General features: G+C 40.8%; 1 protein-coding gene across 1 annotated transcript; it reads right to left on the bottom strand.

Annotated features, from left to right (window-relative positions):
* Positions 1–36,811: 36,811 nt before the first annotated feature.
* FGD3 (FYVE, RhoGEF and PH domain containing 3) lies at positions 36,812–93,469 on the bottom strand. Its single transcript, XM_063291787.1, has 17 exons — positions 93,088–93,469; positions 91,366–91,960; positions 86,006–86,095; positions 84,098–84,234; positions 82,393–82,549; positions 79,419–79,557; positions 77,339–77,397; positions 68,743–68,889; positions 66,899–66,991; positions 66,614–66,693; positions 65,601–65,631; positions 64,386–64,487; positions 63,125–63,190; positions 51,219–51,341; positions 47,901–48,053; positions 39,219–39,359; positions 36,812–38,002 (listed from the first exon to the last, which is right to left on the bottom strand). The coding sequence occupies exons 2-17, from the start codon at positions 91,909–91,911 to the stop codon at positions 37,778–37,780; spliced, it is 2,289 nt and encodes a 762-aa protein (XP_063147857.1). The 5' UTR covers positions 91,912–91,960; positions 93,088–93,469; the 3' UTR covers positions 36,812–37,777.
* Between the last annotated feature and the right edge of the window lie 50,710 nt (positions 93,470–144,179).

Below are 144,179 nucleotides of genomic sequence, written 5' to 3'. Positions count from 1 at the left end.
GTCTTTCATCATAGATCCTTTATTGCTATGTAATATATCATCTGCCAGCCTCTTAGTGCAAGCATAGAGGCTAAAACCAACATTTTGCTTAGTTGTTATATCCTTCAATACATTATTTTCATTAAATAGAATGGTGTTTTTTGATCAGGTGAGTTTCAAATAGATGTTATCCCTCTTCACAATAATGTCTTGGTTTTCTCTTAGCCAAGGTATAATTTTACTGATTTTATTATTTTGGAATTGTTATTGTGGCTTTATATGTTGTATGAGCTAGAATCAGGCAAGCTGGGTATCCACTCAGTTGGTTATGCTGATGGGCATTAAACTGCAAGGAGGTGGAGCTCCAACTTCTTTATACTGCATTATTCTTCAGCATCCCAGTCCTTCGTCCTTCCAGATTTTGTTATCTTATCATCCCAGGCGCCATTCAGGGTCATGTTGCCAGCACTGAGTTTAGATCATTATTTTCAGCCAAATACAGGAGTAACTTGCTTTAGTCAAATTAGGGTCAAGGGAAGCAGTTCATGTCCTATCAGAAGGCAGGGTGGACAGTGAAGTGGCCGGGTGCTAACCAGCTTTAATTTGTGATGAGCTCAAAAGTTTAGAAATCTATGACAAAGGTAGAAAGAAGCTCACTATCTGATTTTTAAAGTGGAAGTGACTGCACATGTATTAAATGTTCAGAACAAAGCTTCCAGTAATTGATTATTGATAGCTTAGCTCCATTATTTCCCTGAAAATGCAAGAAAACAGAATAATTATCTTTTATATGCTTTATTAAATATCAAGGGTAAATATTAAAGATTTATATGGTTTTCTAAAACGATGAATACTAATGTTCTTTCTCTTAATATTTGACGCAGTGGGAGGGGGAATCAAAGTTGCAGTAAAATATAGAGAACAAAGAGATGGAAGAGTTTAATCAGCAACATTTGAAGGAATCAATTTCATGCCCTATTCACTCAGATATGTTCCCTTTGTGTTTAGCTAAAATGTATAATGATAATAATAACAATAACTTCCTAATTAATCCTTCCCATTGACACAATGGCTTCTGTCAGGGAAATAGTGAGGGGCCAATTTCCCCTTCTTGTTATAGTCCCCACATTGTGTGTGTGTGTGTGTGCGCGCGCACGCCTTTGAGTCATTGTTGACTCCTGGCGACTGCCTGAACAAGTCCTTGCAGTTTTCTTGGCAAGGTTTTTCAGAAGTGGTTTGCCATTGCTTCCTCCCAGGGGTTGAGACAGAGTGAGTGGCCCAAGGTCACCCAGCTGGCTTTGGGCCTAAGGTGGAATGAGAACCTGTAGCCTCCTGTTTTCTAGCCTGGTGCCTTCAACCACTACACCAAACTGGCTCTCAGAATCTCCATATCCCAGTGAAATATACTCTAGATAACTGAAGGAGGGCAGAGCAGAGGGTAACTTCTTTCTGCTAAAATAATTACAAGATTGGTCCTCACCCAATAGGAATAAGAAGAGCTTGCAAAGATGCAGGAATTGGCAATGTGCCAAATAATCCCTGCCAGGAAATCCCACTGTGTTTCCCTCCTAACTGTATTTAGGGTTGCAATCTCAGTTTAGTCAAGCTGCTTAGCTGGGTCCATGTAGTCACTCAAAGTCACACTCAATTCACAGGCAACTTTACTTCTTCAAAACAGGGCTTGGCCATTTTCTGGTGGCCAGTGGCCTACTTATAGAATCATAGTGTTGGGAGGGGCCTTGAAGATCTTCTAGTCCAACCCCTGCCCAGGTCAGGAATCCTCGGACTACCCAGACAAATAGCAAAGACCACCCTGTTTTCCCTCAATTGGGAAGGGAGTTTGAGAAGTATTGCTTTGTTTTTTTAAAAAAAACGACATTATGTTATAACTTACACTATAGCTTTTTATTGTTTACTGAAAGTGGCCAGGTAATTTGTGCAAATATTTGATTTAACCAGAGGGTGGGGGCACGGAAATGGGCTCCATTGAACGCATGTAGGCCAAACCCCGTAGCCTCAGATTTCCTGTCCGGATGTACTCCAATGGCCTATATTTAGGAAAGAAAAAAGAAAGCCACAGAGAAAATCAAGGGTTCTTTATAAATACAAAGCAATTAATTTCTTAAAGACATCAGTGGTCTTTAGTAGCAAAACCATATAATAGAAAGTGAATATCTTTATGAAGCAGTATTTTATTTACTGAGTTAGAAGTTAATACAACTACAATATCACTTAACTTCTAGTTTAAATAATATGCTCTTCTACTGGAAGAAACAAATAGCTCTCTTTTGCTGGTGCAACCACTGTTTGGCATTCATAATTTGATGCTCTTCGGTATACCCTGTTTCTGAACCAGTGCTCCACTAACCAAAGTGCAAATGTGATTTGTGCAAGGGGCTGTTAGTAGAAAATCAGGGTGAGAACTCCTACCGCTGAATTGCACGCGGAAAATCTTTTATTATTCCAAATAAAAGAAGTCCTCTGGGTTTCCCATTTTAGGTGAGATACTACAACACAACAAGTTAAGAATTACTCTGCTGGATCAGGCCGTCTGTCAGTTCCAGTATTCTATGTCACATAGTGGCTGGCAAGGTCACAAGCAGAATGACAGCCCTACTTCCCAGCAGCTGACATTTAAGATTTGCAGTATGCGATTCAGGAGACAGCATGCAACCGTCAGTCCTGGAACTATTGATAGTCCTCTCTTTGATGAACTGCTCACATCTGATGGTGGTTGATTCCATCATTTAATAATTTATTGTATAAAGAAGTAATTGTATTCATCAGTTTTGAATATCTCCATGTCTATTTTCCTGTTGTAACTGTGAGAGAGGAAAACTTCACTCTGTTCATATCTTCCATAACATTTGATTTTATATGCCTCTGTTTTAGCTCCCCTTTCCACTTTCATTCTGCTGTAAGCTGAAAAGTCATTTAAGTTTCATCTTTTTACCTTGTTCCATACATTTCCATCTTTGCATCTGGTAAAAATATGCTATTGTGTTTGAAGAAAAGAACCAAACATTTTGTTACTCAGAACAAAATAATTACTCGTGAAAGAAAATGACTTGGAGATGGGCAGCACATGCAACTCATATATTAGGGTTGCATATACTGCCAGCAGAACCGAAAGGTTTTTTCTATGAAACAAGAGACTATTCAACCACACCCCACCCACCCACCCCCAATATTATTCTTTCCTATTATTCTTGATATGGGAACAAATTATACAACCAGAAGATACTTCAAAAAGAATCTCAAAGGATTATAAAATTCTTGGCAAGAAAGTGAATGAGCTACTAGCATGGATTTATTACAAACAGTGCCAAAGTAACATCTCCTTTGTTGATAGAGTTACTACCTTTGTAAACCAGGGGCATGTCAAAGATTCAGTGTACCTGGACCTCAGCAAAGCCTTTGACAGAGTCTCTGATATTTTCCTTCAATCTTGTTGGAGGTCCCAGCAAATCAACATGCCTCATTAGCATGTGGATGAGTTTGTTCTAGGATGCAAATTCTCTATGTGCTTCCAGAGGAAGCTGTTTGTTGTCCCTCCCACATTCCTTACTCTTCCTCCTTCCTCCATTAGAGAAGCAGCATGCAGAATGCTGCTCTTTCATCTTGGGCCATGAGGTGGGCCTAGGGAAGGAGTTTCCCCCTTTCTCCATGCAGCCTTCAGCAGCAATGAGGGCTGAGGGTAAATTAAGTTTAGGGAACAGAAAGAAGAACCAGAATAATCAACTTTTCTTCTGAGATGGATGTAACAGGACCAAATAAATCAGTAAGACTCTTTTTACTTACTTCTGAATCTACTTTGTCTAAGTGTGTAATTCTTTATGCTTGGGTGGGCTAAGTGTGTAATATCAATAACCTATATTTCTCTAACATGCTCATTAATGCTATTTAAGATAATATTCCTTTTTCTGTGTGGATCTTTCACTGTGTTAAGCTCTGCTCCATTCAGTGGTCCTAGCTGTCCACTAATGGCTTCAAATATAGCTATGGTCTAGATGACAGTATTGTTAAATGGACTCACAATTGGCTCACAAGTTTCACACAAGCCAGCAGGTTGATGCAGCTGTTAAAAAATTAAATGCTGTATTAGGGTGCATGTATAGGTGCATAGAGTCCAGATCACAGGAAGTAATTGTTCTCTATTCTGCCCTGGTCAGACCCTATTTGGAATATTGTGTCCAGTTCTGCATGTCACAGTTCATAAAGGATAATGATGAATCATTATCATGGAGCAAGTTCAGAAAAGGTCTATCAAGTTGGTAAGGGATCTCAAAATCAAGTCCTAAGAGAAACAATAAAAGCATCTAGATATGGTTAGCTTACTGAAAAGATGATGGGGGCAGGGGAAGACATGATAACAGACTTCAAATAAAACAGCACTCTGATCCACAGAGACAATACTCATTGACAGAATCTAGTGCTTCTGGACAAGTAATTCTAGTTCTTGCCACTTCTGACTTTTAGAGTTGGGTGACAGTCCTCTGCATTAAAGCATTCAAGAGGAGAGGAGCTATGCAAATTTCTATTTATGAATTCAGCATTTTGACTAAATTCAAAGCAGATGCTTATGTGGTCCAGTGGAGTCTGTTCAATGTGTTCATGTTCAAATCTGCAAGGAAGTGTTGATGTCCAACAGCAGGCAAATACCCTTTTCCATAAATATTGCATTATGCCATACAGTGGAAAATCATTGTATTGATTTCATGTTACCTGCAGGAAACCAAATAGTGAAGAAGTATAGATACAAGGGGATTATTCTTTGATTATTAAAAAACTGCAGCCTTCTGTTATAGGTGCTTAGCCAACTTGTATCTGACACTAGCAGCAGCTGGATTTGCTCCAAATGTAGCAGATATATTATGATGCCCCAGCAGTCAATTTTTTCTTCTCTCCGCAAATTATGGCATCAGGATACCATTGCACTGTATAGAACATGAAATATTAAAGGACTTGTTTCCAAATTACAGCCATAAAATGTAATTGGCAGATAAAATAGGCCTGGGAATAGAAAATATGTTGAAAGGTTGGCCTGAAGTAAATGGAACATTTCCAGAGGAGAAAAAAGGAGCTTTTGCTCTAAGACCTTCCTCAAATTGCTTATCAAGGGCCAAGCTGGAGAGGATGTTAATGGAAAGAATGCAATTATTGTCCACATCTCAATGATTGCCATCTGGCAGATGGTAGCACCTGGTTGACCTTGTCAGGACTCCAAAGCTAAGCAGGGCAAGGCCTGGTTATTATTCAGATGAGAGATCAGCAAGAACCACCAGAGCTGTAGGTTAAACTGGGAAGAGGGAAAAACAACCCAAAAGAAGGCAATGGCAAAACATTTTTCTATAGTTGCCAAGAAAACTACATGGATGTGTCCAGGAAATCATGGATGTGTCCAGGGTGATTCAAAGAGACCTTTTCTTCTATGTAAACAGCAGCATGGGGAAATTTGAGCTATGGGAGGTGGGGAACAGTGTTTAATTCTCTCTCTCTTATTGCTACAATCAAGAGGAGAACAGTCTTCTTGCCTTTCAAGGGAAACAGTCTGGATACCAGTGAATGCTTCCTTTGAAATGCAAAGAGAAGCTTTGGAGAGGTGAATTTTTGGTGGAACTAAGCACCGGGAGAATGTGTTCAACTTACCTTGCCAACCTCTTAGGTTAATTGAAAGAAAGTGTGAAAATCCCCATTTTGGTGTCACTCCGATAAAATAAATTAAAATTAAGCCAAACACAAAATTTCCAGCAAGCACCTCCCATTTTTTCTGTATGTGATACTTCTTCCTGTTACATTTCTCTTTTCCTAATTCAACAGTGGTGGATATGCTCCATTCTATTCTGTCCTTTGCTTTGGTGCTCTAGAATAAAACTTCATCCCGTTCTCTTCTTTGAAAAAAAAAATTCCCTAAAGTACCACCTTTATACTTCTCCCTTGCCCTCTGCAGCACTTGGCTCTTCCAAGCTTCCTTGGATACCCATCCTATCACTTTTACAAGGGAACTCTTATGGCCTAGATTGCTTTCCTTAGGGGGCAACCCCCCACAGCAGCACATCCCCAAAGTTCATAAGGGTGGAGTCAAGGGCAGTGCCCATCCTTCATCTCCCATTCATTGGCTTGTCATCTTTCTCTCTCCCATTCCTCTGTGTCTCTTTATTCTTTTCCCTTCCTTGCAGCTCTCCCTTCCCCTCCTCATCTTTTTTCTCTCCCTCCTTTCTTCTCACTGTCACTGTACCTGAGGGGAAACAAAATGCTCTCCCACAACATGGGGGTACTGCAGAATAAAATGCAGAAATATAATATAATTCAGATTACATTTTTTAAAAAATAGCCTGAAAGTATAGCCACCATACAGAACACAATCTGCATAGTGGTTGGGAATATCATCTAAAATATTTTTAGAAAGCAATTTATATTCCAAAGCAGCTGAGGTTTCAGGGGCTCCAGGTGAAGAAGAAAGAGATTTAGCAAGTTTTATTATTCTATTATACATTAAATTAATAAAACATTCAATATACAAATACTATTTTGTCATTTTGGCGCCTCCCCCAGCACAGTGCCCGGGGCACATGCCCCACTTGCCCCCCGCCCCGCCCAGTTGCAGCCCTGCACGAGACTCCAGCCTTTCCAGTTTCCTCTAAATCCCCAATGAAACTGGAGACTGTTCATATCCTCCCCTTTAAAGATGGCTGAGGCTTCTTGGCAGGGGCCTGATTTATATTGGACATTAGTGCACTGGACTGAGGAGTTTGATAATCTTTCAAAACCTCATTACCTTATCAGTTTTGCCAGCAATTACAGATATTTTGCCTTGTGAAAAGCAACTACTTCTAGCCTGGCCTCAATGTCTTCGCAGTGATTAAAGGACTGAACAAAGTAGCATTTTGGTTGAGGCTGATACTAATAATGCCAACAACACATCTTTCCATTTGCAGCTATTTCAAAACCTGAGTCTACAGAAAGAATACAAATGAACTTTGAAACATTCTATATTGATTTGCCTCAGTAATACATTATTATTCAGTGTTATTGTAGCTGGAACATGCTGTAATAGCTAGGTCCACAGGACACGGTAGGCCACAAGGCACCATCCGTGTGAATGCCAGTGATACAACTCCTGAGCCCTCTATCTGTGGGGTTTGTTAAGCATACTGTCAGAATGCAAGACTCGTACTTGTTATGTCTGGAGCTAACTACAGAAACAAGCAGCTTGGTTTGCTTAGGCTTCCTTTACAATTAGTAACATGCCTCCTAGGATTGGACAACAGATCTCAGTGTAGACATACCACAGGCAGATAATTCAGGAGCTACACCTCCCAAACATAGGAGCTAACCCATGGCCCACACTAACCCACAGTTTATAGCTATTGTGTCATGCAGACACAGCCAGTCGCTTGAAAGAAAGGACCAGGAACCCCTGTCCCAAGGAGTTACTTTCTCTGTTTTGTTGCAGGAGATTATGAGAAGAAGGCCATTCTGCTGAAAGAGTTGCAACTTACCTCCTCCATTCTGGTGTCCTTCAGATGTTTTAGAACTCTTAGGAGTTTCAACAAGGCAAAGTAGATGTGTATAGATGGAGAGCCTTTTCCAGCAGTGGAGTCCCATTGAGAAAACTACCCCCAGAGATACTTACCTTATCCAGCACATAACTTGGTGAAGCTTCAGGAAAAAACCTTACAGTATTGTTTTTACTGGCCTTTTTGTGGAGCGTCCGTAAATTACTTGGAGAAGAGAGCCACTGACATAGCCAGAGTCCTACTAAGCTCACACTGAATGGGGAGTGCAGAGGAAGGACAGATTTCCACATATGTGTTCTATCCCAGGTGCTTCAAACACCAAGATTGGGAAAATCCTAAAACCTGTTTCTAGAGTGTTGGAGGATGCTGCAGAACCTCAACTTCCCTTAAGCTACCCTAGGAAATACTCTTGCTGGTTGGTGGACAGGAACAGAACTTTCAGCTGCCAGAGAGACAGCGTGAATCTGCAGCTTTCAACGTTTTTCTCCAGCCACTTTCCCAAGGAGCTCAGGTTTCTCCCTTAAGCAGCTAAGGATCATGTGTTTTATTACACAAGGTTCTTTGAATCTTATTTATTGCATTTTCTCCTATCTTTAACTGCTATCATTCGATGCTGCTGCATTATATTTTATGTCAACATAAGTCTCACTGAGAATAATCCAGTAATAGATTTAGAAATTAAATCAATAAAAAGTAATAAAATAACTAGGCAGTCATGCATACTAAGATTTCATTTCAGGAGATGATTGGTTTGTGGGATGGGTGTGAAGAAAGGGAATCTGAGTGGAGATGAACTGACAGAGTTTAAGCCCAACATACAAGGAAGTATTCCACAGTGACATTTATTATTGAATTATTTTAGGGAAAGAATGCATCTAAGGCAGGGTTCCTCAACCTTGGCAACTCTAAGTTGTGCGGACTTCAACTCCCAGAATTCTCCAGCCAGCAAAGCAAAGCTGGCTGGGGAATTCTGGGAGTTGAAGTCCGCACAGCTTAGAGTTGCCAAGGTTGAGGAACCCTGATCTAAGGGATGGACTTGGCAGTGGAAATATTTTTACTAAAATGCTTATTTCAGTTAACTGCCTGCCTACCTGATGCCAGGATAAAATGGGGAGGGACCAAGTGTGTTAAGCCATTGATTTTAGAATTTGCATATGATACTCACTGCTGCCTTCTCAGACTGTCCTTCCTCCACCACCATCAGTGACTTCCTTTCTTTTTCAAGATGCATTAGAAGGGCTCAATTTAGGGGTGTCTGGGGGGGGTGGGCAGGGGAACAAAAAGTCGAACCACAATTTTCTTTACATGTGTTGTGGACAGGGAGCTTTGACTGCATGCTCATGGCCTCACTTTTTACTTGTTTTGACTACCAAATACACCCTTGGCTCAATGAGTGTCAATATGATCCCAACAGGCAATTACTGTACAAGTGTTGCAACTTTCAGGTAACTCTATTGCAGGATTCATGTCATATTTGCCCTCTAAGAACCTTCACTAAATGATTCCAAGTATAGTATAATGTAAATATTGGACCTTTAGAGAAGTCAATCACTGTCCTTTTTTTCACCAGTGCCTCTTTCTAGCATGGTTAGCTATTATGAAGTCTTCCCCTTTTTACCATGCCAAATATCTGATCTTCAGCCAGAGACTCCCTTTCTTCACTTTTAAGTTCCATTTTGCTGTCCTATCTCCTACTAACCCTTGATAGGACTTCTTTCCTGTATTGTCTCATCTCTTTTATAATCCATCTCTCCCAGGATTTAAGCAACTTTCTTGTGCCCAGGCTGTGCTTGTCTCTCACTAAAAACACCAGGTCTGTCCACAGACTGAAAGTGGTTTTTGCAATGACTTGGTTTAACCCCATTTAAGATTCTTTTTATCCATTTCTATTGTTTACTAAAATACTTTTAAAATTGATGTTTATGCACAGCTGGAAAGTTGCCTTTGTTAATTTTGACAAGTATTTCTCAACCTCAGCAATTTTAAGAAGTGTGGACTTCAACTCCAAGAATTCCCCAGCCAACTGCAATTTAGGAAATAAAAACTTCCAGACTCAGTTTCAGTTTCTTCCTTCACCTTCACCTTTCACTGAACAGTATTCAAAATTCTACCAAGACCAGTTTGACTCAGAACCTCAGAAGTTGTGAATCATCAGTGTGAATGTCACTGGAGTTTTGTGATGTTGCACCGGTCACTGTTTAGGCTGAGATTGCTTTTGTTTCATTGATTCTTAGTTCCTCTCTCGCCACTTTCTCTGTCTTAAGCCATGCTGTATGCCAAGGACAATGAAACATAAGCAGACTTGTGACCATTGTGACCAGCCTGGAAATACATTCATCTAAAAATGAAGAGGACTTTCCTAAATTGCAGATGAATTCACTTCATGTGAAAAAATACACCTGGTGCTTAGGGGAAATGCCACAAGCTTAGAACAAGAATGCAAAATAAAGCTGGAGAAAGCTTAACAGGCTCTGGAAACTTTGCCCCTTGGGCCAAGTTCAAGAGCTGCATGGAATTCCTTCACAGTGGGAAAAATTGCCTATTATGAATTCTGGCAGATTGGGTAACCAGAAGTGATCCATATTTAAAGTGGGGTGGCCTTTCAGGAGTCTGTGAATTTTATTTCAGTGTAGTATTGCTATGTCACTGTAGAAAAGGGAGAGGAGAAAGATCTGGAGCAGAACTGCGATCTAGCATTACAACAAGTTCAGTGATAGCTTGAAAGCAAACCAGAATTAATTCTGTCTTTAGTATAAATCAGTATACCAAGCTATGCTAGCTTCAAAATCTTAGATAAAAGAGTAGGCTACCAGATCTGGGCTGCAAACATCCAGACACCATCTACAAAAGGGCAAGTACCTGAATTCCTTCCGAACAAGAGCTGTTGTTGTATCATTAACCATCAATCAGTTAATCCATGCTGTAGCTTGAGTAAGGAAAGCAGCTCCTATGAGTAGCTTGGAAACAATCAGATACAAATACAAATGCTGCTTTAATTACTGTGCCTCTTCATGTTTGCAGCTGAGATCAATAATAGCCTTGCAAATTGTCTTGAATAACGAGGAAAAGCCTGAACCCTAAGTAAGAAGGTATCTATATTTTCTATCGTCTTTTCTATTAACACAGGAACTCTTCTAAGCCTAGTTTTAGAGCCAATGCAAAAGTCTGCAACAAACCACATACAGATGTACATGTCCATACCCTGCTCAAGCCTTTCCTGCTGCAATTCAATTGTTTCATTTCCTGAGAATGAAATTATGGAAAGCATTCATCTTGTTGGGTCTGCTGCATCACAAAATGTTCCTTCCCATTATTAAGCATTCAACTTGATGTGTCAAGAAACATCAGGGCTTTCAAAGAATGGGCCACAGAATATCTCTCATTTTCGTATGTTTAATGATGCTGAATGCAAGCTGAATTCCCAGCATCCTAACTCAGAGAGGACAAGGAATCAGTGGTCCAATGCAGCCAAGGGGGGAAAAAGGAGATTTTAACTGTTCTGGCTGGATCCTACATTCTCCCTTTCCACTGGAAGAGCTGACACTGTTGCCAGTGTCAAGGTAAGCCACGCCTATCAAAGGACGCAGAGCAGTCTAGCAAGTTTGATTTCCTGCCAAGCAGAATGTTCTGGCAAAGCTCTGTTGTTACTTCTCAAGGGTCTGCTCGGGGGATAGGGGAGGGGTCAAAATCAGCAAGATGATGGGCAGAGCACCATATTGAAAGCCCTGCCCCTTTTGAGTGAGTGCACATTCAAAAGGGTCAGGGCTTGCATCATGGAGCTCCCATGATGCACAGATCAGTAAGTTCCGCACACCACTTCCAGAATGCCATAGAAGCAGCCACTGTAAATAAGTTGATGCTGTTTTTGCAGCCATTTTCTCTCCATTGCTGTGTCTCTGCAGCAACCCATTGCAAAGGCCACACCACTTAACTGCTTTAATCCAATAGATGAACCCACTATACTTTAACTGATGAATTAATGAGGACTAATTTTAATTAACAGACTGTGAGAGCAACCTTATTTCTGTCACTCTTTGGGTAGCATCATTTTATTATATGATGGATGAAAAATAACCAGAATCCACAAGTTCCTTCAACTTATCAAAGGGAGCCTACACTAACTGTGAGGTATTTTGCTTAATCACTTCCAAGTCCTTGACATCATTTCGCCAGGAGAGTCATCAGTTAACTGCTTCTTTGAATTCTTGTAAACTCATATTGGTGTCAACCTAGACACCTTGCCTCCTGTCAACTTCTTTTTCAATTGCCTCCAATTGTCTTTTCCAATGACTCCTGCCTTTCCATGGCTGTGGAATTTAAGCTTAAGCTTCACTGCTTCCAATGCATAATCTGGTTTTATCTCAAGTACTGGTGAATGATTTGTTCCTTTTGCAGGGCCAGGTATTCTCAACAATTTTCCCCAGCACCACAGTTCAAAGGCATCCATTTTTCTTCAGTCAGCCTTTCTGATTATGCACCTTTCACAACCATGTGGTACAAATGGAAAGAACATGATCTTGGCAATATGTGCTTTGGTTCTCAGTGAGATGCATCTGCATTTTAATATTTTGGCTATATCTGAAATAATTTTTCTCCCGAGTAGCACTGCCCCTCACCTGCCACCTGAAGCAACTGCATCAGTCTGACTTACGGTATGACTAGCCCTGTTCTTCACCTGTAAAACCCTTCAACTACCAAACTGTCCTCTAGTTGTTTAATCTCTCCATTTGCTCTGCTTCTTTAGTTCTTTCTCCCCTCCTCCAATATTTCTCATTAACACTGATGTGCATTCATATTCATAAATGGTAGAAACCAGCTGCCCTACAGTCTACAGCCTCCCAAAGTCTTTCCAAAATACTACTTTCCTGAAGAATGTTGCTAATGAAGGACTCACTCTCAGCGCATGATGAGCTTTTTCTAGTAAGTTTTCTTGACAAGCTGCAGCCTGCCCTGCTCAACACAAGAGCCAGCAAAATGAACCATCACCAGGTAGCTGAGCAATGAAAGGATCATTTCATTCAGATCATTCACTTCCCATCACGGCTTGACATAGCTTTTTGCCAACGCAGAAAGTGTGGTGTGCTTGGCTGAATGAATTATCAACCTTTTTTTTTTTTTCAGGAAGGCAGTGAGATATAATGTTCACTCAAGGTTTCGAATGATGCCAAAAATAAGCAATGTGAGGCAAAGGGGATATAAACATAGAGGTGTGCATGTAGCACCTCCACCTATAAATGACAGGCAGTATGATATCCTAAGAAGACCACTGGACATAGATTAGAGATGCCAAATTCCATAAAGCTGCCATGAAACTATAACTGCTTTATCTGTAGAGTGTTCTTTTGAATACCAGACAATGCAGTTAACCTGCAATGACGCTAACCTGGTGTCAGTGCCTTCCTCCTTCCCCACAAGTATTGTGTACAGGATCAGCAATGATTTGAAAGTGGAATAATAGGGTTTTTGTGGTCCATGGTGGGCAACCCTTTAGTGGCCAAGGTGAAACTACTGGGGGAGCTGAGGGTCAGAGTTGGCAGGATGATGTAAAATGAGTAGAGTCAGGATTTTATTTATATCTGTTTATCATCATCATCATCATCATCTTTGTTATCATCATCTTGTGGAGGTTAGGTTTATTTGCTATATTAAGCCTATATTGTATACTACAAGGCAGGAAATCATGCCAATGATATTTGGCAATTCACTACCAAAGTTTGTTAAAGTAGTTGGAGGGATCTGGGTAGGCTCTAAAAAGGGAGTATGTGGGGAAGGAATTAAATGCAGCCTTTGGGCCACAGGTTGTCTACCTCTGCTGTTGTCATGAGTACTGATGGCGAGCAGGAGGGGGCCCCTATCCAGGGGGGGAAACGCATGCGTAGTACTGAGGAGTTAAGCAGCCGTTCAAAGAGACACAGAACAGACCCGCCTTAACCTTTGGGGTTTATCTGTCTGGGTTTTTCCCACGCTTCTTCAGTTTGTTAGGATTTTCTGTCTAATGTAGCAGTAATAAAACACTAGAGACCTATTCCTTGTCCCAGCGTGGTTCCTGGCTGTTAGGACAGCTGTACTTCATAAAGATTCCGACTCTCTGATCAGATAGTCCCTTTCATAGTTAATGCTGGGAGCTGAAGAATAGAAACATGGTTGGGATCTTTTATGTACCACTTATCTAATAACCTTCCTATCCAAGATGATAGAGGTAGTTCCCAGTGATTCTGAGTAATGCAAGGCTTATAATCTTGAAGGACTTAGATATTCATGCTATAATAAAAGTCTATCTTGTCTGGTGGATCACAAAAGTTTATGACTTCTATAGCAAATCTATAGCATAAGATTATATCTGGTCTTTATATATTTGATAATTCACACTTTGGATCTAGCCTTTTGCACTGAAGTTGAAATAATCCATGGATGATTCTACTGTGATGGAAGACAAAATGTGTCAACCTTTCAAGATAGACCAGGTCAAGAAACAGGCACAACACGGATTCCAGGAATACCCTTTACTGTAATAAGGTACAATAACAGAATATTGAAAGCGTTTATCTCTGCCCCAACTAAACAAATTCAAGGCAGGGTTGTTCTGAATTTCTTTCTCCTACTTTCCTCTATCTCAGAACTGTGTAATCTCTTCTTCAAATCCCCATCTTTCATACCTTCCTCAAGGTCAGCTCTAAATTCCTTCACATTCTGTCCCATGAGATTTCCATGGATTTTCCTGAAGAGCTTTGTCCAGTGGTCCTGCCATGGTCCTATGCAATGTCTGAAATAGATACAATATCTTGCTTGAGTCTGAGACAGGCTTGCAAGCCACATCTCATAGTGATCAAAACAATCCTATGCAAGGATATCTGTCTGACATGCTACATTAGGTTCATGTTTTATAAGACTAATTATCCAGTCTGCTCCAAGATTACCATCCAGGTAAATCTGTCTGTGTTGGGCAGCGATACAGTCATCTGATTGATTTCAGTTGTTCAAGCGATTCAGGTGCTCTACAGAGGGAGAAAGACCAGAGTTGGGGGATGTGCAGATTTCCATAAACCATAAACTCTAAAACAGATCCCCTGCAATATTTAGGAGATGTCTGGCATGTACACAAACTCTTCTGAGACTAACATTATTTTGTGAAAATCAGTAATGCTGGCTAAGACAACACAAGATGGTGCTGATTTAGTGTTTTCTGCACTGATGGATTTAGTTATTTAAAGTATTTACTGTATATGGCTGCCCACAGATAATGCGACTCTTTTTTTTACAAAAAAGGTAAAAACAAAGTCAAAAGCAACAAATACAAAAAGCAAAATGTATCAAGGGAATAGCATAGCATAGCATAGCACAGCATACTGCAGCATAGCATAGCATAGCATGCCTTGTACCCCCACATCTCAAAGACAGACACTGATGAACTACAGATGAAGAGGGCCAGGCAAGAGAGAGAGAAAAAGAAACAGCATTCAGTCTGACTGTTTTACAACAGGTTCGTGTTAATCTAAAATAACATCTACAAGTACAGAGTCTTGGGACACTTTAAAGACCAATAGATTTATTATAATATAAGCTACAATGAACTAGGGCCTACTTCAGTGAATAAAAGACCCTGAATGGAATTTTACTCTGCAAATGAGTATTCTGCAAGCAATAACTTGTTAAATAGCCTTCATGTTATTTATTAAACCATTTTGTTTAACCTTACTGCCTCCTCTGTGCAGTATGTATCATGCAATACTTACCCAATGAATGAATGATTGGAAAACATTACATATCTGTATGGATATTGTGTCTGCTTCTTGGGTGGGCTGGGACACAGGATCATCTGCAGAGTTGTGCTGAGGAATATTCATGCTCAGATTCACCCAGGAGTTGGACTCTGACTGGGCAAGTCCAAGTGAGTTGCCCAGGGCACAATCTTGTGATATTTTCTGGCCTGAGTTTGATTCTATTATGCCTGAGGAAGTGGACAAGGTCCTTCTATTAGTTCGGCCACCTGTTTATTAGACCCTGGCCCCTCCTGGTTATTAAGGCAGCCTGGGAAGTGACCACAGGGGGATCCATGCAGTGGTTTCAGCCTCTTTGAGAGAGGAGGTGGTCCCACCAGCCTTGAAAGAGGCAGTGGTATGCTCCCTCCTCAAGAGGTCATCACTGGATCTTTCCCTATTGGATATTTATTGGCCAGTTTCCAATCTTCTTTTTTGGGGCAAGTTGTGGAAAAGGTGGTTGGACAACATCTACAGAGGATCTTGAAGGAAACAGATTATTTGAACCCATTTTAGTCTGGTTTCAGACCACGGTACAGTATGGAGACAGCACTGGTCCCACTTGTTGATGACCTTTGGTAGGTTGGCAGTAGTGCATCCATCCTAGTGCTCCTTGATCTCTCAGTGGCTTTCAATACTGTCAACCACAGTATCCTTCTGGACCAATATCCTTCTGAAACAGCTGTGGGGATTAGGAGTTGGAGGCACTGTGCTCCAGTGGTTCATATACTTCCTCAGTGGTTGGTTCCAGTCAGTTTAACATCCACATGAAACTACTGGGTAAGGTAATCCACCAGTTCAGCGTTCGGTATCACCAGTATACTGATTTTACCCAGCTCTGCATCTCAACCCCAAACGACACAGGTGAAGCTGTCAATGTACTGACCCAGTGTCTGGAGGCTGTTTGGGTCTGGATGGGGCAGAACAGACTTTGGTTCAATCCTGACAAGACTGAGTGGCTGTGGCTGTTTGGCCCCCCAGGGTCAGGATGTTACCATCATTGATCTTGGATGCAGCTACACTTCCCCATTCAAGACTGGGGCACAACCTGGGGGTCTTTCTGGACTTACAGCTACTGCTCAAAGAACAGGTGCCAGCTGTGGCTAGAAGGGCCTTCACAGAGGTTCAGCTTGTGTGCCAGTTGCACACTTTCCTCAAGGGTTATTCATACCATGGTCACCTCACAATTAGATTATTGCTCTACATGGGGCTGCCCTTGAAGACCACCTGGAAGCTACAACTATTTAAAATGCAGTGGCACAAGCAGTAGCAGGCACCTTCCAATATGCCCATGTGTCACCACTGCTACATGAGCTGCATTGCTTGCCAGTTGACTTCCAAGTATAATTCAAGGTGCTGGTTATTACTGATAAAGCCCTGTATGGCCCAGGGCCTGGTTATCTGAGGGACCGCTTGTCTCCAATTGTTTCTGCCCACCCAGTACGTTCTGGCAGAGTGGGTGAGCTCCAGGTCCCCTCTATTAAACGCTATCATCTTGTGAGACCGAGGAAGTGTGCCTTCTCTGTTGTGGCCCCCACCCTCTGGAACAGCATCCCTCCAGATGCACCGCCTTTCTTAGGTTCCAGAAAGTTCTGAAAACCTGGCTTTGGTCCCAGGCCTGAGGTTAATGTATTAATGCATTATTGTATTGCTGAGGCCTCTGTTTTGTTTGATTTGTGTTGTTTATAAGATTATTTTAGTCTGGGCTGTCTGTTTGGTTTGATGTTTTATCTGTTTTTTTGAATTTTCCAGTTTTGTATACTGCCAGAATCTATTGTTGGCTGGCTAATACATTTGAATAAATAAATAAAATATTCCATAAAAAGAGACAAGTGCTGAAGAATGAGTAATAACAGACACTAGAAACATGAAGATCTAATGATTTATAGAACCAAATTGCTGCTACAGCCCTATTCATGCTTATGTGGCTTTTCTCACATAGGCCTTGCAACCTAGCAGCTTTTCCTGCAAGGCCCAGGTAGCTATGAAAGGGCACCAGGGGATGCGAGCCTGAGAAGACCCTTGCATTGCTGGTTGTATGCATGGGGCATTTTCAGTGTGAACCTTTTGATCACTTGCAGGCTTGGGAAAGTAAGCACAAGGCCCCCTTCTCTCTACCACCCTCAGGGGACACGTCTTTGAAATTCTTCCAATTCCTGCAAAAGAAATAAACTCCATCATGCAATATTAATAGCATCTCCTTCATAGAGAAGAAAGAATGTCATGAAAGTAGACGACCAGGACCAAAAGACGGATGGTGCCTTTGGAATATGAGTTGGCAGGGGTTAACCAGGAAATGGATGGTGGAATTATGATGGAAAATTGTGACCTGCCATACAGCAGTTGTAACAAAAGCTCATACACAACCCTGGCTCTTACTTTTTCTGCAGGAGCTCTGCAACCATATTTGGGAGAAGAAATCCAACATTCCCTCTTTACTCCCTAATTTGAGCATCAAACCAGTGGATGTCCTGTATGGCTTCATTTCTTATTTCCTTTTATTTCCTCTGATATTCTAATTGCCCCTTTATTTCTTGAAATGCCAGAGTCTCCACGACCTTGCATGTGCCAGCTTCACATTTCTCTTCAGTCTGAGTTTTATATTGAGATCCTATATCCACTTACCTGGGTATAAGCTCTTAAGCTCTACTGAATCTCATTCCAAATAAGTGGGCATAGAACTGCACTCTTAGCATCTGTCTTTTATTTCCCCTCTTCTCTGTAGAGGCATTTTTATCTTCCCATGTAATTTGGAGTTTTATTTTTGTGATAGTATAATGGTCATAATGCCAACTCATTCACACAGGGCTGTCTAGTCACCGACATCAAGAAGGTGCAAGAGAAGTTTTTATAGGCATCCCATTTCTCTTGCTGTCTCTTTGCTGTGGCCTCTCTGAAGACCAGATGAAAGCAATTCATGCTACCAGATGCAGCACATGCACCCACCTGCCCTCAGGTCTTCCTCTAGCACTCCCCGCCCCCACCAGCACCCCTGGCTAAGTTAGAGCAGCATGCCTTCCAGGGCCTCTTTCTTCCTTCACCTCTGCAGAGGCAACCAGGCCCCTCTCTCCGCATTGCCTCACCACCCTCTGTGGTCACAAGGTTCCTTTATATCAAATTATTTTTAAAAACAGAAGGTGCTAAGAATCCCCCTGTAGGGTCCCAACATCTGAAGTACCTTTACTTCCCAATGCAGACACTTCAGACAACACGTATTTAATTTCAACAACAGTTTATTTGATCAAACAAATGGCTGGGTGTTCAATACAGGCTTCACTTGGGAAACTGCATGACCCACACACGATGGAGGTATTGGGAGCTTTTATACATGCCTGGGACATGACGCATGTCCTCAGAGGGGTGGCATGGTCCAATCACAAAGCTACCTTCAGGTCTTTGCCCTGGCTCAATAGCAATTTTGCTTATCTCCTCTGTCCCTAGTGCAAGCGTATTACAAAAGCGAGATAGCAATAGTTAGATCGGCTCTTCACACACACACACCCCAAATCCTTGACCCCAGTTATATCAGGACTGACTTCTGGAAGCATCTCTACTCTAAAGATAATATGAAAGAACTAAATGGCTAGTGTGATCTTGGTACAAATGTAAAGTTTTATAACTTCACATAGAAAGATTTCACAGGTCTTCTATATTGTTTAATGCAACCCTTAGAACTACTGCGCTCATTCTCTGGAGATGGGCAATTTAAAGTCCCATTATATAAGACTTCAGGGATAAGCTAGGCAGCATGTTAGGGGAGTAATATAAAAGTGGTGGCAATGATACCATTCCATAAAGCATGTAAATTGGCCCACAGGGTGACATGATTTTTATTTTTTAAAAAGGCAACATCTGCCTTTCTTGCTCTGCATCCAAAGCATCCCAGCACCTTCCAACAGTCTGCCTGTTGCGGCCCTGTCATTGTAGGCCACGCCTCCACTCCCATCGGCTCATATGTGCTGGGGCAGGCCACGCCCCTTCCCCTCTGGCCACCCTCCTCCGTGGCCATTTTGTCCAGGGCTGCTGTAACCTTCTGGATCAGTCCATGGGTAAACCAACAAACCTACTGGCCTTTCATTTTTTAACTAGCCCATTGAGAAGCAGTTGAAGCAGCAGAGCTTGCTTTTTCCTCTTTTTTTTTTCCTTTTTAGATCTGGAAATGTCCAAAAAGCAGGGACATGGTGGAGAGACAAAGAGGTAGGATGGCCAGTGGAGAGGGGAAGAAGGAGAAATGATGCTCTGCACACAGGTCTGTGTGGGAGAGGGAAAAAGTGCTTGCACAGGTGAATACAGCAAGGAAGCAAGCAACTTCCAAATTTATTTCTGACAATAAAAAAGGAGAAAAAACAACCCCCCTCCTCTCCAAGCATGGTAAAAAAAGGGGTAAAAAAGCAGGGGACCCCACCAGTTGGGAGGGTGGGGTAACCGCTGTCCAGACAGAACAGCTAGCCAGCATGATTGCCAGAGCAGAAAGCAATTTCCTCAGATGGCTTTACTTCCAGCCAATAGCAGCACAGGAGACAAGCAGCTTAAGGCTACTGTGCAGAATTGCCCTGACTGTCTTGAAGAATCACAGGAACCAGATCTACACTGTGAATGGACTAATGCAGCCATTTTATTATGAGAGGGGGAGAAAAAGGCCCATTTGGGTCAAAGCCAAATTTAGACATAAATTAGACAATTTTAAAATTTAAAATTAGATCTCACCAATACAAGTCTGTAAGTTGTGGTATTTGCACCACGATGCATATTTTGTCACTTGCCTGCCTTCACACACACACACACACCACCATCACCACCATTTCAGTGAGAACATGGCCTGGCAGCTGCTCTTGCACATTTTTGTGCAACATTCCTGGGCATAGCTCAACTAAGCGTGAACTGATTCCATGTCTCATTATAGGAACAGTAGAAAGTTACAGAGACTTTGGATGCCTTTTCCCAATCCCATCACTTTGCTGAAACATTATTTTTGATTAGTGACATTTCTCTTGATTTAGCAAGTCATTCAATGACAGATTAATAAAGTTGCAGCAAATGAGAGCCAAGCCTCCTGCAGAATTTCCTGCTGTACTTGACATATTTCTACTGATGCTTTTCCAAGAATAGATCATCCAAGCAAAAATTATTGTTAAGAAAAACAGGGTAGATCCATTTGCTAGTACGCCAGCGTAGCTATAGACAATAATGGCATTTTAGGGGGAGGGAGCAAATTAGCTCAAGCAGTTTCTTAAAAAAAAAAGTCTCCCAAAGGCTTGTCCTTAGAGCAGAATTGGTTTATAAATCTTCCTTAGAAATCCTATCATAGGAATCAAAAGTACAATTTTACTGACAGAGGTTAATTTCAGTTACTCCATGCAGGGAAATTAGCAAGTCTTTTCAACTGTATTGGCAAATTCTATTGAATAAATGCATTATTTTTGCATTATGGTACCAATCTTCATTGTAATGGATAAATTGATTTTTGTAGCCATTATGCTCTAATCACACTGGGGACTATAAGCCAGGTGCCCAAGCTTCCAGTTGTAGCGCTCAATTCTTTGCTACTATGAGCTATTAAAGAAAATTCAGAGATTGGTATGATGTCTTTAATGGCAGAATATTGGCAGAATTTGTGATATGTGGAACTCATACATTTTCTAAGATATTCTGTATTATTGCTTTGGGGGCAAAATCACATTTCCCACTTTTCTTAAAAAAAAAAAAGGTGATCACAATGCCTAGAAAACAAACCCATCCATTTTCTTAATGCGATTTATAATACCAAACCAAACACCTAGCTTTATTCTAAATACAATTGCATAAATTCAGGCAAATCATGTGATATTTATTTTCACATGCAAATCCTTTATTGGTTCCTCTTCTGTTTTTTTTAATGTCTTATAAGGAATATGCATTTAATTAGACTGCAATTGAAGTATTCTTTCGAATGGCTTGTGAACATCCATGTTTCATTGCTTGCGAAAGCAAGTCCAGGGTTCTTCTTTGCTTCTGTCTTACTGTTAAAATAAAGCAACAAACAAACAAACAAACAAACAATAAATGAATAAATAGTTGCAGACAGGAACAATTTACAATAGGATGAAGACACAACAGAAAGGATTGAAAGAACCTTCTTGAGTCATGGCCTGAAGCACTGTGCAATGAGGAACTTACACCCCACCCATGGCACCATTTTCCAATCAAAGAGACAGTGCTAGTAACAAGCATGGATATATTGTCATTAGACCCTAAAAGGTGAAATTGCCCTTGAGTCCAGCTCATTTTCTGGTGACCACATGGCCATATCCATGCAGTTTTCCTGGCATTTAATTCAGGAGTGCTTTATCAATGCTTCCTTTCCTTTTTTATAATTTCCTAGTCTAGCCTACAGGAGTTTCCTGGTTTTCTATCCAAGAACTAATCAGGCCTGACCTACTTAGCTTTTGAGCTGAGACTAGGTTGCCCAGCCCAGATACAAGATGGCTCTTTTTAAATAACAAGGCTCTTGTGGTGCCTTAAACAATTATTTTCCTAAACCAAAGCTTGCTTTGTCCATGTGAAATGGTCACCTCAACAAACATGCAGAAATGCAGACCTGAATTAATTTTACTGGCTGCCAGTTATCACTTACCTTCTGATTAGGTCTGCATCTGTTTGTATTTTACATGGTCAAATGCATGCTCATGCTGCACACTTAGCATCCATAGGCCCTCCAATCCCCTTAGCTGAACTTTGAGCTTAGAAATTCACTCACTTTGGTGAGAACTTCTGCAGGGACAAGCAAGCTGTGGCCCTGGAGTCTAATTTCAAAAATTCTCCATGTGCACACAGCTGGCATCAGCTTTCCCTGTTGCCTGCATGGTGGAGGAAAAAAGGAGAGGAGGGAGAGGAAAGGGGGTAGGAGAAAGATATGAAACAGTAACCCAACCCTTGTTTAACTTTGGCCTTGAATAAATGCCTCAGAAGAATCTGTCCTTCAGAGAGAAAAAAGGCTTCCCCACCTCCAGCTTCACACATCTGACAAAGTGACCTTTGTGACCTGAAAGCTTATGCCACTGTACAGTGCAGAATGTGGAATGGTGGACATCAGTGACAGGAAGGCAGCTTCCAGTGGGATGTGAACAAAAAAATCAATAGTGGAACCAGGTACCTAGAGGGGTTGGGAACTCCCTGTCTTTGGATGCCCTTAAGCAGAGGTTGGGTGACCATCTGAGGCAGATGCTTTAATTTGGCTTCCTGTGGCAAGCAGGGGATGGGATTCAGTAGCCCAGAAGTCCCTCTTCCAACAAGAGGATCTTTGGGTTTGGGTGATGTTTTCCACTCTGCCCGCAGAAAGACTCCCATGAAAAGGTCTCTCCCAGCATGGAGGAACAGCCTAAGAAACTCGAATATAGCCGTGGACATAAAGCACCGGCTGCGCCCTTCAGCTGTGCTGGGGCTGTAACTCTCCGGATTTCGACACTTAGCCAACCGTGGCTGATCCCTAGAAGCACAGCAGGGCTGGACCAGGTTAGTAAGTACTACATGCTAGGTAGGGAAGTTGAAAAAAAAACCTAGAAGAAGTGGCAGACCACTTCCGCAGTACCGCCAAGACAACATCACTGTTTCCTTGACGAAGTCTTTGTGCTTCTTCTTGCAACTGATGGCAATGCGAAGGTCTGGGGGAACTTTCCCCCAGAATAGGGGCTTCTTGACAATGGTTTTAATAAAGCAGGTGATAACTTCTAATCACCACCCTCCTTTCATAAGTATTTTATTTCATGTCTGTCTGTCTGTCTGTCTGTCACATTTATATGGCCATCCATCTCACAGAATGTGACTCTGGGTGGTGTACAATAAAACCATTAAGTAACAATATTAAAACATTGATGTTATTATTAAAAGGGATAGGCAGGAGCATTGGATATCACAAACAGTGGAGCCACCTGAGCAGATCTCCATTCCCTTGAGACCCCCAGGCACAGCTAAGTTTTGAGTGATTTCTGGAAGGATGGCAGAGAAGGGGCCAATCTCACCTCAGGACGGGGGGAAAATGTTCCACAGGGCAGGTGCCATGGCAGAAAAGGGCCATCTCCTGGATCCCGCCAGATGTAAACATACCAGAAATGGCATAAAAGTAGCACCTGTCTCTCTATATTAAGCTCTATGATTACTATTACTTTTCAAAGATGGAAAGTCAAAGCATCTTGCAGATTCAGTTTCTGGAAAGTATTGGTCTAAAAAGTTTCCTTCCCATTACTCTCAGTTAATAGAGAAATGGTCACACTTTCAGGCTCTGATTCATTAATATTAATATGTGAAAATGAAGCATGGTGATCTGCACGTAATTACAGTACTAACCTTCTGAAATTGTATAGACCATCCCCAGGAGATTGTGACAATCAGTCCAAAGTGAGCTCAACACACAAAACCCATGACTGTAGCCCACCCACATCGATTTCTGAGTCTTGGGGTCTGTTCACATAACATACTTAGCCTTGCTTTGCTTAACTATAATTTACTGAATGAACCATAATTGGCTAGGATAACAAGATGCTAAACCATGTGTGAACTCAGCTTTGGTTTCAGCATGCTAAGTTAGGAAGTGGTTCTGAATGGTCATATCTACCACTGAAAGCAGTTGCTAAATTCATTCATTATGTTAAGCCAGAATACGATGTCATGCCGATCTGTAAGGGGCAAGTGATGTCACATACTTAAAATGGCATCATTGTGCAGGGGATGCAAATTATGTATTTTTTGTCAGGTGCATCACATGACTGATGCAAATTACAAAATTAGTGTCATTTATGCAGTGACATCATGCCTTACATCAGACACCTATAATTTAATTGTTTTTAGTCTGGTGTGGAGTGAGCATTGAACCATGAACTAAGTTGCTATGGCTTATTAAACAAACCATGGCTTACCACAAAGCATGATCCCAGCTATTGTAAGTGTTCCAGTAAGTGTTTTTTCTTTAAAACTTGATGAGAGTAGTACTCTAGTGATCAAACCACAATAGAGTTTGGCCATTCTCCATCTTTCTACTTAATTGAGGTCTATGACCCATCCACATTTCAGATGCTTATTTTTCCTCCAAAATTACAAAGACACTTCACACAGTTGCACAGGCATCTATACCTACAATAAATCATATTAACCAAATCAAGTCAAAAAAATTATTTTCCAGCACTGCAGCAACATTGATTCTGGTTAAAGTTAGGAGGTAGTACAGTTGTAAAATTTGCTTTGCTACATTATTCTGTCTAATCCAATATTCTGCCTCCATCACCAGCCATTTGGGGCCCATTAGGTGAGTGAGTCAGCTGCCTGAGGCAGAGATGTCAGGCAATGCTGCCAAGTGGATGGGAGATGTAGCTGAGCATGCAACATGCCTTGAAGATACAGAAGCTAAAATAAGATTCCGTTGCCAATCCAGATTGTTCCCAAAGATGGAGTAAGGAGATGGCAGTGCCAACTTGTCTTTTGTTTCAGGCAGTTAAGTGTCTTATGCCTTCCAAGAGAAACCAGGACATTGTGCAAACTGATGGACTCTTGAAAGTTCAAAATGTCCATGCTGGCTGGGGTTATTAGGAGTTGTAGTCTGGAGGACACCAGGTTGGGAAGGCTGCTCTATTGTTAGTTTTATTTATTTATTAAATTTGTACAGTGCCCAGCTCACAGCACCTCTGGGTGTTTCACAAAGTAAAAACAGAAAAATAATAAAACAATACAACAAGTATGAAAGGAACAAAAGATGGCTAAACCAGGAAACAATAAGAGACATACCCACATTGTTGGATGTCCCAGCAAATCAGCATGCCTCGTTAGCATGTGGATGAGTTCGCTCTAGGGTGCAAATTCTCCATGTGCCTGGAGGAAGCTGTTTGTTGCCCCTCCCACATTCCTCACTTCCTCCTTCTTCATCATCCTGGAAGGGAACATGCGGCTTCAGCTCTTTCCATCTCTGGGAGCTATGCTTGGCCTTAAGAGTGAGGAGGTTTCCCCTTTCTCCATGCAGCCTTCAGCAGCAATGAGGGCTGAGGGTAAATTAAGTTTAGGGACAGAAGAAGAACAAGAGTCATCTTTTCCTGAATGGTGTGACTGGACCAAATAAATGAGTAAGAAATTTTTTTTACTTACTTTTGAACCTACTTGGTCTAAGTGTGTAATTATGCATGGGTGGGCTAAGTGTATAAGATCAATAACCTATATTTCTCTAATGTGCTCATTAATGCTATTTAAGATAATATTCTTTTTCTGTGCACATCTTTCGCTGTGTTAATCTCTGCTCCATTCAGTGGTCCTAGCTGTCCCCTAACGGCTTCACAGGGGAAAGGAGATACATGAAAAAGAAACTTGGAGTATCCTCACCTTCATTTCACTAGATATAAGTTGCGTGGAAGAATTATTTTGGTAGGCCTTCAGTATTCTGTTACATTACCCTACTAGCAATAAAGATCTTTTCAGAAATCCGACTGGTTCTTTTTTCCTGAGTTTGCCAGCCTTGCAGGATTGAAAGATATGTGTTAAAAGTTTCCACTAAGCTTGTGACTTTTGTAGATTTATTTTTGCAAATAAAAATGCTTTGCAGGAAGTATATACCTGCACACATTCTTTCCAAGCATCAGGAAGTCAAATCGTCACATGAGTTACCACTGATATACCAAACAGCTATGCTAGATGCGACATTTGATGGCTGTGCAAAGGGGTTGTATTCACACACAGACTTAGACATGGAAATATTGTAGATGTGTACATGCTTTCAGCCCCATTACCTGGCCCATGAAATTGACAGTCCAGCTAATAGGAAGTGTGGGGCTGCAGGAGACTTCATCATTTCATTTCATTTCATTTCATTTCATTATTTCATTTCATTTTCTATATAACCCCACTTACCAAAAAACCCACATCAATAACAGCAGAGCTCATCTGCCCACCTGACCCAAATGCTTGGGGAAACAGTCAGGTCTTCAATGCCTTGCGAAAGGTTGGAGCCATCCAAATCTCAGGTGGGATGATGTTCCACAAGGTAGGCACTGCCACTGAGAAGGCATCACTCTGAGGTCCAAAAAGACCTTGCTTGATAGAAGGGACCTGGAACATGCCCTCTCTACTAGACCTGGTGGGGTGAGCAGAAACAGTGGGAGAAAGGTGGTTCCATAAGTAGCCTGGCCCTGCGCCATGGAGCAGCACTTTGAATTGCACCTGGAAGCCTACTGGAAGCTGGCACAGCTCATGGTGCAGCAGTGTTTCATGGGTGTAATGACGAATGCCAAAAACTGCCCACCCTGCTACATTCTGGACCAGTTGCAGCTTCTGAGTGCTCTTTAAGATCAACCCTATATGAAGCACATTATAGTAATCCAAACTGGGGGAGGGAAGTGACTAAGATATGAGTCACCAAGAGCAAGGCCTCCTGGTCCAGGAATGGGTGCAATTAGTGCACAAGATGAACCTGTGCAAAAGCCCCCTGGCCAGAGCTTCCACCTTAGCTTTGGGCAGGAGCAGAGAGTCTGGGAGGACCCCCAAATTGCACACCAACTCTAACTGGGGAAGTATACCCTCATGCAGAGTTAAAGATGGAAAATCCCCAGAGTTAGGGGGCCTTAAAACCTAGAGCCAGTCAGTCTTGCCAAGGTTGAGCCAAGGCCTGTTTTTCCCCATCCAGATACCCACAGCCTCCAGGCACTGGGAAAGGTCTTTGACAGCATCACTTGGTCAGCCCATGGAGGAGATGTACAACTGGGCAGCATCAGCATACTGATGATATGGCACCCCATGCCAATGGACAATCTCGCCCAGCAGTTTCATGTAGATGCTAAATAGGAGTGAGAAAAGGGTAGAGTTCTGAGGCACCCCACAAAGCAGGGTGCCCCACCCCCCAACATCGACTGAAATTGGCCCTGGAGAAAAGAGGAGAACCATTGCAAAATGGTGCCTCCCACTCCCAACCTCCTGAGCCAGCCCAGAATGATGTCATGATCGATGATGTTGAAAGCCACTGAGAGATCAAGGAGGGTCAGGATGGATGCACTATCCCCACCCTGAGCCCCCTACAGGTCGTTGGCCAGCATGATCAATGCTGTCTCAGTGCTATAACCAGGCCTGAATCCTGACTGAAAAGGGTGTAATTGGTGTAACTCCCATGCCCTGAAGAAGTGTGTGAGGGCATTTGAGGGCATGTTCCAGTGATAGGCATCTTTGGGAACAGTGAAGAGATTCCAGACTTTCAAATTCCTTCACAACAGAGGTGCATAGATTTTAATTTTTTTTTAAAACACATAGATAAAATATACTTCCTTCTTCCTCTAGTTAGTAAGAATGTTTATCGAAGATGGGGAAAAGAATGGAGGATGTTTAAGATGTGCAATTGCTGGTAGAAAGTAGTGGGTGGTCTGTGGTCTGTTGTGAAGGGTGACTGTTTGTCAAAAGGCCTGAATATGGCTGTGGGTAAGAGTGTGTTTCTGCCCCCTTTGTAATATGAAAGTGAACTATATAAAATATATAAAAGACATAGCCTGTAGCTATAGCATTTTTAACATGAAACCATTTGGAACTAGAAGATTGTGATTTCAGTTGCATTTAATCAGATCTTTTTTCTCTTCTAGGTTTTTGCAATTCAGTGAACCAACCACAGAGGAGGAAAAAGACCAACGCGTAAGTATGAGAACTATCTATGGGATGCACTAAAACTCCAAAGATTCCTAAAACTGCTGCAATTAGAGCCTGAATGGCTTTGCATTGTGGAGTATGAACAATCAGTCCGACTCAACATGTGCAAATGAAAATAGGCACACCAGGTGGGTGCCCTACTTGGAGCTCTAATAGCAACAGACAAGCCAAAACCAAACTCAGGGTTTGAATTAACCCTCCCATTGTGGCTTTCGTTTCCTTTTTGTTTTGAACTCACGTGTAACAGCTCCTGCAGGGTTTGATGAGCAGATAACAAAATCTAAACACAGTACACAGTTGTTAGGAACTTCGTTTTGATTATTTGAGATTTCCTGCTTCTTTGTGTTATTTTGAACAGTATATTCAAAAGGCAGTGAACTATAACTCCATGGTCATATTGAAGTACTCCCTTTGCTACCTGTTCATTCCTCATTGTTTGACATACAGATTTTATAGACTGGGTTTAGTGAAACTTACTTCCAAGGCAGTTCATAAGAATTTTAGTTGTATATCTTACCCACCTAGCAAACAAGGCATGCATAACCTGTCAGACAGAGGAACACATGAAATAACTATTAAAAGCATTATATCCATAGTTGATAGGAAGAAAATCAAGTGACAGAGTGTATTCAATTTCCTACAGCTCAACAATCTCTCTAAGAAACCAAATTCTGCCAAATATTAAGTGCTTTTCAACTTCAAAAGGAGGAAAAAACATCTATCACACTCAAATAGGTTGTTGATACTTACACATTGGATGAACACTGTGCTGTAGTCTTACACATAGCTCTTCAGGGATAAGCCCCAAGGAATTCAATGGGATTTTCTTCCAGTTAAGTGTTTATAACATGGTGCCTGTGTGCAGTCCTAAGTGTCCCATGGCCTCAAAAGGAGCATTCCCACAGAAAACTAACCCCTTTTTCCCTTAGCCTGAAGAGAAGTAATTGTTAGTTTTCCTCATCCCTAGCAGTGGGACATCAGAAACGTGATCCCCTTCAGCAACTAAGGAGCATGAGATAAACCAGCAATCTGCAGTGGAAGGAGACAGCATTATGGCTTGCACTTACTGTACTTCCCAGCTGAAGATTTCTGACTTCTGCTGCTATTAGCAGTAGGCAACCGATTAACTTCTTGAGCAAAATTAATTGTGATCATGGTGGATCTTTCCCAACGGACCAGCTTAAAATTGCTGGAAACCACATCATTGAGAGGAGGTGAACTTTGCTGTTTCCACCTGCTTCTTGGTGACTATGCAGCTTGGGGGAAGCCCAGCCCTTGTTAGTCTTTTGCAAGGCATTGAAGACCTGGCTGTTTCCCCAGGCATTTGGGTCAGGTAGGTTGATGAGCTCTACATGTATGCTCCTACATGTATGTGTCTTTTGATGCATTCATTTTTTATATATATGCATTTAATTTTGAAGATATGTATGTGTGCATGTCTCTCTGTGTATATACAGTATATAAATATATACATACAGACATATTATATGCATGTATGTGTACATATAGATATGGGTGTACATATACAGACACACACATAAGATATGTATGCAGGGGTGTGACTGGGGGTGCACGCACACACACACACACACACACACACACACACACCAAGTTAGACCCACCCACAGGAAGGAAAGCAATTGGTAATTTCCTTCCTGGAAAGGAAAAGTGGGAGGACTCAGCAGCAGAGGATTGCCCAATGGGAGGCTGGATTAGCCTTCTGTCCAGGCTGAATTCCTTGCAAGGTGTTGCTGAAGTCTCTCAGTCCGGAGAAGATTTTCTTAAATCTGGCTTGAAGTTAAGCCTGCATGAACAAAGGACAGGAGCAGCGGGTTAAACCGCTGAGCTGTCGATCGGAAGGTCGGCGGTTCGAAACCGCGCGGCGGGGTGAGCTCCCGTTGTTAATCCCAGCTCCTGCTCACCTAGCAGTTCGAAAACATGCAAATGTGAGTAGATCAATAGGTACCGCTTCGGCGGGAAGGTAACGGCGTTCCGAGTCGTCATGCTGGCCACATGACCCGGAAGTGTCTATGACAACGCCGGCTCCAAGGCTTAGAAACGGAGATGAGCACCGCCCCCTAGAGTCGGATTCGACTGGACTTTACGTCAAGGGAAACCTTTACCTTTACCTAGAGATATGCCTGTGGGGAGGTGGCATGTGAAAATAGGTGAGTGTGAATAATTGTATACACATGGGTATTCTGCCCTTAAACGTACAAATAATGGAGCCCCCAGGGCCAAGAAGAAAGCAACCATAGAGCCCAGCAAGGTGTCCCACACCCATGACTGCATTTGGCCTCTCAGGCCTGCATCTCAGCCTCTGGAATGCTTGTTTCTACTGTATAAAACAAGTAAATGAGATGCATTAGACCTCTAAATGGCTTAGTATATCTGTTTTACTATTTTCCCCAAACACTTTTTAAAGGGCTGAACATTTGGTCTTCTACAGCTTCTGATAATGTCACCACATCATAGACGTGTGCCTATAGACTTTAGCAGTCAACAGGCACACACACACTGAGAGGTGGGGAGAGAGAGAGAGAGAGAGAAAACAGTTCTTAGTCACATGACAGTTGCTTAGCCTTGATGTGCAGAACTGCATCTTAGGTGAAAGCTCCAAGAATAATCAACAGACATTTTTTACAGCTATACTACTGTACAGCTATTGCTGGGATAGCTATCTGAGAGGAATCCCAAACAACGTTCAGCATGGCCTATGTTTGGGTTAATTTTAACAGAGATTAAAATAAATGTTTCACATACATATGACATTCATCCTATTCTTTATTTCTCTGTATAACTTAAAGGGCAGCTGATGAGTAGGAAGAAGGAAAGTTAAGAATAGAAAAATAATTTAATTTCCGTTTTGAGCAAGACTGGTAATCCAAAGTACTACTGATGCCACTAATTATGATAATAAAGCAATTTCAGACGCTGTGTTATTTCATTATATGTTAACATCTAGACCGTGGAAGACAAAGCTGGATTCCACAATCAGATTACATTTTGAGTGAGGACACATATATTTAGAGTTATCAAATACTTCAGTCTACCACTTTCAATTTCAACTATAATGTATATGTGTATGTATGCAGGCATGTGGATTTATTAATAAATATATACGTTAACAGTTATCTTCCAGTTATGGGCCTGTCTGATGAGTCAATTTCTGAATTGGAGGAGCAGGATTGGACAGGTACAGGTAGTCCTCATTTAGTGACCATTCAGTTATGATGGTGATGAAAAAGTAACTTTGTGACCAGTCTCACATTTACGACCTTCACGGGTCTGTAAAGTAAAGGAAAGCTGAAATAAGAACATAACATCATGATGCTTCACTTAGCAACCGCTTCACTTAACCACCAAGTTGCCAGTCCCAATTGTGGTTGTTAAATGAGGACTACCTGTACCAATCTTGCAACTGAGTTGCTAGTGGGCTCTTGAATATCTGCAGATGAAGTTCAGAAAGAGCAGAATCTTTGGAGCAGTCAAATCATCAGCCATCTCTTGCAGGAACATAGCAGCAGACTGAATCATCTGATGTAATGGGCAGAAGGAATAACCTTGAGGAACAGGAGTGTAGTGGAGAAAATAAATCTAACAAAAAAAAAAATGGAGACTACACCCTTCTCTCCCCCACCCCCCAATCTTTTAGATATGACCAGGGTCAAAACCCAGTTCATCTTTTTGCCTAATCCCACCAGACCCAAACTGACCTTCCCTGCCTCAGACAAAGCCCCCTCCCCACCCCCCCACCCCCAGCAATCCCATCAAAGCCAAAGGGGAGAAGCCTCCTTACCAGCTCACAGTAAAGCCCAAGGGAAGCCCTAACAAGAGAATTTCAGCCTAGAGAAACCCCGACCTTCCATCCTCTATTGATTGATGGCCTCAATATTCCTTCTCCTTTAACAACAGACTTCCCCTGCTTTGCTGCCCTCCTGAAAAGCCCTTTTTGCCTAACAATAGAAGTAACCCCAGGTACACTGAGAAGGACCTGCCTAGCGAATCAGTTTCCATTCACATGTTGTCTCACTTAATAACCGCGGGTGATTTGCTTAATGGTGGCAACCAGGACTGCCAGAACTGCTGTTGCTAAGCGGGGCAGTCATACATTTTGCTTAATGACCGCTTCGCTTGGTGACAGAGCTGCCAGTCCCAATTAGGGTTGTTAAGCAAGGACTACCTGTACTTAAATGCTGAGTATTAAATTTTGTAGCTTTCCTTAAATAAGACCATTCAATGAATGCTTGTACATGTATCTCTATTGGGTATATAACTTCCAGTGGGAAAAATAGATAAGTAATATAAAGTAGTGGCAACACGGAAGACCATTGTATTTCAAGGAGTTTAAGTGACATATTTTGATTTTTCTCCTTCACACAAAGCAGCTTACAGTTTACTTTGAATTATACTAATGTTTAGCTGGCTTGTTTTTTATTTCTGTTTGAAATGGTGGGGGGGAGAAGAGAAAACCCCAAGATTGTTTTTGTTAAGCACCAGTTTATCTGCATAGCTTCCCAGGCTCTTGGATTATGTCATAAACAGGTGCTCCAGACCCTGGGAAGTGTCCCGTCAAAGTCAGATCCTGCAGACTCTGTACCATGGAAACAGGGTCACCAGGTTTTAGGGCCAGACTTCGATGAAAACCTGAGGATTGCCTTTTGAGTCTGGGAGCTTCTGCACAGACCTGAGCGCTGGGTGCTGTGGAAATGGAGCCACCCTGGGGTATCTCCGCTGTCCTTATTATGGGGCTCCTGACAGCCTATAGGTAAAGGTAAAGGTTTCCCTTGACGTAAAGTCCAGTCGTGTCCGACTCTAGGGGGCGGTGCTCATCTCCGTTTCTAAGCCTTGGAGCCGGCGTTGTCATAGACACTTCCGGGTCATGTGGCCAGCATGACGACTCGGAACGCCGTTACCTTCCCGCCGAAGCGGTACCTATTGATCTACTCACATTTGCATGTTTTCGAACTGCTAGGTGAGCAGGAGCTGGGACGAGCAACGGGAGCTCACCCCGCCGCGCGGTTTCGAACTGCTGACCTTCCGATCGGCAGCTCAGCGGTTTAACCCGCAGTGCCACCGCGTCCCTCACCCTGACAGCCTATGGGAGATAGGATTTCAACTTGCTTGGTATGTGATGATTTCCCTTTATGTTCTGTTTAATCTGCCTAAACTATGTTTGTTTAAATTTGTTTGCTTAAGTTTATAATAAAGCTTAAAATCTCTTTTTTCACTAGTGTGCTTATTGTCTCTGGATCTAAAAGAACCAATTGTCTGAGCACCTGATCACTGCTGGGACACTTGGCTGAACACATAATGCATACTTTTCACTTGGAATAGATTTTTCTAACTGATTTAAAATCTATCTAAATTGAATTTCTAACATATTTAACTATATTTAGGCATCAGTTGTGTCATGTGTATTGCCATTAAAATATATTTTTCATACCAGCCTTTGACTTTTCCACCCGATTTTCAATTCCCAGTCATAACCATCAGTGCATGCATCAGCATTTACTCATATTTTTTCTCCTTTTTTCTTTTTGCCTCTTTTTGATTGTGGAAGATATTATTCTAAAATAATGATGATTCACTGCCACTCTATCTGTAAGCTATTTTCCTGGAGAGTTTAAGAGTATGTAATTCACATACACACTGCAGTCCTATTGTTGATGTTCATTTCTTACTTATATATATTAGGCTCTCCTGCACAGGAACTTTTCTCCCCTTTAAGGCATTTGGAACAGTGTTTTTGCCTTACAGCCACTTTGAAGCAGCTGCCAATTGCCCAGGGCTAATCAGTAAGCTTCAGAGCTGAGAAAAGATATAGTTCTAGGCATCAGATGTCTAGCATATACCAGACTGTGTTGTGAAAAGGAATGATAATTTAAGGACAGCTCGAAATTCCTTTCTTCAGTTATTCTGTCCCAACCCCTTAGCAAAGAGAGGCACAATGTCTTTTCAGACTGTAAATTAAATCAGATTGATCTGATCTAAATTATCTGTTTCAGTAGCAATTTGCAATTCCAAGTGAATTGTAATAATTGTAACAAAGGCTGTTAACTGAAAGACCTGAAAAGAAAAACCCCAAAAGAAAATTGTATAGCTCTTGCAGCTTACCTTCCTATAGACTTCTACAAGCAGGAGTCCTCTTGTTTGCTGGACACTCTGAAATTCTCCCATTTATTTTAAAGAATAAGATGTGCTGCAGTCTATCATTGGAGGTAGTGTCTTGTAATAATCTTTATTGGATGTACTCATTGTATATAACCATGTGAACCAAAAATTGTAAAGGATGGCAGTCACTCAGAGATGCATACAAAATGTTCTTAAATCTGAATTTTCAGATTATACTAAATCCCTGGAGAACCCTTGCCAGGTAAATAATACTGAAATAGACAGAACAGTGGGCTGATATGGTGTAAGGCAGCTTCCTATGTTCCATCAGTTGAAGTGAATTGAATTGTTGGTCAAACCTCATTAAATTGCACTTCAATTCATATTATGACTGAGTTTATATAGATTGAGATACAGAACAGTGATTTCTTTGGTTTCAGGCTTTGAGTACTCATAAGCTTAGTTTGTGATTCCGTTGCTGCCATAAGCCACTAATTCTATCACACAAAGTGTGAGAGTGATATCTACTCTTTTGTACAGATACAGACAAAAATCCTCTTCCATTTACAAGCAATCAGCAATATCTTCTTCACCTTTTAATTATGAGAACATTCCCCCTCCCCTAAATATAGAATCTGGTTTCACTTAGATTCCACCATTTTATTCTAAAACATAGCTGTACAGAGCTGTTAAACATCTTGTCAAAGATTTCTTACTACCAGTTAAAGATATCCAATAAGTTTTTTTTCATGAATTTCTCTGGCATGAAGAACCAATCCTATTATGAATGCAAAAATCCCACATAGGAATAGAAGAGAGCAGAAAGAATTGCTGTGACTTAATGGATACTAGATGCTAACAACTGAAAGCATTCTTCAATCTTGGAGAAATAAGAATGTAACTTCACAGAAAGTTGGTCTAATAATCTCTAAATTGATTTCTCCCATTACCCTTTTCTTCCTTTCTCCCATTACCATGTTACAGTTTTTGGATACTGCAAGAAGAATCAATTAATCAATCTAGCAAAAGTATTTCTGTGCCACTATCAAGGAGCATAGACACTCTTGTAAATGCATGGAAACAGGATTTCAGTAAAGCTGCTTAACTTGTCTATAGTTAACAATGGTTATTACCAACTACCTGTCTCAGTAATTAGGATTAACAAAATTGCCATCTCATTTACTGGCATCTTTCTAGTTTTCTGAGAAGCCTCAGGAGATACAGCAAGTGTTAAGATGCCTTGAGCAATGAGGGCATAAAACCAACAGTGAATATAGCTAACCACTGGCAAATCCTCATAATTTAATTACTTATTGACAATAAAGATGGTAAAATATCTGGTGATCTCTGCCCTTATAGCATCTGCAGATTTCCAAAGGTGATGCAGACCCTTCTGGGGAAGGGTGGGGTGGGATAGAAAACCTGCAAATGGAGTGTCACAACCATTTTGAAGTTGATGCAATGATTACCAGTTGGTTTTGAGACCCAATTCAAAGTCCTGGTTATTACTTATAAGCCCCTACATAGTGTGGTCCAGAATGCCTTAAGGACTTTCAGTCCAGACACTGAAAGATCTGCAGCAAGTCCCACCACGTGAGTAGAAAGAGCATCAGCCAGAGAGCAGGACTTTTCTGCTGTAGCCCCCATAGTGAGGAACACAATGCCCCAGAGTATGCTTGCCCCCTATTCTTCCGTCATTTTGGAAGGTACTCAAATCTATTATTTTTCCAAAGGGCCTTTAGCTCAGAATGAGAATTTGTAGGTGCCTATGAACTTGTGGGTGACTAGTTTGTTGCTTAATGTTTTTAAAGTGAGTTATGGGGAGGGTTAGTTAGGTTTTTGGTTGTGCATAGATAATCCTGCAAATATTAACAATTATGCAAATTTGTAACAGGAGAGGTAATCCCTTACATAGTTAGGCCGTAAGTGGATTAGGACTTTAAAGGTCAATATTGTGCCCAGGGATCAACTGGCAATCAGTGCAGGTATCATACCTTTTTATCTTGCACTACTTAGCAGCCTAGCTGCATATTTTGTCTGCAACGTCCAGATACCTTTCAAGATTAGCCTCACATACAGTATATATCAGGCCCACTGATAACTACGCCAACCCCAGAATCCCCAGTGAACTTGGCAGGGTCTGACAATATACCAGCTTGGGGAAGACTGAGGCAGAAAATATCTGAATACCAATATTAACACTGAATTAAATATATATTATTACTGAAAATATCAATTCCAGCAGCAATCTGCAATACATCAGTTCCTCTGTTATGTTACTCTGTGGTTTCCTGTAATCCTACATTCTTCTTTTTCTTTCATTTTGCTGGTTTTGTAGAAAGAAATTCATGGTTACTCTTTAGCTGTTGTTTCAGGTAGTCATACCCATGTCCACAGTCAATCAGACTGTATCTTCCATTGTACAGCCTGTTGCAACATAAGGCTACCTGCACATTCTGTAGCCTTGGCTTTTAACAGTGAGAGGTGGTTGTAACCATTGGAGCTGAGTGGCCTATAAGCTCTTATTCTACCCATATCCCACTGGAGCCCCTTTAAATACTTTTATATGCAATAGTCTTTTATCATTTTGAGATAAAAAACACATGAAAACTGTAGTGCAAGCACTATAAAATGGATAATACTGCAAAAAGTCCCAAATTCAGACATTTCAAATTCATCCTGTGTGAGACTTCTCTTCCATTTTGGTCATCATCATCTAATACATTAATAAACCTTAAGGCACAGAAAAGGCACTCGAGTTTTGCTTAAGTCTTCCTGTATTTTGAGTAGTTGGGACAAGAATCAGTGACATGGGGCTTTATTTGCATACATAAATACTTTTGCCGACAAAAAGAAACAAGAAGCAAATTCAATTTATACAAGTGTAATGTGAACATATTTTTAAAAAGATGCTTAATATATGATATTTACAAATTATATAAATAAATCCTTAGTTATTCAAAAAAGTTAATTGTTTGCCTTATTGGGTATACTAAAAATGTTCATTGATGAGTAATATCCCAGATTGCAGTATAAAACATTTGCTTGTATACATTAAAAAAGAAGGTAATATAAAGAAATAAGTATGTGTAAAAGTTTAAAAAAAGAGGAAAAAATGGAAAAATATTTATATAAATATATAGGAATGCTTGATATTTTAGCTTTCAAGATGCCTTCTGCAATGGCTTTAAAAACAGTATTTGTCTTGTGAAAAAAAAATCCTTTCAAGAAAAGTCAGTGTTAACAAAAGAAGTAACCCTTTTACATTTGATCATACAGCAGAGAAGAGACCATTAAAAAAGATCCAAGAGAAAAGAGAATAATAGCACATTAGTGGCCAGCCACAAGCCCTTGTACAACATTTTACTTAGAGGCAGCACATCTGTAACAGACTATACACATCCTTCACTGAAACAGCAATTGAAAGGAATAAAAATGAAGAGTAAAGGGGAACAGGAAACCATTGCCTTCCTAATTATCTTAAACAGAATTAATGCTTTTTCCCCTTTTCCCTCCTTCACCATTAATATCAATATAAACACTCATAACAACTACATCGATTTATACAAGCTGACAACGTAGATGTTGGACAATCGGTACTGAATGTGACGAATGTATAATAAAAAGAGAAAGGGGGAAAAGAAATGATTGCAGTTTCTATATAGACATACCAAAATATAAAGCCATGTAGGTTTTCAAAGTGCCATGAATACTGAGTTCAGGTGGCTTTTCCCCTATCCATTATGATTAAGACCACATGAAACGACATTAGGGATTGCTGGTTTCCTCGCTCAGATCACGAATGTCCCCTTTAGCAGCTTTGGTGAGAATAGCCATCCATTTCATTTGCAGGTCTTCATCCTCAGCACTGAAATATATAGTCTGCTGGGACTGGCAAAGTTTGAATACGTATTTTGATTCAGATTTCTCACCAGAATGTGGGAAGTCAACCTCATATCCCAGCAGAGGTATACTGCGTGGAATGCGTCCATCCTACACGCAAAGCAGAAATAAAGGAAGATGTGAATATTAGAAACAGGCTGAGCACAGGCACGTAACAGCTGAACAGGGTCAATGATTTGGAAAAGAAGCCATCTGAGGACATGAAAAGATTTTGCAAGAATGGTTGCATCAGTTGGATTCAATCAAAACTGGGACATAGAAGAGCAGGGTACTGCTATTCCCGCAAGGTACTGTGGTTGGAGTTGGCCTTCCACCCATTACTTTCTGGTTTGCTGCAAAAAGAAAGCATTTTTTTTCATATTCTGTGAATCAACATATTGCTCTTCTTTATTATTCTAGGATAGAATAATCTAAAAATAGCTTCTACTGCTATATAAATCCCATGTATTTCTGATAAATGTGATTTAGCTTTTAAGTATGCCTGAGCTGAGGAAATCGACTTCTTTCACGCATGATCAAAACACATTCTCAGCACTTCTACAATTGCATGGATCTAATACTGAACTTTACAAATCCAATGAAGATTTAAAGTCGCGCTGTCTTACGTCATTTTTTTTCTTAAGCTTTGAAGGATAAATGTTTTTCAAGATCAAAAAAAACCCTCTGAAGTATTCATTTGAAAAAAAAATACTTTTCTTGAGACTAAGGCAAACAAATAATTATCATATCCCTTTGTAGAGAAACTAAGAAGATACTAAAGAAGAAAAAGCCTTTGGGGGCATTTGATTTTGTGGCTGAAAGCAACCAAACCAAATGCTTCTACCCAGGATTCCCTAGCCTTTGGCACTTTTTGTCTGAATTAAAGCTGGAGACACAATGGACTCCTGAAAACTACAGGACAGATCTAATATACCCTCAGGAGGATCTAGCCTACGCCAAGTTTCTGCGTGAGTCTCTGCTCAAGGCATCCCTTACCTTCCTGAAAGGAAGACAGCCAAAGACACAGAATGTAGAAGGCACAACTGGCCACCTTCTCTGAGGGCAGATAACACACAGCAGAAGGCACTGATCATACTGGGTACAAATACAGGCAGGACTAGCAAAGAAGGGTGACTGGAAGAGGGGAAATTCAGTATAGTAGTTCATGCAGAGACAAACAGGCAGCCTTCCAATGTGTAAATATATTTGGTGCATACCTCAGCATGCCAGCAGTTTCCTAACAGCAGACTAGTACGTTCCAGCTGAGAGCTTGAAAATGACCAGTCTAACCTATTTTTCAGTAGTTTTAATATTCTGAGGTATTTACCTGGTGTTCTCCTTGGAGATATAGGACAAGAGGTTCTGTCTTAGGAATGGTGACCCACACTTTACACCAAGTCTTTCCTTTCTCAAGAAATAGGAGGTGGCTACTGAAGAGACTGTTTTCTGCCCCCAACATGCTTTGCTTCTGTTAAAAATAATAAAAATATATTAATATTCTCAGGCTGGAGTCATTTACAATTCATTACATAACTTAACACTTCCATATTCAAGTATTGGTTCATACATAGCAAATGTGCACAGAAGAATGATTTACCAATAAATCAGTCTTTAAATATGCAGAAGTTTAGATAACTTTACACACAATCTGAATTAGATTATTTCTGCAACTCAAAATTTCACTTCCACGATAGAAATTGAGAACAACAATTAGCATGTGAGAAGTATTTTCAGGCTTAAAATAGTTTGGGGAAGATTGAAAATTAATGAGGAAGCTGTGAATGGAGTGTAGCACTGCTGGAGGGATAAATGAAAATTCCCAATTGTCATGGGAAAAGGGGTTTATTTTTCCACGCTGACTTAGAAATACACATTCCTGTACATACTTTTTTTGAAAGCAAAGCTAACTGTAGTCAGTGGAACTTTCTGCTAAGCAAGTCTGCTGCTGGATAGAACCAAGCCACAAAACAAAATGGCAACATACTTATCAAACTTTTATCTGTGTCATACATTATAATAGTCTCATTAATCTGTGAAAATATGGCTGTGAGAGCTGGATCATAAGGAAGGCTGAGAGAAGGAAGATAGATGCTTTTGAACTGTGGTGCTGGAGGAAAATTCTGAGAGTGCCTTGGACTGCAAGAAGATCAAACCAGTCCATCCTCCAGGAAATTAAGCCAGACTGCTCACTTGAGGGAATGATACTAAAGGCAAAACTGAAATACTTTGGCCACATAATGAGAAGACAGGACACCCTGGAGAAGATGCTGATGCTAGGGAGAGTGGGAGGCAAAAGGAAGAGGGGCCGACCAAGGGCAAGGTGGATGGATGATATTCTAGAGGTGACGGACTCGTCCCTGGGGGAGCTGGGGGTGTTGACGACTGACAGGAAGCTCTGGCGTGGGCTGGTCCATGAAGTCACAAAGAGTCAGAAGCGACTGAACGAATAAACAACAAAAAATCTGTGAACAATCACAGCTATGGCAAAGAGATAACACGTGTCTAATTCCCAGTTGCATTTAACCAAACAAGCACCACCATGACTGGCACAAAAAACTGCCCTGGCACAAATCCCATTTGCTGCAATGAGGCTTGAGCAAAAAAAACCAAGTTCCTGTCTCTTCCAATACAAATCAAAGCCTTAAGAAGCTGATTGTGCTCCAGACCTTCAGTGCAATCTGAGGAGAAGGAAGCAGTAAAACCCAAGTGCTGCCCCCTTCCCCCCACCCCCCTGAAAGATACAATGTGGAATCCTTCATGGTCCCATCTTGTCATTTCCAATATAAACCTTAGACTCCAGACACAGATACTGCTTCCGACATGTGCATAGATTTAAAATTGGCTGAAAGAGCACCTTTTTGGAAAACTCTTACAGCAAAAGAATTTTATGAGCTGACACTGAAATGGCAGAGCCATCAAGCCCTCTATCACCGATCTCGCTGGAGGAAGGGCTTCCAAAAGTGGAAGTCATCCTTCATAATATCCAGCTGAAAAGGAAGAAGTGGCTACATAGTCCCCAGACAGCTATGAAACAGCTGGGTTTTAGGGAGCAACTGAGATTGCTGCTGTGGTATCATCCACCCTGCCAAACCTGCTGCTGGGCTGGCTCTGAAGACCATGAGGCTGTTAGTCCTTGAGAATTTTAATTTGCCACCAGGTGACGTTAAGGCCGGGGCATCTCAGGAGTTCATGGCCGCCATGGACCTGTCCCGTGTCACTGAAGACTAGACATACACCAGTGGTTGCACTTAGGCCCTGGTTTTGTCTTGTGGCAGTGGTGATGTGAACTGGTGGTACAGGATAACGCCATTAGTCCACTGCAATGGTCAGATCACTCTCTGGTTGCCTTGGCTTGCTGATGTAACTTCACCTAGTAGGGAGAAAGGGCCTCTTAGAGTGGCCCACCACAGGTGACTTAAGCACTCTATCAGGTTCCAGAGGAAGCCTGAGGTTTTCCCCGAGGATCTGGTGGGCAGTTCGGCCAAAGCCTTAGTCACAGCTAGGAAGGGATGGGTTACTGAGCTTGGACTTCATTGACCCAAGGTGTAGAGAGTAAGGAAAATAATCTTGATGGAAATATACAGGAATGATTACCTAGGCAAAAGGGCCTGAAAAGTTCAGAAGAATGTGATGACATCTGGAAGTGGCTTAGGCAGTTGTTGTTTATTCGTTTAGTCACTTCCGACTCTTTGTGACCTCATGGACCAGCCCAGGCCAGAGCTTCCTGTCGGTTGTCAACACCCCCAGCTCCCCCAGGGACGAGTCCGTCACCTCTAGAATACCATCCATCCACCTTGCCCTTGGTCAGCCCTTCTTCCTTTTGCCCTCCACTCTCCCTAGCATCGGCATCTTCTCCAGGGTGTCCTGTCTTCTTATTATGTGGCCAAAGTATTTCAGTTTTGCCTTTAATATCATTCCCTCAAGTGAGCAGTCTGGCTTTATTTCCTGGAGGATGGACTGGTTTGATCTTCTTGCAGTCCAAGGCACTCTCAGAATTTTCCTCCAACACCACAGTTCAAAAGCATCGATCTTCCTTCACTCAGCCTTCCTTATGGTCCAGCTCTCGCAGCCATATGTTACTACGGGGAACACCATTGCTTTAACTATGTGGACCTTTGTTGTCAGTGTGATGTCTCTGCTCTTAACTATTTTATCGAGATTTGTCATTGCTCTTCTCCCAAGGATTAAGCGTCTTCTGATTTCCTGACTGGAGTCAGCATCTGCAGTAATCTTCGCACCTAGAAATACAAAGTCTTTCACTGCCTCTACATTTTCTCCCTCTATTTGCCAGTTATCAATCAAGCTGGTTGCCATAATCTTGGTTTTTTTGAGGTTTAGCTGCAAGCCAGCTCTTGCACTTTCTTCTTTCACCTTCATCATAAGGCTCCTCAGTTCCTCTTCACTTTCAGCCATCAAAGTGGTATCATCTGCATATCTGAGATTGTTAATGTTTCTTCCAGCAATTTTAACTCCAGCCTTGGATTCCTCAAGCCCAGCATGTCGCATGATGTGTTCTGCGTACAAGTTGAATAGGTAGGGTGAGAGTATACAGCCCTGCCGTACTCCTTTCCCAATCTTAAACCAGTCCGTTGTTACGTGGTCTGTTCTTACTGTTGCTACTTGGTTGTTATACAGATTCTTCAGGAGGCAGACAAGATGACTTGGTATCCCCATACCACTAAGAACTTGCCACAATTTGTTATGGTCCACACAGTCAAAGGCTTTAGAATAGTCAATAAAACAGAAATAGATGTTTTTCTGAAACTTCCTGGCTTTTTCCATTATCCAGTGGATATTGGCAATTTGGTCCCTAGTTCCTCTGCCTTTTCTAAACCCAGCTTGTACATCTGGCAATTCTCGCTCCATGAATTGCTGAAGTCTACCTTGCAGGATCTTGAGCATTACCTTACTGGCATGTGAAATGAGTGCCACTGTTCGATAGTTTGAACATTCTTTAGTGTTTCCCTTTTTTGGTATGGGGATATAAGTTGATTTTTTCCAATCTGATGGCCATTCTTGCATTTTCCAAATTTGCTGGCATATAGCATGCATTACCTTGACAGCATCATCTTGCAAGATTTTGAACAGTTCAGCTGGGATGCCGTCGTCTCCTGCTGCCTTGTTATTAGCAATGCTTCTTAAGGCCCATTCAACCTCACTCTTCAGGATGTCTGGCTCTACCTCACTGACCACACCATCAAAGCTATCCCCGATATTGTTATCCTTCCTATACAGGTCTTCCGTATATTCTTGCCACCTTTTCTTGATCTCTTCTTCTTCTGTTAGGTCCTTGCCATCTTTGTTTTTGATCATACCCATTTTGGCCTGGAATTTACCTCCAATGTTTCTAATTTTCTGGAAGAGGTCTCTTGTCCTTCCTATTCTATTCTCTTCTTCCACTTCCGCGCATTGATTGTTTAAAAATAATTCCTTATCTCTTCTGGCTAACCTCTGGAATTTTGCATTTAATTGGGCATATCTCCCCCTATCGCTGTTGCCTTTTGCTTTCCTTCTTTCTTGGGCTACTTCTAGTGTCTCAGCAGACAGCCACTTTGCCTTCTTGGTTTTCTCTTTCTTTGGGATGTATTTTGTTGCCGCCTCCTGAACAATGTTGCAAACTTCTGTCCATAGTTCTTCCGGGACCCTATCTACTAAGTCCAGTCCCTTAAATCTATTCTTCACCTCCACTGCATATTCCTTAGGAATATTAGTGAGCTCATATCTAGCTGATCTGTGGGTCTTCCCTAATCTCTTTAGTCTGATCCTAAATTGTGCAAGAAGAAGTTCGTGATCAGAACCACAGTCAGCTCCAGGTCTTGTTTTTACCGACTGTATAGATGTCCGCCACCTTTGGCTGCAAAGGATGTAGTCAATCTCGTTTTGGTGTTGTCCATCTGGGGAAGTCCATGTATAAAGCCGTCTCTTAGGTTGTCAGAAGAGAGTGTTTGTTATGCAGAGTGAGTTGTCTTGGCAAAATTCTATCAGCCTATGTCCTGCTTTGTTTTGTTTTCCCAGGCCATGCTTACCTGTAATTCCAGGTGTCATTTGACTGCCCACCTTAGCATTCCAGTCTCCCGTGATGAAAATAACATCTCTTTTAGGCGTGTTGTCCAGTAGGTGCTGCAGATCCTCACAGAACTGCTCTACTTCAGCTTCTTCAGCATCTGTGGTTGGGGCGTATATTTGGATCACTGTGATGTTAGATGGCTTGCCCTGAATTCGAATTGAGATCATTCTATCGTTTTTTGGATTGTATCCAAGCACTGCTTTAGCCACTTTACTATTAATTATGAAGGCTACTCTATTTCTTCTGTGGTCCTCTTGTCCACAGTAGTAGATCTGGTGGTCATTTGATGTGAAGTGGCCCATTCCAGTCCATTTCAGTTCACTGACGCCCAGAATGTCTATCTTTAATCTTGACATCTCACCAATAACCACATCCAATTTGCCCTGGCTCATAGATCTTACATTCCAGGTTCCAATGGTGTGTTGATCCTTAGAACATCGGATTCGCCGTTCACCACCAGCACCGTCGGCCGCTAGCCATCCTTTCGGCTTTGAGCTAGCTGCGTCATCATGTCTGGGGCTAGTTGAACTCATCCTCTGTTCCTCCCCAGTAGCATTTTGACCATCTTCCGACCTGGGGGTCTCATCTTCCAATGGTATACCAACATATCTCTAGTTGTACTGATCCATTTAGTTTTCACGGCAAGAATACTGGGGTGGGTTGCCATTACCTTCCCCAGGGATCGCATTTAGTCTGACCTCTCTGTCATGACCTTCCCGTCTTGGGTGGCCCTTCACGGTTTAGCTCATGGCATCATTGAGGTGCTCAAGCTCCAGCACCACGACAAGGTAACGATCCTTTGCTGAAGGGCTTAGGCAGACACCTCCATAATTCACTAAAGTATAAGGAGGAGGAGGAGGTACAGCACAATCAGACTTGCAAGATTTCCTTAATATAAGTAGTTGTTGCCTTCCTGTGGAGTTGATTTTCTGGTCTGGACTACCTAGTGAGGCTGACACTATGTGCCCTCTCCCTGGGTGCACCTTGGTCCTCTGAGGAGCTCTGGGAGTTGAATCACTAGAAGAGGGGTGTGAAGCACCATTGGAGGAAGATAAAGACTGAGTCTGCTTGAACATTAGTAAGAGTCCATATATGGGATTAAATCAATGGCAATAAGGTGGTGAAGTACTATTATTTCTCTGATGATAGGTGCCTGGTTGCCCTGTTTAAGTGACTTGTTCCTTGCTGGGAGGAATGCACTACCGAAACATCTAATAGGCTGCTGTGAAGAATATTCAAAATCTCTGCCTGATAAAGTCACTCAGATTTCCTCAGATTTAGACTCCAACTGGCTGTAAGGGTGTGAGATTAAGTTAAGACAATTGGGCAAGTCTGGTTGAATGCCTGGGGACAGTCTTTTGGGATGATCTGGAATGAGTTTGAATCTCTAAGTCCTGATGAAATGGAGAGGGTCCTTCAGAGTGTGAACTCAGCCACCTGTTTATTACATTCAGATCCTTCCTGTGTTCTTAAAGGTGCCTGGGAGATAACCTGTGGTTCTATCAATGTGATGGTGTTGGCTTCTTTGAGAAACGGAATGATTCCTTCAGCATTGAAGGAGGCAGTGGTGTGCCCCCTCAGGAAGCCATCACTGGACCCAACGATGATGACGGGACAATTTCAACCTTCCCTTTTTAGGAAAGGTGATCAGGTAACAGATTTAGAGGATCCTGAAGGAAACAGATTTATTTCATTCAATAATTATCTGGACTCATTTCAGTTGGGTTTCAGGCCAGGGTTCAGTACCAAGTCAGCATTAATCACGCTTGTTGATGGCCTTTGGTGGTGTAGGGATGGACTGATGCACCCATCCTAGTGCTCCTTGATCTCTCAGTGGCTTTTAATACTGTTGTTCACAATATACTTCTGGACTGGCTGAAAGGATTGGGAGTGGGGGACACAGTACTAGGACATGTACTACAGTGGTTCTCCTTTCTCTGAGGTCAGTTCCAGTCAGTGCTGATAGCGGGGAGAGACTGAGCCTCCTCCCTCTCATTTGTGCTAAAGGGCTTGATGATTTTGCCTGTTCTGTTCATATCTACCTACATGAAATTGCTAGGTGAGGTCATCCATTGGTTCAGGATCCAGTACCATCAGTATACATATTAGTGCTCTCTGGTTCTGGAACGCATTGGACAGGGTAGCTCATCCCCATTCAAGACTGTTGCACAACCTGGAGGATATCTTGGACTTATAGCTCCTGCTCACATGTCTATCTAATGCATCAGATGCACCTGTTCCTGGGTCAACAGGCCTTTCAGATGGTCACTCATGCTCTACTCACCTCACCAATGGACTACTGCAATGCAGTATACATGGAACTGCCCTGGAAGCTTCAGCTGGTCCAGAATGGGCAACACAAACAGTAATGGACATGCCACATTATTCCCATGTGACACCACTGTTCTGTGAACTGCACTAGTTGCCAGTTAGCTTTTGACTGCAATTCAAAGCACTGATGACGACCTACAAAGTCCTTCATGGCACAGGGATTACCTATCTTTAACAGTTTCTGCCTATACAGGAAGATCTGGCAGAGTGAGTTTGGTCTAGGTCTCCTTGATTAAACAATCGTGCCCTCAACCCTGAGTTCTTACTTGGGGCAGAAATGACCAGGCTCAAATTATCGTACCTCAGACACATTATGCAAAGACCTGGGTCTCTGGAAAAGGCTGTAATGCTGGGAAAGGTGGAAGGAAAGAAAAGAGGATGACCAGCAGCAAGGTGGGCAGACTCAATTACAGTGGTGATAGACTGTCATGGAGAAAATCTATCTATGTGGTCACTAGGAGTTGAAAATGACTTGATGGCACATAATGAATCAATCAATCAGATATAGTCATATATGGATACTAACACAAAGAAAGACTGAAAATAAGCCCCAGCATTTAAAACATTTGCTGAACTTCTAATATAGCATATGCCATTCATTCTCTATCAGCAATGCCCCACTAACACTTTATATCAGATTAATTGGCCAGTCCCTGGGCAAGCCAATAAATGGACAGAAATCTGACATCAGAAATGATGGTATTCAAATACAATGGGAAAATATTCAGCTTCTGAGAACACTCTGATACCAAGATCACAATCCCCGAGTAAAGGAATTACAATTTCATTGCAAAACAGCTGAACTAGAATTCATTAGGAGATTTAACATATTTCTTACAGATTACAGAGAGACTCAGACTTCTTATATCTAATGTGCTAGTGTTGAAATAATCCTCATGCTAAATACAATATGAAATAGCTCCTCCCTATACTCCCAGTGTTGCCGAGTGGGTTGGGTTTTGTTCCATAATATGCAAAACTTCATTTCAATGTAAAAAACCAATAATGATTAAGAACTATGGATATAAGAAGAGAGAGGAACAATTAAATTGTCTAAAAGAAAAAATATCTATGATTTCTGAAACAGTGAGCTACTAGCAAAATAATTCAATCAGGTTGGGAGAAGGAAAATTCAAGTCAAACAACAAAACCTTACCACCTTTGAATTGTTCCAACAAATCAAAGATAGGGCATTGGTATTTTCTTTGATTCTGTGACTAAATTCTTCCCCCCCCTTTCCCTTCTATTGTTTACATGCCAAGGGAACAGACCAACAAATCTGGTTTCCCTCATATACCTCTGGAGTGTCCATTTTTTGTTATAGCCACCAAAGTATGAAGAATAGAAGAGTGGCCTTGCCAGGATGGACTTCTTTCCCAAACTACAAACTTTTTCATCCATGTTTGTTTTGCCTTTTAAAAAACTTTTTAAATAATAATTTCATTTCAACCCTTGCTGTAATATAAACTTTATTTTATGCATGTAAACATATTCTTTTCCCTTTTCTTTAGTTTGCTTTTTTGTTGTTTGTTCTACCTAATAAAATATAAAACCAGGAAAAAAAATAACAAAAGCAACGAGTTTATAGTCGATTAAACATGATAAATATACCTCCATGGTGACTTTTTTCCTTTGTTCTCCTGCACCTTCATTTCCTGAGATGCACGAGTTTGCTGACAGCAGTTGAAAACAATCTTTGCATACCCGATTTTGGCGGCTATTATCAGCAAGTGTTTTAAATTCAGAACATTTGGCACAAATAACCTGGATCAACAACAACAACAACGTTAGAAAAAAGTGCCCTTATGATAGAATAGCACTTATTTCTGTTCCTAAAAACAATTATACTGAATTGCAACACTGTAAGATTTTCAGTACCAATATCCAAGATATAGTTACCTCCCATTTGCTTCACATACTTGAAGAACAGTAAGGAATAAAAATGCCCTTTGTTATTTTCTCAAACCATCTACAAAAGCAAGGCACATATATAGATTTTCCTTTTTATTCAATGTTTTACAGAGCTTTTTGGCTATTTTTGATATTTTTAAAAGGTTTTCTGGAAGCTCATTGAAATATAAATATTGAAGAGACCATTTATGAAAGGGTATTGATTGGTGCTTTGTAAAATATGACATACACTTTGCAATATCTTCATTTCAGTATCTCAGACTGTCATGGTGTCTGATGCTGAGGAACCTACTCCAAATGAATTTTAGCCTTAGGAATCATCAAACAACCAAGCACCTGAGGCTGACTCCAGCAGCCACCATCAGGAACAGTGTGGGACAAGTCACATGCTGGAATTCCCAACTCTGAGTAGCTGCCCAGCCTGAGAACTACTGCAAACTTCAGAGAGCTGAGCAGAGGTCAGCTCCTTGAAAAACAAAGGCAACAATGGTCTTAATTAGGCCATACCTGGCAGTTGGCCTTTATCAGAGTTGCTTTTTGCTCTCTATTGGGAACAACTGCTCCAACCTTGGATCCATGCACTTGAATCTCTAAATCCCATGTGCTACTTGAACTTCAGCAATTTCACTCTGGACCCTTCAGTGACACCTGAACTATTTCTATTTCTGGACTATGCTTCCACATGCTGATTCTGCTTTGGGCCCTCTCAGAATGGTGCAGAACCAGTCACCTTTCTCACATTGCTGAACTTTCAGCAATCCCAGGGAGCGTGGCCAAACTGGGAGTTACAGTTCAGCAAACTGCTTAGAGTCACTTTTCTGTGAGATGGATGGCTATACAACTTGATCACTCACTCACTCACTCACTCACTCAATCAATCAATCAATAAAACATCTGGAGGCTGGTGATTCTGAACCTTTGGTGTAGAGCAGCAGCATGACAACCACAATATCACTAAATGTGACTAACAGAACTGCAAAATTAAATAAAATTGTAAAACATTAAAAAGTCAGTGTTCTCATGTATTTATTGATTAGTTAGGTCTATATTCTGCCTTTTCTCTGATAGCTGAAGAGAAGTTATGCAAAGATGCGACCTGGGAGGTAGATCTTGGTATTAGAGAAAATGACTGTCCCAACTCATCTAGTGAATTTCTAGAGCTAAGAATGGAGGAGAACCTGAGTCTCTGCTGTCCTAGTCCTACACCTTGACCACTTCACTCTACTTTTAACGTTTCTCCTGATACACTCTCATTTTCAAATAACAAAAGTGGGCAGAAGCACAACTCTTGTATACAGCTATTTTCACTTCTTTGGACAAACATTCATTTCTCACATCAGACCACATACCCACTATCTTTCTGCCAGCATTCGGACATGCATCTTAAAACATTTCTCTATCAATTTTGCCATTTTAGTTAATATTCTATCAAGATATACAATTTCATCTTTTAGCTTTAGTTTTTTGCCATTTATGTATAATTTACAAATGTTGAGACCAAAATCCATGTGAAATACACCACCTTCATCTTTTATAATTCATTTTCCAAACCATACTCCTTGTTCCTCATACAATCTAACATTTGCTGTAAATCACTCCAGTTCTCAAGGAGCAATATAACACCATCTGCATAGAAAAGTACATGTACATTCACAGAGTCTCCCTCTTTGGGGGGAATGGGCGGTAATAGAAATTTGAATAATAAATAAATAAATATCCAACCACCATATCTTTAGTGTCACTGTTAAGTATTCTCTATCCATACATTAAACAAACAAGGGGACATCACATATATATTGCTCCCTGCAAAATATTGATCCATTTGCTAAGTATTCCATTTATTCTTATGTATATTTTAGTTCTATCATACTGTTTTTACTGTATTCAGCAAACAACTTACTACTCCATATTTGGGCAAAATATTCCACAATCTAAGCTTATTTATTTTATCATATGGTTTCTCTAAATCAACAAACATTCAATACAATAAACTTTCTTTCTCACTTTCACACATTTTGCAATGACCTGCTGGAGAACAAAAATCTGGTTTGCACACCCCTTCCATGGCATAGGTCATACTGCACTTCCCAATCTTTAGTACAACCTTTTCTCACAGTCACTTCCCCTCTCAGTCAGAATTCTGCCAAACACCATCCCAAGTGCACTTAACCAATTAATTCTCCTGTAGCTTTTGCATTAATGCTTGTTCTGTCTCCCTTTGCACAGGAGAACAAAACGACATCCCTTCAGTCATCAGGCACAGATGCAATCTTCACACACATTAAACAAGTTGCACAGCCAATCCCAAAACCATGGTATTCTACTGATTTAAGATGTACTAAAAATTATACCAAACAAAGAGTAAAAATGTTAATGGAAACTAACAAGTGTAAGTACATTTTAAAAAATTATTGTTTCAGGGAACTAACCTTAATTAGAAGAAAAAATGAAGTGCGTAATCCAAAATAAGGATTAATTCATTACCAATTATAGGTACACTGATGATTTAATGTATATCTTTAAGTGGCAAAACCTAATGGTTGGATTCATATTAAAAAAATGTAAATTGTGAACAAATGAGTATAGCTATAGGGGAAATTAAAACTGTGTTCAATTCAAGGAATGAATGAAAGTGCCACTGATTTCAGTTTGCTGCTAGATAGGTACATTTAAGATGTGTGAATTCCAAAAGAAGAATTATGTAGATAGGAGATGTAAGCGCAGCTCTTTACTGGCACATTTTCTTTTGGTGGGTGAGAGCACATGCCTATGACTTGAGCCCCTCATCAATCTATCTATGTAGCTATGCCCTGAGAAAAAAATTATTGAAAATTAAGATAAAATATTTGTAATAAATGATAATACTTAAGATAAAATACTTTCTTAGCAGAATTTCGAAGAGAAAATACCACCTATTCCAAAAAATGTCATGAAACATATTGTTTTATTTTTATAGCGCACATTCTATACATTATCAAAATAAACCAAAGTAATGGGGTTTTTTACTCTAATACTCACCGCCCCACACTGTTTGCAGTGGTGCCGTCTTTTTGTAATGGAGTTAAAGCTTTCACTGCAGCTTTTGCAAGCTTGTTTCTCTTTATCTCTCTTTGATTTTGAAGATTTTCTGCAGCACTCAGGCTGGAATGAAAAATGAAATTTAGAAAGATCACTACAAATAGTAAAATGCAGCTCAAAGCCTATCGTATTATTTTAAAAAGCAGCACTAATATCAACAAGGTACATATTTGAAACATACAAAGAGTAAAGATGCATTAAGATTACCCTGGCCCAAGCTCTGTTAGTCTGATCAAGCTTTTAAAAGGAAAGGTGTCCTAACAGTGAGACACACACTGAGACGAGGAGTAGTTCTCTAGTGTTTATTACTGCTACATAAACAGAATCCTAACAAACTGAATAAGCGTGGGAAAACCCAGACAGATAAACCCCAAAAGTTAAGGTGGGTCTGATCTGTGTCTCTTTGAATGGCTGCTTAATTCCTCAGTACTACACATGCGTTTTCCCCCCTGGATAGAGGCCCCCTGCTGCTCGCCATCAGTACTCATGACATCGGTGTCTATATTAAACATCCTCTGATGAAGGCTGAAGTTTCTAAAGTCTGTTTAAATGTTGACGGTCTCTCTATCCTTCCTATTGTCATGCGCTGCCTACCTCTGAATAACGTTCAGACGCTGGTTTGCAAAGCAGGTTCTGGTTTATTTCAGGGTAGGTACAACGTTGGTAGAAAAAAGCTGAGAGTGACAGGAGCGCGCCGGTGCGGGGTTTAAATACCCCGCGCCGGTCAGCGCCCCCTCGCTCACGGTCACGTCACCCCCCTTTGTCCCATGCGTTGCCCTGCCATTGGTTGAGGGTTTCCAGGGTCGCCCATCCTCAGGTTTCCATTCTTCTGCTGATTGCTTTCAGCTGGGCGATCCCCGTTGTATTGCCGCTGATGGCTTGGGTGGTTCCGTGATTCGTTTAGCTATTGTTTGTTAGCCGTTAGTCGTTGTGGGTTGATGGCTACTTAACTTGTGCCCCTTCACTTATTTCCTTGTCATTGTCATGTGTGCCATTGCGCTGATGACTTTAGCTCAACGGCACTCATGACATACTGCCCCCTTTTCGAATAGTGTTCTCCCCCGGTTTTCTTGGTTTTCCCCGTGGAGCTGTCAAAACGCCACATTTTTTTTTTTTTTTTTCAAAGTTCCCGCCGGAGTAGTTGTCGCCCCTCCCTTTGCTCCTCCCTCTACCACGTGCCTTCACAGGGTGTGTCCATGGTGCGCATGCTCGGGTTCTGACCTGGCTTGCGCATGCTCCAACCACACCCTGTTTGTTTGGCTCAGTTCAGCGAGGCGAGAGGCGTGGCTGGTCGGGTGCTGCTCAGCTCCAGGTAGGGCCCTTCTTTTCTTATTTAGAGTGCGTCGCCTTTGTTGTGTCTCCTGGGCGTTGCCCCCAGGTTGCCCTGTTGACTTGCTTGCCACTCCCCCGCGGCCGGGGGGCGGGGGGAGGGTGCTGGCGATCGTTTGTCACCACCCCGTGGGCCCGGGGCGGGGGGAGTGAGTCCCGGGGGGGGGAAGGTCCACCCAAGTCGCGGGCTTGGGGGGGGCCCTTTCCCTTGGGGCACGGGAGGCGGGGGGGGCCTGCGCGGGGGGGGTTGGTTTTGCTGACCTTGATTGCGGTTTGTCGGGGTATGCCCGGTGAAATGCTCTGGTCAGGTCAGGCGCGTTAACGTTGTGCGCCGCCACCCATTCCGGGTGGGGGAAGTGTTTCCACCTGACCAGATAGTGTAGAGTTCCTCGTTGCTTGCGGGAGTCGAGGATGTCCCTGATCTCGAAGTGGTGTTGCCCGTCGATCATTAGCGGTGCGGGCTGTGGCGTGCTTGGGTGCCATCGGGAGGTGGTTGCCGGTTTTAGGAGGCTGGTATGGAACACCGGGTGGAGTCTCCGGAGGTTGTGTGGCAGGTCCAGGCGTATTGCTACCGGGTTCACTATTTGCGTGACTCGGAACGGCCCGATGTACTTAGGCCCCAGTTTTTTCGAGGGTTGGGTTGACTTTAGGAACTTGGTGGAGAGATAGGCCATATCCCCCGCCTGGAACGTCGGTTGTTGGTGCCGGTGCTTGTCGGCCTGCTCTTTGTAAGCAGCCTGTGCCTCCTTCAGCGCCGCCGTGATTACTGGCCATGCTTCCGCGATCTTCCGTCCCCAGTCGCTGGCGTCCACCTGTGGTTCCGGGGGTTGAGGTAGCTCCGGTATGGGGACGAAGTCGCGCCCCGAGACTACTTCGAACGGGGTTTTCCCCGTGCTCGTGTGGACGGCGTTGTTGTATGCGACTTCGGCGAACGGGAGCAGTTCAGCCCAGTCGTCTTGGTGGTAGTTCGTATATGATCGTATAAATTGCTCTAAGGTGGCATTAAGAACCTCAGTGGCTCCGTCCGTCTGCGGATGCCAAGCCGTAGATAGGGCCTGTTGGGTCCCCGTCAGCTTCAGGAAGGCCCGCCAGAATTTGGAGGTGAACTGTGTGCCCCTGTCGGTCACCACACGTGCGGGACATCCGTGTAGCCTGTACACGTGGATGAGGAAGAGTTTGGCTAGTTGTTGTGAGGATGGGACCGACGTGCAGGGGATGAAGTGGGCCTGCTTTGAGAAGTAGTCCTTCACCACCCAAATGGCCGTTTTCTTCTGGCTGGGTGGGAGGTCCACTATAAAATCCATAGAGATTTCCTCCCATGGGCGGGAGGGTTCTGCCACCTGTTGCAATAGCCCCGCGGGTTTGCCTGGTGCCCGTTTGGCCCTAGCGCACGTTGGGCAGGACGCCACGTAGGTTTTTACGTCTCGCCTGAGCGCGGGCCACCAGAATTGGCGCCGTGTTAGGTGTAGGGTCTTGAGGAACCCAAAGTGTCCCGCTTGCTTGGCGTCGTGTGACCTATGCAAGATCGCCTGGCGTTGCGAGTCCGGGACGTAGATTCTGCCTTCCCCCCATGCCAGGTCTTGCGCCATCGTTACCTTGTCGGGGTTTGCCAGGAACCAGGGGTCGGTTTTGAGGGCGGCGGCGAGGTCCGTGCGCATTCCCCCTGGTAGTTGCGGTTGGCTTCTTTCCGTCGCCGGTTGTCCCGCCGTCGGCTGCGCCGTAGCGTCGAGCTGCCTCCGTGCGCCGCTTCGGGTGGTCACGGCCATTCCCAGTTGCGAGGCGGATAGGACCGTCCCAATGGTGTCTGGGGCGGGCTCTTCGTCTTGGGGCAGCCGGGAGAGGGCGTCGGCCAGGAAGTTCTTCTTGCCCGGCATGAACTTCAGCTGGAAATCAAAGCGGCTGAAGAATTGGGCCCATCGGACCTGTTTTGGGCTAAGGCGTCTAGGCGTTCGTAGGGCCTCGAGGTTCCGGTGGTCCGTCCAGACCTCGAATGGTTGGGTGGCTCCCTCGAGTAGGTGACGCCATGTCTCTAGTGCCGATTTCACCGCGAAGGCTTCTTTCTCCCAGACGTGCCATCGCCTCTCTGTCTCGGAGAACTTCCTTGACAGGTAGGCGCATGGTTTCAGGAGCCCCGTGGAGTCTTTTTGTAGCAGGATGGCTCCCAGGGAGAAGTCTGAGGCGTCGGCTTGGACCACGAACGGCCGTTCTGGGTCCGGGTGTGCGAGGATTGGCTCCGTCGTGAACAGCGCTTTCAGCTTGTCGAATGCGGTCTGGCACGCGGGAGTCCAATTCAGCACTGTGCCTGGGTTCTTGGCGCGTCGGGTGTCCCCCACCCCTTTGGTTTTGAGGAGGTCCGTTAAGGGGAGGGCTATCTCAGCGAACCCCCGGGCGAAGGACCTGTAGAAATTCGCGAATCCCAGGAAGCTCTGTAGTTGCCGTCTGTTGCGGGGCCGCTCCCAGTTTAGCACCGCTTCGACTTTTGCGGGGTCCATTTCGATGCCGTCCCCGGAGATTCGATACCCCAAATAGTCTAGGCGCTCTTTGTGAAACTCGCACTTTGTAGGCTTTGCATAGAGCTGCGCCCTTCTGAGCTTGTCGAGGACTTGCCTGACTAAGGTTACGTGTTCCTCGTGTGTTTTTGTGTAAATGAGGACGTCGTCGATGTAGACCAGGACCCCTTTAAACAGATGTTCATGCAGTACCTCATTGATGAGCTGCATGAACACCCCAGGGGCCCCCGCGAGTCCGAAGGGCAGTACCTTGTACTGGAAGGCGCCTAGGGGGCAGTTAAACGCCGTCTTCCATTCGTCCCCCTCCCTGATTCGGATGCGATAGTACGCCTCGCGAAGGTCCAATTTGGAAAAGACTTTGCCCGTGGAGAGGTGGGCGAGCATGTCCTTTACCAGGGGTAAGGGGTATTTGTTGGACAGGGAAGCCGCGTTTAGGCCCCGGTAGTCGGTGCAGAGCCGTAGGGTCCCGTCTTTCTTCTCCCGGAATAAGACGGGGGCTCCGACCGGTGAGCATGCTGGCTCTATGAATCCCCTGTCTAGGTTTTTATCGATGAACTCCCGGAGGGTTGCCATCTCCTTCGGGGTCATCGAATAGATCTTTGGTCTAGGTAGGGGGACGTCGGGCAGTAGGTCGATCCGGCAATCCGTCTTGCGGTGGGGGGGTAGTTGGTCTGCCTCTGCCTCTCCGAAGACCTCGGAGAAGTCGGCGTATTGTTCTGGTAGGTCTGCTGTGGTAGCGGCGTTGTCTTGTGTGGTCGCCTCCGCTCGTCCTACCGTGGGGTTGCTTTTGCCAGCTGGTGCTGGTGCTCGATACTCGCCGTCGCCGAATGTGAAGGTGCGGGTCGCCCAGTTGATCCGCGGGTTGTTTTTCGCGAGCCATGGCATCCCCAGGACTGCAATGGGCCGTCCGATGGGCGTGACTACGAACGATGTGCGCTCGGTGTGAGTGCCCATTTGCAGGGTGACCTGCTCGGTTTGTAGCGTGGCTGGTTTCCCTCCCGCTGTAGAGCCGTCCAGCTGGTGGAATGCCAGCGGCGTGGGGAGGGGGAAGCAGCGGAGGTCGAGTTTGGCGACTAGGTCGGGGTGGATGAGGTTTTTTGAGCACCCCGAGTCCACTAGTGCCGCGGCCGTGGTGGCTCCGTTGCCGGCAGAGAGTTGGATTGCTGCCAATATTACGGAGCTTTTGTCGTTTCGTTGAGGTGGTCCGCGTTGCTGTCCCACCGCCTGCCTCGCCACGCGTCTCAGAGCAGGCGGGGAGCATTTCCCGCCGGCTGGTCGGGGTCGGTATTGTCCCCTTCCCCCCAGTACGCGTCCCAGCCCTCTTCCGGTGTCGCTGTGGCCACGGTCATTCGGCGGTGAGGGGGCGGCCCCGGGTTGGGTGGTTTGGGGCTAATTTTCGGGGCGGGCTTGGGCGCGCTGGTCGGCGGTCGGTTGGCGAAGCAATCCGCCGTCTTGTGCCCTAATTTGCCACACCTCCCGCAGGGCTCCCGGTTGAACCTCTTTTTTGGGTATATGGGGCCGGCCATCCCCCCGTGTGGTGCGGGTACCTTTTTCCCGACATAGTTTGTGTCTTCCGTGGTTGTCATAAGGAAGGTGCGGTGCGCGTGTTCGGCTCTCCCCGCGAGGTGGATCCACCCGTGTAACGTTTCTGGGTCGTCGCGGTAGAGGGCCCATTGGAGAACGTCGCGGTTGAGCCCCCTTTTGAAGATTTCCAGCAGGGTGGTCTCAGACCAGTCGCAGACCTTTCCCGCGAGGGCTTTGAACTCCAGGGCGTAGTCAGGGACCGTGCGTGTGCCCTGTTTAAGTCTCTGGAGTGCGCTTTTCGCCCGTACTTTAGCTAGGGGGTCTTCGAAGTAGTTTTTCATCTCTTTGATGAAAGCAGGGAAGGTGGCGAGGGCGGGGGAGCTGGACTCGTACAGTTGGACGTACCAGTCCGCCGCCCTGTCTTGGAGTTTGATCGCCACGGCGGCGATCTTGTCGGCCTCGGAGTCATAGGAGTGTCCGTGCCTCCCCATGAACTCCCTAGCGTTGGTAATGAAAAACGAGAGTTTTGAGGGGGTCCCATCGAAGAAGATGGGGAAGTCCTTTGGGGCCCGGGCGTTTTGTGCGGCCCCGCCTCTCGCTTCCCGGGGTGTGGTGTCGGCCGCCTGTGCCGTCTGCTGGCTCTCCGCTGGCCCGTGTGGGTTCGGTGCTTCGCTCGGGGTGTGGGCTTGTGCGGGGACGTCGTTGGGTGGCGTGGGGGGCATAAGCGCCTGGAGCATGGTCCGGAGTTCCGTCAGCTGAGCCCGCATGGCCGCGAGTTCAGCTCGTGCCTCCTCGTCCACAGCCCGCGCCGCCGCTGGGGCCGGTTCCGTTGGCGCGTCCTCGGGGGTGGGTTGCCGGTGGGGTTCATCGTCCCTCCGCCGCGGGTCCGCTTCCTCCTCCGTCTGATGGGTGTCTCCGTCGTCCTCCTCCGTGTTGAGCACCGTGGGGCTGTCGCTCCACGCCCGTTGCTGGGGTGCGATGTGGGGCGCGGGGTCCTCCGCTGGTTTCGGAAGTCGTGCTGCTCCCTCCCGCGGTCGGGTTACCTCCGTCGCCATCTCCCCTTGGGGTTGGAGCTGAGGCTCGGGTCGGGTGGGGTGGGCGTCCATGGCTCCGGGAGTCCGCGGTGCCTCTGGCCTCGGTCGGTCCTCCTCTGTCTCTTGCCGCGCGGCTCGCCCTCCTTGCCCGCGCCGTTCCGGCCTCATCTTGCTGGTCTTCTCGCCGTCTACTCCTCCCGCGGCTCGTTGTCGTCCGGTGGGGCTCGGCGAGGCTGAGTTTATGACTCTCAGCTTTATGTCATGCGCTGCCTACCTCTGAATAACGTTCAGACGCTGGTTTGCAAAGCAGGTTCTGGTTTATTTCAGGGTAGGTACAACGTTGGTAGAAAAAAGCTGAGAGTGACAGGAGCGCGCCGGTGCGGGGTTTAAATACCCCGCGCCGGTCAGCGCCCCCTCGCTCACGGTCACGTCACCCCCCTTTGTCCCATGCGTTGCCCTGCCATTGGTTGAGGGTTTCCAGGGTCGCCCATCCTCAGGTTTCCATTCTTCTGCTGATTGCTTTCAGCTGGGCGATCCCCGTTGTATTGCCGCTGATGGCTTGGGTGGTTCCGTGATTCGTTTAGCTATTGTTTGTTAGCCGTTAGTCGTTGTGGGTTGATGGCTACTTAACTTGTGCCCCTTCACTTATTTCCTTGTCATTGTCATGTGTGCCATTGCGCTGATGACTTTAGCTCAACGGCACTCATGACACCTATCTACCTCCTCTTTAAGAAACTATGCTCTGCTGGACTAGCCAAAGGAAAAAATGATGGCAGAAAATATGGGGAGCCTCCTGGAAGTCTTTAGCACCTTCAATTGATGTGTCACTTTTTTATACAACAATACTCAAATTACTACAGGACTGCCTAGGGTAGCACAGACACTTAATAGGAGAAGCACAAAGGTTCTTGAGAACCTTTAATATCCCACGGCATCCATCAGCATAAATATTTTTTCCTGAGTTAAAGTTTGTTGTATTAATACAGATTTTGAAAATTTACATCAACCTCAACTCCAGGGCAGAGGAAGAAGTGGTAGCAGTATTCTGTTAGAACCTGATCATGACCAAATGTGTTGTTCCACAAACATCCTGATGTGAAGTCCAGGGATGAACCTGGACACTTGCTAGTGTACTGTCCCCACTACTGCTCAGCTAGCTCCCTCCCTGAGCTCCTTAACTTAATTGGTGGGCTGGTGGTTGATTGCCCAGGCTGTGTATACTGGGGGGTTTCAATACTATGACTTAGAGCAGGGCTCAGGGGAGTTCAGAAGTTCATGACTGTCATGATAACCATGGCACTGACCCATGTAGAGGGCCACATACTGCATATAGCATTCATCTCATAGCAGCTAGAATAACTCGTGAGGATGGAGCATGTTAACATCAGCCTGCTGATACAGTCAGATCTCTGTGTAGTCATTTTGCAATTCATGGTCACCACTGACCTGCACTGGGGAGATAAGCCCATTAACCTGATCTGTCCCAGGCACCATTATGGTTCTGAACTTGGGGAATTCACCAGTGATTGAATGGGCAACTCAGGGGGAGTTTGGTTGAAGTCTGGAATATAGAAATACTTAGGCTGCTCATTAGGATTGCTCCCAAGGGGCCTTTCTGAGGACACTCATTCAGGAAGGCTATTTGGTTTACTGAGGTGCTCTGGGAGATGAAGCATTTAAAAAGATGCCTAGAGCTACACTGGTGAAAACATGAAGAGTGAAGATAACCAGATATACTGTATATTGAGCCCAAGTTCCAGCCTTCACCTTGCAGTAAGTGCAGCAAAAACATCAATAGTTTTCTGTGTTTATTGCATCCTCAGAGTGCTGGCTGGCAGCATTACAGAAGATGACACAAGTCCTTTGGTGCTCTGGGACTCTGGAGAATCTTCCTGCTGGTCTTTATGAACAGTTTGTTAAGCATTTGGAGGACAAAATTGTTCATATTCATTCTGATCTGGATGCTGGATGAACAGGATCGCAAGAGATGATAGAGGTAACATCTCGCAACACCATCTCTGGCTCTTTCAAGCCTGCAACGCCTGAGAAAGTTGACAGGGTCCTCTGTGAGAATGAGCTCAGCCATCTGTAAATTAGATGCTTGCTCTTTTTGGGTAATAAAGGGGGACAGCAGAGGACATGATGGCATGGGACCAGGAGGTAATAAATGCATACTTGGGGGAGGGGGGAATACCACTGGCCTTGAAGAAGACAGTAGTGCACCCTCTCCTCAAAAAGCCAAATCTGGACCTAGCTATTTTGGGTAACTACTGACTATTTTTCAACTTACCATTCCTTGGTAAGGCTAAGAAAGTGATTGGGCTCCAACAACAAAGGATTCTAGATGAATGGGTTATATGGATCCCTTTCAGTCAGGATTCAGGCCTAGACATGGAACCAAGACCATACTGGTCACTTATGTGGGTGACCTGCTGTGAATTTGGAGGGAGGAGGTGCACTTCTCTCTCAGCAATGTTTGATATCATTGACTGTAGTGTCCTTTCCTATTGTTGTGAGGTTTGGGGATTGGAGGCACTTTTTTGCAGTAGTTTCTACTCCTTCCTGGTTTCAACTGGTATTCCTGTGGGAGGAGAGGATGAGCCCTTTGGCAGTCCAATATGGGATGCCCTGGGTATAGAGGACTATGGAGATACATTTGGAGAAAGTATGTGGCCAACATTAGAAAAGCGTGCAAGTCTAGAAAGACAGGAGGGGGTTAGGAAGAAACTCAAGATTACCCCCACTTGATTCTCTTTGGTGTAAGAGGGAGGGCAAACAAACTCAGTCAGGCTTTCAGGATTGATGTCAACCCTTCAAGATAGGCCAGGTCAGGAAACAGAGACTGCATGAACTACTAGAACTCTATTGCCACAGGGTATAATACCACAATGTTGCCAGAAATGAGAGGGACCTTCTCAGCAGGGAGGGTGTGTGTGTGTCAGGTTTGCCAATCTGTTATGCTAACCCTCCAAAATGAACGTTATACCTCACACCACTATGGCAACCAGTGTCATGCCAAACCTGGCACCTCAAAAAAGTTGAAAATGGCTTACTTTTTGGACAGTTTTCAAAGTTGAAGTTTGAATAGGGCACTTTCTGCATTGGTTCAGCACAGTTTTGACTCTTTGCTTGTTTGAAAGCTGCTGCTATATTGCTTTCCTCATCCCTACTACCTCTACCTTTAAAAAGGTACAGGGAAAATATTTTCAAACTGCATTTCAGTGAAACTGAAGAAGTTTCAGTGCTTCCCATTGATAGTCTATGGACACATCTTTTTTTTTTTCAAATTGAATCTTGAGGTGCCAAGTATACCAAATTGGTTTGCCCTTAAATGTTGAATTTCCGTTTCAAATTGTGCTGTCTTTGAATCTCCAGTTGGAATCAAAACAGGTGTACAATTGGCTATAGAGAGCCAAAATCAGTGCTCTTAACCTAGGAAATGTGCCTGTCTGGAGGGGGGAACAAGAGAAAAATGCACATGTCCCATCAGGGACAATTTTGGACATTGGTGTAAGTAGAGAGGCCATCACCATGTTTTCTCTGTTCACTTGCAGGAGTAGCAGATTTTAATGCTGGGTACAAACTCAAACCATTCCTTGGGTATGGCCTGCTAGAGCTTTTGTAAAGGTTGCCACTAAAATCTAACTTCTAATGGGAAAGAATTTAAAAATTATTAACTACATGAAGAAGAAGAATTTAATTGCATTTAATTAAATGTTAATTACATGTATGCTTAAATGAAATTAAACTTGTTTCTTGTCCTGGCTGATGTCATGCCATTACCCACTTTGAATCCCCTTGTAAGTCTTCAAGAAAACTTACAAAGTCAAAAAATACAAGTAATTCCAAATGGCTTTTGCAATTACAGGAAAATGTATTTAAGTCTCATGTATATATGACTCTATAAACTGTTTTAGGCTTTTGGACTTATTGGGAGTTTTCATTCTAGATATGAGTCAACAAATCCAGCACAGTAACTTCAGGGAATACAGGGCGATTTCCCACTAAGGCAGGGCCAGCCTGCAAATTTAAAAGCAGCAGCAGCAATAACAACAACCTCTATTGCTCTGAAATAATACCCCCCCCCCAAAAAAAACCTATTGAGGATCATTTACTAACATATGTAGTCCCATCTATTTTTTCCTTGAACTTTAGCACTTTAGTTTTCCAAACTAACTGTGGTCATATCTCAATGTGCAAAGTATTCCTTTAGCACACTGAACAGTATGAAGAAGGCAGCTTCTAGTCTGCTAACTATCATCACCACCAAGTGGCAGAATTCACTACTACTGGCTGATTATCTCTTCTCAGGCACAAGATAAAGTAAAGGAGAATTATTATATTCACATCAACATGCAGATATATGATCTGTTTCAATTTAACATCATACCCTTACTGAGCATTTTAAAGAGCACTAATTTCAACAGAAGGATTATTTTATTTTCTATTAAAAACAAATGACATAAACAGTCTACTCAAATATTGTAACTGTTATTAAATAGGTCACACAAGTGCCATTATGAATATTGATAATATTGCAGTAGATCCAGAAGGCTGATGACTAGCTGAAGATGCTTAAGAATTCTGTAACTACAGCCACTGTCCTCTTTCAGTGAGTGGCAGGATTCAGGGGGAGAGAAAGCTAGACATTTCTTTGTCCCCAGGGAGCCCAGTGCACCAGTACATCCTAAAAGACTGTAAAAGTACATTTTCCCGATTGGGGCGGGGTTGAACCCAACACTCAGAAAGTCCTTAGAGAACTGAAACCAGTAAGAGAAAGTTGGCTGCAAAAATGCAGGTAGAGCCGGAGGGATCAATAGACAATGCTTCTGGAGAGGAAAAAGGCACATGTCTATTCATATGCAGATTTACACAGACTTAATAAAGTGATCAGTTACCAGGCAGAAACGCAACTGATTAACTAGCAACAGTTTCTATTATCAGATGGCAGCCCTAATTATAAAGAGGTCTGGTACAGCTGAATTAGGCAGAGCAGTTTAGCCTAGAGCTACATGGGGATTTTCATGTGAGAAGCAGAGTCTGGTATCTGAGCAAGTGAGTATTTGAAGCAGTCCTTAAGGCCTCTGCAGTAGAGCGTGCAGATTGCTATGGTTCACATGGTTTACAGCGTCTGCTTGCACGTGCAGCAAATGGCATTTAAAGAAAGTACAGCAAATTAGGGCTAACAGTATAGGTTTCATAAATCAGATATATGTTAAAGCTTTGTATTAGAAAAGGCAAGGCATAACCTTTACTAATGGCAAAAAATGCTTTAGTAAGTAAATTGGGAGGAGGAAATATTGACTAGTACATGACTTGTCTAAAGCAGTTTCTCCCTCTCCCACATGGACACTCGCACGTACACACACACACACACACACACACAGCCCCATCGAACAAAGCACTCTGACATCTGCTTTAATGAGGCATCAGTTTCACAACTGCTTACCCCTGCAGATGTGCTGCTGCTGCTGTCTGTTCCTGGCATAGATTCCATGGAGCTGGTGCTCACTATCTGATTAAGAGAAAGCCAAAAACACATCAAAACAAAATCAGTCCTGAAATTAGATTCAAAGGTTTCAAGAAAGTAATAGAAAGATAACTCTAAATAAAAATATTCTAAATACTCTAAATAAAAATAACCTTTCACAACTCAGTCCCATAACCACCTGTGTTAGCCCAAGTACGTTGAGAAAGATTATAATTACTGTGTCAGCACAACATCCTACTTCCTGGTATTCTCCTGACATTTGCAATTGATCTAGAATGGCCAACTGGCATTATTAGGACTATGTAACAGTGTGGTAGAAAGGTATTTGAGGATACCTAGAATTTGTATGAATTATTGATATAAAAATATGTGAAAGGCATTTTAACTATTATAGATTTTTGTGACTTTTCATGTATATTTATTGAGGAAAATGATCCAAAGCTACATATTTGGGTGTGACAAAAGTATGTTAACCTTTGCTTTCAGTTGACTGGTATGCCTCCCTTGGGAAGCAATAACTGCAACTAAATAAAGGAATGAATATGTTTTTGACTCCTTTGTTTAACTGGGTTCTCTTTATCTAGTTTTAGGATTTGTGTGGAGAATAGATCACATTTTAGGTCATATTTATGCAGAAATATGGAAAATTCAAAAGGGTTCAAAAACTTTTAAGCACCACCGTATGTATGTATTAACAATAACTTAGAATAACTTTGGCATAGCATCTCGCCAGAGATCTGTGTTGCTCTCCCTTGATGATATTTCAAAAGCCTTTGAAAACTTAGCTGTTTTTCCAGGCCTTGGCATGGAGTGTTTGTTGAGCCTGTAGCAGTTTTTGTTTGGTGTCTTATCATGGATGTACATTTTTTCTCTATTTTATTGTGCTTTACTTTTTAAAGTGTAGGCTGCCTAGAGTCACTTGGAATCAGGCAGCTGCTAACATTAATTAACTAATTAATTAATTAAACAAACTTTATTTAGTATACCCATTTCTTATATTTTACCCTTTTATTTCAGTATCTACCCTGCAGGTGGAATCCTGACCTGCCAAGAGACCCCAGTGAACATCTGAATAGGTATTGTAACCAAACTCTTCAGTCAGTACTGTTAGCTGTGTGACATTGCATATCTGCCATATCATATCATATCATATCATATCATATCATATCATATCATATCATATATCATATCATATATTTTAAATGCTTGGATTACTTACGGATGAATCTGGGAAATGGTCATCTTCTTGAGAAAAGGAGTTATTAAAAGCCCTAAATGTTTCACTATTCTGTTTATGTTTTTCAATTGTTGCTTGAATGACCTGTGGTAGTTTCAAAGAAGAGTAATAAGTAAAAACAATTTTCAGTAAAGTCTTATACCAAAAACAAAACACACAATATTTTCCTTAAATTATCACTGTTGATAAGATGTCAACTGCTTAACAATTTTACCTTTCAAACTAAGAATTATAGATAAAAAAAATATTCAGAAAACAGAGTGACTTTTAGATAGTGAGGGGCTAAGAATTTTTTTGCTAATTGAATACAGGAACCCTGTCTCTATCTGAATTGTTTAGTGGGAAGAATAAGACAGATAATGGATCTTGAAGGAGGACACAGATGAGATTGTAACTCAGAAAGTATTTCCATTCTAACATGTTATGTTGTATTACTGAAATAGAGTATATACCAGGCTACCAATAGAGATGGTTAGAAAAATGCAGTTAGTGCAAAATACGATTTCATGAGTTTTAACTGAAACCAGGTATTGTGAATGCATCTTGCCTGTTCTGAAAAACAAAAAAACTCAACAGTTTTTGACATATTCCAAATTTCAAGAGTGTGGACTTCACCTGTGATGGAATGCCCAACAGACTCTGGTAAAGTGAAGGAAGAAAAAGTCCCATGACAAAAGGGACACTTCAGCTCAGAGGAGGGGGAAGCGTGAGAAAGGGAGAAACTCTGCCTTAATTACACTAGGTAAAGTTGACTGGGATAATTGCTTTGTCAGGCTTTCAAGGTTCTGTTACATTATTCTACTAGCAATAAAGATATTGCCAGAAATCCACATAGTTCTCATTTCAGGAGTTTGCCAGACTCTCAGGCCTTGACATCAACTCCCCAGAACTCCAGCCAGTATACCATGGTTGAGAATTCTGGGAAATGAAATCTCCACGGGGGCAGGGGGATCCCATGCTGGCAAAGTTTACATATTTAAATATAATATTATCTATCTACCTCACATCATGCACACAGAGTAGAGAGCCAGTTTGGCCTAGTGGTTAAAGCACTGGACTAGGAATGGGAAAACCCAAGTTCTAGTCCTGCCTTAAGCATGTAAGGAAGGAATAGTCTATATAAAACTTAACTTGCTCAGAAAGATTTACTCTGAAATGAAACAAAGGGAAAACCTTGATAAAATAAATAGATATTACCTGAATCCAATCTTTCTTTTCCTCTTCTGTCCTATAAAATGAGAACAAAGGGTGTTTGCCTTCCTTTTCATAATTTCAATACTCTGATAACCAGAGAGAAAGATTTTAATATATGGAATTGTTTTAATACTTGGAATGGGATAAGCTAGGGAACAAAACTTCTGGGTCTGCTGTCCAGCCTTTCACACCATGTTATTCCATTCCAGCCAGCTAGTCTGAAATCTCACTTTCTTCCCCCTCTTGTACCTCTTTACTTCAAGGTTCTGGAAGACCATGAAACAAAGAATTCCAGAGACTTTCTGTCCCACTGTGTTTTCACTCAGAAATAATGCTAGCTGTTCAGGTAACCTCCACCTTAGAGTGCTCTGTGCATACTATACTGTCACCTCCTCAGCTTCCTTCTACTCTTCATCTTTTCCAACGAGCCAGACAAAACTGGCTCCATGGGAGGCATGCCTTCAAGGCAGAAGCATTTGGAAGCACCTAGTTGCTTCATTGGTTCTTTGTCTGTCTTGTTGAAATTGCACACGAGGAACAAAAAAGCCTCAAGAGGGACCCACTATTTCAAAGGGCTCCATTGAAGCATCTTCTTGGGGCTTTCCAGAAGGAAAAGTGAGGAGTGGGCAAAGCAAGTTCCCCAGTGCTTTCTTTCCCTTCCTCTCTCATGAACGGAGATGAAAGATGGAAGGCAAAGCCATTTCCCTGACAGTTGATGCTTCAAACATTTCTTATTCCTTGTAGTGGGGTCACCCCAGGAGCTACACATTCTCAGTGAGAAGGATTTAATCCTGGCTCAATCCTATTCTCCACTTTTGCTTAAGTGAACAGCAATCATTCTTTGCTGTTATTGAACGTAAGATTATGATAGTTAATTGTCTAAACAAACATAATATAAATGAAACTCATCAACTATTTTCCTTTTAATATTTTTAAACATTATACCAGAATTTTATGATGGGAAAGGTCCTGTTCAAAATAAATAATTATATTTAGGAGGGGGGAAAAATCTGTACCTGGCTTGTAGTTCCAAGGATCTTTTCTTTCCGGTTATTGAAAAAGTATGAGCCACATTTTGCTTGACAATTTCCTGGACCTAGAAAACGGAATTAGTATTTCGGCATTTTTTTAGTATTTAATCCTAATCACTATTAGACAAATCTATGTATCCTCTCAACAGGAGAAATTCGTTCGGAAATGAATTCATTGCTAAAAATAAAACAGTAACTAAATTATTTTATGTTAAACAAGTCTTGAAATACATATATCAGAAAATAAAACCAAAAGAATCAGATACAAACCTGCAGTCCTGCAATATCAATCTTTTCACGAACACTGAATTTCTGGCCTATCAATCTCAGTTTTGGAACACAGTATAACACCATGCTGTTAAACTGCAAATAACAAAAAAAAAAGTCTTTGTTATGTAGTTATGCTGAAGATAATGTAGCTTTCCCTGCATCATAAAACATGGTTATGCTAAATAGATACAGTATACTTCTTCACAGATGTACTTCATTGTATACTTTTGGGGGACATACATTCCATTCCTTGGATCTTGTCTTTCCTTACCACTTTCCTTTAGGGCATGTCCGTGCATGTACTTAGTTATTATTTTATTGTTTATTTATTGCATTTATGTCCCACTTTTCTCTAGGACTTCAAGGCCACTCACATGGGTCTCCCCAATTTATTTTGATAATAACAACAGCCCTACCAGAGAGAATGATCAGCCCAGAGTCCCCCAGTGAGGTCCATGGTTGAATGGAAACACAAATGTGGTCCAAACTGCAACACTACACTAAACTGCTCCCTTAAAGGTATTCCCAGGCGGATTCTTAAAACAGAAGAATTTGTTTGAAAGCATCATTGATGTAGAAGCAGATAACTGTACCAACATTGTCTTGTCCCATCTTATCCATACTGGAAGCTTGATATATTTAGATAGTGCAGGATAGCAAACTCCAGAATTGCTCAGTTATGCTTCCTTATCTCTCACTGACAACATCTCCTATTTAAATAGCCTCTTTATTGTACTTAATAAATCCAAATTTAAGTTTTATATTCTTGTGAACAGATATATAATCTCACAGTAGAGGATTCAGGGACAATAAGGTATATTGCTGTATTGTATACAACAATACAAAAATTGCATGAGAGAGTTTTTAGATATAAAAACAGGGAAAGCCTTAGAGATTATTTGTAGGTTCCTAACACAGAGAAATTATAGCCTGTCTGGTGCTAAAGTTGCACAAGGATTGATTTTGCCTGTGAGTTGTCTGAACACATCAGACCACAAACCACAGTTTATATTACAGCAAAAAACTCGAAATTTAACAGCATGGATTGAAATTGTTTTACAAATTACACCTTGTTTTACCCCTGGTTTGACATTATGTCTGAAGGTGGAATTCTGGCTTATTCTTAGTGTGTTTTTGTCCCCTTACCAAGATTCTCACCAACTGAACAAAGGTAAGGTAAGCACAGCTAAAAAGGCACAGCTTCTCAGGCTAAACAACATTTGCTAAACAGCATTGCTTGTTCTCTCAGGATTCTCTCTAGTAGCAGTATTCACATTCAAACACATAAGGAATCACATGAACCTTCACATATACATTGGTAAAAAACCCAACAATTAACACACACACATATACACACTCACAAAGACTAAAGAAAAAAAAGCCCAACATATACTGTTCCTAGAAAGTTTGGGACACGATCTGAATACTGATAACACCAAGTGGACTGTTCATGAAAGAATGAAAGCCATCTAAGAGGGGCAGAAATACTGTTTAAAGGTTACTGATATATGGAGTCCTTGGTGCTCTCTGAGCCTTGTTGTTTTCTTGCAGACGTTTCATTGCCAGACTAGGCAACATCTTCAGTGCAAAGAGGGAGTGGGCCTTGCTCTCAGTTTATATACTGTGGCTTGCCCTGTTGTGTTGGTAGGAGTGTTGTTCTCTCCTTGGGAGTTCTTTGATTGGGCTGTTGTTTGCTGCTTGGTTGATTGCCTGAGTTTGCTTCAATTAGTTACTGATATAGTTTGCTGAATATGGGCAGGTTTGCCAAGGATTGATTAACCTTATCAAAGGAGCTTGTGTGGACAGAGTAAAAGATTTTATTCCAAAGAAACCAAGTGACTCACCAGAAATAAATACCTATCCTGTGCTGTGCCATTCTTTGCTGACAGTTTTTGAATATGACCCTCTTTAATCAATTCATTGGCAGGATTAACAATATCTTCTTCTCCACCAAGACGTTCATACACTTCTAACAACTTGTGCATCTTTTCCTAGAGGAACAAAAGAAATACAAATTTGCCAACTAGTCTTTGTTAATTTATTATAAACACTCTATAAGAGAAGATAATTCCATCACTTAATAAAAAAATATAATTAGGTATTAAATAATTATTATCATCCTTAATTTTATATTCTTGTGTTAAATAAGTAATCAGAGCAGCTTTTCTAATGATAGGAAAACTTCAGACACAATCATAGCAGCGGGGGCTTCTTTACACACCTGTCATGAGTACTGATGGCGAGCAGGAGGGGGCCTCTATCCAGGGGGGAAAACGCATGCGTAGTACTGAGGAATTAAGCAGCCATTCAAAGAGACACAGATCAGACCCGCCTTAACTTTTGGGGTTTATCTGTCTGGGTTTTTCCCACGCTGCTTCAGTTTGTTAGGATTCTGTTTATGTAGCAGTAATAAACACTAGAGACCTACTCCTCGTCTCAGCGTGATTCCTGACTGTTAGGACATCAATCCTAACAAACTCCTACTCCCATTGAAAGAGGGAGGAACAAAGATAAATAAAGGAGAGACATTTGGAAAATGTCTTTGGAAAACCAGGAAATTCGGCAAGCCATCCAACAACTCGCAGCAGCCCTGCAACAACACCAACAAGTAGATCTCCAGATCAACACATTACAAGCAGCCATGCTACAGCAGTTACAACAACCAGCTCCGATTAACCCACAACTGGTGCCAGCAGCAGCAGCAGCAGCTCCGCCAGTAGTCTTGAGATCCCAGGGCAGTCTACCAGAGAAGTTTGGAGGAGAGGCAGGACAGTTGAGAACCTTTCTCACACAGTGCACAATGTTTTTCAACAGCAGACTGGCAGAGTTTCCAACAGACAGAACCAGAGTCACCTTCATTTTAAGTCTGCTAAAGGGCCCAGCAGCCAAATGGGCTATTCCCATGGTGGAGAACAACGATCCAATTCTCAACGACTACCAGAACTTTTTGGCAGGGTTCCGAGCACACTTTGACGACCCGCTCAGAGAGGTCACTGCCAACCTGGAAATTCGGAAGCTCGAGCAAGGCAACAAGGGAGTGGGAATCTACATTGCTGATTTCAAGCTGTTAGCAGGAGATCTGGACTGGAATGAGAGTGCCTTGAAAGACCAATTCAAACAGGGGCTGGATGAAGAAATTAAAAATGAATTAGTGCGCCAGGGAACACCAGCTACCCTAGAAGCTTTATATCAGTTGTCTGTGGTCATAGATGCCAGACTAGAAGAGCTCAGACAGATGCAGCCGGGGAGAGGCAGGGGCCTCAGGGTGCTTCCAGGATTTCCAGCTTTCTCCACAGCATCTCCTTACTCAGGACCAGAGGAGCCGATGCAGATCGGGGTGAGCAGGAGGCTTACTTCCAAGGCTGAGAGACAGAGAAGGAGAGAGAGAGCCCTCTGTTTCTACTGTGGAGTCCAGGGGCACATGGTGAGAGCTTGCCCAGCGAGAAGCCAAGCAAATTCCGTAAGAGCCCCAGGGCAAGCAGCAGAACCAAGAGCCACCTCCACCTCGACTTCCAACCAGGGAAACTCCGTCGGTCTCCCTCCACAGAGGTCAGCAGGGAGACCATCAATCAATTAAGAAGGGCTCATTCTGAGGATTCCAGGCAATCCTTTTACTACTTACCAGTCATAAGGCACGTAAACCCAGAGCACCAGGTCAAGCTAGAGGCCCTTGTGGATTCCGGAGCTTCCACCAATTTTATTGATGTACAGACCGTACAAGACTTCAACATCCCGACCATAGAATTGCCACGTCCCATAGAAGTGGAGACCATTGACGGCCAGCCCCTCAAGGCAGGGCCGATTAGAAGGTTCACAGAACCTGTGCAACTAACAACGGGAGACCACACTGAGTGGATCCAACTTTATGTTACGGCATCACTTAATGTGCCTATAGTCCTGGGCACACCTTGGCTGAAGATCCACAACCCATTGTTGAACTGGACTACGGGAGCAGTCTCCTTCCCAGCTAAGGAATGCCAGCACCACAAGATTCAAGCCGCTCTCCTCTCTCCAGCAACCAATGCAGTCACGGAAGCAGGGGGGGTCCAGTTGCCAGCCAAGTATGCAGATTTCGCAGACGTTTTCAGCGAACAAGAGGCCACAGCACTATCCCCCGACAGGGACTGTGTTTGCACCATTGAGTTGATACCAGGAGCCAAGATTCCAGCAAGGAAACAATATCCCATGTCTCCAAAGGAACTAGCCACCTTAAAGGATTACTTGGATTCTAATCTCCAAAAGGGTTTCATCTGACCATCTACTTCCCCAGCATCTGCTCTTACCTTCTTTGTACCAAAGAAGCCTGACCCATTGGCACTGGCAAACCAGGAGGCACCCATGAGAGTGGTCCACGATTTCAGTTCCCTCAATAAACTCACAATAAAAGAAAATTATCCCATGCCGCTAATATCTGATCTGCTGGATCCCTTACAGAAAGCACACATTTTTACTAGGTTGGACCTCAGGAATGCGTACAATCTGATCCGGATGAAAGAGGGGCATGAATATCTGACTGTCTTCGACACCAGGTTTGGTAAATTTGAGTACCTTGTTTTGCCCTTTGGCTTGTCTAATGCAGGAGCCATATTTTCCCGATTTATGAATCAAATTTTCTCTGATTTACTAGATAAGTATCTGGTCATTTATCTAGATGACATATTAATATTCTCTGAGGATGCTACAACTCATGTAACCCATGTACATAATGTCTTACAAAGACTGAGAGAGAACAAGCTGTTCGCCAAGCTAGAGAAATGTGCCTTTGATTTAACTGAATTACATTTCCTGGGCTATAAAATATCAACAGAAGGCATATCCATGGATCCTTCTAAGGTCCAGGCAATTCTCTCTTGGCAACCCCCCCAAAATGTGAAAGATGTACAAAGGTTCCTAGGGTTCTGCAATTTTTACAGGAGGTTCATAAAATAATTTAGTGACAGGGCTAAACCCCTCACACAGCTTTTGAAGAAGGGATCAAAATTCATTTGGGGAGAGAGGGAGCAAGCAGCATTCCAAGAATTCAAGCAACTCTTTGCATCCCAGCCGCTGTTAAAACACCCTGATCCCACGAAGCAATTCATAATGCATTCAGATGCTTCCGATATTGCCATTGGGGCGGTGTTATTGCAATATACAAACAAAACCGAGAATACATTGCTTCCTTGTGCCTTTTTTTCACGCATGCTCTCACCAGCAGAGAGAAACTATGATGTTTTTAACAAGGAGTTGCTAGCAATTAAAGCAGCATCCCAAGAGTGGAGGCACTGGCTAGAAGGTGCAGCCTTTCCTGTGAAAGTCTGCACCGATCACAAGAATTTACAGCTTCTACAAAACGCCAGATCCCTCACCCCACACCAAATCAGATGGAGCCAGTTTTTCTCTGGTTTCAATTTTGTTATTTCTTATGTTCCCGGGGCACAGAACTGTTTGGCAGATGCCCTGTCTCAATCCATTCAGGCAACCCCCGCTACTCACCAGGAGGTGAGTCTATGAGGGGGAACCAGACAGAGATTTTAGCAGCAGGCAGACAAGCAGAGGACCTATTTACAAGAGTCAGAGCTCAGCAGCAACAGGACCCATATGCCAGGGCCAGGATGGATGACCTCCAGAGGGCCCCGCAAGACACTGCCTCGCCATTCAATGTGGAGGCAGGAATCCTCTGGCATAGCGGGCGATTATACATTCCCCCCTCATTGAGGGAAGAAGTACTGAGACTTTGCCATGACCACCAAATGGCAGGCCACGGAGGTGTTTTCAAAACTCTCCATAGAGCTCTGAGAGACTACTGGTGGCCTAAGATGACTGCAGACATAAAGGGCTACGTGGCTTCTTGTCATACCTGTAGATGAGCCAAGCCTCTCCCAGGGAAGCCCACAGGACTCTTGCAACCCCTACCCACCCCTAGTCAGCCTTGGGATACAATCTCCATGGATTTCATCACTGATTTACCCCCGGTCCAGGGGCTGACTTCCATACTAGTGGTGGTGGACCTTTTCACTAAAATGGTGCATTTTATTCCTTGCGAGGGCCTCCCATCTGCGCAAGCCACAGCGCAGTTGTTCATGGACCATGTTTTTAGGTATAGAGGCATGGTAAATCACTTGGTGAGTGACAGAGGCCCTCAGTTCACTTCCAAGTTCTGGAGGGCACTTTTCCAGTCATTAGGGATCCAGATCCACCTATCATCATCGCATCATCTGGCTAGTAATGGGCAAGCTGAGAAAATTAACCAATGGTTACAGCAGTATCTCAGGTGTTACACCACTTATCAGCAAGACAATTGGCCAGCCCTGCTCCCCATGGCAGAATTTACTTATAACAACTCTGTGCAATCCTCTACCAAGATGTCTCCTTTCCAAGCACTCTACGGGGTTAACCCTCGGGTGTTGCCCACCTCCTCCCAGCAGGGAACTGTTCCAGCCGTGGCTGATTTTCTTAAAGAGCAACAAGCCACACAGGAGTTGTTAAAGGAGCAGCTGAACAGGGCAAAGAGTGCTTACAAGAGAGCTGCAGATGCTCACAGACAAGAGGGGCCAGCGATTGCGGTAGGAGACAAAGTGTGGCTCTCTACCAAGTTTTTGACCTCTACCAGACCCTCCAAGAAGTTGGACTCTAAGTTTGTGGGCCCTTTCACTGTGGTACAGCAGATAAATCCAGTGGCTTATCGTTTACAGCTACCAGCATCCATAAAAATCCATCCAGTCTTTCACAGAGCCTTGCTAGCCAAAGACCCTCCCCCAAGTACCTTGCAATCACAAATGCCCCCCCTCCAGTAATTGTGGAGGGGGAGGAAGAATACAAAGTTGAGGAAATTCTGGACTCTAGGAGGAGGAGAAGGGGCATCCAATATTTCATACACTAGAAAGGGTACCCTGAGGAAGAGCGCACGTGGGAGAATGCCAGAGATGTGCATGCACCAACACTGGTTCATCGATTCCATCAGCTTTTCCCTCACAAACCCAAGCCTCGCACTCTACCAGAGATTCCTCACTTGGCTGAGCAAGCAGAGGAATCCCAAGCAGAGGAGTTCGTAAGTTTGCAGTTTCTACCCCCGCCTGAAGCCTTGACACCAGTAACAGAGGAGGGGGGGGGAACCACAGCCCTCCACCTCGGGCTTGCATTTCCCAGGGGTGGGGGGGACGACTCTTCTAATTATCTAGCTATTTTCCAGCAGCAGCCACCTGGGCCAGAACTGTTATCAGACCTGGAGAGCAGCACTGATTCGTCCTTGGAGGAGTTTTCCTTTGAAGACTTTCCATCCTTGCCCAGTTCCCGTGGGACCTTAGAAGGAGACATAGACTCTTATCAAACCTCTGGAAGGGAGGGGGCTGAAATGGAATGTGAATCTGGAGGGGAGGGTGATGTCATGAGTACTGATGGCGAGCAGGAGGGGGCCCCTATCCAGGGGGGAAAACGCATGCGTAGTACTGAGGAATTAAGCAGCCATTCAAAGAGACACAGATCAGACCTGCCTTAACTTTTGGGGTTTATCTGTCTGGGTTTTCCCACGCTTCTTCAGTTTGTTAGGATTCTGTCTAATGTAGCAGTAATAAACACTAGAGACCTACTCCTCGTCTCAGCATGATTCCTGACTGTTAGGACAACACTACTTTCTTTTAATGTCACACAGTCACCTAGGAAGTCTGGAATGAAACCCGCATGCCCTGCAAAGAATTAAAGCTATATGCCCTGCTGCAGTAGTAAAATGCCTGCAGTAATAAAGGCACCCAGGACATTTTCTACATTCAATATAGTGAGATAAAAGATGTCTCAGCCACTTTATACAGTGAATAAGAATAATCTCTGCTGTCTGCCTTTGTGATTTTTTTTAATGGATTCTTTGGTTCTCAATACCTTTCTCTTTATCTCTCTTCTTTCATTTTTATCTTCATTTTGCAGCTACAGGTGACATTTTGGCACAGTATTAATAATTATCAACTTGAATCTGACCTCTCAACCAGTTTCTATTTACCTTTTAGCAACATAAAATCGATCTATGAACACCAGCTTAACACAATTCTGCTTTAGTGGCTTTCTGTACAACTAACATTTAGAATTCCAAAATCTGCCTGTGCACCAAGCAATAGAAACAAGCCTCAAATAAATTAAATAAATAAGATAACATATGGCACTGAAATAATAATCTAGGAATCCTTCAACTGAGAAAATGGTTTTAATACACTATTTTTATTTCTTAAATAGCGAAGCATTTTGAGGGAGAGTTGAGGACTAATGCAAGTCTGCAAGCTAAATTTAATAAGAAGCAATATGAAATTAAAGAAGTGAATTTATACTATCATTATACTTTATATCTTCTATATACTGTCAACAGAAAGTGGAATGTCTTGCATAAAACACAGATAGATAGAAAGACAGACAGAATCTGTATCTAATAATTATAAATATAAAGGTACAATAGTGGAGTCCTTGGTGCTCTCTGAGCCTTGTTGTTTTCTTGCAGACGTTTCATTGCCAGACTAGGCAACATCTTCAGTGCGAAGAGGGAGTGGGCCTTGCTCTCAGTTTATATACCATGGCTTGCCCTGCTTGTGTTGGTGGGGGTGTTGTTCTCTCCTTGGGAGTTCTTTGATTGGGCTGTTGTTTGCTGCTTGGTTGATTGCCTGAGTTAATAGTTCCTCGATTAGGGTGTCTTGTGCTGTTTGATGGTTCATCTGGTGTTAACATAGCTAAAGAGCTTACAAAGAAACTCAGACACCCACAGAGGAGAGTGAACATTCAATCAACTCCCCACTACAGTGCCTCCAGAAAATCAAAAACCTAAGAATAGAAGATGAGATCATGGTATCATTCAACATTACAGCTCTCTTCACATCCATAGACCTGACACTAGCAAAAGAATCCATGGCTGCAGTTCTGTGCAACACACCTGACCTAGCCAAATACACCAAAATAGAAATACCCAGGATAATGGACCTCATCAACCTCTGCCTTACAACCTACTTTCAGTTTGATGGAGAAATATAACAACAGATCAAAGGAACACCCATGGGATCACCAATTTCAGGACTTATAGCAGAGATCGTAATGCAGCGTCTGGAAAGGATAGCACTCCCACACATACAACCCAAAGTATGGATCCGGTATGTAGATGACACTTTCATCATAATACAAAAGAAACAACTGGAAGAAACCCACAAAACAATCAATAACATCTTTAAGGAACTAAAATTCACCGGGGAGGAAGAAAACAACAACAACTCACTACCATTCCTGGACATCCTCATCAGTAGAGGAAATGATGGTAAGTTAGAAACACAAGTCCACAGGAAAACTACCCACACCAACCAAGTGCTCCACTACCAAAGTAACAATCCAACCTCCCAAGGCCCTGGACCATGTGTGAGGGTATTCTCACCAAACTTGTATATGGCTGGACAGCAGAACTTATTCGGGGATATACTGTACTCACTGAAAAATTGTCTGCTCATATACAATATGTACCATTTGGAATCTATCCATCTGTTATATCAATAGTAGTTTCCAATTGACTGCTGTTATATTTTTCATAGCTTGTAAGACCTTCAATCATGAACACACATTTGAAAAAGCATCAGTACAGTTAAAGGGAGTAAATCACAGGAGTATCTTTACTTGTCACTATGAAAATGAGCCCCCAGATGAATGACTCATGCATCCAAACATTTAATATCTGGTGTAATTTTTGTTCTTCAGTGGGATCTTAAGACCTCATAAAATCAGGCATAAGCCATAGTATGGGGGCTTAGAACATCATGGCAATGCTAATGACTCTCCTACGATTGGGCAAGAGTAAATGCAAAGTAGAGTTGCCACCAATATGCCTCCTCCTGCTGCCTCTCTCCTTCAGTCTCCCAAATGTCAGCACCACAGCTCACTCAGTGCTACCTTCCTCCTCCTCTTTCTCCTTCCTCTCCCCTTTGGAATGTTGCCCAGCCTGTCAAGGATGCTCTCACACAGCAAAGCAAAGCTCAATGGCCTAGCCAGTATTTTGGAGATGGTGGAGAGGACAGGGAAGAAGAGGAGGAGAGGCCATGGGGAACAGTAAGAAGGAAAAGACAGGGCTCTGCATAGAGGAAGTAGCAGAGCTGGCTGGCCAGCCACTGCCAAGATGGTTGGGATATGAGCCAGGCGAAGGTGAGCCTGGAAAACCATTGCCTGCTTATTAGAATATATGGAAAAAAGACCTGATAGCAAAAGAAATTTCTGAGAGTAACCATATAAGTAATTTATAATGAGTAGTGAGAAAAAACGTCCCACAAAGCACACACAGAGATGTTAAATATAAAAGCACATTAGTTATATTTTAGTCTGATAAATATTACAAAGTTTCAGTGAGCGTGAAAAGCATTATTAAGCATTAATGGAAAAAAAAACAATGCTTCAAGAAAGCATCTCAGTTAATGGTTCAGATGATGTTTGTGTTACATGGTTTCTACTCACCATCTTTCGGATGGCTGCATTTGAATGGTTTGCTGCAGTAGAAATGAGCTCCAGTGATTCTGCAATATAGACAGTAGCAATTACACATTCTGAAGGTTGTTATTGGTTAACAGTACAGTTTTTATTTCCCTGGGATATCCAATCTGACTCCAAAACTGCAATCTTGCGAACTCACTTCTCCCTGTACCACATCTATGCCTTTTAGGGTCAATGTGAATATAAGTCTTCCAGTGTCAGCCTCACTGATAAAAAGGAGATCAGTAACACAATGTGCAGTATTATCCAGCAAAAGAAAATTATATATACTCAAATCTCAAAACACAGTAAACTGTTTACTGTGCATGATATACATTTGTCTCTTAATTGGCAACTGGGATTAATATGGGTTGTTCAATATGCAAATCCAACTCATGCTCCTCTAGGCCACTAAAAAAAAAAGCATACTTCATTGACGCATACTTACTGAACATTTAGAATTGCACATAATCCTACATCCTTAAACAGAAAATGGTCAGTTCCTTAAAACGTCAGTTTTGACCCATGGATTATTTAACTGAGTTTATTTCTATTTAATAAAAGGTAAATTTTATGTTTGAGTGCACAACCTGACACTAGTTGAGATTATTGAGGTGACCCTGAATCGTGATTTAGCATTCTGTGCACATATATGAATCTTTTCTTTGATAAGCTGAAGGCACTGGAGGCCTCCTTTTCAGTGAGGTGAAAACCGTAAGGGAGATATTGTTTCAGTTATTTTAGTAACCTAAAGGAAATTGCCCAGATTTAATAGGCAGTATTGTACCATGGAAACCTGGTCCATTATATATAGGGTCAGTGTGGTATAGCAGATAGGGTGTTGGAGTAGGACCAGGGGACTCCAGGTATAGTTCCCCCCTCAGATATATTTCCTCACTAGGTGACTTCGGACCAGTCACCCTCAATCAGCCCACCATACCACACAGGCATGCTGTGGTGAAAATTTAGAGAGTGCTATAGACCACCTTGAGCTATGGAAATATAAGTTGTAAAATCAAACATCAAACATAGTAGAAGGGCTAAAGGTAGTCTCCATTACATAAAGCTGAACTCCTAGTGATTATACAGATATACCCACTAGTTTTCTTAGCAACAGTATAGAAATGACTTGTAATTACCTTCTTCCAGAAGTTTTTTTTTTTACTTCTTAGTCTAGCCTATAGCCCTGATGTTTCCAGGTAACCTCCCAGGTCTGACCCTGCTTAATTTTTTGAGATAAGGCAAAGTTGGCTAGGCTTGTGGAGCCACCTCTGCAAATAACTTACAAATAACCTAACATGGGCCTGCAGCCAAGGATGTGGGCATTCAATGCATCTGAACAGATAAATTCATCCCCACTTCCTCACAGCACCTGGCAAAGTGTTCTGTATGATTTTTTTTTAATATACAGCAATCCTGTTCAAGTCTCAACCTAGAAACCTAGGACTCATGTAAGATTATATTCCAATTCTAGTTGATCTCTCATATAGTTTTACCTATTCTGAACTCACTCTCCAGTCATTTTACCTTTTGGTTCATCAAACCTTACATTAACTATCTCTGAAAGCATCATCTCAGATCTCAGTGTACTCCAGAAATCTATTTCTCTGTGTCCATGAAAATATATAATTCCACCCCAGCAGGAACATTTCCTTCTTTCACCTAAGTTGGATACTGGACCATTTGGCTTCTTCAGCTATTAGAAATATCAGGAAATATTATTTGCCAATAACCCAACTCAACTAATTGATACTAGAAGCTTCACTCCTAAAAGCACAATGGAATATAGTGACAGAAACAGACTTCTGTGCTGTACTAGATATATGCTACAAGCTGTATGTAACAAATTAAAGGCTCTGAATTCTTGGTTTTATGGGTTTTATACTCCAAAGTAATTAGGACTGTGTGTTTGTGTGTGGTCAAATTGTAAAAACAGTGAGAAGTTTTAATTGTTAGAGTTTCAGTACATACAAGGTACTTTATGGATAGTCACCATTCACACTTGAAATGTATCTTTACTTAGCAGCGACTTGCTTCCAATGACATGGATAAAAACTGCACTTACTTTCAGCATCTTTCCTATCTGGTGATTCCCCAGGAAGTTTTTTAAGATAATCCTTCAGGAGAAGCTCATAGCGTGGAATTCTCTGAACAGGTTCTAACATATGATGTTGCAATGTCAGATTTCCACATATTTCTTGTTTCTGAAATGCAAAAAAGATATATTGCTCTAGCTCACTGAAAGGAAAAAAAGCCATGGTCATGTACTTAAACTACTGAATGATCTAGTTATTTTTTTGTATTTTGTTGTTTTTATGTTATTCTATTGTTGTGACCTGCCCAGAGTCAGGCAACCTCCAAACTGAATGAATGAATGAATGAATGAATGAATGAATGAAAGAAAGGATAGATAGATAGATAGATAGATAGATAGATAGATAGATAGATAGATAGATAGATAGATAGATAGATAGATAGGATACAGGTGCTACTTTGAATAAGCAGAACTTTTTTTGTGATTATTTATTTATTAAATATGTGGGCTCTTCAATTCCACCATGACTCTGCGTAGAGTTTGGTCTAGTGGTTAAGGCTCCAGGCTAGAAACCAGGAGACAGAGTTCTAGTCCCGCCTTAGGCGTGAAAGCCGGCTAAGTGACCGTGGGCCAGTCCCTCAGCCCAACTCACTTCACAGGGTTGTTGTTGTGGGGAAAATAGGAGGAGGAAGGAGTGTTAGGTATGTTCACCACCTTGAGTTATTTATAAAAATAATAAAGGCGGGATAGACAATAATATAAAAATAATATCAAATAATGTAGTACAAATAATCCAAAAAGAAACATCCCAAAAAAAATAAAAAATCAACAAACCAATCATCACCTGCTCTAGCTCAAGGCCTGGGGAAACAGGCAGGTTTCAAGGGCTTGTTTAAACAGGACAGGATGAAGGCCAAACAGTTCTCTAGGAGAATTTTGTTCCAGAGAACAGGCGCCATGACAGAAAAGGCCTGCTTCCTGGTCCCATCAGGTGATTCTGCTTCATCGATGGGACCCAGTTCATGCTGACTGCTGGATCATACAGAATGGGGAGAAACTAGAGAAGACAGATAGTCCCTCAGATAACCAATCCCTATGCTATGAAGGGCTTTATAGATAATCAGAAATTTGAATTGCATCTACAAACCTACTGGTAACCAGTGCAGCAGCTCACTAAGCAGAGGTGTTTTATGTGCATACTATGGCATACCCATAACTGCCTGTCCTGCTGCATTCTCAATCAACTACAGTGTCTGCATAGTCTTGAATTAATTTAGAGCACATTGCAGTAGGCCAAACGTGAGGTGGCCAAAGCATGAAAGGGCTCTCTCTGGCTCAATCTTTTCCCCCCACCCAGCCCCGGCCAACACCAACAGGATCCAACTAGAGAGAGAGGAGGAGAACCATTCAGACACCAGACTTTCAACCTCAAATCCCCTTACTTGCTCCAGAAAGATAGTATGATTGATGGTACTGAAAAACACTAAGAGATCAAGGAGAACCAAGACAATTGCACTACCCCCATCCTGGCTCTGCCAGAAGTCATCAGCAAGCAGCACCAGTGCTGCCTCAGTACTATGTTCTGGTCAGATAGCAGACTGAAAAGGATACAGATAATCTTATTGAGAGATATTCAAGGTAGATCAACATATTCCAATAAAATCAATCAATCTCTATGTCTCTGTACGTACATATGTAAATATGTATGTGTGTGTGTGTACACTCACTCACTCACTCATATTCTCCAGGACTGGCAACTGCAACACCACTTGATAGTATCCATTGACTACTCATTAAAAAAAAAAATAAGAACACAAATTTCTTTGTGTAAGAAAGCAAATTTTACAAGATCCATGTGTTTCTGCATCAGCAGCTCTCATGAGATTTTGACATTTTTTTTCTGTGTCATTTCATAAAAATCATACCAAGGGTCACTGAACTCAGTATTATTCATATGAAGATGGTGGCAAATTATTACAGGTAAAACAATTATACAGAACTGCTTTCATATGGCAAATCACCAGAAATAAAGGGGAAAAGTAGGAAAATATGTCAGATAGAAAACCCTCTGATTAGTACTCTAATTTCAGTTTAAACATCATAAATGACAGAAGCCCTTCCCTCCCCTTTCTGCCCTGTTCATATTTCCTTACTGAAATAATTTCTTAGTATTATATTTATCTCTCTCTCACACACACACACTCTAAAAATCTATAAAAGAATTAAAGTGAAAGACATTAAGGTAATGGGTGTGCTTATCCAGAAATGTATGTTTATCTTGATAAATTTGTGGTATACGACATAACAATACACACAAAATGGTATAAGCAAATGCTATGTTGCATAGTGAGAACAAAAGCAATAATAAATGTATCACCTCTTGGTTTTAATTGAAAGTAGTATTTGCATAACCACTTTGGGATGCATCTAAGGTTAAGTTATGAAAAAAATAGGGGCATCAGGAGCTTTCTGAACAAAATCTCTTTGGCTATGTATACCAACTGCATATATCCAAGATCAAATCTGCCTCCTAGGAGATTTTGCATATGAGGAACTCTTCACAAATATCTAATGCCATTACTTCAAATGGACTGGAAACTATTTTATTCCCTGGTTGCACTCCATCTGATAGAGACTTTCAAGACATAAGCCAGTAAGCTGCATTGTCTTCTGATGTCCAGCTGGTGTAAGCATAGCATAAGGCCAGGTCACTTGAGACACCACAGTTGCAGAATTCCCTCCCAAAATCAGATTAATCTCATCCCAATTAGTTTAGACAAGCTAAATAAATGTTTTTGTTCCAATAGTCTTTTAATGTTTCTTTGAGAATGAATGTTTTAAATCTGCTTTCTTTACTTTAGCTCAGTTTTAATCCTATAGTTTTGTGCTATTATTTTGTTTTATACTCTGTAGTTAGGACTAAAGGCAGTATAAAAATAAGTTGGTATATAATAAATGAATGAATAAATCTATCTTTACATTCCAAATGACAACTTTGAAATACCTGTATGTTTTGAATGACATCTTTAAAAGGAGATGATCTCTGCATCCATGTGTTTACCATATCCATTGCTCTGTCAAAATTCTTTACATACTCTCCATACATTTTCAGAAATGGAGCAAGTTTTTGAAGGATATCTCCTAATCTTGGATTTGTATCCCTAAAAAACAAATGCACACATTTAAAGAGGTAGATACAGTATCTTGATGCCTATAATCTTGATATATTAGTCAAGATTATAGGCATATAGTATATCCTGGGTTTGATTCAAATTCACTGTCTGCAAATGAAAGGACTTCTTCCATTTATGGAAAGGTTTTCATCCAGCAGTGGGAGCTTACTGGCAGAAATGAATACAACTTTTGATCTTCTCCCTCCACTCCCCAGCACTGTTCTCAGGAGTCCTGGACAAAGTTTTGGAGAATGCAAAAGATGAAAAAAGGAGAACCACTAAATGTCTATATTTCTGTCAAGGACAGATAGTTTATATCTATTCACCTGTATTTGCATGAAGCTAATTCGACTTGTTTCTGTAGTATATTATAGGACATTAAGCTCAATATTGAGAACAATTTGTATCATGAAAGTGCATGTCCACTTCTGGAACACTTGGAAATACTCAAAGTTTGGTAAAAGTGTATTTTGAATGACCCTTTATCATAAATGAACATCAATGTTGTTGATGTAATAGTCCATTATTATTAAATAGTGGAGGGACTGCAGAACTCAAGGGCTTCGGCATCTTTATGGTTTGTCTAGATTTCATCATTCTGAAAATCCTGATGTCACTAGCAAAATTTATTTATTTATGCACCATTTGAAAACCACCCCAATAAATTAAAATTCTGGGCATTTAACATCATTTTAATTATAGCCATCAGTTAAATCCTTTATGAACCACTTAAATAGCAATTAAAAATACTGAGGGATATCCCTCATTTCTACCTCTTCATTATGAAACTAATTTAAATCCATTTCTTCCTCCTGTCTTCTAACAAGATACAGCTCCTTTAGAAGACACATCCTCTTATCCCATGACATCTATGCTGTATTAAGAGCCTTTGGAGATAAACCTTGTGATAACTGAATTATACATTTTTCAGTTATCCATGTACATAAAATCAAACTGACCAATCCAATTTATAGTTTAAAGGAAAAGTAAATGTGGTTTTATACTGCATAAGCCATTTTAATTTTTGCAATCTGATATCACACATCACTGAACTGATTATTTGCATGAATAAATTCTTCCTACTGATTACTACTTTAGAATCCACACAATTGTCTCTTTATGGACCCAGTTCTACATCCTGGCCAGTGGTCTGCTTATGCTAGAATGTGTGAAGGTAGGTTTCATTAATACAAGTCTAATTAGCACAGCGAGAATACAAGCATGTAAGAGTTACTAACCCTGAACACAGTGGGAAAGGTCATTGCTTCTGCACTAGTTCTGACCCATAACTCTTTAGAGTTAGGGGAATGGTACAAGACTATTGAAAATGAGAATATTTTTGTCTTCCTTTATTTTAATAGTACAAATAAAGAAATGTGAAATTTGTTGAGCCTTTAAATATACGGTATATCTTATATGTAAATATATTCTACTAATCTATTAAAATACCAATAGTGTATTACAGGAGAAAACATTTTTACTTATGAGGAAGCTCTTAATATGGAAATATTTGCTTGTAACTTTTCATTTACCCACCATTCATCTGTAATCCTTGTTTTGAGTTCAGGAAGGAGAAACTGTTCATGGAAGCGATAGATGGAAGAAATATTTGAAAATATTCCTGTTACCACATCAGGTGGAATTCCCGATTCATACAATTTAGTGCAAAAAACCTGCACCAAAAAAAAGAACACAACGATCCCACAAAATCAGTTCCAAAAGTATATGACTTATACTAATGTAGTGTAGCTGGATTTTGAAAGATGACTTTTTTTTAAGGAATGCATGTGTTCAAGAGATGTTCAGTTTTTTAAGAGGGCTCCTTTTAAGCAGGTATATCCCACCTGTTTTACTTCAAGGCCACTCAGCATGTAAGGTGGTAATTATTTGTTTCTTCTTAGCTTTGCTTAACAAAAATGAAACCTCGAACTATAAAGCTGATTTAAATACAATTTGCAGATATGTTCAGATATCTTTTCTAAATAAATTTTTGCCATGTTAAAAATAGATGCAGATAACTGAAAAATTATCTTCTATATGCAGCTGATATATATATATATATATATATATATATCCCATTTCTACTGTATATTGAATATTACATAATGAATTAAAGAACAACAAACACCTTAGTCAACTATTATACAGAAATTTAACTGAAAAGGTTGTTTCCAAAAACCTACTTAAACCCAAAACCTACTTAAATAAACAAACATTTAACTATATACTCTATTTTGCAGACAGATTTGCAAATGGGGGCTCATCTAAAGAAACCCATCAGATGGAGGATGGATTCAGATACCCATGAGCATATGACTGGCAACTGACATGTAACTAAGCTTTCACTGAATATATGCTTGGGGCAGATTCAAATTTTCCAAATCATTCAAATCAATTCATTCAAATTTTCCAAATCTAACACCTTAAGCACTATACATTATCACAACACTGCAGTGACTGAATTAGAAGCACCCATGTGTGAAACTATTCTGATGGACAGAACACTTGTTTCCTGCATTGTATTCCAAATGATCCATTCCAATGCTGCAATGGAACACCCAATATAGGAGATAGCATTGGGATATTTCACAACAGATTATCTATAATACACCATTAAAACTAGAAGGAACTCTGGAACAGTTGACTTTCTACAATTATTAAGTAATACATGTAGAAATAATGTATGATGCCTACTTTATCTGGTAAGTCCCCCCTATTCCTACCATCACCATATTCTCTGAACTGAATGGAATTGAACTGAATAATATCTTTCACTATGGTAAAAGGGCAGTACAGTGAGATAATAGGGAAAATTAGATGGAGAGTATTATGGCTGATAAGGCATCTTTTCAATGGAATTAGAGAGAACAAACATTTGATCAGAACAGGACAAGTGACTGTGGTTCTAGTAGCAGTTCTACTGAAGCTGAAACCTTGAATCGTATAGAGGCAGAAAAGAAACAAACATTCAGTTGGTTCAGTTTGTATAACCTCATTCATTCCATTCCTATGGGTTGCAGCAGTCTACCCAGTGACAAGAAAGCATTTGGAAATTAAGGTGCACATATCTAAGGTGGGGTATTGCACACAGCAACAGGCTGCCAGAAGGCAGGGTATCTTTAGGGTGTGATCCATGCACACAGTGGTAGGTGGAGACATGTGTGTTTAGTCTTAACTAGAGTAAGAGAAACCAACACTACTGGATCTAGGCTGCAAAAATCCAGGTGAGCACTAGATAGCAAGCACAGATATAACAACCCTTAATTCTTTGCTGCCACCTAGTGGTCATCTTGGTTTCTGCAGCTCAGATTTGGTTGCACTAGTGGAAAATGGCCAGGCAAATTGTTCACAAAAATAGTCGTGTGTGTCTGACATTTGGAATAAGTGGAATTACAGAGGAATAATACATCTCAAAAAAACAAAATATGGTTGAAATAAATTTACCTGATCAAGAAGATGAAGCCTTTTAACATAAGCTTCTTCTGTATGAAGAAGTTCATTTGCAATATTAAACAGCTTTTGTGGCTCTGAATACTGTAACAATATGAAAAATGCAAAATCCATTTTAAATAAATATTCCAAATACAAGGGAAATCAAAAATCTTTTTGTACTGTTTTCTTCCAATAGTTGAAGTCTTCCCCTGTGAAAAAAATTTTTTTTTCTGTTGCACTGATCAAGTATGCAGTTAGCTGGTATACAATTATATACAATAATTATGCATATGATTGTTAAAGGAGCACACTTCACTGTTATTCCAAAATCAAATTAGCACAGCAGAAATCCTTATAACTGATATAGAACCACGTAATGTATATATTATGTTCACTGTTAGCAAATTCCAAGTACATCAATTCCTCCAATTCATTACTAATTTAAGTGTGGAATTTCTCTCCCTGAACCACATGCAGTCCCATTGGCCTATTACTGACTGATTAACCAAAAGCAAGCAATCAATGTTTCATCACAAGAGATTTAAGCAGTGCTCCTGATCTAGGGAGGGTTTTCCCAGTTTTCAATGAAGAAAAACAAAGAAGATCTCTCTATTCTGGCATACACTCACACTCTAGTAAATGCACAGTGGCAATGATGTGGTCAGTGTGAGTTCCCAGAGTAGTAATATGATGGCAAATATTACTACATTCCTCAAAACCTCTTGTAAAGACTAGCTTATCTCCACCTTTATAAAATGCACTGAGAAAATATCTGAAGCTTGAGTTATATCAGCCTTACTTCACTAATAGTGTTGAAACAGTTGTAAGAACTGTACAACTATATTTTCATAAAAAATCAATGAGAAATCAGCAAGATATAACTTTAATTTAAATCAGCAAGGTGTAACTTAATACACATTTGTACAATATGTGCACACACAGGTATGTGGTGGGTTGGCTACTCTGGCTCCCTCAAGCAGGGGTCCTTAACCTTCTCCCACAATCCCTGGAGAGTCTTTTCAGTTGCCAGCACCTTCCACTCTTTACAAAGAAAATTCCTCTCTGCACCTATTTGAGGAGGAGGAAAGTGGAAAACTCTTGACTCTTGACTTTCTCTGAGCGGCAGAGGGACCTGGAATTAGAGTAGGCTAATTTCCATGTCAGAATGAGCCTGCTGATACCAGATGAAGATTCAGTTGTTTATTATGTAGAGTAGATAATTAAGGTTAAGGGCTAATTGAAAATAATGTGAGAAAAGGAAAAGGAAGGTCTCACGAACCCTGCAGGTTTTTATTCACAGCTATAATTCCTGGCAAGAATACACATCAAGAAACAAACACAAAAAAGGTAGAATGAAATAGAACTAAGGATACAAAGAAACAGATTAAATCAGTCCATAATCTAAATCAGTGTTTCTCAATCTTGGCAACTTTAAGCTGTGTGGATTTCAACTCCCAGAATTCCCTAGCCAGCATTCTGGGAGTTGAAGTCCACACAGCTTAAAGTTGCCAAGGTTGCGAAACACTGATCTAAATTCTTAAAAATCCTAACTTGCATCTAACTCTGCATTTCTTTTGATGGCTATTTACTTCTGAATTTTCCAACCTTTCTCCAGGTTGGGATGTGCTTTTTATCTGGAGAGAGGCAGGCTGGGGAGAGGTGCCATTTTAAACATCCTTTTAAAGTTCACCTGAGAAAGGGAAAACCTTCTAATTCCTGACTAGTTGCTTACAGTTTGAGTTCTAGCTCACTATCTACTGGAGATCATTTTGATTAACTCTTTTCTGACTGAACCTCTTAGAATATTTTCTCTCCCTTTACTACACCAGGATATAACCAAATATAGTGACCATATTTTTCAGGAATATTTTCTAATAAACTAAAGCAAAAATTGATGCTTTTTCTTTGCTCTCCCCTCCCTAGAAATATTCTCTGAGGTCTGGAGCTTCCATTTAAACACACACACATACACACATGCACATTCTCACAGTAACAGGATGAAATAAAGTTACAGCTGTACAACTGCATGTTGGAGAGCACTCCTGAGAATATCGTGGACATCCAAGAAAACAAACAAATGGACCAACGAACAAACCCACCCAGAGTTCTCACTTGAGGCTCAAATTATCCTAATTCAGACACATTGTGTGAAGACCCAGCTCTCTGGAGAAGGCTCTAATGCTGGGCAAGGTGGAAGGAAAGAGAAGTGGACAACCAGCAGCAAGGAAGATAGTTACAGGGGTGATGGGTGCACTGTTGGAAGACCTGAAAGACCAGGGTAGGGACAGATGGTCATGGAGAAAATCTATCTATATGGAAACTAAGAGTTAACAATGACTTTATGGGACATAATCAATCAGTATATGACTGCAAAAGTGACATGAATTGGAAACAGATTAATTCATCCATTCCTATTTCAGCATCAAACCAGCTTCTACCTGAAGCTAAGAAGAACAGAGAGCATGGTGAATGATCCTCTGGAGGTGTTGTCAAATAGTATCGAGAGCATGCTTTTTTTACTTCTGGGCCAGTGCCAAAAATTAGTTCTAAAACAATCCCTAATCATCTAGACATTACAACTATTCCATATAAAACTAGTAGTTATAAAATCAAATATATTTCTATAGGTTCTGTCTCAGTAGCTTTAGGCTCAGGTGGATTTTGAGCAGAGGATAACCTAGGTGAAGCAAACAAATGAACATTTTTTAACAAAAAAATGTAAAGGGTTAATTTTTCCAAAATAAAGGTATTAGAGGGAAGTGTTTGATTTTTTCCTATTCCTTCCACCGCAACCCTAAAATCCTGTCCAAAGAAGAGAAGATTCTAAACAATATGAGCTGGTATACAGCTGTGAGAAGAGGCAGTCAAATGCTTCATGCATGGGGCTAGGTTGTTTGAAGGCCTGATGTCTACCCATCCCATTAGGTCCAGCTGAAAGGGCATGCTCTGGGACCCATCTATTAGAGAATGTGATTTGGCAGGGCCCAGGAAGAGAGCCTTTCCTGTTGTGGTGCCTGCCCTTTGGAAAATAATTCCCTAGAGCAGTATTTCTCAAATGTCAGCAACATTAAGATGTGTAGACTTCAACTCCCAGAACCCTTCCAGCCAACATGCCAGCTGGAGGAATTCTGGGAGTTGAAGTCCCCACATCTTAACGTTGCTGAGGTTGAGAAACATTGCCCTAAAGCAAGGTTTCTCAACCAGGGTTCCATGGAGCCCTGGGGTTTCACAAAGGGTCACTGGGGGTTCCCTGGGAGATCCCGATTTATTAAAAAAATTATTTCAAATGTGGGCAACTTCACACGAAAGAGGTAAGTTTCATTCTTTATTTTTAGTTTAAGAAACACTGTTAGTGCCTACACATGAAACAAATATAATAATTTTGTAACTTCTGGCTTATGTTTGAGCCCGAATCTGCAGGGGTTCCCTGAGGCCAGAAAAATATTTCAAGGGTTCCTCCAGGGTCCAAAGGTTGAGAAAGGCTGCCCTAGAGATGAGATTAGATTGGCCCTGGCCCTGACAGCCTTCCACAAGGCCTTAAAGACATGGCTTTTCATCAGACTTGAGGATCCAGGTATGTGTCTTACCCCATGAAATGGCTGTGCTGATCTGTGTTGGTGGCTTTTACCTCAGCTGCAGATTATGTGCATTCTGTTTTTTGTTTGTTTGTTTAATGTTTTTATGGTCTTGTTAACTGCCCAGAATCATGCATTTGAAATGGGGAGCCATAGGTAAAGGTAAAGGTTTCCCTTGACGTAAAGTCCAGTCGTGTCCGACTCTAGGGGGCGGTGCTCATCTCCGTTTCAAAGCCTTGGAGCCGGCGTTGTCATAGACACTTCCGGGTCATGTGGCCAGCATGACGACTCGGAACGCCGTTACCTTCCCGCCGAAGCGGTACCAATTAATCTACTCACATTTGCATGTTTTCGAACTGCTTGGTGTGCAGAAGCTGGGACGAGCAACGGGAGCTCACCCCGCCACGCGGTTTCGAACCGCCGACCTTCCGATCGACAGCTCAGCGGTTTAACCCGCAGCGCCACCGCGTCCCTATGGGGAGCCATATAAACTGAAATAGTCAGTATAATTTGATGTGCATTGCCACATATATCCAGGTAAGCATAGTTAAATAACAATAAGCAAATCTGATCCAAAGGATAGTGATGCATTCTTAAGAATAATTCACTTAATGCTTAAATACAATCTCAGCTTTCTGTAAAAAGACATGACTGATGTTGTAACTGCAAATTAAGGATTTGCTACCATAACTTTCTTTGTATTATAAACTATTCTATCCTTGCAGTAGAACTGCAAAACAAGAACATGTATTCTGAGCCTGAAGCGTTTAGAATACGTTTCCAAGTTTTGTCTAAATTACCACTATTATACTACCTTGGTTGCAGTGACATCAGTATCAATGTTTCTAGACCTTCTGACTTGGGTCATATTAATAAGCTGATTGGTGTAAAAGATGGTGTTTATGAATACAGAAACACCCAGTTCCTAAACTAATGCCCATGAATTGGTTGTAATACTATCTCTTCAATGGAAAAAAAGTTTGTGTCTTTAAGGCCAAATTAATCCCCATGTTAAAATGATAGTAAAAACAGCCAGTTAACTGGACTATTTTGTAAATATTAAAGCCAGGTACAATTTTCCTCCATCTGACCTTGCCCTTACAGTTATATGTCTGGTTATTCTAACAGTTACCAAACCTTCCTTGCAGCCAATTTCTGAACAACTTAGTTTTTACGCTATTGGGCAGCCTTAGAAAACAAAACCTAAAACACCAGTCAGAAAACAACAACCTGAACACCTGAGAGGAAGTTGGAACTATTTAGAAAAAATAAAGAAGGAAGTCAAGTCACCATCACTTAGGTTTGAAAGAAAGATTAGACTGCAGAGAAAACAGAAGAAAGCACCCAATAATAATTTGCTGAGCATGTCTTTTTTTCTTAATTTTTAAAATGTATCATTGTTACCTAAAGGATACATTTAGACATAAAGAAGAATGCATTATATAATATGCATTGTAATTATATGAGTCTACTTATATGTATGCTTGCTTGCTTACATGGGTGCTGGTCAACGATACTTACACATCATTTCTAAAAGCCACTTATACACAAAACCTGCAAAGAATACTGGTTGGAATTAGTAAAGAAAAAGCTAATAGCATGGTACCAGAACTACGCTTTGCATAAAAAAGACAAACTCTACAACTAACCAAGTAGTAAGAAGCTACTGGGCTAAGTCCATACACTGTGTGCATCAGCATAATGCATCTTTTTGTGTGCATTGTGAAGAATGTGCTGAAAGTAAAAGTTCCATACAACATAATATTCTAACAGCAATGTAGAAATTTAAAAAATTACCTTGTTAATATCTATACATTCCAGCTTCGAGACCTCTGCCATTTCTGGGTCTTCACTACTTCCCTCATCTATATCACTGTCTTCATCTTGAGCAGAGTCTCTCTTCTGTTCGCCAGCAGAAAACATGACCTGTTTTTTGTCCCTATCCATTTCAGCTAGATTCCCAGTTACTGTTGTTTTTTTCTGTTCTGTAGCTTCCTCATTTGGAAAATTCTCTCCCACTACATTACAAGAAGGGCTGTCTATTCCGCTGTCCCTGTTAGGAATTTTGCCATTACTATTCATCTCAACAGATGTGTCCTTATGGCTGTGCGTTGCCACAGATTCTTTGCTGATGGGCACATTAGTACAATCTTCAGTGTTTGTGGTGTCATCTATGTCTAGTTCTTTGATTTTCATTAGGTCTGCATTAGACATTTCAGGGCTACACAAGACATTAGGCCCACTCTCATCCAGCTCTTTATTTTCATTTGTTGAAGTGCTGGAAGCTACCAAATCATAGGTGATTGGGCGATGCTCTTCAGAAGAGTCTGGTTCTTGTTCCATCTTAAAAGCTAAATTAAACTGATTTCTTTGACCAACATGTGTGGGTTGCCTGCAAATGAAAACAAAGTTACAGGGTCACTGATATCATATGACAGATTTTAGGACCTCAGTATGAACTCACTAACTGTGAGGAAGTAATAATTGATTTAATCTTTAATCTATCGCAGATTATGGTCCCAGAGATTTAAGCTTCCAGGACCACCTCTAATTTTGGACTGGGTGAAGTGGTCTATTACTAAAGCATTACTAAAGCAAATTTTCAGTGAGTTGGTTAAATTAACATAGCAACAGGATCTGAATTTTCTACTTCAGCATCAAAATATATTTGGTTGTCTCTTTGAATTAATGTAGCAAAGAAGCACTATAATTTCTTCAGAATATCTGAATGGATAATCATATAAACTGCCATGAATATTCATAGTGAACCAGTGCAAACAAATATATTTAAACTCACAAATTTCCGTTTTTATAAGAAATGGAACAAATAAAAGCCACAAATTTGGCTTTTTAGAATTTTAAGAGAACTATATTGAGGAAGTCAAAGCATTCAGTGAATTAGTTTCAAAGAATGAATATGGGCTGTTAGACTATGTAAGTATTTTTAGCCTCAAAAAAACTCATCATCCACAGATTATATTACCATAAAAAATACAGTTCCTAGACATTTATAATATAAACATACTTATGACTTTTCAGCTTTCTGATGAGTCTGCCAATTTTAAAATGGGTGCTCTTTACAGGGAAAAAACAAACTGTCTAGCCATGTAGTCAAAGCAAACCTAATCCATGATCAAACAGGAACAATTTTTTAGGATATAGCAATATATTTATTATCATGGATTCTTGGCTGGCCATGCATCAATATGTCAACCCATTATATATTAAATTAAAAACCTGATAAGCCAGACACTTTTACTTATAGAAAACAGGTGTTCCACATCATTTTTAAAAAGCCTCCATCGATTATGAGGTAGGTTTCAATCTCCCCACCAGGCTTAAAATGGCCCCAGCTTAGTAACTGTATTATAATAACTGTCACTGTTATAATAAAATCAATAACACCATTTTCTGCATTTCATACTGTGTGTCTCAGCTACTGTACTTTCATTGTAGTTTTTCTTAAAAAACTCTTTAAATGAAGAGACTCTGACAGTAAAATTAATCAAACACTCTTACCTTATCCCTTCAAATTTTTCAATGAGCCTGCTAATATCTGCTGAGGCATGTGTGGTTTCTTCTTCAGGCACTTGAATTCTTGAAGACTTTGGATCAGCTGGCAAAGGCCTAGATGGTGCTGGAGGAATCTTCTCCTGTCCAGCAGGCTGAAGATGAACAGGTTTTGGAGGTACTAAAAATCCAGAATCAAAAGTCAAGTCTTTTCCATCTTTAAAACTAATAAAGAATGAAGTCAAGTGCTCCTAGAAAAACTGTTCCTTTTCAACAGCTGAAGCCATTTAACATTAGGTTATTTTCATGTATAAGCACATTGGTTTTAAGCTAAGTAGTATCAGTTCATGTTGTTAGTATCTTTCAAAGTCTGACAGAACGAGTGTGACCACTTCCTGGTTGCTAAACAGGATATACAGTGTGCACAGACATTGCAATTAGCAAAACTTCTAGCATACTTGTTACCCTGGGCTGAACATTTGAAGAAGTGGTGACCCAACACTTTGAATAAGATTACATTAAAGCCATGGAATCTTTCAAAGATTTTTTTTATCCTCTCATGTTCATTCTTCTGGAACCCCAAAAAGCAAAATAAAACCAGCCCATCATTTCTCCTTTTCCCTTCCGCCATCTCTTTATAGTACAATATGCTAAATGTCCTTCCTCTTTTGCTGAACTCATTACTCTGACACAAGCACTTGCCATGTACCATACTGCTGCTTGCTCTTGGAGGTAGAAGAGAACAATGAAGTACACAGGCACTTCAGTCCCACTGTGTTGGTGTTTTTCAAAACGCAGCAAACAATGTGAAATTCTCACCCTGCTTGCAAGTAGTATTTTTTCAAGCCTCCAAGCAATAACCCCTAGCAACAAGGTCATGTGTTTTCATTGTTCCTTACAGCTGAAAGCAACTTTAACTGATCCTTCAACTAGGTACAGAAAAAGTGACTTAGGAGAATTAATGCCAAGTATTCATCTCTGTGATACCTGCTGCTGTGTTTCATTCAGGTTCGACCTGCTTAGTGGGAAAAAGTGCTAAGCATTCAAAATTTTAGAATGCTGTTATGTAGAAATTAGAGATTATACAAAATCATGTCCTGCTTTTATGTAATGTTGTCAAAGTATATTTCACTTCACAAGAATAACATAAGTAAACTAAAAAGGAATTTACACTTTAAATTTAGAAAACAGCAGGCTTGTTCTGAACTTAAAGTTATTAAGATGTTTACCCAGAAGGGAGGCAAGAGCAAAAGGTATTAGAATTTTAAAAATTTCAAAGTAGTAAAAATAAAACAAAACAAAAACTAGTAAGAAAGCAAAGAAAGAATGTAAGAATGGATACCTAGGAGAAAAAAGGTACTTCTCAGTTAATCTTTCACCCATGGTACCAGGGTCTTTACAAATACATATGGTTGAAAATGGCAATCTCTGTCTTGACAAGCAAGTTTATAAAAAATCAGTCAACAGAAATTAGTCAGTCTCTCTCTGAGGTCAGAGTTCTAAATCCAAGAGAGGTTTATTTATTTTTCAAATTTTATCACTGCCCATCTCCCCTGAAAAGAAGGACCCTTAAGGTTACTTATGAATTTAGTAGAGCTAAAAACAAGAAGCATGTACCGGGTAATGGAGTTCAAGCCTAAACATGAGAACCAAACTGTAGAAGGATCAACAGTTGAATTCCCACCAGTGTGTAGAAAGTGAGCAAGTCCTCAGCCCATCAAAATCCCTTACTAATGGGACAAGTTGCTTGGACTGAAAACCAAACTTTTCAGGCTGAGGGGTCACAAGGCCTAGCTGAGCTGGACTGATCCTTTAGGTCAGATACAGAGGTTTCACTGGAACCCAAATGATATCATTAAGATATACTGTTCACACACTGTTATGTATTTTTGTGTCTTATCTTTCTGCTGCAAGTACAGAGATATTTCTTAGGGGCTCATAGTTCTACAAGGAAAAAGTAAGTAAGAATGAAAGTACAGTAAGTGTTTCAGAAACAGTGACAGGATATAATCTGTGTAAAGTCTTGCTCTGTCTCCTTGCATAAATGCATATTGCTAAAGCATTAGCAAATGTCTTTCTTGCTAAATTTGTTTGATTTAGACATTTACTGAAACAATTCTGGAAAATGTTTTGATTTAAATGTGGTTTTGCAGAATATGTTTGCATCCAAATAGAGATGCACAGATTTAAAGACACTTCTCACCCAGTGGCTAACTTCCCCATCCCAAGAAATAATTCAAAATCTCATGAGATTTTGCTAATTTTAATTTAATTTAGGAAGCCATGTTGTTTGAATAGTTTCTACTTTTCTGGAAGACTATTCTTATACTACACAATGATGCCTATTAAATGAGGAATTATGGGAGGAAATGAAATATGGGCCTCAATTTAGTGGACTAAAGGTGGGAAGGGGTATCCATTAAAACAGAACATCCATTAAATATGATGGGATTTCATACATATGCATTTGATGCATGTGTAAAATGGGAATAGAATTTTACACATGCTCAGAAGCTTGTAATATAAAGGTAGTCCTCCAGTTACAATGGCAATTGGGACTGGAATTTCTGTTGCTAAGCAATGCGGTCGTAAAGCACTGTGTCACGTGACTTCATTGCTTAGTGACAGCAATCCCGGCACCCCCCACTGAGGTCATTAAGCAACGATCGCGGGTCAAGTGATGGCCTCCTTGCAACTTCCTGCTGGCTTCCAACAAGCAAAATCAATGGGGAAGCCAGCAGGAAGTTGCAAGTCCCAGGAGGCTCACAAGCAAGCCAATGGATAGGTAAGTGGCTGCTGCTGGGTGGGGGAGGGTGTACAAGTGGCCAGCATAAGCACAGCAGGCCAGGGATGGCTGCTGCTGGTTAGGAGAGGGTGCATGAGGGTGTGCAGGTGGCTGTTATGCTGTGGCGGGGATGACTGCTGCCATGGATGCACGGGTGGCTATCAAAGCGCAATGTGAGCATGGCAGGGCCAGGGGTGGTTGCAGCCAGGTCAGGGAGGGTGTGCAGATGGCCACCGCAAGCAGGGTGGCTGCAGGCCCCATAGCTGGGCTCCTGGGGGGAAAACCGCAGGAGTGCAAGCTGCTTACCAGAGCGACTTACAACCTTCCCTGCCAGCTTCCCCACTGACTTTGCTTGAGGGAAGCTGGCAGGGAAGGTTGCAAATGGTGATCACATGATGCAGGATGCTGCAACTATTGTAAGTGCAAGCCGGTTGCTAAGTGCCCAGGTCACGATCATGTGACCAGGAGGTGCTGGGATGGCCAGAACTTCAAGGACCAGTTGTAAATACCACTCATTCAGCGCCATTGTAACTTTGAACAGTTGCTGAATAAGTGGTCGTTAACCAAGGACCACCTGTATAAGCATACTTTGTCCATTACATCTGAAGTCAAGGTCCATTAAATAGAGGTTTTACTGTAAGTTGAGTTACTTCCTTAGGTTAATTAGCCCTTCAATCACTTCCTCAAATAATCAGGATTAATAATCTTTTCCAGTATTATTGTTGTTGTTTATTCATTTAGTCGCTTCCGACTCTTCGTGACTTCATGGACCAGCCCATGCCAGAGCTTCCTGTCAGTCATCAACACCCCCAGCTCCCCCAGGGACGAGTCTGTCACCTCTAGAATATCATCCATCCATCTTGCCCTTGGTCGGCCCCTCTTCCTTTTGCCCTCCACTCTCCCTAGCATCAGCATCTTCTCCAGGGTGTCCTGTCTTCTCATTATGTGGCCAAAGTATTTCAGTTTTGCCTTTAATATCATTCCCTCAAGTGAGCAGTCTGGCTTTATTTCCTGGAGGATGGACTGGTTTGATCTTCTTGCAGTCCAAGGCACTCTCAGAATTTTCCTCCAACACCACAGTTCAAAAGCATCGATCTTCCTTCGCTCAGCCTTCCTTATGGTCCAGCTCTCACAGCCATATGTTACTACAGGGAACACCATTGCTTTAACTATGCGGGCCTTTGTTGTCAGTGTGATGTCTCTGCTCTTAACTATTTTATCGAGATTTGTCATTGCTCTTCTCCCAAGGATTAAGCGTCTTCTGATTTCCTGACTGCAGTCAGCATCTGCAGTAATCTTTTCACCTAGGAATACAAAGTCTTTCACTGCTTCTACATTTTCTCCCTCTATTTGCCAGTTATCAATCAAGCTGGTTGCCATAATCTTGGTTTTTTTGAGGTTTAGCTGCAAGCCAGCTTTTGCACTTTCTTCTTTCACCTTCATCATAAGGCTCCTCAGTTCCTCTTCACTTTCAGCCATCAAAGTGGTATCATCTGTATATCTGAGATTGTTAATGTTTCTTCCAGCTATTTTAACTCCAGCCTTGGATTCCTTAAGCCCAGCTTGTCGCATGATGTGTTCTGCATACAAGTTGAATAGGTAGGGTGAGAGTATATAGCCCTGCCGTACTCCTTTCCCAATCTTAAACCAGTCCGTTGTTCCGTGGTCTGTTCTTACTGTTGCTACTTGGTCGTTATACAGATTCTTCAGGAGGCATACAAGATGACTTGGTATCCCCATACCACTAAGAACTTGCCACAATTTGTTATGGTCCACACAGTCAAAGGCTTTAGAATAGTCAATAAAACAGAAATAGATGTTTTTCTGAAACGCCCTGGCTTTTTCCATTATCCAGCGGATATTGGCAATTTGGTCCCTAGTTCCTCTGCCTTTTCTAAACCCAGCTTGTACATCTGGCAATTCTCGCTCCATGAACTGCTGAAGTCTACCTTGCAGGATCTTGAGCATTACCTTACTGGCATGTGAAATGAGTGCCACTGTTCGATAGTTTGAATATTCTTTGGTGTTCCCCTTTTTTGGTATGGGGATATAAGTTGATTTTTTCCAATCTGATGGCCATTCTTGTATTATTACAAGTACAATAAATTTCTATTAGGTTCTCAGCAAGCACCTATTCACCAGTTTGCATTCCCTAGAGTTCAAGGGTGTTATTTATTTACAATAGGTTACTCCTATTTTTCATTGTTAGCACCATGTCCAAAAGGCAAAAATTAAACCTCCAATACAACAGATTCCAGAAAGGATAAATATATTCACCTCCTGTCTGGATTATTGTAATGTACTCTGTACAGGTCTGTCCTTGAAGATCACTCAGAAGTTGCCACTGGTCCAGAATGCAGTAGCATGGGAAGTTATTGGCATGTCTTAGCACTCCCAGGGTACATCACTACTTTACAAGCTGCATTCACTGTTGGTAGGCTTCCACGTGAAATTCAGGGTGCTGGTTGTCACCTATAAAGCCCTTCATGGCATAGGGATAGGGCTGGGTTATTTGCAGACTCCTGTCTCCTATAAATTCTGCTTGATAGAAGTTCTGGGTTCCTTCTATCAAGCAATGCCATCCAGTGGGACCCAGAAAGCATGCCTTCTCTGTTGTAATGCCTATCCTGTGGCTCAGCTTACCCTTCAAAATCAGACAGCCCTGATTCTTTTGGCCTTCTGAAATGTACTGTTCCTGCTAGGATTGGGCCAGGAGTTAAGTGATTCTCACTCTAAGATTTTTTTTTTAGATGTTTTATGGAAAGAAATGCTAGTCCTTGGTTACTATTTGTTTTGAGTTAGATGTTTTTATTCATTTTATAAATTTGTTTTAGGCCACACAGAGTCGTTTTTATCTGGACACTAATATAAATTAATTAAATAATTAAATTTACATAAGGACAAGATTTCAATGTCTAACATATCACTTATTCTACTTTATTTACAGATTACCTGAGATTCAGAGATTGTATTGCTGACATGCATTTGCAAATGCCTACAATTTACAGATTTCAATGGATTAGGATTAATTTCTCATATTAGTTAAAACTAATAGTAGGAATAGGGCACTAATCAACTTCCTAAAAGGACAAAAAAAAACCCTCAGCAAAATCTAAAGCCCCTATATAATTATAATATTATAAGGGACTGTAGTTGCATTCATTTGGTTAATCTATACTATCTTACTCATGCAACTACATAAAATCCCTGATGGGTGACTGTAACTGTGCATCTTTCAGTGTATGTGTTTTTAAAAGTCACATAAAAATCACATTAATAAAGAACGACACAGATACAAACCTTGGGGTTTTGACAGATATTTCTTAGCCAACTGGGATTTGCTTCCACTGTGTTGCAATTCATCACATGTTGCCAGCACTGTTCTTGAGTTAATTTGACAGTTGATATGAAAAGCAGGACAACCTAGAATAAAATAATGAACTACTGTTTATTTTTTTTATTTTGATAGAAAGCACGAAAAAACCTCGCAACAGGTGAGCTGATATTAATTATTATACTAAAAATAATTGATAGGGCTATAAATTAAAGTGGTCCAGCATTTCCGTTTTGAATGGAAAAAGGTGTTTCAGCACATGCATGGTCATGTATGTATGACCTGCTAGTAACTCCTTAAACCAAATGTGTCTTTTCCCAGGACTGCATGGCAGAAGCTGCATGATACTAGGAAAATACACTATTTCTTTAAGGAGTTGTTGACTTGTGCTACATGAGGGTTCACAGCCCTACTGTTTTGCTTTATTGCAAAGGAAAAATGGGTTAGGTTACAGAATCTTTGAAACTGGGCATGTGAACCTTGGCCCTCATTTATCCCTGACTACTGTATGGTGGGGTCTTATTATTGCCAATATTCCTCTTTTTGAGCCTTGGTTTAATGGGGAAGACGCTAATCATTTATTTGATAACACAAAAATGTCCATCTGTTCTTATTCTGCAATATTTTAGAAATATTCATTTCATTCCCAGGCTGAGAAAATTCCTTTACATTTGCTATTCTACACATTCTATACACAATTCATTTCTATCATACTCCATTTTTTTGGTAGCAATCATTTTCTTAGATACATTTTTCCCCTCAGCCACAGACATTGTCACTTCATCATTCCATCATCTTTTTTCATGTTTCCGATCACTGTTAATTCCACATACTTCCGAGGCATTCTTTAACACAATTCTTTTCATTCTATTGTAGGGAGCTCAACCTTTCACCGTTCACTGAAAGGTAACATGTAACTTTCACCAACTTATGAATGCCTACCATCACACAATAGATGACACCAATTCATATGACACCAATTCATACTTCAGGCAAAACTGACTCATCTGGTGTTTTCATTGTGAATGGGGATGTTAAGAATAGGATACCCTACTATAATCAATATAAATATATAAACAATATAAATATATGCACCGTGTATGGTCCAGACCCTCCCAAGTCCAGGTGGGAGATTCCACAGAAGGTCGTGGAGAATGACAGGACTAAGATCCTGTGGGACTTCCAGATCCAGACGGACAGGCAGATACTGGCCAATCAACGAGACATCGTGGTAGTAGACAAGGACCAGAAAACAGCAGTGGTGATAGATATAGTGGTGCCAAGTGACAGCAACATCAGGAAGAAGGAGTATGAGAAGCTAGAGAAGTACCAGGGTCTGAAGGAGGAGCTAGAGAGGATGTGGAAAGTGAAGGCCAAAGTGGTCCCAGTGGTGGTAGGAGCACTTGGGGCTGTGACTCCGAAGCTGGGAGAGTGGCTCCAACAGATCCCAGGAGCAACCTCAGAGCTCTCTGTCCAGAAGAGTGCAATGCTAGGAACAGCTAAGATACTGAGCAGAACCCTCAAACTCTGGAAGAGGATCTGAGGTTGAGGAATATACATACCACCCATAGGGGTGAGAAGGGGATATTTATTTGTTTGTTTGTTTATATAAAAAAATAAAAGAACAGGGTACCCCACATGAAATTTGAGATGGGAAGAAGGGCACATTGCTTTCCAATTTAAGCTCCATCCTGGTGAAAGAGTTTACCCTCAGAGATCCATATACCATCCTTAATGGTATTTTAGAAGGCAATCAAAACAGAGCTTTTCCACATAGCTGCTTAGTTAATGATATTTTAAGAACTGAGTTATGTACTTAATATGGATGCCAGGTCAGGTCAGGGTTATGTTTTATTAATTTCAAGATCAGTTTTGTGTAAACTCCACTATATAAAATCGATCTACCTTCATTCATATATATTATACTTTCCCTTTCTCTTGGCTTCACACACAACATAGCTATTTTTCTTCATTTCATTTCATATGTCAATTAATGTACACTATCATTTATGCCTCTTACATTCCAAATCACAATTTTCCATTTGCCATGGTTGCCACCAGATGGATGCACAGATCTTGACCTCCACCACCAATCATGGGTCACCTTGAGGTTTTCATATGATGCTTTTTAATAACATAGGGAAGAGATAGTACCAGCCTCAGCCATACCTATGCTACGTAGAGCAATTCATCCTGATGGTAAGAATAGTACTGATCTGTTTTGACATATTTTCATCAGTATGCTACAAGCACAACCAAATGCCAGTTTTATTCCAAGAGTGTTCTACCTCGAGTTATTATTGTTATCCTACAGACCACCTGGCAAGTCAACATACTATTGCCCACATGCTACCATCTAAGATTTACATGCAGTATACTGACACATTCAGGAGAGTGGAATATTTAAATTATTATATAATTCATTAATAGCCATTGCATGTTTGTTCTTGCTATTTTGATGCAGGGCTTACTAATTAGAAGCTGCAGAAGTGAATGCCTATGCAAAGAGTACTTATTTTCCCAGTATGATCTCTCAAAATATGAGAAGCCTAAGATGACCAAGACCATTAAAAATGTATGTGTATCCATGTTGGTGGTGGAATTTCAGAATAAAATACTATACTATACTATATATTTTATTTATTTATTTATTTTTCAAATTTCTGTCACCGCCCATCTCCCATATATACTCTATACCCAGCCTTTCTCAACCTTGAACCCTTGAAATATTTTTCCGGCCTCGGGGAACCCCTGCACATTCAGGCTCAAAGATAGGCCAGAAGCTACAAAATTATTATATTTGTTTCATATAATATATGCATTAACAGTGTTCTTAAACTAAAAATAAAGAATGAAACTTACCTCTTTAATGTGAAGTTGCCCGAATTTGAAATAATTTTTTAAATAAGTTGTGGTCTCCCAGGGAACCCCTAGTGACCTCTCACAGAACCCTGGGGTGCCACAGAATCCTGGTTGAGAATCCCTGCTGTATACTATGAAATGATGTAAATCAGCCTTCCTTGACCATACTGAGTATAACTCAACATGTCAGGAAGGCACTAAGTTGAATATGCCTTGTATATAAGAAGTTTTGTTACATTAAACTGAACTTGTCTATTCATGAGTAGCTGAAAGTGTTGCTTTAAAAAGTATAAGGCAGAATTTACTGAAGTTCCAGTTAATTATCTTAAACCACTTCCTTTTCAAAAGCCACCACCTACATCTTAAGTGAAAACTAAAAGCATGCAACATTATATTTAAAAAAATCAACCTCCTCTTATACATACTTTTGTACATTCTCTCTGCATACACATTGCTGTTTGTTACTTATTTACAAAGATACAGCATTTAAAACATACAGGGTGTGGTACAGAAATAAGGAAAGTCCCTGCCATGGGTTTGTAATCTTAACTTACTGAAGACAGAATGGACAACAACTAATAGGCACACAACATAAAATAGCAGTTGAAAGGTCAGTTAAAACAGCAATATACTTCAAGCATAAACTGTATAACAGTTAGTTACCGAGCTATGGTAATTTAAATCAGAACTATACTACTCATGTAGCACAGGTTAACAACTCCTTAAAGGAATAGCACATTTTCCTAGTATCATGCAGCTGCTGCCATGTAGTCCTGGGAACAGAATCACAGATTTGGAAAAAAAAACATTAAGGCCACTAAATCTCAACTCTACCAAGAAACCAAAGTAAGGTATTCTTGAGCGTTGGCTGTCTAGGCTATGCTTGAAGTGCTGGGTAACAGTTTCTACTTTCAGGTTGATCTTACTATTAAGAACCCCCCCTCCCTGCAAACGTTCAGTCACAATCTACCTTCCAGCATCTTAAAAAATTAACATAATGGACATTTTTATATGTTGGCTGGTTTTATCACCAGTCAAATTTTTAGCAGCATTTACTATCTCCAGTTTTAAAGCTGTGTCATGTAACTGTATGTGTGATATTAATATAATGTTTCATTTGGTCCTGGTATTTCTGATGCTATTCTCTAATAGGCGCATCATCCACCTTCATTTCAGAACAGAGACTAGGCAGCTTAGTTCAAATGGCCAAAGACCCAAGCAACCTGGCAGGTATTTCCTTTGAAATTCTGTGTGGAGCAGGACAATATAATTTTAAGTAAAACCTTTTTCTAGTTCCTCCCTTCACAGTGTGCATCCTCAAGACTTTTTTTTTTTTTTGAAATAATGATGGAAACACTCTATATTCCTGTAATTCTTGGGAAAGTAAGGAGAACTATGGATATAGTTCATTCATTAAATTTGTTAAAGCTGCCCACTCCATTAGACACTGGGCAGCTTTCAAAATCCACAAAAAAATTAAAATGATTAAACACACACAAACAGGCAGTCCAGACAAAAACAACCAGAATAAACTGTGCAATTTAATGTCACAAGAACCAGAAAAAAATTGGAAGTGACCTGTACCTTTAGTGTAGGGTAAGATTAGTAACCACTAAGAATATCCAAAATGAGCAAAAATCCTACAGTGGACTCTCTCTCTCTCTCTCCCTCTCTCTCTAATGTATAAGGCCACCCAACTCAGACGCTAACTCTGAACTCAATCCCCAGTTACAATGAGTGGGAGAGGGCACTGTGGCTGATCATCATAGAAACGTTGAGTTTGCACATAAGAAGCACAGTTCTTGATAAAGTATTCCACATCTGAATCCATATTAGGCAAGTAAAACTTCGCAAGCAGAATCTCTTTGGTTCACACAATTCCTTGAAACATCATATGAGCTAATTCTAACAAATGGCATACTTTGTATTCAGGTAAAACAATTCATTCATCCTGATCATCATGGACAGAAAATTTGGCAGCTGCGTGATTAAACAGTCACAGGGAACAATTATTTCTGGCCATTTCTTGGATTGGACAGCATGTCAAAGTCTTATGAGGAAAGAATCTTGCTAGGATGCAAGCCGGAAGTCTGCTCCAGAGAAGAAAGTGAATGGTTGACATAGAGTATTCAATAGGCTTCTCTGATCTGTCTTCTGGAGCCTACAAAGAGATGGCACCAAGTCCCCCAAGACAAGCGTGAAGCATCACTCACTAGGAAAGTTGGTACATTCAGATTATAATAAGAAAGAGTAGGTTCCTTAGTTAATGCATCTTTATGTTGTAAAAATGCACAGTCAGCTGCTGCAGACCAGTGCCAAGGGACTCCTTTTTAGTCAGCAGCTGCAGATATTCTGAAATATCTGCATAGTTAGGAACACATTTCATAAGAGAGCCTTAGGTAACAAGAAAAGAATGCAGCAAATCTAGATTTTCAGGACTTTGTGCTTCTAAAACATCTTGTCCCTTCTTTGGATCACATTTAATTCCTTAAGCTGAGACAATGTGCCTTAATATAAAAAGTCAAAATCAAAATGGCATTTGCTTTTGTTTAGTTTAAGTCCTCTTTTATGAAATCTCTCAACTGCATCAGTCTATCACAGAGCCTTTCAACACTTTCTGCATCGAGGATGACACCATCCACATTCCAGACAACACCAGAAGACCATGCAAGAAAAAGTCCACAGCCTTTTGATAAGCCTTAGAAAAATTGAAGTCCAAATGGAACTTTGCAGAACCCATAACAACCATGGTATGTTATAAAGGTTAATAAATTGTGAGATTCTGGTGCCAATTCTATTTGCCAAAGACATTTGGTGGCATCTGATTTAGCAACAATTCTTGCACCTTGTATAGCATGGTACTGCACAGGATGATGATCCCACACCATGGCCTGGTTTATTGCCTTCAGATTCATACAAAACCTGATTTCATCGATTTATTGGGGGAGATGGGGGAGAGGGGCGGTAATATAAAATAAATAAATAAATAAATAAATATTCTTTTGGTATAATTTTGGATACCCAATTTGTACCTTCTTGTAATTCTTCTGTAACACCATTTTCCAACATTTTGTCTAATTTGTTGATCCTGTTGATTCTGAAAATAATCAGCAGCGTTTATAAAGTGGTTCCCTTTCTAGAGAATATGATATGCAAAGAAAGTTTTCCGACCAAGTAATGGCTCTAGATCTCCTTTGATAATCCAAAGTCATCAACCATATCACAAGCTAATTTGTACTGTAGAGTAACCCAAACACATTTGTGGATAGGGCTGACTATAGGCAAAAAGTGGGGAGGGGGTTGGCAACAACTTAATTCCTTGCTTTCAAATACTGTGTAATGAAGTTTGTCATTTTATACCAACTTAGCTATTATTTTGCCAAGCTAGGTGCCCTTGGGCAAGTCTCTTTCTCTCAGCCCTAGGAAGGAGGCTATGAAAAACCACTTCTGAAAAACCTTGCCAAGAAAACCGCAGGAACTTGTCCAGGAAGTCTCTGAGAATTGGACACAATTGAAGAGATTTAAAAAAAGCTTTTATTATTGAATACAGGCAGTCCTCACTTAACAACTACAATTGGACCAGAATTTCAGTTGCTAAGTGAAGCAGTCATTAAGTGAATCTGACCCAATTTTACGATCTTTTTTGCAGCAATCATTAAGTGAACCATGTGGTTGTTAAGTGAATCACATGGTTCCCCATTGATTTTGCTTGCCAGAAGCCAGCCAGGAAGGTCAAAAATGATGATCGTGGGACCATGGGATGGTGCAACGGTCATAAACATGAACCAGTTGCCAAGCACCCAATCATGATCACATGACCATGGGGACGCTGCGACAGTTGTAAGTGTGAGGACCAGTCATCAGTCAGTTTTTCCAGCACCGTCTTAAGACCAAGCTGTCACTAAACGAATGGGTATTAAGTGAGGACTACCTGTAATGTTTTATAACACTTCAATTTAAAAATTAGTTCATTAAAACTGTGAACATACATATGTATATAAATTCATGACCAATATCACTGGTGGATTAGAATAAAATAGGATGAAACAGCCTCTCCTGACAGAGACCGCTGAAAATTGCCTTTGCTGTTTCAGAAATAATCCCCCTTCCACTCTGGTGCCAGGCTGCAAATTCTGCCATTTAAGAAGATGTGCTTAACCTTTGTGCATCATTTTTGAAAACTTCTAGAGCTGCAAGGAGTAGGAGGGAGTAGGGTTAGCTTATATGGACTTTCTTCTGCCCATGTTACATTGAACATCACACATTACTTGAATGCTAGAACTGACAGTTTCCTTCCATATATTTCAAAACCTAATTCAGAATTACAAGCTAGGATTTAGACAGCAAAGTAAAAATGTGAGGGCTCCACTGAGTTGAGCTTAAGGGTAAAGGTAAAGGTTTCCCTTGACGTAAAGTCCAGTCGTGTCCGACTCTAGGGGGCGGTGCTCATCTCCGTTTCAAAGCCTTGGAGCCGGCGTTGTCCATAGGACACTTCCGGGTCATGTGGCCAGCATGACTCACGGAACGCCGTTACCTTCCCGCCGAAGCGGTACCAATTAATCTACTCACATTTGCATGTTTTCGAACTGCTTGGTGTGCAGGAGCTGGGACGAGCAACGGGAGCTCACCCCGCCGCGCGGTTTCGAACCGCCGACCTTCCGATCGACAGCTCAGCGGTTTAACCCGCAGCGCCACCGCGTCCCCTACGAGTTGAGCTTAACCCCTATGAATTTTATGAATATGTCTGTGTGGTTTTCTTAGCAACAGTTAAGAAGTCCTTGCCATGGCCTTTTTCCAGAATGTTTTCTCAACTTCCCAACCCACCCTACAGACCTTGTATTTTCTGGTACTCTCCTATCCAAGTACTAGCCAGGTCCAACCCTGAGTGGCATACAAAGTCAGCTAAGTGCTACCACCTAGCTGTGCCAGGAAAGTAAGCCTATATTTTCAACTGAAATTTATTCAGTTAGCAGTTATATATTTTAGCTGTTATAAAGGGTAGTCATCTGTTAAATTAGATAGCTTATTATTCTTGTATTTTAATTGCAAAACTACAGCTCTCAGCATCTTTTTCACTGGTCATGCTGGCTGGGAATACTAGAAATTGTAGTTCAGCAACATCTAGGGGTTACATGTTCCCCATCCCTGTTGAACCACCTGCAGTTAACAATTGAAATGAAAAAAAGCAATGTTTACCTAGAACAGAGATTTTTTAAAGAAAGAAAGAGAAATGAAATTGTAGCAGCAAACTCTGGAGTACTTTCCTCAGTAAAGAAAATGATGTTAATTCAGATTTAAATCAAAGAAGCTATTAAAAAACTAATAATAAGATATGCTCAAGCAGTTTTCTTTATAAAAATCAACATAGCTTTCAAAATTTGTTGGATAAGGAAATGGGCCAAGCATTATTGTTGCTATGTACCATTAGGGAAGTCTAGACTAAACCAGAAATCTTTTCATACACATCAGTCAAGGTATATTTAATAGTGGCATCATTTCTTTAATCTCACTATCTTTGGAGAAAATTTATATTATCTTATTTTAAAAGAATGTTGCTACCAGCTGAACATGTTATAAAATGATGGAGGAGAATATAAATAAGCATGCCATCATTAAAATTTAAACAATAGAAACCAAAGGCATTGGAAGATATCAGCACAAAGGCAATTCTAGTCTTGGTACTGAAGATTACAAGATGACCTTATTGGAACTTTCCATAGTAACCAAGTTCTGACATGTCATCAGTCCAACATATACAACTGTTCACACTCTAGATGTGTTTTTATTCACGGGACATAAAGACAATGGTCTTTAAGGAGGGGGTGGTGTATAATCTTTACTTTGTTATAGTTAGGTGAATTGCCTGCATTAACTGGTAGATTCTAATTAATTAAATCCAAAAGGCTCTGCAAGATTTTTTGGCTTCTTGTTAAAGTTCTGCTGAATCTGTAGAATGCAGAGGGGACCAAAGAGTTTGACGTGTTCAGTTCAGAGTGACCTCTCTCACTTACCACAGCACACAGCTCCTTAGAATGTAGGTATATGTGTTTGAGCATATAGATGCTGCATGCTACCCAAAGTATTCAAATAAGGTGCTTCACTAAGCTTGTCAGCATTAGCAAAGCAACTCTCCTCAAGCAGCCATGCCCTTTAGAAAGCTCCCGAGACTATCCCCAGCTGTTTGCATGTGGGCATACATCTGCTTTGCTTTACTGGAAGTCCCAGCAAAAGTATCATCTGTACATGTCCATCCCATCTGAGAAATTACTTCCAATTCCAGTTTTTGTCTATTGTAATAATCTCTTTGTGTGAAGATTATACAGATGAAGCCTTTCTATGTCAGTTGACCAAGCTCCCAAAGAAGCATGTGACAGTGATAATGGGAGATTTCAACTACTCTGACAGCTGATAGAAATCTAACTCTGCCAAGATCCAACAAATTTCAGGGTCTGCAATCCTGAAACTAATCCTCACCAATGTGGAAGAATTGAAGAAAAGAAAGTAATTGGAACCTTGGGAGAAAGTGACCATGTTATTGTTCTGTTCATAATATACAGATGATATTATTAATATTATAGAGCTATATACTGAATTTCAGAAAAGAGGATTGGATGGTCAGATTGAAAGTAGGTCACATCCAATGGCTTGAAATCCTGAAGGTGAAAGGTGTCCAGGAAGGATGAGGAATCCTGAAAAAAGATATACTGAAGGTGTCATTGCAAACAATTCTTACTAGAAGAAAAAAACTGTAGACATCTAAAGAGATACACAGTTTTTTAAAATGATGAATAGAAAAAGAGACATGTGTAGTATAGGAAATAGAAGGATGGGACAGAAGAATCAAAGAAGGCTACAAGACCATTGCCAGAAACTATAGTGATTGTGTAAGAAAGGTTAAAGGACAGAGCAAGCTGAGCTAACAAATGCCCCAAAGAACAAAAAGTCTTTTTCAGAAACAAAAGAAAAGGCCAGGTGGCTGTAGATTGGTTGCAAGGAGAAGACATGAACTAATAATGGGTGATGACAAAAGGTAGAATGTCCTAACTGAAATTCATTATCTGTCTTCTCTCAGAAGTGAAATAAAGCTTTAGCTGGCCACTGTTATTACCATTAATGGAAGGAGGATGCTGCAACTCAGGATAGTCAAGGAGCAGTAAAAGAACATTTAAATAAATTTCAATCTCAGGGCCAGATGAAGTACATCCTAGGGTACGGAAGGAACTAAGAGAGATGATCGCAAAATGCCTAATTAGTGTAATCTTAGTGAACTGCAGAGGACTGGAGAGCCAATTGTCCCTATCTTCAAAAAAGGCAAGGAACTCTCCATTTAATCGCTACCACCTGCTACAAACTTCTGCCAATGATGGACAAGCTTCTTAAAGCCATCACGAAAGAACTCAACATTTTGTCTCTTCAACCAGGTTTTGACAGTCCTTTCCACCTTTCCAGTCCTTTCTTCATTTGAGTCAAATGATACCCACAAAGGTACTCCTTCAATTTTGGGAAAGGTGGAAGTTGTGCAGCACCAAGCCTGGACTGTATGGTAGATGGCTAAACCAATGAGCCCACTTTACAATTGCCTCTTGGACTGACTGTGTGATGTGAGGTCTAGCACTGTCACATTGCAAATGAATTTTCCTTCTTGGCTATTGCTATGTAACCCTCTGAGCTGACAGAGGTGTCAGGTTCAAGGAAATCCGTGTCAGTAACACCATCTGTTGTCAAAAGTATGGAAGATTACCTCATTGGAAATAAGCAAGAACAGTTACCTAGGCAAAGTGGGCTGGAACGTTTGTAAGCCCTGAGAAATGAGATAATATTCAGAAGTTACTTAAGCAATCACCTCTTGATTCACTGAAGAATAATGGGGAGAGGAAGAGATTTGGCACAATCAGACTTGTAAGGTTCTGTTATTATAGACATTCTCAACAAATGTAGTTCTAGTCTTCCCGTGAAATTGATTTCCTAGTTTGGTCTATGTAGTGGGGTTTACATCTGTGTCCCAAAAACTGTAACCCTGACTTTTCCTGCCAAAGCTGGGTTTTGAATTTTTTTCCCCTACAGATAAAGCTCTGTGATGATATTCCATGGACTGATGGTTCATTTCTGCATCGTAATGATGAACTCATGTTTTTTTCACTGCTGTGAAAAAATTCCTTACCTTCATTCTTGTTAGCATGACAACAATTGCTGGCAAATTTCAACTACTGCAGCTTTCATCTTTGCTGTCAGCATGTGAGAAACCCATCTTTTATAAATTTTCCAATACTGAAGAACATCAGTGTGACTCACATGTTCCTGTTAAATGCCATGCTTTGCAGCAATTTCCCTTTGAGTAACCCCTCAATTGTCCTTAGTCAATTCATCAACCTTTCTCATGTGAAATTTGTTGGTTGTTGTCACAGTTCATCCATTTCATTCTTGATCACACAAATCAGCTCTTCCCAGTTCACCATCTTTACATTTCTTGGCCCAACGATGCATAGTATTCACATCAACAAATTCATCACCATAAACAACCTGCATTCAGTGGTGAATTCTAACTAGACTCCTTCAGCAGGCAAAAATTCAGTCACATTGTGTTGCTCAAGGTGCACTGATAAGTATTCACTGCAGGCTTCCATTTCATAAATAGTAGCAACATCAGCAATAATCTTTTCTTACATCAACTTCCTTCTAACTGATGTGAAAAAACAAACACTACAGAACACACCAGAACTTCTAGAGCATCATTATTGCCCTTTGCTGGAGACTTGTAACATTGGAGGCATTACTTTTCTTTCAACCCTCATATATTTATAACCACAGAACAATCACTGATAGTGTTTACAAGATTGGAAAATGAGAGTCAGTGCTATTAATACACTCATACATGGAGAATCTACAAAGGTGGATATTTAAGAACTGTGCGTCTAAATGGATAAATGGGAGCAAGAAAAATATTTAGATCCTGAAGATTGTTATAAAAAATGCATATTGATAGACAATCTTCTCTTAGTTGTCATGAAATATGGAGAAAGAGTATGCCCACACCATGATTCCCCTTCAAGAGCAAGTTCATCTCTTCATATTTTAATATTCTAAACATCTGTCTAATTCAGCAGTTTCATATACAAAAAATATGTCTACATACTACTGTACTCTTCCAAGTACAGAATTCCACCATGACACTAAGTATGTAGCCTATAACATAAACAGCATCAAAAAGTACTTTGAAATCAGTTCCAGAGCTAATTCAGCATAGCTTTTGTATAGAGGCTCAAAACCTCCAGAATGATATGATTATCAAACCAAAGTAAAATTCATCAAAATCGCAGTTAATCCAATGTCAGTACTGTAAAGTACAGTAAATTCATCATTATATTTAGAAGGCAACTGAAATTAAAAATACTAAATCCCCCCATAGGTTTGAACAGCCCTGAAGGCTTGCTTTTCCCCCAGGCTCTCCGTTAGGCAGGGGTGTAACTGCATTGGCATGAGATGTTTAGAATACTTGTGGTATCTTTGTTCTCCCTTTATTATAGCAAATTTTTGTTTACTTATTTTCTTTACTAATGTAATGTGTTTGAGTTTTGTTTTTAATTTGTGTGCCTCCCAGAGTTGCCATGTGTTGGGCAGTCTTCTAAATTTAAATAATACATAAATAAATCAGTTTAGATACTGTACAGAGCAATCCTTTGCATTTAAACCTATTGCATGCAATGGATATTATGCCAATGTAAGTTTGCAAAGAATTATAGCTTTGTAGCCTTCAGTAACACAAGGAAATGATTAGCTAAACATATATCTCTTGACAAAAATTATCGATGTTGATTATGCTTCTTTAAATACAGGTAGTCCTCACTTAATGATCACAGTTGGGACCAGCAACTCCATCGCTAAGCAACGTAGTTATTAAGTGAGATATCACGTGACTGCAACCCTGCGATTTTACTGCTGCCTTCTTGGCTCTGCTTGTCAGAAGCTGGCTGTGAAGCACACAAATGGCAATCACACGACCACAGGATGCTGCGACAGTTGTAAATGCCCACCGGTTGCAAAGTGCCCAAATCTTGATCACGTGACTGCACAGATGCTGTGACAATCATAAGTGTGAGGACTGGATGTAAAGTTACTTTTTTTTAGTGCCATCGTAACTTCAAATGGTTGCTAAACAGGGCAGGTATTAAGCAAGGTCTACATGTAATATGGCCTTTATCAGGAGAAAAAAGACTATACAAAGACACACAATTTCTATTCTGAATGAATTTAGAAAGAATAACAAGAAACTTGCAGCTAAAGTAGCTTGTTGAAGAAAATACAGTACAGTATCAGCCAGATGGAATAGCATGTGTGATGTAAGTAACTTAGAAGCATAACTATCTGCCCTATTCTTGGTGTGCATAAACTGGAAGCAGACCATATCCCCATACAGGATACCCAAAGTACAAAACAAATACCATAAAATAAATTAAGAGGCTTCCTAAAGTCACCATAGTAATAGATATTCACATATTCATAAATCAGCAGCACTACAAAGCAACTGGTTCATTCTAGTATTTTTGTTACGATTTGAAAAAAAAACTTACATGGGATTAAAAATCAGTTAAAAATCACAGTATTAAATATGTTATTCATAAATTAGAGTTCCCACAGTCTGATGGATGAACAACATCTTAACAAACACCTGCCTGTATCCAGAGGGTTCTGTGCAGAGGGAGATTATATCGGGGAGGCACCAGGCCATGGAATGGAAGAGGAGGAGCATAAGACCAGACAGCATGAGACCTGGCTACGAATTCAATAAATCGGAACATTCACAACAACAGAAAGACTAGCTTTATACAAATGGCCATGTTCAGGCAATAAACAGAAGAAAACGTGCAGATTTTACCCAGTGGTAAACTAATTAAACTAGGATTCACATTGTTCTGTTCTGTTACAATCAAATGACATGTTTCAGATAAGTAGTAGCCTTAAGAATCTCACAACAGATAACAGATTTATTTCTTTTCAGTTAAAATAAACCATTTTACACAAAGGACTGGCTACAGCTATATACACTTGTTTCTACCAAATTAATCTGGGTCAGCCTTTCCTATCTGATATCTGTGAGATGTGTTGTATTTTACACCCCATAATTCCTACTCATTGTGGTTGAAGCCAGGCATAATTTCAATACTCTTTCCTTGAGACTTAGCTTTTGTGTCCTCCTCTGCAGATGAACCAACCAGCAGTACAATCAACTGTAGAGGTATTGCTTTGACTATGAGGTTGCTCTTATCTTTACAGCCCCCAAGTTAAAGCAACATGGCTTTGATGAAATTGGTTATGGCAAGTATTTAAGGACAAGTGAAGTGAAGATGTAAGAATGTTGCCTTAATCCTTACATGTAAGACTCCTAGCCACAATTACTAATATGGGGAACAAGATTAGGGAACCAGAAAGCAGACAGGCATATCCACCCAGAAGACAGCTTTAAATTCATTCCTTCATATAAAAGAAATTCCTTGATGGCTTTCAGGATATATGTAAATATAAAATTTGTATATTTTTGTATATTTGGGACTATAAATAATGTCCCAAGTAATTAGTCATGTATTACATTTAATAAGCCTAATTTAATTATTAGGGCAATGCATGCTTTGAAAATGATTCAGAAGTACTTCAGAGATCACATGAGCAAAGCACCTCTGTGCTATTCATTAAGCAGCCTGTTGTGGTTCAGAATTCCATGCAAGACTGAAAATGAGATGATCTGCTTCAAGAGCTACATGAATTCTGTTGTTGTTGTTGTTAGTTGCCGTCGAGTCGTTTATGACTCATGGCGACCCTCTGTATAACAGAACGAAATGCTGTTTGGTCTTGTACCATATGCCTGACTATTCCAATGTTTCCATCCATTGTTGTGGTAACTGTATCAATCCATCGCATTGAAGCTCTTCCTCTTTTCCACTGGCCCTCGACTTTACCAAACATGATGTCCCTTTCAAGTGATCTGTCTTTCCTGACGATGTGCCCAAAGTATGAGAGTCTAAGCCTAGTTATCTTTGCCTCTAGGGAACATTCTGGTTGTATTTCTTCTAAAACTGATTTGTCTGTTCTTCTGGCAGTCCATGGTATCTTCAATAATCTTTGTCAACACAATTCAAATGCATCAATTCTTTTTCTATCTTCCTTTTTTAATGTCCAACTTTCACAGGCATATGTGGCAACTGATATGTGGCAATTGAACAAGAATTCTGTTAAAGTACACAAATTACTCAGCAAGCTGAAATTGAGTAGCAAAGTGACATCCTTTACATAACAATGGCTCTCTGGAAACAACTAATTAATGTCACAAAGAATGAGAAGATGTAAGCAAGAGGTAGGTAGGTAGATAGGTAGGCAGGTGTATAGTTAGACACACACACACACTACCATAAATAAAAAACAGCTACAAAAATTCAGATAGCAAGTAAGAGGTAAACCTTCTTTCCCGCCAAAAAGAAAAACAAAGAGGTTACAACTATATCAAAAATTTCAATCCATCGCTCTAGAAAATATTTTTGTGCAGATGTTATTTAAGCATTCTAAACGTGTTATGAAATTAGTAGTGCAAGGCTCTACTATTGTTGCTAATCGCTTTGACAAAAACATTGTGACCAATACACCAGACAGGTTAGTAGGAACATTACAGACCAGCAAGCAATTCTGCTTGCTGTCCTAATGCCATCCCTATTGAACATGCATTGTAGGTGCCAGAACCATTGAAAAAGGCTCTTGGGTCATCCTCAGACCTATTCCAAGGAAGTAAATGTGCAACACAGAGACTGGTTGAAGACGTAGTAATTGCCTATAAATTCGTCGCTTGTTTTCCTGATACCTTCCAAAGAAACAGGTAAGGCTGATCTATTGATTATGATTATGATTATTTTTCCAGGAGCATAAGGGCCAATACACAGCACTCCCTCCTCCAATTTTTCCCCCACCAAGACCCTATGGGGCAGGTTGAGCTGAGAGGCCGCCATGGGCCAAAGGAGCCCAGCATGATTTCTTGGCTATAGTTGGATTTGAACAGTCCTAGTCCAACACCTTAATCACAAGACTAAACAGGTATCTCCAGTGTTACAGATACAAAGTGAAAACTTTTCCAAGATATTAATTATACTAAAACCACTTTATGATTGAAACAAAAAGCTGGCATTGGCTGGCTGCATATAAAAATGTGATGTTTGAAACTTTTAACTTTCCAAAGTTTTTTCAAGAGGGTGGAATGTCTGCTTCAGATTCAGAATCTTCCATTTAGCGTCTCCAGTTCCCAAGTATTATTTATTATTTCAACCTATATAGCTGCCCATCCCAAATATATGACTCTAGGTGGCTCACAATAATTAAAACAATATAAAAACACCAAAACAATACAAAACAATTTAAGAACAATATAAAAAACATACAAGAGAATCCGTAGCTGAAGTACTCTAACACCCATCAATAACAATCAATACAGGTAGTCCTCAACCTACAACCATTCATTCACTGACCATTCAAAGTTACGACGGTGCTGAACGAATGGTGGTTACAACCAGTCCTCGGAGTTCCAGTGTCCCAGCATCCCTGCAGTCATGTGATCATGATCTGAGCACTTGGCAATCAGTTTGCACTTATGACTGGTTGTAGCACCCTGTGATCACGTGATCTCCATCTGCAACCTTCCCTGCCAGCTTCCCCAGAAAGTCAATGGGAAAGCCAGCAGGGAAGGTCACAAGTCACTGGGGTAAGTCTCCCCCATCCGTGCACCCTCCCCTAGCCCCTCTGCACTTATGCCACAGCAGCCACTCACGCACCCTCTCCAACCCTCACCACACCTCCCTCATCCCCTCATGCACCGTCCCCAACCCATGCCTCTTGCGCATCCCTGCACACCCTCCCTGACCCACACCATGCCTCTTGTGCATCCCCTCCCCCCCTCCCCAAACCTCACTGTTCCTCTCACAGACACCCTTGCACCCTCATGCACCACCGACCCTTGCTGCACCTCTTGCACACACACTTGCACCTTCACAACCCTGTCTGACCTCTCTCACACCCTCACATACCCTCCTTGACCCATGCTGCACCTCTCACACACCCCTGCACACCGCCTCACCCCCTCCCCCACCCAGCAGCAGCCATTTACCTGCCTGCCAGCCTAGGACTTACAACTTCCTGCTGGCTTCCCCACTGACTTTGATTGTGAGAAGCCGGAAGGAAGTTGCCTCACCTGATGACCATGGATTTAGTTAATGATTACAACCAGGACTGCAGGGATTGCTGTCACTAAGTGATGCAGTCATGCTTTACAACTGCATCACTTAGCGATAGAAATTCCGGTCCCAATTGCCATTGTTAAGTCAAGGACTACGTGTATAGCCACTGTGCATGTCTACCATACTCCTGGGTCCCATGCCCAATGGCAAAATGACGTTTTCAGGGCCTTATGAAAAGCCAGCAGGGGCAGGGCCAATCTGATCTTCAGGGAGATGATGTTCCATAGGGCAGGTGCCCCAACAGAAAAGCCTCTCTTCCTGGACTCCACCAGGCGACACTCCCTAGCCAATGGGACCCAGAGCATGTGTCTCCTGCCAGAACTGATGGTATGGGTAGATGTGATTGGAAAGAGGTGGTCCCTCAAATAACCCAGTGCCATGCCAAATTCATGCTATGAAATGTCAATTACTAAACATTTATGCTGCCTTTCAGCAATTGTTTTAAAATTAATGGTAAAATGAATAAGAACTACTAAATAGTTTGACTTGATCCAGTGAAACAAAAACAGAATGAAGTGAGCAAACACACATACACTCTCTCAGCATAAAGTGAATAACCCAGAATAATCTGCGCCAAAGAAGCACTGGAATATCATGGGCAGGTTTCCAAGGCAAACAAGTAATTTTTACATTGGAAGACCCACAGTTTCAATGCTATATAATGCAGTTAAGCATACAATTTTAAAAGCATCTCAAAAGCCACCAAGAGCTATTCTTTACTGAAATTCTTCTTGGGCATTCCTTAAAAATTTTTAACTTTGCAACTACTGGGTACCTAATGATTTTAGGGAAATTAATATGCCAGAGGCAAAATAGCTGCCTCTTTTTGCAAAGCCTTTCCAAAAAGTGCCTGTCAAAGACTGATATGCATATCCTGGAAACATAAAAAGGAAAAGGAATGGTGCTGGAGAAACTAGATAAAGGCAAGTGACTCTAGACAATTTTTTTAAGAAAGAAAAGGAAAGAAAAAGAAAGAAAGAAAGAAAGAAAGAAAGAAAGAAAGAAAGAAAGAAAGAAAGAAAGAAAGAAAGAAAGGAAGAAAAAGAAAGACCGGCCTGTTATGGGGTGGAGAAAGTGAGAATTCTATAGTCCTTCTAAATAAACTCAACCCCCAAAAGTCATGAATGAATAGGCACAGATAAGTCCTTCTTGAAACACACACTCATTTCAAGAAAATAGTTGTTTGGCTGTAACATTTCCAAGCTGTTATTTTTTTCACAAGAGTTTAAACAACTGAACCATTAAGCAATAGTTTCAAAAGTAAATCCACTTCAAATGTGAGTTTTACACTTTAGAATCATATCATTACAACCAGTTCATAAAACAAATTCTACAACATTTTTTTCTTGGCTCTTTTTTGACTCCTCTCAGAATGAAGCTCTATATCTGCTTGTGTGTTCCTGCATTATTTTGGATCCACATTTCCACTCCAATTAACTTTCTATCTAAAATGCAAGCTAGCTGGCACAGAACTGTATCTGCTACCTGTGGCTTTATGCTGCATGAATACAAGAAAATGTAACCACAAATCAAACACTTGGTAAGGAAATTATGCTTTGCTCCCCTTTACAATAAACTTGAGAGCCAGTTTGGTGTAGTGGTTAAGACACCAGGCCAGAAACCGGGAGACTGTGAGTTCTAGTCCTGCCTTAGGCACGAAGCCAGCTGGGTGACCCTGGGCCAGTCACTCTCTCTGAGCCCTAGGAAGGAGGCAAGGGCAAACTACTTCCAAAAAACCTTGCCAAGAAAACTGCAGGGACTTGTCCAGATAGTCTCTGAGAATCGGACACAATCGAACAGATTAAAAAAAACAATAGACATAGTAAATGTCACTTGGATTTTATAAACCAGATGAAATAGGTCTTTGGTCTTCTCCATTGTGGAGCCTCTCCTCTACAAACAGTATCCCTCCTGGAAATTAACATGGGTCCCGTCCTGCATGGCTTCTTCAAGTCTTTGAAAATATAGCTTTGCTCCCTGGCCTGGGGTTAGGCCATTAGGGAGCCCATGACAGTTTTTATACAGAATTTTAGATATTGGGTGATTCTTTTATCTAGGCATATATGTTTTTCTCTTTTTTTTATTGTTTTTCTCTTCCCTTTTAATTGTGTAAGCCTCCCAGAGACATTTTGGAGATGGGTGGCCTTCTAAATCCAATGAATGAATGAATTAATGAATGAATGAATGATAGTATAATACACTCCTAAATACTAAAAAACTCATGGGGATCTTTAATCTTTACTTAATCATGCATATGTCAGCTTCTCCCACACTAGCAATACCTTACCCATAGTCAAACCTCTGAACAAGTGTGTACCACAATAAACCCTAAAGAACAGCTTGAACATACACTAAAGAACATAAATATAAACCCTAAAGAACATCTTGAACTTATTTAGCCCCTGGGGCTTGAAATTGTTTTTTCTTCTCATTTACTGAGCAATGATTACATAAAAGGAATAAAGAAATAAGATGCAGTCAGGCCATAAATGGCTTTCCTGCCCCTCTTAAGAAGTGCCATAAAGAACATCTACCTAAGCCAACAACGGCACCTATAGTCCAAGTTAGCCATCCATGTCCTAGCTTGACCAGAGTACCTTTTTTCAGTTAAAAAATAGCAATTTTTTACTTATTCAAGCAGTCAGTTTATAGCCACTATTATTAAAACACCACCAAATAAACATGAAAGGACAGAAAAGAATAACTCAGAGTGCTGCAGAAACACTCCATAAATCATGTAAGATCAGGTACTCAAATATAGTCATTAATCCAGCAAAGCTGCTCTCAAAAATGTCCAGGCAATCTACAAAGCAATCAGTGGATTAATCTAATAGAATCAACAGAGCAAATTGGTTCTCCAATCCCAAAGTGTAGAGCCACATTCTTTGGAATTAAACCAATGTGAAAAGTCATTCCCAGAGTAGCAGAAGGAGATTCAGTCAACAATTTAATGTAGATCTGATCTCAATCACAGATTGTTGTGAGTGCTGCATGATGACTAATTTGTTAGCCTGAAAGTTACAACATGAAACCTTTTGCAAAAAATCTCTAGTCATTCAAAAATGAAGAGAATGCCATTAAACATAAACTTGCTAAGTGAAAAAATGTATGAAATACATTTGTACTTGCAAAACAGGGCCATTTCACCATAGCCACTTAGCCAGCAGTTCTTTCAATTAGAACTCCAAGTTTAGATTTTATTACTGGTATGATATATAATATTTTTTTCAATATCATATTTAGGATAATGCAATCTAGGAAGCTCATCCCACTAAGAGCTGCTCAGATCTTACTTTTCTTTTTGTTCTCTCTCCTTGCTGAGTAGAAACAGCTTCCTTTCTTTAGTCATTTTCTTACTTGTTTCCTTTTATCTCTCGTCTTTCCCTCTTCACCGAGCACCAAGATTTTGCTTGCTCACTTGCTGTTTTCCCATTCCTTACCTGGCAGGGAAACTCTCATGGCAGGGCAGTCAGATCCAGCCCTTTTCATGCAGTTCCAACCTCCCAGTCTGTCACCTCCCTGCTGATTTGCCTCCAAATCAGCACCCATCCAGAAGAGCAAGTGATGTTGGGTCCTCGAGTTTGGCACTGTTCAGCACAAGAGGCTTTGGGATGGAGGGGGCAATTGCTGAGACTGGTTAGAAATCCCACTGCGGAAAAACCCAGTGGGTCAGGCCAAGGGAAATTTCAAGTTCACTGCCGGACTACTGTTCTTCCTGGAACACTTCTTGTGGTCCAGCCTAGATATAGATGGTTCTCCTTGCTGGAATGATGCACAGGTCATGTTGTTGAGGGGTGCTGTCAATTGTTGAGGGGTGCTGTCTGCGTAGACTGACCTGGACAGGATCCAAGCTTCTGAGATTTTGTCAAGATGGAATTTTGTGTGGAAGGCAGTGTCTGGATTAGATTTGATGTCTCTAGCTAATATACAATGCCTAGGACTCTGTCTGAATGGCTCCAAATAGTGCAAGAATATTACCTGTAATTCATAACCTTCATAATGGCACTGGGCTTTTTTTTTTAGGCTGGAGAACTGCAACAGCCTCTATGGATCATGTTGGGTTCTTTTAAAAGAGGGTGAAGCTAGTGGGAGAGTCATGACATAATGCATCTGTTTACACATAGTACATAAATATACAGGATTGCTGGGGAGGGGGAGACCAAGGTAAACATTCAGCAATCCTGTACAGGGAGCATGTGTATCCTCTCTTCTCCAGAAATCCTGATCAAGATTTTAGTTTCATCAAGGGAACAGAGAAGCAATGATCCAAATGCAGGGACAATCTGTAGAGGATAGGTTAAAATGTCTTTCCCCAGCAATCCTGATTACAGCTGATCCTTGAGTTTACCTTTGTCTTCCCTAGCAATCCTAACCTTGTGCACTTTTTCCCCAGCTTATCCATGTTTCATGGGCTCAAGAGTGTGGCAATGCTGTGAAAAAGAATATGCAGGGATTTATTTATCCATTTATTTATTTATTGTATTTGCATCCTGCCTTCATTTTGATAAATTAAGGCAGTATACCCATGGAGGTCCCACCAAATTGTATATCTGCACCAATCCTGTGAAATACGTTCAATGGAGAGAGTCCTACCTAAATCACCAGTGAATTCTGTGGCTACGTGGAGACTCAAAACCTGGGTCTCCCTGCTTAAGCGATACTACTACTCTACCTACTAACCATGACCTAGAGAGGAAAAACAAGCACTTATGAAATATCATATTAGAAATCTCTTCAGAGTTGCATGATATGCAAGGGCCATGGTTGGTCACCTCTGCTTTGTAATAACAGAAATCACATTAGCTCCTATCCGAGAACTCCTACAAAAATTAGATGTTCAGCTCTTACAAAAGCCTTCCCCAAACCTGGGGCCCTGGAACTATAACTCTCAGAATTCTTTTCCAGCTGATACGATTTCTGGATCCTAATTTATACTGTGATTCTAATATAAATGAAGAATGTTAGGTATGGAAATCTATCATATATAATCTGAATCAGATCTGAACATGATCTTGCAGAAACAGAAAACATTTCTAGCTATACAGTGGAAGGACTCGGGTTCTATATTGTTTCCCTTTCCTGCTGCATCTCATTCATCCAATCCTTAGAACTATATTTTTGAGAAGAATACCAGCCTACAAAAGGAATGGAGATACAGGAAAGTCCAGTTTCATCAAAAGAGTTCCAATTTGTTCATGGAATGGAAATTAGGATTCAAAGTTAAACTTCCTCATTTAAGACCATAGAACAGTGTTTCTCAACCTCAGCTGGTTTAAGATGGGTGGATATCAACCCCCAGAATTCCCCAGCCAGCATTCTGGAAGTTGAAGTCCACTCATCTTAAACCAGCCAAGGTTGAGAAACACTTCCTTAGAAGCATCACTTCCCTTTAAAACTAGAGATAAAAAGTTGTTAGGTTTTGCTAAAAACCAGCAGAGAAGTCCAGCAGATTGGTGGCTACCAAAGGTCTAAAAACTGCCATTCTTCAAAGAAATAAAAGAATGGTGGCAACATCTAGACAAAACCCATTAACCTCTACATACATTACATTACATGTGCTATTTCATAGCAATTGAATAATTTATAGCTGTGTAATTTGTCCCCAATGGCTTTACATTAAGCTGTAGGACTACCCCTGTAAAATGGTACAATGGCAGGACTTTCAATCTTTCTAATAAAAATGAACCATACAGCACAAATGCATACAATATTCACTGACAAAATGCACTTCACATCTGAAAATAATTCTGCCAACCCTAATTTAAATAGTATTTGAAGCCATCATCTCTGGTATGATATCAGCAGGCCTGATGCTTTCTAATACCTTGTCATTAGTGCAGCTGTTGCGACATCTTTATCCCTGGCACGTTTGTGTTATTTTCACAAGCCCTGTCTTTTTTTAGCATACACATAATACGTGAATGTAATGTTTAATGTACAGCATAAGATTTCTATAGGAGCAACTGCATGTTATTGATATATGCAATACTATACACATAAGCACAAAAGCACCTTTTCAAATATTGTCTAATTCCTTTCCCCAGATCCATGTGAAATGGAAGATGGTGAGGCAGAGGAGAGATAATGCCCCAAGGATAGAGAGAAGCAGCAGCATTTTATTTCTTTTTAATTACTATGATTTTTATCAATTCCAGAGAGATGTGAGATACCCTCAGGGCATTGGGATGCAGAAGACAGGAAATCTAACCACCACAGCATTTCATCAGCACTACTTAAGTTGGCAGGAACCCTTCTTCATAAAGTTATTGCACATGATGTATATTTATTTATATATCTAATAAAAACACCTTGATTCTTAAAAACACAAAAACTAAGAACTGTTCTCTATATAAATCACACACATATATGCTATTTTTGCTTTTGCCAACAAATGTGCTATTAACTTATCAAAAGGAATCGAGAAGATAGATTATATGGAAAACAACATCATTTAAGATTGAATGATTTTGAGACTATAATCAAATGATGCATTTCCATTATTTTTCAGTATAAAATGAATGTGAGAACATCAAGGGTTGCACAGAAATGTAAAAAAAGGTGAAATGGAAAATATGTTGTCATGGTGATTCCCCAGTTATGATGTGCTTCTGAATTTTAGAAAAGCACTAGATTTTTATTGCCATAGTTCAAATTAACCACACATTCTTCCAGTTTTATAAACCAAAAAAAAAAAAAGGATATAAAACACCATTTACAGAATCAATGTCAGCTTCTACATTCAAACAAAGGTACATGATTTTTTTTCAAACTTACTAACACATCAGCTTGGGTTTTGGTAAGACTGTATTAAGTGAATCTCAATAAGCAGTAATGAATGTGTATGTGTGTCTGTATTAGTAATACACAATTTATAAAAATAAATGTCATGGTCTACCATTTTTGCATCTAATAAAAATATAAGCTTAAACTGATTACATGTTTGAAGAAAAGTCTCAAAATCTATGTGGCATTTTTAAAAAGAGAGCAATAAAGTTAATCCATGCCATTAAAGAAATGCAGCAAAAGGCATACAGCACTCAAATGTTATTTCATGCACCCAAGGTCTGAGAGAGCAAATACAGCAGACTATACCTTTGTTAACATTAAAAGGAAATTTCTAAACACAAAATAATCTGACATTAATTAAGACACCACTTTCCAAATGATTCTTAGATAGACATTAACAAATGTACAGCAAAAAAACAAGATCTGCAATAGATCACAGCATGAGCACTTACCAGAAATTTATCAACTTAAATCCAACCAGCCATCTGCCCAGATTTTCCTTCAAGTTAATTCAGGAAATTGCCCTGTTGACTCCATAGAACGTCCATTCTGATCAAACCTACCCCAAAGTTAATCGATTAATTAATCAATTTAGATTGTGGCTCCTTTAGTAAACAATGTGCTGACAGTAGGTTGTGTGAAGGTTGCCCCGTAGTTCTTTTATAAGCAACTCTTCTTAAAACCAAATTGTCCATGCATAACGCTGCATATTCTTTTATATTAATTCAGAGGCTGTAGATATACAGTGAACTCTTCACAATGGCAGCCTGCATGATGAAAAAGCAAAAGTAGTTTTCAGACTGCAGAATGCCTTAAAAGGGTTACCATGGAAATAAATGTGGAAAGGGGAGGGGGCTCCTCTGATGACAAATGCTGCTTCTAAATAGGGACAAGCCTTGAAGGGACACTGAATGGAAGCTGTGAAAGGGGAAGAAAATATATTTACTATTACTATCAGGCTCAGACTTCCACTGGTTTTAGATTTCAGTTGTTTCATTCTGAAATTATACTGAAGTCATACTTAAACATGTACATAGATTTACCACAGAAGCATAGGAGGAAAATGCTTAAAGCAGGTTCACGAACTTCTCCTCGAAGACCGGGACACCTGGAAAGTGCTTTATTTGCATTTGTACAGGGATAGCTTTATGCTGATTTTCACAATTTGAAATAACAGCACTGGAGAGAGCAAACTTTGCAAGATTCAGTAAAAATAATTACAAGGAATTTAACTGAGTCACAAGGAAGAATGTGTTCTAGTATTTAATGCTGTGGATGGTTGTTTTATATGCAGACTTGAAATCTTTTTTCTAAACGAAGAGTCAGTAAATATTGTTCAGTTAGCAGTACACAGAGGGTATAAAAAACAAAAGACATCACTTGAGGAATACACAACAACTCACCCATAGCTCGTTTCTAATACTGCCTAGGATTTTTGCTCAGTACAGACAACATCTTGAGCCCAAGCTGGACCTCCTCCTGCCTTCATTAAAAGCCAATTGAAACCATTCATGTCCCACTAAAAACTTTGCATTCAAGACCTCCCCTCTTTCTCTCCCATCCACATTATTATTGGGGAGGGGAGTTGCTGATTAAATTCAGGAGGGCAAGAGAGGGAAATACAGACATAATTTAAGCCTTTTGATGTTTTGGATTAAATTTTTATCATTCCAAACCTACTTACTCACAAGAGTGACAGAAACTGCACTCCAACACTGGAGAGGGAGGCACCAGATAGGAGAAAGTTAGAATAAAACATTTGTGTTATAGCAATATTAAAAAATCCATTGCTAAGAATAATGTATGTGTGTCCTTTCATTAAAATACCTGCCAATAAACAGTACAGTATTTGATATTACCTAGAAAGCTTATTCAGCACCTGTAGGCTTCATAGAAACCATAACGTCCAACATTTTTAATTCTCATAATCTCCACAGAAAGTAATGTTTGTCTGTAATTAAACATTGCTCCATTTAGGACTTCTATTAAATACTAGACAAAGCAGAAGTTGTATACCAGACAGAGCTAAAAGCCAACTGGGTGGTGGAGACATATCTCAGACTTAGTGCCCTAAACATACTCCTAAGGGAAACTTCTTCTCATATCCTTTGACATCCCATTGGCAAGCTGGTTATATCAATATCATCCGAAGGGACTGAACTGATTATTGATTATTTCAGCAAAAGGATAACAGAGGCAGTACCATTATTCCTTAAAGCTGTCATTACAAGGCTCAGAATCAACTACAGCTTTTCAGAGGCTTGCAGGTGGCACCGTTCAACAATGAACTGTTGTCGCTCACAGAACATGCTTGGGGTTTTAATGTGCTGCAACAATCTTGTAGGATTTTGCAACCTTTTAACCAGTGCCTGGGGAGAGCTGAAAGCAGCTTCCAGAGGCAGCATAGTAGAACTGCCTCATGATGAGTAACACTTTCCTCTTCTTTCCCCAACCCAAAAATGCCCAGATCATTTTGAAAGTGGTTTGAAATTCTGCTTATTTGTTTTATATTAAGAATGTGAAAGGACAAATAATCATTCATATATTCCAAACATTGGAAGAGGAAGAAAAAGGAATGCAATACTACATTATTTGTATTTATTTATTTATCAAAACTTTTATCACCGCCCATCTCCCTCCCATTACCCTTTCTGGTTGTTTTTAGAGGTTTATCTTAGAAAAGGGGAAAGAAAAGAATAAGTAGAAAATGTGGATTCAAACACAATCAAGGAAGGAGAGGACTGGAGTTCAGGAATTATAAAGGTACAGTAAGTACCCACTATACCTTTATAAGGAGCTATTCTGAAACCCCACCAAAATTGACATGTTAAACTACACATTAAGCATATTTGACCCATCTCTTACTATTCAACAGATTTTCATCTTACATTTACAAAACTCTTTCTACCCTTCTCTTGCATATTTTCATAGTCATGGTATTAACATTGCTTTGGCAATATTAAAAGCTGTGAAGAACAATCATAACTTTTGTTTCTTTCAAATTATCTCTTTGTCACTTCAGCATCCCAGCAGAGAATCTTGCTTGGGTAGGCTGTGTATCAGTATGTCAGGGGTTCATACCATTTTTGTTCCATGGATCCCTTTGAGAAAGTTAAAGGGATCCATGGAAACCTACAGATCTCTTCTCAGAAACATGTATTTAAATGTATAAAATAAAACACATAGATATAGACTGCATTACAAAGGAATCCAATTATGCTCAAATACAATTATAAAAATATTTTTAAAAATGTAATACAGTAATATATTTATTTATTAAACAAACCTATATGGCCACCCATCTACCAGAAGGAATTCTGGGCTGCACACAGAAATAAAAACACAATACAATTAAAATAAAAACCATTTAAGGCAAAACACAATACATTTGCTTATTTATTAATCCATTCAATCAATAACAAGACAATACCCTTTTTAGGTAATAATAGTTTTAGATAGTGAGTTTTATTGAACTTAACAAACATTTTTGGAGTCTAAAGGCCATAAATTACTTTGTTGCCTGCATACCTTATTAAATGAAAAGCTGAATTTCAATTAGATGTTAGTGAAAATAAAATTATATATTTTTTTCTCATCCAAGTTCATGGACCCCCTGAAAATTATCCATGGACCTCAAAGTGGCTGTGGACCACGTGTTAAGAACTCCTACAATATATACTCAGTAGAGAGGATGGTTTCCCTCTTTGGCTGTTTGCAGGAATCCGTGGTTGATTAGCCCAATTGTGAAAAATACAGGTATACACCATTAAGAAGCTACTTGTATTGCATGTAGAAAAGGTGTTTTCTGGGTTTTTTTAAAGTTCAATTCTTCTGTATCTGGAGGTGAGGTTTCTGTTAGTTAGCTTTGTCTTGACTAGCAATATTGGAAAAGTGACATCACTTAGTGCTGAGGTACCAAGAAGCTCACCTTCTTCAATTATCTCCCAGTAAGAATTGATCTCCCAATAAGAACGTTGTGGGAAACTTTACTTGTAGTGTCTCACTACTATGAAATTATGGGGGCTGAAGCCAGGAGGAGGCATTTTGTCATAATGTCCTCAATATTATGGAATAGGCTTGTGACAGAATGGAAGAAACACTGTCTGCCCTCCTGCTACATGATCTCCCGGACATATAGACCATACTTGCAGCTAATAAGCTGAGGATAGGAAAGAGCTGGGAGAAAACAAAAAAGTATTTTTTTTTCCCTCAGAATTTCAGAATTTCTTAGAAGAGGGAGAAAAAGTTAAAATGGGCTAAGAAGCTGGCAAGAAGAGAGTAGTAGTAGTTGTTGGACTCAGAGAAAGAGGAGGAAAAAATGGCTAATAAGGAAAAAAATATTAGGCTGTTTCAGACTGCTGAAGAAATGAAGGTTCCTGGATGATTCCAGATCACTGAAGACTGGTCAGCATATGCAGGGAAAAAGACAATGCAACATGCAATCAGCCTACCCAGCACAGATCCCCAGAGAAGGAGAAGAAGGATCTGAAGACCCATGAATAAGTTTCAAGTTCTGCTTGCAGGCCAGTTTTAATGAAGCCCTTGATTATGAGAAATTTGTAATAACTACACACTGAGCAATTGCTTAAGACTGGCACACTGACATAGTGTCAGAAGAGTTACTATTGCAGGCAGGGAGACAGGTAATCTCTGAATGGGACAGCCATTAGGCCATAAATCAACTTCCTACATTACACTTTTTTTTCTGAAGTTAGAAGGTAGAGGGAGGGGATCAGTTTGCATGCTTTAGTTCAGTGTTTCTCAACCTTGGTGACTTTAAGATGTGTGGACTTCAACTCCCAGAATTCCCCAGCCAGCCATGGGGAATTCTAGGAGTTGAAGTCCACATATCTTAAAGGCGCCAAGGTTGAGAAACACTGCTTTAGTCAAATGCCACCTGCATATGTAGTCATACATCACTGAAAGAGAAAGTAAACCTTTTCTATCTTTAAAATATTAATAAGGAAAAATTCTCTACTCATTTACAAGAAGATCATTCTGTGCTGTGCTTTGTCTGTTTAATCCTAAAGAACCCCACTCTCAACCCTTCTCCAGGAAGTCAAATTAGATCCAATACTGATAATCCAGAAACAAGGTGAAACACTCTTTTGGAGGGCTTTTTTAATTAACTGAGAGAACACCACAGGAGTGTTTATATTGCTCTGATAGATTACTGGTTTTAATTTTTTATTACATTGCAATTATACCATGGATGTTTTATGCTTCAATCTGTAATTAATCATGTATACCATGGAAAGTTAAATGACTGCATCAGTTTAGAAATCTAATAAATATCTAACTAATATTAAAAGTAGTATGAAGAGAGAGAAAACAAAATCTTCTTCAAAATTAATTTTATAAATTAATTTTGTGATTCACCTATATTCCAGAAAGTTAATCATATTATAATACATATCAACCCAGAGTTATCACTCAAGGTACAAATGACCAAGCTCAAATTATTCTACTTCAGACACATGATGCAAAGACCCAGCTCTGTGGAAAAGGCTCAAATGCTGGGAAAGGTGGAAGGAAAGAGAAGAGGACAGCCACTAGGAAGGTGGATAGACTCAGTTACAGTGGCAATGAGTGCACCATTGGGGAGACATGAAGGAACAGGTTAGGGATAGATCATCTTGGAGAAAATCTATCTATATGGTCGCTAAGAGTCGAAAATGACTAGATAACACATAATCATCATCATCATGCTTCTTACTCCCATTTAAAGCAGGCTTTAAGATTAAATTGATAGTACAACCTGAAAAGCAGAATTAAGTACTGTATATCAGATGTATCCCAAACCAAGAGATCCAGACCAAGTTAATTAAATGAGCTTCTGTTCAACTCAATGGATTTTGTTGTTGTTGTTTATTCGTTTAGTCGCTTCCGACTCTTCGTGACTTCATGGACCAGCCCCCACGCCAGAGCTTCCTGTCGGTCGTCAACACCCCCAGCAACCCCAGGGACGGGTCCGTCACCTCTAGAACATCATCCATCCATCTTGCCCTTGGTTGGCCCCTCTTCCTTTTGCCCTCCACTCTCCCTAGCATCAGCATCTTCTCCAGGGTGTCCTGTCTTCTCATTATGTGGCCAAAGTATTTCAGTTTTGCCTTTAATATCATTCCCTCAAGTGAACAGTCTGGCTTTATTTCCTGGAGTATGGACTGGTTTGTTCTTCTTGCAGCCCAAGGCACTCTCAGAATTTTCCTCCAACACCACAGTTCAAAAGCATCGATCTTCCTTCACTCAGCCTTCCTTATGGTCCAGCTCCCACAGCCATATGTTACTACGGGGAACACCACTGCTTTAACTATGCGGACTTTTGTTGTCAGTGTGAAACTCAATGGATAATTTAGATCAAATTCATTTTCATTCTGTGTATCTCTTTCCTGGAACCAATCATGACTTTTTCCACTACTTAAATAACTTCTGCTGTTACAGGAGCAAACAGGGGATATTAATAAGATTTTTTTAAAAGAATACTAACTGCACATTTGCACAAACTCGTCCATGTTTTAGGCTAAGCCTGGATAACAATGTTACCTATAGATAGATAAGTACATGTTCAGGTAGACTGCCTGACTTCCTCCTTAGTCAGCACCCTAGCACTTCCCCTCTTTTTACAACAAAAATTCCCCAAATCCTTTCAAAAAATGTGCAAAGCAAGAGCCATTAAATGCAGTGTGGCAGGAGGATAATTCTTCCCTCAGTTCCATTTTTATTTTAAATAATCTCCATGCATGTCTCAAGGGAGGTGCAGCTGAGCTGGAAGCAGTAACGATGTAGCACAAGCAATCCCAGTTTCCAGCTGCTCCTTTTTCTGGCTCTCCCTCTAGAGCCATAAGGTTCGATCAACTCTTTTTCTGTTCCGGTCTTTGAAGCCTTGTAAGTTTGTGCTTGTGTCAATGATAGTATTTAACCACCTTGTCTTCTGTCAGCCTCTTTTTCAAAAGCTTCATCTTCCCAGTGTCATCTACAATGACTCTTGCCTTCACATTATGTCCCAAGTATCTAAGCTTTCTTAAGGCGGTGTCTGGCCAAAGCAAAATAAAGTGGGACAATAACCTCCCATGATTTAGAATGCAGCTCCATCCAAAGTAACTACAAGGGCTGATGTTCCTGGATGTTTACTGATATACAGCTCATTTTTGGAAGGATTTGAGAGCTTATTGATCCACCCAGACCCTTAACAGCCTCCAGATGCTGCCTTTCATAGCATCCCCAACTTGGTGCCATCAGCATACTGATGACACCTCACCCTAAACCAGTATATGACCTCCTAGCAGCTTTGTATACATGTTAAATACCATGGGGGAGAACACTGACCCTATGATGCCCCACACTGGACTATCCACGGCCTCAAGCATAACCCTCCCCCCTACAGTGATTATAGGCTTCCACTCAGGTAGGAGCAGAACTCCCGAACATCAGCATCCTTAACTCCCAATCCTTATAGAGATCCAACAAGATACTGTGGAGGTTGGTATTAAAGGTGACAAGAAGTCTAAAAAGGATCCTGCACCCCTCTTGGTCTAATAGGGCCAGTGGAGTGCAGTTCCACCCCCCAAAATGTAATCAATTAAGGCAACCAAAGCCACTTCTGTCCTATGATTGGGTCTGGATTCTGACTGGCAGGGCTCCAGATAATTTGTTTCCTCTAGGAATCTCTGTAATTGAGATACCACCACGGGTAGTCCTTGGCTTATGTCCATTTGTTCAGTGACTATTCAGAGTTATGGCAGCACTGAAAAAATGGATGTAAGACTGGTCCTTGAAGTTCCAGCTGTTGCAGCACCCCCACGGTCATGTGACCACAATCTGGGTGCTTAGGTGCTCAGCTTGAGATTACAACCTTGCAGGGAGCCGCGGTCAAGTGATCACTATTGTGACCTTCTCTGCCAGCTTCCCACAAGCAAAGTCAATGGGGAAGCTGCCAAGGAAGGTCACAAATTGCTCCATTAAGTTGTTCCCACTTTTTCTCCCACCTGCAGCACCAGCCTCCCCCAACTCGTGCATGGCCTGCACCAGCCCTCCCCTTGCCTCCCCTGACTGTGTGGCCTACATTGACCCTCCCTCACCCTCCTCCAGTCAATGTAGGCCACACAGTCCAGCAACCCCGTGCTCTTTATCTGGGACTCCCACCTCCTTCTGCTTAACGAATGAATCTTGGGATTAAAACAGCAATGGGGACTGCCAGGATTGCCATCACTAAGCAATGCAGTCATGTGACATCGTGCTTTATGACCTCATTGCTTAGTGACAGCAATCCTGGTTCCAACTGCCATCATAACCTAAGGGCTACCTGTTCCTTTTCAACAACCTACCCCAAGAAGGGGAGGTTGCAACTGTGATGGAATGTGAGGGTGACCTTGGAAGAAGGGGGAAGAGATGCCACCTAGGGAACGATCAGATAAAAGAGAAAGGAGCCTGCAACAGAGTAATGGCCAAAGAAAGAAACTTAGGAAGGGCCAACCCTAATTACTCAGGTGGTAAATTGGGAGAGTGGGAGATTTGTACTTTCAGACTTGCAAGATTCTGTTAATGCAGCCTTACAATAAAGTAGAATTAGTCCATCTAGTTGTGTTTCCTGTCTGGTTTACTTGGGAGGGCTGATATCAACCCAGGTGAAAATTGTCAAGAACAGCTGGATCCAATGAGGGCATATTCAAGAAAGAGTGCAAAACTACCTCCTTTAAATCAGCCCACTCTAGGTCTTCCCTCAGAGAAGCATTAATAATATCCACAGTCCAAGTTCTCTCAAAGATGCCAGGAAGGGCATTGGTCCTGCAGTCAGGTGGCAATAATTATGCCACAGAGAACCTTATCCACTTTGTTGGGCTCAATAAGCTCAAAAAGTCCCAGATATCAACACAAGCTTCAGCCTTACTCACTACAGTGGATTCTGTCCAATTGGCATACATATCCAACTTTTATTTCTTTAATATTGTTTTTATAGTCTCTTAAGCCATTACTTGCATCTTGGTCTGTAAACAATTGAGTTCCCACTAAATTAGTTGTATTTTTTCTATCATTGGTAGCTGATAATGTTCTCTTTAAACAGCTTTATTTAATTGTATTGATATTATTGTCCTTCCTAGTTTCTCCACAATTACTACTGGGTTTACCCATTCAGTAGGGTCATTTATTTTTACTACAACTCCCATCTGTTCCATTGTATTTAGTCCTTGCTCACCTCTTACTCTCAATGTTATAGGAATTTTCCTTGGAGTGCAGACTACTGGTGATATCTGTGAATTTAGCTTAATAAAATATCTGAATCATTTTAATCCTAAAAACGCATCTTTAAATTCATCCATGATAGAAATCTTACTTACTGCATAAGCACTTTGGACAAGATTTAAATCAGTTATGGCTTTTAATTCTACAACACCCTTTATCTCAAAATCTACCAAAACCTCAATTAAATTAATATCATTACACCTATAATTTAATTCACATTTTCTACAACCTACAACCTTTGCTCTGAAAATGTCACTAACCTTACATTTGACTTGTGTAATGTTCCTACTTGCATTTGCTGGTGCCCCTATATCAATCTTAATATTTACAGGTTAACAGTCATTAATAACTAAATCAACTAATTCCCTCCTTTTTAAGAAGTCCAATAAAAAGTTCTAAAGGATCGCTTTCTTCTTGGAGCGCACATAATATTTTAGTCTATAACTGTTTGTTATTAATACCATTTGTTGTTTATTCGTTCAGTCGCTTTCGACTCTTCGTGACTTCATGGCCCAGTCCACGCCGAGCTTCCTGTCAGTCATCACCACCCCGAGCTCCCCTAGGGATGAGTCCGTCACCTCTAGAATATCATCCATCCATCTTGCCCTTGGTTGGCCCCTCTTCCTTTTGCCTTCCACTCTCCCTAGCATCATCTTCTTCTCCAGGGTGTCCTGTCTTCTCATTATGTGGCCAAAGTATTTCAGTTTTGCCTTTAGTATCATTCCCTCAAATGAGCAGTCTGGCTTTATTTCCTGGAGGATGGACTGGTTGGATCTTCTTGCAGTCCAAGGCACTCTCAGAATTTTCCTCCAACACCACAGTTCAAAAGCATCGATCTTCCTTCTCTCAGCCTTCCTTATGGTCCAGCTCTCGCAGCCATATGTTACTACGGGGAACACCATTGCTTTAACTATGCAGGCCTTTGTTGTCAGTGTGATGGTTCTGCTCTTAACTATTTTATCGAGATTTGTCATTGCTCTTCTTCCAAGGATTAAACGTCTTCTGATTTCCTGACTGCAGTCAGCATCTGCAGTAATCTTTGCACCTAGGAATACAAAGTCTTTCACTGCTTCTACATTTTCTCCCTCTATTTGCCAATTATCAATCAAGCTGGTTGCCATAATCTTGGTTTTTTTGAGGTTTAGCTGCAAGCCAGCTTTTGCACTTTCTTCTTTCACCTTCATCATAAGGCTCCTCAGTTCCTCTTCGCTTTCAGCCATCAAAGTGGTATCATCTGCATATCTGAGATTGTTAATGTTTCTTCCAGCGATTTTAACTCCAGCCTTGGATTCCTCAAGCCCAACATGTTGCATGATGTGTTCTGCGTACAAGTTGAATAGGTAGGGTGAGAGTATACAGCCCTGCCGTACTCCTTTCCCAATCTTAAACCAGTCCGTTGTTCCGTGGTCTGTTCTTACTGTTGCTACTTGGTCATTATACAGATTCTTCAGGACATTAATACCATACTGTTTTGCAAAGTGATTCAGACTTTTGCATTTTCTACATTGTTTTCCAAGAGCTGCACATGCTCTTTTAAGAGGATAAAATCCACAAACATGGGTCCTTCCAGTCTTTGGTGTTACAGTGGATGGATGGCAGTTAACTTTTGTAGAGGCTTTCTCTTTACTCTTCAAATATCCATTTCCTTATCAGCACTCCCAAGGTCTTTTAACTGAGTTACAGTCAACTCCTCAGCTCTACCCACACTGATGGTGTGTTCTAATGGTAAATCATTTATCATCAACAGCCTCATGACGACTGTTTCAGACCTTATTCTACAAACTTTGTGTGCCTTTGAGTCAGCCTTGACTCCTGGAAACTGCCTGGATTAGTCCCTGCAGTTTTCTTGGCAAGATTTTTGGAAGTGGTCTGCCATTGTCTCCTTCCTAGGGCTGAGAATGAGTGACTGGCCCAAGGTCACCCATCTGGCTTTGTGCCTAAAGCAGGACTAGAACTCACAGGCTCCTGGTTTCTAGCCTGGTACCTTAACCACTACACCAAGCTGGCTGTCATTTTATATGCTACGGAGTCCTTAATTAAAGATTTACATAATTGTCCAAACTCACAAATATGAGCTAAATATTTTAACTCTATTACACAGGTATCAATGCTTTCACCTTTTCTTTCTTTGTAAAAAAAGTATGCCTCTCATATGTAAATTCTTTCTTGATGCACAGTACTTTTCAAATTTCTCAGATAACTGCAGCTTCTGCTTATCAGATTCCTTTTCCAACTGGAATGTTTTAAACACTTCTGTCGCCTCCCCCCTGCCCCCACCAACCTGCAGAAGTAAGGCTGGCTGGAATTCGTCCTTCTTTTTATTGGCTCCACTTGCCACGTAATACAGCTCAGACCTTTGTTTCCAGTTTCTCCAGTTTTATGCCACATCAGCAACTAATCTAACTGACAGGAGGCTATAGGTGATCCATCATTAGACTAGCATTGTCCAAAACTCCTCAGTTGACTTCTGACAACATACTATGTTAGTACAAACCCAATACAAAGATAGGTTTTGCAGGAGTACAGAGCTGCCCCCCACCCCAAGCTGTCTCTTTTTACTTAGTATTTACATTCTACTCACAAGTAGTACTATACAACTTGAACAGTCCTCAGGAAGAGAAAGGGACTTTGGACTATGTATACAGTGGCACTAATATTACCACTCCCTAAAAAAATGTTAAGAAGAATGTCTTTTCCCTTGACAAGTCTTAGTGGCCAGCTAAATATACACAGTGCTGCATATAAATGAATTACGGTAGAGATTCCACAGCAAGAAATAATTCTGTATTTTACACTTCATACCTCAGTTAATAAATCTTTAGCTGTAAATACTATGCTTAGTAATGTATCTGTGGTGAATAAACTGCTAGGGGGCATCATGTTTCCATGTGCCTCTAATTAAGCAATACAGCAGCTTAAATATTAAGTTGCTACAGTATGTAAAATACAAAACTACTTCAAAGAACTACTTTAATTTAAAGGAAATAATATTACAGAAGTATCATTTTGACCATCAATTAGCAGTAAGTTAGTGGAAAGAAGTCATGAATAAACAGTACTTGTGACATGTCTTTCAGCACATAATGAGCATCACTGCCCAGTGAAGAGCAGGGTGCCTGCATGGTATGGTTAAAAAAAAAAGTCAGGATGGTGATCACAAAAGTACAGCAGAAACTCCACCCGGGGTTTGTGTGCATCTTGCCTTTTTTACCGCACCCTGCAGACACTCCTCCTTGTAGGTCACAGACACTCCTCCTTGTAGGTCACAGTGGCAACTGACCCTAAAAAGAGCGGAATTATACATATAAAATAGTATATACTGTAAAACGTAGCTAAAGAAGCTGGACTCCAGGTGACCTCATGGACACACCCTTGCAGTTTTCTTGGAAACCGTACTGAAATGGTTTGCCACTGTTTCTTCCAGGATGTATTTCTGTATGTGTTGTCTTCCATTCTATCCTTCTTGTCCACATCCTCATACTTGTAGAAAAATAATAATAGTAACAACAACAAGAAGAGAAGCAATGCAACAAAACCAAGAGTACTATTTATTATTACAGAGCAATACAAGAATGCCATGAGTACTTTAGCGGCACCAACTGTGTTTAGGATTACCAGTTTTAAATGGTAGATTCAAATACATTTGAAAGTAATTCCTAGACCTACATTTTCCAATGATGCAATAGTTTTGCCAAAGTGGCAGCTACAGTTTGAACTTACTGAAGCCCAGTTCTTCTACTTTTTCACCCTTTCCTCCAAAAAGAAAACACTAAGCCAGAATGATTAAGCCCAGCAATTTCTATATTGGGATTACTGAGAATAAAGACCTATTCTGCGCAACAGCCTTCTCCAGCTTGCTGCCTTCAGATGGGATCAGTTCAAACAAGAGAATAATGACCAGCTATCTTTGAAAAGATTACAATGTTTTTTCTTAAAATATCTGATGTTCTGACTCTGAAACATGTCCTGGAATTCAAGATACCTTCTAATACTGCAGTCACACCAACAACCATCATTTAGATTTTCAATTCTAAAAAATCATGTCTGAGAAATGCATGGAATAAATTAGCAAATGTATAACATAACTAACGTCACTGACATTTTAATTATGGACAAAATCCCAGTACTTTTATGGATTGTTCTCTTTTCCTTCAACATTCCAAATAAAAGCTTTTGAGATTTAGTCATATGAAAAAATTATTGCCCTGCCCTTCTGTTTTAAAAAAAAAAGGTATTTGCTCCAGCAGAACTTATTCTCTCAGATTCATCTTTTCTCTGCGTCACCACCCCATCTATGGATTCCCCAACACCACTGGAGCAGGTTCAGAGGAAGCAGAAGAAACACAGAATCAGCTAAAATAATCTGTTACCCATCCTTACACAGAATCACCCACTGGATTGAATAGAAGCTTAAAAATAGAGCTGAAAATAGCTCACAATAATATTATTACAGCGTTATAATCTCTGACATCAACACCATCCCCCCAGCTTACATCATATCTCAAAATAATGTGTGTATCTCACCAGTTCTAACATACTTCAAATCATCATCTTTCACCAGAGTCCTAAGGAAGAATGACTTAGGAAGAGATGAACAAACAATTTTGTCTTCTACAGCTGCTTTGGTACATGTTAGCAATTTTTTGTACTCTCTCCCAAATGCAAATCATGTACTACCAATGACAACAAAGAAAGTTTGACATTGTTCAGCTTCTACCACTGAGCATTTTTATTAAATAGCAGTAAACATGTAACAGATTCTCTTCTTTAAATTACTGTCATGAAGAGAAAAAATCAAAATGTAAAACATCTGCATTTTATAGTGCAGATGTTTAGAATAAAAAGATAATGTGGAAAATGTATGGGGAGAAGGACTGTTACTGTCCATGGAAATTTATGACAAAGATTTAATCATCAAATGACATCTGGTGGATTTATGCAGAATTGCATTTGCAAAAAGTATGTTTACAGCACAGTTGTAGCTCTGAATACATACACGACATAATTCTGAATCTTCCAAATCCACAAGAACCTAATCATTATTGCATGTCAGATATAGTCAAGTATGATCTGAAATCCTTTAAAACTTAAAATCACTACCAACACATTATTGTAGAATGGAAAGATTTGCTGCAAAGAAAGAAAAAAATGTAATCACTGAGTCTACTCCCAAGTTGAGTTCAGTTAAAGGTTTATATCACTGTATTCATCTATGTATTACTAAAACTCTTGGTGTTTGTCTGTTTGTAACCTTCAATTGGGCAAAATGGTGCATCATAGGACAACAATTTTTGAATCAATGTACCTCAAATGGGCTAACTTAAAGAATGCATCCAAAATCCAGGACCCATTACTCCCCAGGATTGAAAATTGGCAAAGTTATGGCTACTTCAGCACCACCACGCCTTCCAACTACACTTCCCAGAAACCCATAGGTTGCGTGGTGCAAGGAAAGATGTGAGGGGTGTATCCCTGCCCTCCTTCCCACCTCCATCTGGCTCCTACACCAAATAAGCTGGTAGCAAGGCCCGACAGGCAAGTGGCAATTGGCTGCTTTGGAACCGAGGCCAAAATTTGAAATCTCTTAATGGCGGTGGGCAGTGAGGGAAGGACGAGGGAGCGACTTGGATGCCTACTGGCAAGGCAGGGCTGGCTGGGGGTGCTGGCAGTCAACGGATGAGCCCTCTTCCTCCCTGGAGTGAGGGGGCCCTTGGGGACATGCTGGGAGTGGGGGTGCAGTTTTCCTCATGGTCCATGGCTCCCTTTGTTCTTTCTCCCCCCAGCAAAGTGGCAGGCAGTTCTGCGTGTCAGCTGAGAAGGAGGAGGAGTGATTTGCAATGCTCCCTGCCAGCTTCCCACAAGCAAAATCAATGGGGAAGCCAGTAGGAAGTCAGAAGTCACTCCCACATCCACGGCTTTTTTGCCTGCTTGTAGTCATTCTGTTTCTCTGTTTAGGTAAGGAAATATCTCTGAAAGGATGACACAACGGGTCATGGATTGTCTAGTTTTAAGATAAGAGTATAGAATCTGCAAGCCAAATTCAATGTATGCCCACCAAAAAAGCCACAGCTTTTTATAAGTAAGGAACTGTACAAAAATTCTCCATTCATAAATTCTAACCCAAATCAGATCATCTACCTATCCTCTAAGCTTCTTTTCTATTTGCCAGTACTCTCCCATCAAAATCATTTCATACATCAAAAACTCCTCAAGTGTCTCATAGAGTATCCAAATCTCAATTTCCAGGAATGATGGCAACTACTGCAATTCATCCTGGACCTTAACTGCAAATTCTTACACGCTGCACATTAAATTTGTATGCCGCCCCAACTCCCAACAAAATCTCTAACTGGTAACATAGCAGTGTGTACAAAATTAAGCCTATAAACTTTAGGCCTTTGAGCTTAAATTCATTGCAAAACTTCTTGACCCTCACTAGCATTAGGAAAACAAAAGTAATGAATAAAAGATTAGAATAAAATAGAGAAAGCATGTGGATGTTCTTAATGTGAATAATTTATATAGGTTACAAAATTAAAGTTTTATTGATGCAGAACTTAAATTACCCTGACATAAAATGTACATTTTATTGGGTTTTCTTTAGCATAGAGTGGAGATTATCCAGTTATATACAGTTTGCATCTTTATGAAAGCAAAGCATCATTCTTAACTTGAATATAATATATTAAGGTAATAAACCAATTGCTTCTATGCACCATTAAAATCAATGAGAATTAAAATAGTTGCAATCAACTAGATTAATGTGGATTTTGTTATATCTGACTTGTTGAATTAAACTTTCTGTATTAACCATATAGTCTAAAACACTGAAAATCTTACAATTCTTTCTATAATAGCAATGAGCTGTTAACAATCTGATGGTCATCCTTGGTTCACAGTTCCTGCTCAAAAAGCAGGCTCCGCACAGTTACATCTGGTGTACCAGCTGTACACTTTCCTGGACCAGGAGCCCTTCAGGCAGTCAATCATGCCTCAATCACTTGTAGCCAGATCAGATTCAGAAGAGTCTGAGTTAAAAGATGCTGCTCCTCATGCCCTAGATTAAAACCAGGAAGAGCCAAAAGGCACCATTCCAGAGGGCCCAGATAAACACCAGCCTCAGCAAGAGCCTAGTAATCAGGTCCCTGAAGCTGATGGAGCCAGTTACAGCTGATCTAGAATGTGGTGGAAAGGATTCATTATGCCCATGCAACTGCAGTGCTCCATGAACAGCAAGGGCTACCATTTGATTTCCAGGTGCAATTCAAGGTGCTGGTTATTACCTATAAAGTCCTTCATGGCATACAGCCAAGTTATTTGAAGGACCACCTGTTTCCCAGTGTTTGTCAGTCCAGTGAGATCAGGCAGAGTGGGTGCACTTCAGGTTCCATCAATTGAGTGGTGTCATTTTGGGACCCAGGAAGTATGCATTCTTGGTTGCAGTGCCTGTCCTTTGGAATGATATCCCCCCAGAGATCTAGATGGCTCCTGCCCTGATGATGTTCAGAAACTATTGAAAACTGGCCATTCTCCCAGGCCTTCAGGTAGATTGAAGGTGGCATCCCTGTTGGACTGGTCAGGAGGGGGTTGCATATACTGAAAATTTTAAGCCAAGAATTTGAGGTGCCAAAATCCACCCTAAAAATTGAGTTTGGCTTATCCATGGATTGGCTTATCCACTAGTATATATGGTGATGCTTTTTAAATTATGGATAAGCCCATTCATGGATAAGCAGACCCTCAATTTTTTAACCAAAATACATGGAAAATGTGAGTCAGCTTATCTATGGGTGGCATGCTTCCCATGGTATTTTGGTTAAAAATTTGAGGGGAGGGTTGGCTTATCCATGGATGGGCTTATATGCAAGTATATATGGTATGTCTGTCTCTGAGCCACTTATGATTTTTTTTTCTCTTTTATGGTATTGTTCTTGCTTTTTAAACTGTAAGCCACCCAGAATGGTTAGGAGTGAGGCAGCTTATAAATTAAATAAATAAAATAAAATGAGTTCATTGTTCTAAAGTGTAGCTGCATTTTAAAAAGTGCTAATGTCCACTTTAGAAACTGCAGATGTTGGTTAACAATACAGTATAAACTATTGTACTGTTGGTTAACAGTACAGTACAAACTGTTCATTTTCTGGCTAGGGGGTTGTTGTGTAAAAACAAGGGTGGTCCAAAACTGGTTAACAGCACAAAAGTTAAACCACAGATTAAATCAAGTGCAGGTTTGGGTTAATTGAAGTAATATTGTTTAATAACACGCTATAGTGAAGACTGGGAACCTCACAAAAGTGAAAAAACAAATTTTTACCATTCTAAATTAGCCTAACAGAAAGGCACCAAAACCAGATGTTAAAGAAATGAGAGAGACCCGTTTGCCTATTTTCTAGATAATTTTAAAATATCTGATGTTTGCCTGATCTTCGTAGGCAAACAACAGATACTTTACAACATCTAGAAAATATTCTGGTCTCCAGATATTAAAAATTGGAAAAAGGATTGCTAATGTTTTGCTTTATGAAAAAGAAGGTATCCTAAACATAGCTCCTTGGAGAAACAGTTGCTCTGACTGCAGAGCTAGCACAAGTTATTCAGACCATGAAATTTATGGGGGTATTATTACTTGACCAAATTGACATATATCAGTTACAACTCTCCTTACTCTCTAACAGTCACATCCTGTTGTGTCATCTCAGCAGAAAAGTTACAGCTGCAACCTTGGGTATTACTATCCGAGAAAGAGAATTCTGCTATTACTGGAAATGAGCATTTACCACCTATTTCTCCAGTCTGATATTGGTTGTTGATATGCTTCTGAGCGCCACTTAAGATTGCTGGGGGGGTTTACCATTAAAGCTTTAAATGGTCTGAAGCCCAGATTATCAAAACAACCATCCTGCTTTCATATATTTGGAGCAGGTTTCTGCTATGGTAATATTAGCATCTGTGTTTGTGATGATTTGAGATTGTAACATGTTATGTGCAAGAGTTAACAGAGTAAGTAGGAAGTTTGAAAATTATTCGCTTTAATGGTAAAATACCAAAAAGCCATTTAGTGAAGAATTCAGCACACTTAACCAACACAATTAATCAGATATTTCTCAATTGTTCACAGCAGATGAAATGGCAGGACCCCAATTTTTTCAGAATCAGCAAATTCGGTCTCTGAGGTCACCATCTTCTATCGAATATGGAACAAAGAAAGAAACTTACATGTTTTCATTAAAACCAAATAGAAGCTATAGTTGCATGAGGAACTTCAAAAGTGATGTTGAAGCTCAATACACGTAACAGCAGTGCAAAGCTGCAAAGCTGTAGACATTTGTCAGTGTGCTTCCCCCCCATGAGAAATATATAATCTTCAAGCAAATTAAAAATATACAATCTTCAAGCAAATAAAAAACAAACAAAAATAGAAGACTGATTAACATAAAATGAAATCTAGGTGGCATGCTTTTAAAGCAAAACTGGCTTTGTCCTGCATGTTTATTTCTTTATTGCTTGTTTGCTTACATGCAGTGATATCCTTTCTTCTAGGATTTCCTTGGGTGACACAATGCTTAAGGCAATGCTTGCCTGCCTTAAGTCAAATTGTCAGTGTGAGGGAGAAAAAAAAAAAACTAACAAAATTAGCAATTAGGAATTTCCTGCAGAGTACCAGCTGGCAAAAGATGATTATCGAAGATGACATACAGGTTTTTCATCTAACATACTGATCTAACCACTGCAAGAGCCAAAGCAAATCTCACAGCCACCTGAACTTCCTGAAAGGCTGCAGCAAACAGGACTGGCAAATGCAAGGGGTTCTGAGGTTTCAGAATGAATCTGATTTAATAGCAACAGTAATAAATAAAATAAATGACAGAAATAAAATAAAACAGGAACTCGGTTATTCCCTTAATGCAGTCACTTTGCCTCCATTCTTTTTCTACCACATTCTTACCAGACCAAGATCAGCTGTCACAAGGGGAAACATGTTATCTGCAGTCCAGACTAAGGAAATATATGTTACAGTTGCAGTTCTCCATCCACAGACTCTTAGGAGCCAAAACTGATTTTTATTTCCACGGTTCTGAACATTAGTCCTTCAAGACTCAGCATTGTTATTCATTAGCAAAACTACATTCTCTTATTAACTTAGCTCTTAGGAATAGTAAACCAATGATCTCCTTCTCAAATGTGGATTAAAGTTTATTTTAATTTAAAGTTACTACTATCTTTTTTCCAAGTGGAACATTGGGGGTGTAACTTGACTAAACAGTTAAATCATTATCATTTCCTGTTTTAAAAGTGCACATAAATAGTTAAAGCCCTCTCTGACATCTGAACTGAGGTCCATAACAAGCTTATAATTAAAGAGCAAATGGAAAGAAATGATGTGAAAAACAAATTGAACTATACTGTTTTTTTTTCAGTTGACATCATTTAAGTAGAAAAAATTGTTTCTTGTCTTTAATTTTAAAAGTGAGTTTTTAAATATCAGCCCTCATGTTCCACTGGAACACAAGTACCTAACACATTGGAGAAACTGAAGCTGGAAAAGTTAATCGATATTTCAGCAAGACAACCATCTGAAACATCAACATCAAATCAACCATGAAAGATAAAGGCTTTTGAAAAGCCATCACAATTGCCAGACTGAATATTACTTAAGTCTGTGGGGAGATCTCAAACATGAAGTGCATACAAAGACATCTAAGAGTATTTCTGCAGTAGAAATACTGCAAGGAAGAGTGGAAAAATCCCAAAACAAGCTACAGTATTTGCTGTTTAGCTATTAGCTGGCTACAGCAAACTTTTGGAAGCTGTTATTTCTGCCAAAGGAGGTATTACAAAGTACTGAAAAGCTATTCAAACTTTTGCATCTGCCATATTCACAGTACTTTTATTCTGAATCTGTGAACAACTGTGCATAAATAAGTACAGATTCAAATTTATAGAATGATTTTGTGTTTGTGTCACACAGAAGCTTCTTCTATTCACTTAGGGATTCATTCAGTGGATGAGGGGTGCCTACTCTTTTGCATACAACTGTAAATGGATCCCAAACCTGCAGTCTGGGAAACATTCAAGGTCAACTTATGTGGCCACCATTAAGTTTTGATCCCAAAAGTGAATTGCACAGTCACCTTTCCAAACCAAAAAAGAACCCTCTTGAATGGCAAAAGGCTACAAGAAATTATGTCGGCCAAATTCTGGTCTGAGCCACAAAGCAGCAGTGATGCTCCTTTTTCCTGTGTCTGGTGTTATTTATCTTTTGCTTCTGCATCACCTCTGTCTTGCCATGGCATGCACCTATGTTTTACTCTCACTAGTCTACTGAGAAATGAACAATTGGCTTTTTTTCACAAAGCTATCGATTATGTTCTACTTTTAATTCTAATTCTTATTTGCTGCTCTAACTGATAAAAGAAATACAAATAAATCTACGCATGCTGGGGATTGCTATATGTTAATAACATCTTGCGGCCCACGGCAGCCATATAGTCTTGAAAGAACTGTAGCAGTGAGGTAGACTTCTGCCAGCAGTGTTAACAGTCTGCTCATAAAGAACAGTTGTGTTTGGCTTATGTGTGTTCCTTCCACTACAGCAGAGCAAAACAAATTATGTAAATAAAGAAAACCAGTAGTTTTGTTTATTTACATCATTTGTTTAGCAGGAGAGGAGATGAGATGCTCCACAGCATTTTGCAGGATGGCCTCTCATTGTGCTAGTATTTATAAAGAGTATCTCATTATACAATGACATCTGTTTCACACTGAAATGAATGGTGATTCTATACAATTATTTCAAACAACCTCTTGCTGGAACCTTGAAGAAAAT

Source organism: Candoia aspera, chromosome 2 (assembly GCF_035149785.1).
Source record: "Candoia aspera isolate rCanAsp1 chromosome 2, rCanAsp1.hap2, whole genome shotgun sequence".
Classification (NCBI taxonomy): domain Eukaryota; kingdom Metazoa; phylum Chordata; class Lepidosauria; order Squamata; family Boidae; genus Candoia; species Candoia aspera.
Note: the sequence above shows the minus strand (reverse complement) of the source record. Positions and strands in the feature narration are given on the sequence as shown.

Bases quoted from the DNA above. Each gene is read 5' to 3' on its own strand.
- FGD3 (XM_063291787.1), bottom strand. From the start codon at position 91,911: ATGGAACAAGAACCAGACTCTTCTGAAGAGCATCGCCCAATCACCTAT. The intron at 68,890-77,338 runs GTGAGTAGAAAC...TTGTTCCTCTAG, and splicing joins ATGCAGCCATCCGAAAGATG to GAAAAGATGCACAAGTTGTT. The intron at 48,054-51,218 runs GTGAGTATTAGA...TTGTTGATCCAG, and splicing joins ACTGCAAACAGTGTGGGGCG to GTTATTTGTGCCAAATGTTC.